We start from the raw sequence: 141091 nt of genomic DNA, 5'->3' as shown, positions 1-141091 counted from the left end.
GAGCTACGCGCAGGCTCCGAGCCTGGAGATGCGCAGCCTGGCGTTCCAGGGCCTCCGGAGGCTGTGCAAGAGACCGGAGATGGTGAGTAGGGCAGCAGCCGGGAGAAGCCGCGCTGGCAGCCTGGGGCTTCCCGGGAGGCGCTGGCTCCCCCAGGGCCTTGGCCTTTGCTGCCAATGAGGAGGGATGGGAGCTGCTCCCCGGTCTCCGCTGCCCTTCGTCGGCCCCGACTCTTTCATGGCAGCCCCTTGGCTGTGCTGCACAAGGACAACGGCTGCGGTGCCCTCGGGAAGGGCTCCTGGCCTGGAGGCAGCAGCCTTCCCCCATGGAGAGGCCCTGGCATGCCCAGGGGCCCTTGGACAGGGCTGCCCTGCCCCGCAGCCCTCATGGGGAATCAGCACCCAGGGCCCTTGTGGGCCTGCCCTGGCTTCACACGAGGCACTTGTGTCTTCCACACAGAGGAGGAAAATGTGGGGCCTCACTAAAGACATCGTGGAGTGCCTGCAGGACCATCGAAGGGATGTGCGTGTGGAGAGCCTGGTGTTGCTGCAAAACTTCTTCAGCCACCTGGATCAGAAGATCTCCTATCCCTTTGTCCCATGGCTGGCAGAGAAGCTTCTCCCACACTTTGAGGATGTAAGACTGGGGGGAGAGCCGGAGACTCTCCCAGCGGGTTTGGGGCTCTGTTCGCGTGGCTATGAGTGCTGTGTGTCCCTCTGCACGTGTGCCCATGGGCAGGTGGATTTGCAGCTCCCACCAAAGGCCCTGCTGCCTGTCAGGAGGCCTTCTGCCCTCTGCTCGTCAGCCCATTCCCTGTGCTGCCCTTGGGGTCCTGGCCTGTGGGACTAGATCCCCAGCCCCGCTTCTGCCTCAGCTGCTCTGTCTCCTGCTTGACTCCCTGCGCTGCTTGTCCTGGCCTGGGCAGAGACGAGCTAGGAGGCAGGAGCAGGCTGGAGAGCAAGGCAGAGGCCGTGCCCCAGGGCTGTCCCTCCCTGTGGGCCTCTTCTGCACGGGGGCCCTGGCGGAGCCCTAGAAATTCCTGGCAGAGGCAGAGGGAGCCGGAGCCCAGGGGACCTTGTCCCGCTGCTGCCGACAACCCTCCCTGTCCAGGCTGCATCCACAGAGGTTGTCCCCAGCTCGCCCCTATGGAGGGCTGGGGAAAGTCGCGCCTGGAGAGAAGGAGGCCTCACAAAGGCAAAGCCTCCTGTCATGACCAGTTCCTGGGATCACTGCTGAGGCCTCCCCTCCTCTCCTCCCTCTCTGCAGGAGGACAGCACAGTTCGAGAGCTCTCCATCTTCCTGTTCAAAGACCTGCTGGCCGCCACGACCGGCATCAGGAAAGAGGGCATGAAAGAGCTCGTGCACAGGAGCCTGGTCCCGCTCTTCCTTCACATGAGCGAGCGGATCCAGAGCGTGGCCCAGGTACGGGGAAGGCCCTTGGGGAAGCAGTGCTGACATCGCTTGGGCGGGCCTGAGCACTAAGGCATGGGCTGCGGACAAGTGCGCCCTGGAAGACATGTCAGCGTGAGGGCCAATGTCCCGTGTCCCCAGGAACGGGCAGGAGCTGCCTCTGCCTTCAGTGAGGGGCAGAGCTGGTCCCAAGCAGCATGTTCCTGTTAGGGCCTGGGAAAGACTCCGGGGCCTGCCCACATGAGGGGGATACAGGGTGTCTTGTCCTGGCCGTGGTGGCATCTCGCGCTCTCTGCGGCTCTGCAGGCCTCTCAGGAAGCCCTCGCCAGTGCTGCTCACCTGCTGCAGTGGGAGAAGCTCAAGGAACTGGCCAGAAGTGGGGAGACCTGGAAGATCGGGGAGCACCTGGTGAGCACAAGGCCCGAGTCCCTGGGCCCAGGCTGGGGAGAAGGGGCAGAGCTGGCTCCCCAGGAGGGCTCCTTGCCAAGCCATGGCCTTGTGCTGTCTCCAGGTGCGCAAGGACAAAAGCAGAGCGGAGCACTACCTTGAGCACAGCCTGCGCTACCTGCAGCACACGGAGGCGTGTGTGCGGGAGGCCGCCGTGAGGTTCCTTGGTGAGCCACGAGGCCTGGGCCATCCCTGGGCACACGGAGGGGCTGCGAGGAGGCTCTCGAGGCCCTCGCTGCCTGCCTGCATCCTCCACGCTGGGGCTGTGCTGGGGCAGCCTTGCCCAAGGGGAGGAGGACGCGTGGCCAGGCTGGCAAGGCCAGCGGGAGCTGCGCTGCCAGGGCCGTGCTGGGGACTACGGGGGTGACGGGCGGTGTTTGCCTAGGGCTCATCGGGCAGCAAGGGAGGCAGAAGGAGGAGAAGGTGCAGGAGATCTGCAAGGGTGAGTGCGAGCAGTGCCGTGCCAGCTGGCCCTGCCAGGGGGGAAGGAGGAGCCTGGAAGGGAGCCCCAGTTCCCTGCCCTGCCACAGGCGACCGAGGCCCTGTCTGCTGTGTGGGGACAGGAGGGGTTTTGGGGGTCACCTGGGGCATTCCTGACCAGCAACCTGCAGCTGATCCCTGCTCCCTCGTGCTCCCTCCTCACTGTGGGAAGAACTGGCTGGGAGCAGCCCTGTTCTGGGGGGATTACAGGGCTCTCTGCAAATACGGGAGTCTCTTATCTGCTCTGTTCCTTTCTACCTCAGCCCTCCAGCCTCTGCAAAACGACGCTGAACCCGCAGTGCGCAGCCTGGCAGCACAGACCATCCTGCTCCTGACCACACCACGGCAAAGGTCCTGCTTCGGAGCGCTCGGTCGCTGGCTCTGCCGAGTGTGGGAGAGGTGTCACCCTCCTGCCAGGAGGTGACTCTGCTGGGCAGAGCTGGCCCCAATGTGCCAACGCCACCGTGCTGCACACCCAAGGCCTGCAAGTGCTCTGCATCCCCGCTGGCATCTCCCGCAGCAAAAGGACAGCTCCACAACTCAAGTGCCTCCTGTCCCCTGATTGTGCCACCACTTTAGCGCTTTGTAGAGCCGTCTCCAGCAGTAAAGGCCTTCCTCTTTCTCCAGGTTGAGTGCTGGGTTTATTTTATTGTTTTCTTTTTCTTTTCTTCTTTTTGGGGGACAGAAAGGTGAGAGGGGAAACTCCTTTACTGCAGGAACCAGCATTTTCCTGTGTGAGGCCGAGTGCCCTCTTCCTTCAGTAACCCCAGACAGTGCAGAGCAGACTGGCACACTCTGCATTTGCTGTAAAGCACCACTTGCTCTGCTAGATCCAAAAACACAAGGGAAAGAGGAAGAAAAGCTGTAGGCTCCCCTGCCCTCTCCAGCCAGCCCAGGACAAGAGCAAGCACCTGCTGTCCTCAGGGTTTGCGTCTTCTCCTGGGGAAGGGCAGGGTGGGCAATGGCAGGCACCTCTCTTTCTATCCCCAGCACCTGCCCTGCGCTGTCCCTGGAGACACACAGATTTTGTGTGGAGCACTTGGCCCTCAGGGGAGAAACACGGGCAGGGCAGAGCAGGAAGGTCCTGCAGGGAGGCTCGAACCTCTCTTAAATGTCCCACTACCCCTGGGGCACAAGGGGACCTTTCACCATCTGACCTCCATCTCAATGCTGGTGAGGAGAAAAGAGGTCTCGTCAGACACTGCTGGGAAAACTAATTCTCTCTTCTGCCACCCGCTGCACAAGGAAGGTCACAGGGCTTGCCTGGAGCCAAGATGCTCTGTTGAGGCTTGTTTGTTTCTTTGCTTCCTTTTTTTTTTTTTTTTTTTTTAGAATTTAATGACCACTCCAGTGTATGTGCTGTTGCTCAGTGTGTTCTGGTGTGTGTGGGCGCTGTTGCTCAAAGCTGAGCACAGTATTCAAGGTGTGGCCTCACCAGCGCCTGGTTACGAATAACACAGAAAAAGCAGAGTTGCTGAATGCCTTCTTTGCTTTGGTGTGTACCAAGGGCAGGTCTTTAGAGTCCCAGGCCCCAGGGACAAGAGAAGAAGCCTGGATAGATGAGGGGAGAGCGTCTATCTCGACTTCACCAAGGCTTTTGACACCGGCCCTCACAACATCCTCCTGGGCAAGCTCCGCAGTGTGGGCTACACGAGTGCACAGTGAGGTGGATTAGGAACTGGCTGGATGGCAGAGCTCAGCTCACCACCACCACGACTTTACTAGCTTGGCATGGTTCTTTTCCGCCAAAATACCGTGGCTGGAGGCCTCGTCCGCTTTCCTTATCTTCGCGCTTTTGGCTCTTTTTCGGCCGTTTTTCGGCCGTTTTTCGCGGCCGCTTCTCGGCTCGCGGCTGCGCCGGGGGCGCCTCATGGCGGAAGGGCACTGCGCGTGCGCGGGGGCGGGGATTGCGGCTCCTGCCCACTGCGCAAGCGCCCTCTCGGTAGCCGCAGCCGGGGCGGGGGACGGAGTGAGTCCTCCCGGGGTGGGGGGGCGTGCGCGCATGCGCAGTGCGCCCCTCCCCTCCATGGCGGGGCGGGGCGGAACCGCGCGGCACCGGGAGGCGGTGGCCCCGCCCCCGCGCTCCCCACGGACACCCCGGGGGCGGTCGCGCCACGGCCTTGATTGTCGCCATGGAAACACGGGCGGGGCGGAGGGGAGAGGGGAGCGGGAGGGATTAGGGGTGGAGAGAAAGAGGAAAATGAGAAAAATAATAAAAAGAGGAAGCATAAAAATTATAAAAATAAATAATAAAAATAAAACTAATGAAGAAGAAGAAGAAGAAGAAATAAAATAATAATCATTATCATAATAATAATCCCCAGCGGCCGTGGAGATGATTTTTGGGCCTGAGCTGGCTGGGAAAGAACGCATGACCCTTAAGCTACGACACAGGAATGGAGATAGAAACCAATAGCATAAATATAAGATGATTGAGAACAATTAAGAATACAAATAAGAACAAGCTCCTTAATGATAACAAGAACATCAACAAGAACATAAGCAACAAAAAACACTACTTGAAAAATCGAGAAAGAAACATTTCCACACCAGGTTCATGACGGCGTCTCTGGGCCCAGCAGCAGCCAGGGTGAAGGGGCCCGTGTCCTGCAAGGGCCAAGGAGCCGTTGGCACTCGCAGCCCCGAGAGCCGGGCTCTCTGCGCAAGGAGTCTCCGCGCGTCTCCGTGCGCGGGAGCGGGGGCCGCAGCGGCAGTGCCGGGCCTGCCCGCGGCAGCCTCCTTCCCCCCGTAGCCCCTTTGGCAGCCTGGTGTTGGGTCCGGTTTTCGAGTTGACGGAGAAAGAGGCAAACACCATCGATATATTGTGCTTTTTAATAATAGGAGAAAGATAATAAGTATTACCAGCTAGCTGGGGTCCGGGCTTTCCCACGCAGGGGTCACACCACGGACCCCGACCGCTTCGGTCGTCCCTCTTTCATACCGTTCTTACACCAAAAATGTTCCCCCTCCCGTTTTCCTGTTCTGCTTTCATGTCAATGTTATCTATATTTTATTACTGACTGGGACCTCTGGATAAGCAACCCCTCCATGGAGATCATCCTGACTTGCCATATATCAGGAGCCCTTGTAGATAGGTAACCCCTCCATGCAGAACGTACTGACCTGCCATATATCAGGAGCCCTTGCAGATAGGCAACCCCTCCATGCAGAACGTCCTGACCTGCCATATATCAGGAGCCCTTGCAGATCGGTAACCCCTCCATGCAGAGCCACCTGTCTTGCCAATTATCAAGAGTCCTTGCACCTCGAGACTAAGTATTGACTAGCTTATTAGTACACTCTACATTAACTATTTCATCCCTACACTGGCAGGCGGGAGCCCAGTGCCAAGCGGAGCAGAGAAAAGGGCCAGGGAAGCGGTGCCAGCGCCAAGGGGCGCGCGGCGGCTTTGGGGCCTCCCTGGGAGGCGTCACGTAGGCTGCCCTGGAGCCCCGCAGCTGAGGAAGAAGAAAAATAATAAAAAGAAGAAGGGAAATAATAATAAAAATAATAACAATAATAAGGAGGATGAGGAGAATAACAACAACGATAGTAACAACAACAATAATAATAGTAACAATAATAATAATAAGCAGTGTGGCTTATTTCAATAGCAAGAGAAAAAGTTGTTTGTTAGTGACCTCTTTTATCATTGCACCTTCAATGTGTTGAGCAATACCTACAACATATGCAGAATCTGCAACAACACTGAGCGGTCCAGGCAAAAAGAACTCAACAGCGTGCAAGGCCGCTGATAGTTCAACAGTTTGTGTGGATCCTTCAACCATTAAAAGAGATGATTGCCAGTCTAATGAACCTGTTTGTCTCCATACAACCACAGCTCTACGTGTTTTGTCTGATCTGTCCAGAAACACTGTGCGTGCACCTCTAATGGCAACAGGAACACATTGGTTCCTTGGCTGCAATGCAATTTGAGAGAGGGAATGTTATAGCTTATGTCATGGGAGGGTATAATGTATCTCATTTAAATAATCAGCCAGAGCAGCTTGCATCGAGAAGAATTCCATATTTAATACCACAAAGCCATCTTTAGTCAGCGGCAAATAAACAGCACCAGGATAACTACAATAACTACATTACAAGCACACGTATTAGAGTCATTAAACACAGTCTGATTATAAATTTCATTAATTAACACATATTTACACACTGTTCTAAAACACACGCACCCTTTCCCTACATAATCTCATGCGGTTTTATTATTGCTCTATGGATTGATGTCAAAATGGCACACACGCTCCCTGATATCAAGGCAAACATTGCTCGCCTTAAGGGCATCATCTTCGCATATCAACTCCAGCCCCGATACTAAAACACAGGCTTCTAAATCTATCAATTGCCATGTTTTACCATTTTTTATCAGACACACTTGCCCACATTGAGTGGTCCGGGGAATGGGGGAGAGAGGGGGACGGGGGTGTTTAGAGCACAGATTCGTTGGTGTTAATTCCCAGGGCTACCATGGGCTAAACCTTCTCAGTGGTGACATCCGCCACGGTCAGTACGTAGGTGATGACTGTGCTGAGGGCCTGGTGATGGGTGAAGGCCACAGGTCTCCACCACGCTTGAAGCTGTTGTTCTTCCTCCGGGCCCTCAGGGCCAAGGTCAAACGGATCATCACTCGGGGGGTCAGCCACCCCCTCATATGGTGGTGCTCACGGTGCTGGTGTTTCTTTCTGGTCAGTCTTATCACTCGGAGGGCCCCGCACCGCCTTCAGTGTAAGCATAATCTGCCACCAGGTGGTCACGTTTTCTTGTGGCTGCATCACCATCTGCCATCGCCTCCTTCAGGCGCTTTCCAAGATCTTCGCACACCTCTCGCTGGAATGGGCCTTCTTTTGGCAAGATAGGTACCTTATCCCGGATCCATTCCAACAGAGTTGTTAGGTGTTTCCTGGAGACTTCCCGGTTCTGCTTGCACATCATGCGCTGCAGCACATCCAGGCTGTGTTTCTGCTCTTGAGACATTCCACCTCCCAGGGTTCCCAGGCCGCTCACCTGTAATTATGCGATGGGTGCACACTGCAGCTCTTTCTGCTCCGTTCGTGGTTCACCTGGGCTGCGCTAATGGGTTCGCACTTCGTAAACTTCCTGACTATTGATGCCCCCACATTGGGCTCCATCCGCAGCGTATGATGTGCACGGACTCCAGTGTAATATACCAAAGACCTTTTATTGAGCACCAGATACAACTTATATACTGTACTGTCCTGGATATAATTCCTTATTTGCAAAAAGCATGCAAAGACGGTTGCTAAATGAGCCAACAATCCATCTAATTACACACAAGATTATCCCATCAGCTATGGATTCGTGGCCTTGCAGATGCCAGTAATCAGCTGGCTCCGTGCCATCTCCAATTACTCCCTGAAGTAAGTTTTGAATGGGAATAGCGAAGGGAGGAGCAGCATACACTGGTCCTTCAAGGTCATGGCAGAGCGCTGTTCCATCTCAAGCTGCACCGTCTGCCACAGCCGATGAGCTGGAAGGCAGCAGTGCCAGGCCCAGCGGGAGTCGCGCGGCACACGGGGAGCAGCTGAGTGCCCAACAGCCTGGCTCATTGCGGCCAATGACCACCTGCAGGGACCAGCCCTCACGCACACGCTCGCCCCAGTCCTGCTTCACTGCTTTAGCCCTCTCCTCAGCTTACCCCAGAGAAGGTGTCCTGGATCTGCTGCATCTCTGCATGGCTCTTGCTTTGGGAGACAGACCAAGAGGGCATCCTCAGATCCTGAAGGAACCACAAGTGTCCTGAGCGGGGCATGATGTCCACTCCTTCCAGCAGCCTGGAACACAGGGATACACTGGGCCTTGGATGCAAAGCACCAGCAGCACCTGACCTGCAACATGACCAAGGCAGGGGAAAGGAGGAGAGCAGCTTTGGCCCAAAACACCCTCTCCCAGGCACCCCAGGCACAAGAGAAGGCACCCATCCATATCCTCATCTTCCACAGCTGCAAGGAGCAGCTCTCTACATAGGACAAGCTGCTGCACATAGCGACCTCGCAACCACCAACAGACTGAACAACCCACAGACCTCACATCTGCTCAGCAGCAAGCTGCTCACACACAGCTCATGCACACTGACCGCACATGATTCAGCACCTCCGCTCAGAGGTGAAAGAGTGTGCTGAGACCTTTGTCAGTAATGCCCGGGAGACCCTGCAGGAGGCCTTGGATCAAAAACGTCATGCCAAGACAAGAGCCTTACAAAACAGCTCAGCAGAAAGCGCTGTGGAGAGGGTGCAGCAGCCAGGAGAGCAGCGTGAGCGGCCTCTGCCTGCAGCAGCTTCAGCAGAGAACTGTGCAAGGCGGGTGGCAGGAGAGCCCAGCCCCGGACATGGGAGCAATGCGAGGCAGGAGCATGGAAGGCCAGAAGGAAGGACAACTCCTCTGGGAGAATCCAGGGGTGTCAGAAAACAACACAGCTCCCGTGTATCATCCTTCTGGGAATGGCCAGGATTTCAGAGGGTGAACTAGAAGTTGAAGAAGCTGCAGAGGAACATTCAGCTCATCTGCTCCCGTTCCTCTGACAAAACTGCACGTAAGATGTGGAGAGCACACGGGAAGGCAGGCAGGAGCCCCTCGTTTCCCCCTTGTCAGACTCATAAGTACCTTGTTCTCCAGAACTGGAAACTTAAAGCAAGACCAGGAAGTACATGAGACCCCATCCCCTCCACGGGTCAGCAGGATTCCAGGCAGCTGCTCTGTCCATTATCTCTGAAATTCCCTTCTCAGAGACAGACCATGAAGAGAACCCTGCATGCAAGGCTGGGGACGGACAAGCCAGAGCAAGACGAGTGCTCAGGGAGGGCAGTACCTCAGGGGCAGCCAGAATAAACACATTACCCAAAAGGGCCCTTGCACCCGAGTTTTGAGGCAGAGGAGCCGCAGCTTCTCTGCAAGCAGCCTGCGAGGGCCAAGGGCTTCCCAGCGCCTTTCCTGCCGCCGGGGGCACTGCGCACGCCTGGGCTCTGCAGGCGTCATGCGCGCAGGCAAGGGGGCTCCCAGCACTTGCCCTCACAGCCACGCTGCTGAGCTCGCTGCCCAGCCCTCTGCTCGCGCCTCCCTGCAGGGAACACTGCTCTGCTTCACACTCGCCCTCCAGCATTCCCAGGGCAGCAGCCAAATGCCTGCCGACAATTCCCCGCGCCACCAGCCCTGCGGCTGCTCGGGAGACACCCAGAGCCCTGCGCGCACCTCTGGCACCAGCCCCTTCCCAGCAGCTGCGCTCTGCCTCGCAGCGGCACTGCGGCATGCCAGCAAGCAAGCTTGGCCAGCAGCAAGGAGCTCCTCTGGGCTCCAGCACTTTGGTGGCAGGCCTTGCGCTGCTTGCTTTTGGAGGGCTTTCCTCTGCGCGAGGGAAACACCCGACGGCATCGGGGAGATCTCCTGCTCCATCTGCCCTTGGCTTTCCTGTCCCTACCCAAGGGCTGGGAATTCACCTCCGTTAGCAAGTGAGCATTGTAGCCCAGTGCTGGGCAGAGCTGCAGCAGCTGCAGGTCCCTGCTGCTGCTCAGGGCACATTTGTGGCTGCTCTGCCCTCTGCAGCCCTAGGAAGCCGTGGCAGGGGCAGCAGTGCAGGAGCCGCACCAAGGCTGCTCTCAGCCACAGCACATGGCGCCTGCAAGGTGCGCGGCAGGACAAGAGAAGGAGCCCAGCAGCCCCAGGGGCTCCCAGGCCACCACCAACTCACAAGGGCTCTGCTGAGGACGTGCACACCTGGCCCCGGGGCACAACTGCCCTTCGCGCTCATTGCGCCACCAAGGAACACGTCTCCACCATGGAAAACAAAACTTTCTGGAGTCCATGGGGCTATAAGGGCAGGAGGGGAGCAGGGAGGAAAGATGAAGGCGGTCAAGGCTGCTTGCAGGGGTCACAGCAGAGCCCCAAGTGCAGCCCGGCCTCTGGGCAGGCAGGCGCCAGCAGCGCCATGGGGCTGCGTGAGGAGCCCTCCTTGGCAGCCAGCAAGCCCAAGGCCACGCACTGCTCCCTGCCGCCAGGCTCAGCAGTGCCAGGGGAGTCCAGCACACGCAGAGCCTTCCTCACGGCGGCCCCCCTGGCCCTGCCGCTGCCCTCCTCCCCCCACGGAGCAGTGGAACATCCCAGAGGGGCAGTTATCGCCACGGGAACACCGATGCTCCCCAGGGCTCCGTGGAGCAGTGGCCCCAGCGCTGGCCACGCAGACGCAAGGCCAGGTGAGCAGCAGGGCCGCGCAGCACCGGGGGCCACCCGTGCTGCCCACAAGATGCAGGGGAGCTGCGGGGCTCCAGGGCAGCCTGCGCGACGCCTCCAGGGGAGGCCCCAAAGCCGCCGCGCGCCCCTTGGCGCTCACACCTCTCACATGGCCCTTCTCTCTCCTCCACTTGCCACTGGGCTCCACAACTGCCAAAGGGGCTGCCGGGGGCAAGGAGGCTGCTGCGGGCAGGCCCAGCACTGCCTGCTCCGGGCCCCACCGCTCCCGTGCACGGAGACGCCAAGAGGCTCCAGGGACAGAGACCCCTGCTCTCGGGGATGCAAATGACAACGAGTCCTTTTCTCTTGCAGAACTAAGGGACTAAAAAAATGGACAAAAGTCAAGTTGAGGACATGGATTGGGAGAGCTCGGGGTGCAGTGGACAGGTACTGTGCCTGCGCGGGGATGGCTGGCGCTTGGCTGTGCGAGAGCAGCCGCAGGGCTGGTGGCAGAGGTGCCAGGGAGCTCTGGCAGGCCTGGGTGCTGGGGCAGAGCTGCGCCAGGGCCAGCAGCGGCCAAGGCCTCGGGGGCTGCTGCCTGAGCCTGGCGCCCTGGCTCTGTGCACCGCCTGCCCCGCGCACGCAGGGGACACGAGGCCCCGCGCACAGAGCCAGCTCTGACACCATCACCGTCCCCACAAGCTCTCCTGCTCTCTTCCAGGCTCCCAGCACCAACACCGTGGCCTGCTGCACAGACGAGGAGCCCATGGATTGGGAGACCTGGAGCTGCAGCATTCAGGTATTGGCCCTGCTGCCGGCTGCACAGGGAGAGCTGGGGCTGGGCCGGGTCCCTTCCCGCTTCCAGCTGCAGAAGGAGAGGTCATGGGGCAAGAGAGCCCTGGTTCGCGGAGCTGCCCTGCAAACGCCTCCTTCTCTCTTGCAGACTCCTTGCTTGAATGGAGGGACTGCCTCAAGCGAGCCACAGCCGATGGAGTGGCAAAGCTACGGCAGCAGCCAGGTACAACCCCCGCAGCCCCTGCACGCGCTTGTCCTTCCTCTTTCCCACGCACTGGCCCCACCAAGGTCTCCTGCTCTTTTCCAGGAGATGGGGAGCAGCGGCCTGGTCGGCTGCAGCCCAGAAGAGCCCATGGAGTGGGAGAGCTCCGGCTGCAGCCCCCAGGTATGGCCCCTGCTGGCGGCTGCACGGGCAGAGCTGGGGCTGTGCCCGGCCCCTTGGCGCTGCTCCGCGCTGCCTTTGGGGAGCAGCCGCGCGGGAGCCTGGCCCAGGAGTGCGGGCGCTCTGGCGGGCCGCGGCGCCGGGGCAGAGCTGCACAGGGCGCAGGAGCGCCCAAGGCCTGGGCACCTGCTGCCTCAGCCCCTCTGCCGGCCTCTGGGCTGCGCTGGCCACGCCAAGCCTCTGCCAGGGCACCAATGACGGCAGCGCTGCTGCCAAAGAGCCCGCGCAGCCGCCAAGGAGCCTCTGCTCCACGGGAGCCCCCGAGCCGCTCCTCGGCCCTGCTCACGCCTCCTTTTCCCTTGCAGGACAAGCTCCCCTTCACTCTGGCTGCTGCCAGCAAGCGCTGGGTCCAGGGGCGACACCGATAACCTAGTTTTGGATTTTATTCTACAGAATTTCATAGTAGCATTTGTTGTAGTTTACATTGTTCCTAATATTATTGTTGTTATTGTTGATGATCTTGTTGTTCTTTTTATTGTTGTTGTTACTGTTGGTTATATTGTTATTTCTGTTGTTGTTGTTTAAATATATATTCCTGTATCATTCTTTAAGTGTTGCGTCTTGTTTCCAAGCGAGCTCAGGCACAAAAATCATCCCCACTGCAGGTGTGTGTCGAGCCCCAGGATTTCACTCACCAGGGGCAGGGCAGGGCCAGCAAAAAGGTCCCTCGAGGACTTCCCTTCACACGTGGCCCTGGGGATGCCCAAAGGGGAAGGAGCCCCAGCCCCAGCGCGGGGCAGCTCTCAGCTCTCCGGGTGCCGCACACAACGTGTCCCCGCAGGGCCCAAGCCACAGCCAAAGGGAAGCTGTCGCGCCCCAGGGACACGGGGCCTGGAGATGCAGGGCCGAGCTCCACGAGCCCCTGGGGACACAGGGCCCCGCAGGGCTGGACACGCTCAGGGACCGCGTCACGGGGGGCAGTGTCCCCGCAGGCAGCCGGGGCAGAAATCGGCGGCTGCCAGGAAGGGCCCCGTGCTGGGGACCACGATGGAGGCTGCTCTGTCCCTCGGTATCCCCGGGAGCAGGGACCAGGTCTCCAAGGAAGGTCCTCCAGCTCCACGGTGACTCTGCCATTTCCTGCACAAGGTCACTTTGCTCAACTCCAACTGTGTGACACTTGTGTCCTTGCGCTGCCTACAGCCTTTCCCAGCGTTTCCCTGTCCTGGTCCACCTGCCATTTCCAGCACAAAGAGCTCCGGGAAGGCCCGTGCTGAGCACTGCATGCGAGCGCTGGGCCGGAGGAGCCGCCCTTGCCAAGGGGCCGACCCTGTGCGCAGGGCTCAGAGCGCAGCAAAGCAAGCTGCAAGCTCCCTGCCGCGCAGAGGAGGCAGGAGCTGCCACGACATGGGCCCCACGCGGCAGGGCCGCACCGGGGCAGAGCGTCTCCCAGCGCTGCTCTGTGCCAGGCACCAGCTTCCAGAGACAGCGCCCGCCTGCCTGGGGGCACCTTGGCACCGCTGTGCAGCTGGGCCCTGCTCGCAGCCGCCAGCCACGTGTCCCCCCACGGCGAGGCCTCATATGCCACCACGCAAACCCCACCTGAAGGGAACACAGGCGCCTTCCTCTGGTGGCCGAGCACTTTGCCAGGCAGCTCTGGTCTCCAGCCACCCCAATCCTCTTCCCGGGAGGAGCCTGCCAAGGAGCCCTCTGTGTAAGGCCTGCAGCAGCCACACGGAGCAGGGCGAGTGGCCACATGGAGCACTAGGGACACGCCTGGTGCTGCCACCGTCCTCCCAGGGCCGTCTCACAGCTGCTGCCTCTGCTCATGGCGACGACTCGGTGCCACAGGAGAAGAGGCCTTACGGCTGCCAAAACCCGCCGCTGCCCTTCCAACATCGCTGCCGCCCTGGGTGCCCGCGGAGCCCTCCCGGCTCACAGAGTCACACCGGGCTTGACCTTGGAAGGAACCTCTCGAGATCATCAGACCAACCTCCCTGCATAAGCAGGGACGCCGAGAGCACCTTGCACAGGATCACACCCGGGAGGGTTTGCAAGATCTCCAAAGAAGGAGCCTGCACTACCTCGCTGGACACCCGCTTCCAGCGCTCTGTCACCCTAACAGACAAAAAGCTCTTCCTCCTATGCACATTGAAACTGTCTTGCAATTTGTACCCATTGAAACTGTGTTGCAATTTGTACACACTGAAACTGTGTTGCAATTTGTTCCCTTTAGCCCTTGGCCTATTGCTGGGCACTACCCAGAAGAGTTTGACCCTCTCCTTTTTACATCCTCCCCTCAGGTGTTTGTACCTGTTGATAAGTTCCCCTCTCACTCTTCTCTTCTCCAGGATAAACAGGTCCAGCTCGCTTAGTCTTTGCTCATAAGATAGATGCTCCAGGTCGTTCATCATCTTTGTGGCTCTACGCTGGTTGCTCTCTGCAAGTTCCACGTCCCTCTTGTCCTGGGCAGCCCACAATATTTCTGCCCACGAGAGTCCAGGTGTGGCCTGAGCAGAGCTGAGGAGAGGGGCACGACACTCCCCTCCACCTGCTGCCAACACTCCTCCCAATGCAGCCAGCATCCCTTTGGCCATCTTCGACACAAGGCCACACTGCTGCCTCCTGCTTGACCTGCTGTCAAGCAGAGCTCCCAAACCCCTCTCCACAGAGCTGCTTTTCAGCAGCTCCACCCCCAGGCTGAACTGGAGCCTCAAGGTTATTCCTCCCCTGGTGCAGGACCCTGCACTTGCCTTTCCTCAGTCTCAGGAGGTCCCTCTCTGCCCAGCTCTCCTGCCTCGGCAGGTCCCTCTCCATGGCAGCGCAGCCCTCCGCAGTGTCGCACACGGCGCCCAGCGTTGTCTCATGTGCAGACAGCCTGAGGGGGCACTCTGTCACCTCCTGCAAGGCACTGAGCAAACAGGTGAACAGCAGCGGAGCCAGCACTGACCCCCTGGGGGACAGCACTGGCCACAGGCCTCAACTGGACTCAGCAGCCATGAGCACAATTCTCTGAGCTCTGCCATCCACACCGTTCTCCAACCACCCACTGCCCATTAGGGGAAGGAGAGGGCAGCAAAGAGGTCCCTTGAGGATTTCCCTTCACATGTGGCTCTGCGGTTGACTTAAGGGGAAGAAGCCTCAGTCCCAACATGGGGCAGCTCTCAAGCTGTCACTGTGCCCTAGACAATGTCTCCCTGAAGTGCCCAAGACATAGCCTATGGCTTCTTACATCCTACACATGGTAAGTATCTGATACCTACAATAGCCTTGGCTATCCTCATCCAAGGAACTCTACAGCTCACCAAGACAAATATTGTTCACTTGCTGTTCTAGGGCATCACAGAGAGCAACCATGCAGGCCCGAGCCCCAGTCCCTTAAGAGAGTCTGCTTGAGAAGTCATTTCTGGCGCAACGATTTCATCTAAGTGCAGGTAGAGATGGTAGCCCTTCGTTCATGCTGCTGCATGCTTCCTTCATGCATTCAGGAAGCTGCATGGTTCATCCACACATCCTTCATCCACAGCCCTTCATTCATGCTGTACATGTGCACCAGGGAGGGGGATCTACATGTAAACGATTGACAGAACAAAATCTTCACTCTCTCTGAGGAGGGCAGTCTCACAACACTTGTTTCCTCCGCTTCATTCCCTCCCAACCATTACACCACACTTCTCACACCTTCCTACTAGTATGGTCACCTTGCTCAATCACTGCTCAAAAACCCCTGGCCTCACTGCTAAAATCACTAGCCACTGCATGCTTAGGAAAGCCCCCAAACATTGCCCCTGCTTCCTTGCATCCCTTCCCAACACAGGCACCACGGCTACTCACACGTTTCCCCTAGCAGCATTACCCTGCTAAAAAGCTGTCCACAAAACCCATGCATTATATGCAAATGGCAACAGCTACCTTTTTCCCCAGGCCCAGGCTAATCCACCTGCCCTATTCAACCTCCTCCCTCCATCAATACATATGGAAGGGGTGAGTGAAGTATTAACATCTGAAAAAGTCACAAACAGGCGCTGATGTGGCAAGGACACCTGTTGAAAATCACATGTATTTTTCAAGGACTGCTCAAATAGGGAACTGGAAAGTCTTGCAGAGGCACCCGCTGACAGTGCACAACTCGACTCGCTCGCAGTGCAAGGAGCGGAGAATCTTACGCAACCTGCATGAAGACTCTGATCATCCTCATGATCACCTCATGAGGATGACCATATCACAGCTATGTCTTCTTTCTTCTAACGATAAAAATGACAGGGCCTAGCACTGAAAAGCTGAAGAGGGGTCAGGAATGACACGTGACCAACTCCTGGGGCTGGACCGTGAGAATCCCTCACCTCCCCTTAACCTGGGACCCTGCGCTAAGATAATGCCTTGCAAGGATGAGAGAGCCCTGCACATTCAGGAAGAAATGTGCTAGCATTTACCAGGTCAAAGCAGTGCTCCTGTTTGAGAGCTTCTCTTGCCTATCATATCTGCACTTTTGTGTAAATGCATCAGTTTCATTCCATTTAGCAGGCCACTTGTACTCATCATTGTGACTTTTATTGCAGAACCTTCTAAGTTTGCCAGGTAATTACATCAATTGCTACTAGGTTTTCTGCTCAATGTGGAGTAAATAGTTATGTTCTGACTGAAAAGATAAGCAAAAGCTACTGTGCTGATTTCATTCGGTCATTCAGCTCTGTTTGGCACTGTTACCAAAATGTTGGAATAAAGAACACCTTAACACCAAGGCAGCATTAAAAAGCAGGCATCATATACTCGCCGTGCTTGGTGCATGGGGGAATCTCTCCTCCTAGCATGTACACTGTAAGTTCCATTAACCGCAACGCGTATTTCTCTATCATCTACATATACACTAAATTTCATGGCATGGTCATACATAATCATCCTCTTCCCTGGAACTAATCATAATATGCCACACTGTCATGTGCATACGGGCTCTGTCTGTTCGGTTCTCCCAGGTGGTCTTTTGGGAGCCCTGGTGGTCATCTTTCTGGGTCCTTTCTATGAATTCTGGTGTAATTGCCCAGTTTCAGATGGTTTCTTGAAGATACAGCACTCCTTATCTTCATCTTCAAACGCTGCTTACTCTTCTGTCTGTACACTCTCATAAAGTACTAGCAGCAGCAGCAGCGGAAATTATGTCCTTAGGTGCATTCTTGTCTGGGGCTTCTCCTGACATTTCCCCCCTTGACGCTTCCACAGGAAGATCTCTTGGGGAGTCTCACCTACACTGGATAATGCCGGTAATACTTTTGCTTCCTACTGCAGCACCATCGAGAACAGCATACCATGATAGACGGGCCACATTGAAGCATTACACAAGCTTTGATTATCAAAATAATTAAAGATAGAATGGTCTCGAGCAAAGACCACAACCATCCACTGAGGGCAATTCATCCCGTTTCCCTTAAAAGTGTGTTTAACCAAGATGTTTTCATATCTTTTTGAAGATCTTGGGCCTGTGATGCCACATTTTGAATCTGCTTTATGTGACATTAGGAATGTAAATACAACAGTGATCCACATTTAATTTCAGATACCCACAGACTCCATGCTCCTGAGCTAGGAAAAGATCTAGGGTGAGGTGATTTTGCAGCATCATCCCCAGCCTGTCTTAACACAAGTCCTGGGTCCCTGCCAATGACCTTCTTCATTCCCAAGGGCTCTCCTAATTCTTCTCCAACATTGGTGCTGAAGAGGGATCCTCTTCGAAGCTGGGTACAGTGTAAGTAACCCCACAGGTTACTGGCATACTTTCATTCGCATATGACAGCTGTGTGGTGGCCATTGCCCATCTCTGGGGACCCACATGCTCTTCCCAGGCACTGAAAAGATCAATTTATCACACCCTGGAGAGGAAGCGCTCCAAGGATTTCCCTGCAGTAGTAGAGAGTGGCTTTCCTTCTATCCGAAAGAGCAATATGCACGGTGAGCATAACGCCAGGGATCTCTTGTGTCAGCCTGAGTCCAACAGAAGTATTTAATTCAGGTAGCTTCAATTCTTGGCTGCTTCACCTTGACAGAGATACAACATTCCTCCAGAGATCCATGCTGGGCTACAAACCGTGGTCCTTTGATTCCTCTAAAGGGTATTCCCAGATGGTAGCAAAACTTATTGTCTGGTCCTTCATCTGAATTAAAGGAAGGATTTGCCCATCCTGCATGGAAACAGTATTCCAGCTTTGATGCCTCCAGCCAACATATCTCAAAAGCATTTCAGACTCCCTTAAAGCCTCTGCTTAATATGATTATACTCATGTGATTTCTGCTGCTCACATCCTTCCATACTGCCCTTGTGCCATTGGATTTAAATTCAACAATCTCTGACCCACTTCTGTCCTTCCTGCTCTCCCCATGATGCTCTCAGAGTACTTAAGCCTAGCAATGGTGCGGTTCCCTCTTTTGGCACCCATCCTTTGTAGGGCTCGAGTTTCTAGTGCTGCTCAATATCATACGCAAGGGCTCCCTACTAGGCTTGCACTAATACCTGGGTGCTGCTTTTGTCCTTGTGTAATGAACCCATGGTTCAATATCCTTTACCTTTACAGCAGCGTGCACTTTAAAAATATTTGAAAAGGTCCTTTCCACTTCTCCTTCAGTGGTTCTGAATTCCAAGCTTTTCCCTAGATGAAATCTCCTGACTGATAAAGATGTCCTGGAGTATTGAGAGCGAATGCACACCAAAGATCTGCCAAAGTTTTTCGGAAAGAAATTAAGGGCGACTCCAAGTCTGCATTTCTCCTAGGAACTCAGGGACCTGATAGAGTTTCCCTACAGGAGACTAATGTGACAAATCTTCTCTTTTAGTGTGCAAGATTCTTGTCATAAAATAAGGCCCTTCATCAGGAGGAATCCTTGGGCTACTCTTCTGGTACTCCAAATCTAGCTATGATTAATTAAAAGGACAACTCTTTTTACCACCTCCCTTGCGTTATTGGCAGGACATGGGAAGGCATCAGGGCATCCTCAAAATGTGTCAGGTTAACTCCATATGTCCAAGACAATCAAAAATCAACATGCCGGTCATCCCCAAGTGCAGAACCTCTCTTCACCTCCCGACAAGGAGGTTTCCTTTGACTATTGGGATTATTCTTTGTGCACATTTCACAACATGGGGTAACACTTCTGGCAATCATAGGGATTCCCCCTGTGCATCTCCTCACTGTTTCAGTTTCAGCTTCAATCCGCATGGGTGTGTTTTAGGAGGGCGTAGCATCAACTCCCCCATTATTGCTGGAGTCATGACACCCTGTCTGACTGGGGTTACTGAGCATCCACCTGCACTCTTGTTGCATTTCAATACTTCAGACAATCTGAGGGGAGCATAACAGCATACAACCTGAGGGAGGGCAGTACCAGCACAGAGAATAAACACATTGCTAGCAAGGGCCCTTGCACCCGAGTTTTGAGGCAGAGGAGCCGCAGCTTCTCTGCAAGCAGCCTGCGAGGGCCAAGGGCTTCCCAGCGCCTTTCCTGCCGCCGGGGGCACTGCGCACGCCTGGGCTCTGCAGGCGTCATGCGCGCAGGCAAGGGGGCTCCCAGCACTTGCCCTCACAGCCACGCTGCTGAGCTCGCTGCCCAGCCCTCTGCTCGCGCCTCCCTGCAGGGAACACTGCTCTGCTTCACACTCGCCCTCCAGCATTCCCGGGGCAGCAGCCAAATGCCTGCCGACAATTCCCCGCGCCACCAGCCCTGCGGCTGCTCGGGAGACACCCAGAGCCCTGCGCGCACCTCTGGCGCCAGCCCCTTCCCAGCAGCTGCGCTCTGCCTCGCAGGGGCACTGCGGCATGCCAGCAAGCAAGCTTGGCCAGCAGCAAGGAGCTCCTCTGGGCTCCAGCACTTTGGTGGCAGGCCTTGCGCTGCTTGCTTTTGGAGGGCTCTCCTCTGCGCAAGGGAAACACCCGACGGCATCGGGGAGATCTCCTGCTCCATCTGCCCTTGGCTTTCCTGTCCCTACCCAAGGGCTGGGAATTCACCTCCGTTAGCAAGTGAGCATTGTAGCCCAGTGCTGGGCAGAGCTGCAGCAGCTGCAGGTCCCTGCTGCTGCTCAGGGCACATTTGTGGCTGCTCTGCCCTCTGCAGCCCTAGGAAGCCATGGCAGGGACAGCAGTGCAGGAGCCGCACCAAGGCTGCTCTCAGCCGCAGCACATGGCGCCTGCAAGGTGCGCGGCAGGACAAGAGAAGGAGCCCAGCAGCACCAGGGGCTCCCAGGCCACCACCAACTCACAAGGGCTCTGCTGAGGACGTGCACACCTGGCCCCGGGGCACAACTGCCCTTCGCGCTCATTGCGCCACCGAGGAACACGTCTCCACCATGGAAAACAAAACTTTCTGGAGTCCATGGGGCTGTAAGGGCAGGAGGGGAGCAGGGAGGAAAGATGAAGGTGGTCAAGGCTGCTTGCAGGGGTCGCAGCAGAGCCCCAAGTGCAGCCCGGCCTCTGGGCAGGCAGGCGCCAGCAGCGCCATGGGGCTGCGTGAGGAGCCCTCCTTGGCAGCCAGCAAGCCCAAGGCCACGCACTGCTCCCTGCCGCCAGGCTCAGCAGTGCCAGGGGAGTCCAGCACACGCAGAGCCTTCCTCACGGTGGCCCCCCTGGCCCTGCCGCTGCCCTCCTCCCCCCACGGAGCAGTGGAACATCCCAGAGGGGCAGTTATCGCCACGGGAACACCGATGCTCCCCAGGGCTCCGTGGAGCAGTGGCCCCAGCGCTGGCCACGCAGACGCAAGGCCAGGTGAGCAGCAGGGCCGCGCAGCACCGGGGGCCACCCGTGCTGCCCACAAGATGCAGGGGAGCTGCGGGGCTCCAGGGCAGCCTGCGCGACGCCTCCAGGGGAGGCCCCAAAGCCGCCGCGCGCCCCTTGGCGCTCACACCTCTCACATGGCCCTTCTCTCTCCTCCACTTGCCACTGGGCTCCACAACTGCCAAAGGGGCTGCCGGGGGCAAGGAGGCTGCTGCGGGCAGGCCCAGCACTGCCTGCTCCGGGCCCCACCGCTCCCGTGCACGGAGACGCCAAGAGGCTCCAGGGACAGAGACCCCTGCTCTCAGGGATGCACATGACAACGAGTCCTTTTCTCTTGCAGAACTAAGGGACAAAAAATGGACAAATGTCAAGTTGAGGACATGGATTGGGAGACCTGGAGCTGCAGCATTCAGGTATTGGCCCTGCTGCCGGCTGCACAGGCAGAGCTGGGGCTGGGCCGGGACCCTTCCCGCTTCCAGCCGCAGAAGGAGAGGTCATGGGGCAAGAGAGCCCTGGTTCGGGGAGCTGCCCTGCAAACGCCTCCTTCTCTCTTGCAGACTCCTTGCATGAATGGAGGGCCTGCCCTGAACGAGCCACAGCCGATGGAGTGGCAAAGCTACGGCAGCAGCCAGGTACAACCCCCGCAGCCCCTGCACGCGCTTGTCCTTCCTCTTTCCGATGCACTGGCCCCACTGAGGTCTCCTGCTCTTTTCCAGGTGATGGGGAGCAGCGGCCTGGTCGGCTGCAGCCCAGAAGAGCCCATGGAGTGGGAGAGCTCCGGCTGCAGCCCCCAGGTATGGCCCCTGCTGGCGGCTGCACGGGCAGAGCTGGGGCTGTGCCCGGCCCCTTGGCGCTGCTCCGCGCTGCCTTTGGGGAGCAGCCGCGCGGGAGCCTGGCCCAGGAGTGCGGGCGCTCTGGCGGGCCGCGGCGCCGGGGCAGAGCTGCACAGGGCGCAGGAGCGCCCAAGGCCTGGGCACCTGCTGCCTCAGCCCCTCTGCCGGCCTCTGGGCTGCGCTGGCCACGCCAAGCCTCTGCCAGGGCACCAATGACGGCAGCGCTGCTGCCAAAGAGCCCGCGCAGCCGCCAAGGAGCCTCTGCTCCACGGGAGCCCCCGAGCCGCTCCTCGGCCCTGCTCACGCCTCCTTTTCCCTTGCAGGACAAGCTCCCCTTCACTCTGGCTGCTGCCAGCAAGAGCTGGGTCCAGGGGCGACACTGATAAATGGCTTTGTGGATTTTCCTTTATAGACTGTTAGAGTGACGTTTGTTGTTGTTTATATTGTTGATATTATTGTAGTTATTGTTGAAGTTCTTGTTGTTCTTTTTATTGTTGTTGTTACTGTAGATTATATTGTTATTTTTGTTGTTGTTGTTTAAATATATATTCCTGTATCATTCCTTCAGTGTTGTGTGGTGTTTCCAAGTGACCTCATACACTAAAATCATCCCCACTGAAGATATAGAATCATAGAATCATAGAATGCTTAGGGTTGGAAGGGACCTCTAGAGATCATCTAGTCCAACCCCACTGCACACACAGGGTCACCTAGAGCACGTGGCACAGGACTGCGTCCAAACGGGTTTTGAAGATCTCCAGAGAAGGAGACTCCACAACCTCTCTGGGCAGCCGGTTCCAGTGCTCTGTCACCCTCACTGTTAAGAAATTTTTCCTTAAGTTCCTATGGAATTTTTGATGTTTCAGTTTCCGGCCATTTCCTCTAGTCCTATCAGTGGCCACCACTGAAAAGAGACCATCCCCGTCCTCTGCACTCCCTCCCTTGAGGTATTTATATACACTGATTAGATCCCCTCTCAGCCTTCTCTTCTCCAGGCTGAACAGGCCCAGCTCCCTCAGCCTCTCCTCATAGGGCAGATGTTCCAGGCCCCTGATCATCCTTGTAGCCCTGCGCTGGACTCTCTCCAGCAGCTCCACATCCCTCTTGTACAGTGGAGCCCAGAACTGGACACAATACTCCAGATGCGGCCTCACCAGGGCTGAGTAGAGGGGCAGGATCACCTCCCTCGACCTGCTAGAGATGCTCTTCTTAATGCAGCCCAGGATTCCACTGGCCTTCTTGGCCACGAGGGCACACTGCTGCCTCATGGTCAGCTTATCATCCACCATGACACCCAGGTCTTTCTCTGCAGAGCTGCTCTCCACAAGGTCGGTCCCCAGCCTGTACTGGTGTCTGGGGTTATTCCTCCCCAGGTGCAGGACCTTGCACTTGGCCTTGTTGAATTGCATGAGGTTTTTCACCGCCCAGTTGTCCAGTCTGTCCAGGTCCCTCTGGATGGCAGCGCAGCCCTCTGGGATATCAGCTACTCCTCCCAGTTTCATATCATCAGCAAACTTGCTGAGGGAGCACTCTGTGCCTTCATCCAGGTCATTGATGAATAAATTGAACAGGACTGGACCAAGGACTGACCCCTGGGGGACCCCACTAGCCACAGGCCTCCAACTAGACTCTGCACCGCTGATCACCACTCTCTGGGCCCTGCCATCCAGCCAGTTCCTAATCCATCTCACTGTGCACTCATCTATCCCACACTTCCGGAGCTTGCCCAGGAGGATGTTGTGAGGGACGGTGTCAAAAGCCTTGGTGAAGTCGAGATAGACGACATCCACCGCTCTCCCCTCGTCTATCCAGCCGGTCATTTCATCATAGAAGGCTATCAGGTTAGTCAGGCAAGATTTCCCCTTGGTGAATCCATGCTGACTACTCTTGAGCACCTTCTTGTCCTCCATGTGCCTGGAGACAACGGCCAGCATGAGCCGTTCCATCACTTTTCCTGGGACGGAGGTGAGGCTGACTGGCCTGTAGTTGCCTGGGTCCTCCTTCCTGCCTTTTTTGAAGACTGGCGTGACATTGGCCTTCTTCCAGTCCTCCGGCACCTCCCCCGTTCTCCAGGATCTTTCAAAGATGATGGAGAGCGGCTTAGCTATGGCATCTGCCAGCTCCCGCAGCACTCTGGGGTGCATCCCATCAGGGCCCATGGATTTGTGGGTATCCAGTTTCCTTAGGTGCTCTCTGACCCAATCTTCCTCTACCCAGGGCAAGTCTTCCTCTCCACCAGCTTCTTCTCTTGTCTCTAGGGCCTGGGGCTCTAAAGGTCTGCCCTTGGTAAACACCGAAGCAAAGAAGGCATTGAGCAACTCTGCTTTTTCTGTGTTATTTGTAACCAAGGAGCCCATCCCATCCTCCAGCGGACCCACGTTTTCCCTGATCTTCCTTTTGCTGTTAATGTATTTGAAGAATTTTTTTTTGTTATTTTTAACGTCCCTTGCCAGCTTGCCTTCCAGACGTGCCTTAGCATTCCTTGTCGCATCTCTGCACTCCCTGACTACGTTCCTGTGTGTATAGCTATATGTGTGTATATGTGGCTATATGTGTGTATAGCCCTATGATTTCAGACCCTAGGGCAAGTGAGGGGCTGCGAAAGATCCCTCAAGGATTTCCCTGCAAACGGGGCCCTTGGGATGCCCCAGTCCATTTTCCTTAAGGTTTGCTTTTTAATTCTTTTTCATGTTTTCTTGTTTTTCTGTTTTTTTTTTCTATTCTTCTTTTGCTTTCTTTTTCTTTCCATTATTTTCTTCTTTGCCTTTTTTTTCTTTTCCTTTTTTCATTCTTCCTTTTCTTTTTCTCTCCGATTCCTTTTTTCTTTTCCTTTTTTCATTCTTCCTTTTCTTTTTCTTTCCGATTCCTTTTTATTTTTTGTATTCCTTTGTTTCCTTCTTTTTTTTTTTTCTTTTGTTTCCTCCAAAGGTGGTTGTCGGGGAGAAATCTGTGGCAGAAATACAGTGTGTGGGACATCCCTGGGCCAAAGAGCATTCCCCACAGGCAGCAGGGACCGCAGCTCTGCTCCACACTCAGGCGCTCCCCTTCTAAATGCCTGCACTCGAGCAGTGCCGAGAGAGGACAAGCTCATCTTCAGGAGAGCAGGCATTGCTCTCTGGAAAGGACGAGAGCCTCCAAGGCCAGGCCCTCAAAGAAACGTTGTTTCTTTTGTAGCAATGCGTATCCATTCCAAAGGCAGGCTATGGCCTTTCTTGCTCCCTTACGCAGTTGGGAGTGAGTGGATGGTCCTGGGCAGAGCGGGACAAGCGAGGAGGAAGACGAGGAAGTTGTTGGCAGATGAGCTGGAAGGCAGCAGTGCCAGGGCCAGCGGGAGTCGCGCGGCACACGGGGAGCAGCTGAGTGCCCAACAGCCTGGCTCATTGCGGCCAATGACCACCTGCAGGGACCAGCCCTCACGCACACGCTCGCCCCAGTCCTGCTTCGCTGCTTTAGCCCTCTCCTCAGCTTACCCCAGAGAAGATGCCCTGGATCTGCTGCATCTCTGCATGGCTCTTGCTTTGGGAGACAGACCAAGAGGGCATCCTCAGTTCCTGAAGGAACCACAAGTGTCCTGAGCGGGGCATGATGTCCACTCCTTCCAGCAGCCTGGAACACAGGGATACACTGGGCCTTGGATGCAAAGCACCAGCAGCACCTGACCTGCAACATGACCAAGGCAGGGGAAAGGAGGAGAGCAGCTTTGGCCCAAAACACCCTCTCCCAGGCACCCCAGGCACAAGAGAAGGCACCCATCCATATCCTCATCTTCCACAGCTGCAAGGAGCCAGGGCCTCCTTTGGCCCCTTTGCCATGCGCAGCAAGCCAGCAGGGCTGCAGCTTCCCAAGGAAGGCCACGGCAGCCCTGCACGGACCACAACGGGCACCGCGCTCGCGCCGGCACCAAGCAGTCCTGGCGCACAGTGCCAGCAGGCTCCTGCCGGCCTCTTGGCGCAGCTTGCTGAGCACAGCTCTGTGCTCACACACCTCCTGCTCAGCAAGCACTTGCACCTGGATCCTCGCACCGTCTGCCCCAAGGGAAGGAGCCCATGCTGAGGGGGTTCAGCTCCCACAAAACACAGGCCTCACACCTGAAATCACTAGCCACTGCATGTCTAGCGAAGCCCCCAAATATTGCCCCTGCTTCCTTTCATCCCTCCCCAGCACAGGCACCACGGCTACATTTCCTCTAGCAGCATTTCCCTACTAAAAAGCTTTCCTCAACACCCACGCATTCCACACAAAATCTCTGTCAACAACATACTTTTCTCCTCATGCCTAGGGTAACCCATGTGCCCTGCTCAACTTCCTCCCTCCAACAATACATATGGAATGGGCAAGTCAAATGCACATATGGACACTGATGCAGCAAGAACATATGCTGGGATTTGCATGTACTTTTCAAGGACTGCTCAAATAGGGAACTGGAATATCTTCCAGAGGCACCCACTGACAGTGCACGACTCAACTCACTCATGGTGCAAGGAGCACTTAATGCTACGCAACTTGCCTGCAGATTCTGGAAGGATCACCTTATGAGGATAACCATATCACAGTCACGGCTTCTTCCTCTTGAGGGTGTAAATAGCAGGGCCTAGCAGTGATAAGCTGAGCAGGGATCAAGAACGACATCTGATCAACTCCTCGGGCTGGACCAGGAGAATCCCACACCTCCCCTTAGCCTGGGACATTGCACTACGGTATCTACTTGGAAGTATGAAAATCTGCTGCACATTCAGGAAGAAATGTGCTAGCATTTACCAGTACAAGCAGTGTGTCCCCTCTGAGGGCTTCTCTCACGTATAATGTCCGCACTTCTGTGTTGGAGACACGGAAAGGCCTCAGGGCATCCTGAAAAGGTGTCAAGTTAACTACTTACAACCATGACAAATAAAAATCGACCTGCCGCTAATCCTCAGGACTGGAATCTCTTCACCTCCCGAGAAGGAACTTTCTTTTGAATATTGGGAGTCTTCTTGGTGCAGATTTCACCAAGTAATCATATGGATCCCCACTGTGCAACTCTTCCCCATTTCAGTCAGAGCCTCAATTCCCATGGGTGTGCTTTTAGGGGGATGTGTCATCAACCCCCTCATTATCGGTGTTGTCATGACACCCTGGCTGACTGGGCATACCCACCAGCCACCAGCAGTCTTTTTGCATTTCAGCAATTCAGACAACCTCGTCTCTTTTCCTGTGTACGTGGGGCTTCAATGTTAAAGGTTATTTCTGGAACCAGGGGGGCTCTGGGTAGTGACAATGGGACTCTTTCCTCTTTGTGCAGCTTCATCCGCTTTCTGATTTCCTCTGGTTACATCGCTTTGTCCAGGTTGCTGTGCCTTGCACTACATCACTGCTATCCCTCTAGGTGTGTTAAGAGCCTCAAGCAGCACCATTAATCTCTCTACTGTATTTATGGGGTTCCCTTGTGAACAGAACAATCTCCTTTCCTTCCAAATTGCCACAAGTGCATGTACTACCCCAAACGTATATTTCAAGACAGAATAGATATTGGCCCACTTTCCTCCAGGCAACTCCACAGGCTGTGTTAAAAAAAGCAATTCCGCTTTCTGGGGTGACGTATTTACGGGCCATGCTCCTTGGTTCTTTGTTCACAACATGGAGCTTGCTGTACATTTTCTGTTCATTTTGGTGCATTTTGTGCCTTGTTGTGGGGCTTTCCCATTCCAAAGCAAGCAGCTTATGACTTTGTTCTTCCCATAGGATACAAAAGAAAGTGTCTTTTAAATCCAAAACTGTAAGGGAGAGACTTAACACAATTTTGCTGTTAAGAGTATATGGCTTAGGTACAACTAGATATATATAAACCACTCTTTGAACGATAGCCCTCCCATCTCGTCCTCTGACTGCCTTTGTCTTAAAGACTTTGCCCCTGGCTTTAATTCCACCCTTCCTGGTGAAATACCACTGGCCACAGGCCTCCAACTAGATTCAGCACCGTTGATAACAACTCTTGAAGCTTGGCCATCCAGCCAGTTCTTGATCCACACGCTCTCCACTTTACCAAACCAAACTGCCTGAGCTTCCCACAATCCCTAGAACGATGTTACAGGACATGATGCGAATGAGAAGCTTATTTCACAGCCCAGCTTTTACAAACAAGCATTCCTGCCTGTTTTTAAGAATTTCAGTCGATCACTGCAGTCAAAAGCAGCTTCTAAAGGGCAGCCGTTTAGAGTCCCAGGCCCCAGGGACAAGGGAAGAAGCCGGGGGAGAGGAAGACTTGCCCTGGGTAGAGGAAGATTGGCTCAGAGAGCACCTAAGGAAACTGGATACCCACAAATCCATGAGCCCTGATGGGATGCAACCCAGAGTTCTGCGGGAGCTGGTGGATGTCAAAGCTAAGTCGCTCTCCATCAACTTTGAAAGATCCTGGAGAACGAGGGAGGTGCCGGAGGACTGGAAGAAGGCCAATGTCACGCCAGTCTTCAAAAAAGGCAAGAAGGAGGACCCAGGCAACTACAGGCCAGTCAGCCTCACCTCCGTCCCAGGAAAAGTGATGGAACGGCTCATGCTGGCCGTTGTCTCCAGGCACATGGAGGACAAGAAGGTGCTCAAGAGTAGTCAGCATGGATTCACCAAGGGGAAATCTTGCTTGACTAACCTCATAGCCTTCTATGATGTAACGCCCAGCTGGATAGATGAGGGGAGAGGGGTGGATGTCGTCTACCTCGACTTCACCAAGGATTTTGACACTGTCCCTCACAACATCCTCCTGGGCAAGCTCCGCAGTGTGGGCTACATGAGTGCACAGTGAGGTGGATTAGGAACTGGCTGGATGGTAGAGCTCAGAGGGTGGTGATCAGCGGTGCAAAGTCTAGTTGGAGACCTGTAGCTAGTGGTGTCCCCCTAGGCTCAGTCCTTGAGGCAGCAGTGTGCCCTCGTGGCCAAGAAGGCCAATGGGAGCCTGGGGTGCATTAAGAAGAGCGTCTCCAGCAGGTCGAGGGAGGTGATCCTGCCCCTCTACTCAGCCCTGGTGAGGCCGCATCTGGAGTATTGTGTCCAGTTCTGGGCTCCACAGGACAAGAGGGATGTGGAGCTGCTGGAAAGAGTCCAGCGCAGGGCCACAAGGATGATCAGGGGCCTGGAACATCTGCCCTATGAGGAGAGGCTGAGGGAGCTGGGCCTGTTCAGCATGGAGAAGAGAAGGCTGAGAGGGGACCTGAGCATTGTCTAGAAGTACCTCAAGGGAGGCAGTGAGGAGGATGGTGCTGGCCTCTTTTCACTGGTGGCCACCGACAGAACTAGAGGAAACGGCCGGAAACTGAAGCACCAAAAGATCCCCAGGAACTTAAGGAAAAATTTCTTACGAGTGAGGGTGCCAGAGCACTGGAACAGGCTGCCCAGAGAGGTTGTGGAGTCTCCTTCTCTGCAGATCTTCCAAACCTGCTTGGACGCAGTCCTGTGCCACGTGCTCTAGGTGTCCCTGCGTGTGCAGGGGGTTGGACTACATGATCTCTAGAGGGCCCTTCGAACCTTAAGCATTCTGTGATTCCATGATCTGTATGGAGACTCTGAGGGGACCTTCATTAGTCTGGTGAAGGTTTAGAGATAGGAGGAATTGACCAGTACTGTGTGACTGCTTGCATGGTGATTTTGGAGATGATGGAGCTGGTTCTGGCAGTGGGAAAGAGCGTGAGAAGGGGAAACATCCACAAACTGTAGGTTGAAGGGTACAGACTGGGCTTTAGGAAAAAGAACTGTCTCTTGAAGAGTCGTGCGTCAGTGTAACAGGCCACCCAGAGGGGATCTGAGATCATCCCATGCTTTCGTGATTCCGAACAGGTAATGGTAATGGCCCTCGGGGGACCCATTAACCCTCCAAGAAATTGGGGGATTTGTTTCTGAATTCCATCTCAGCTTCCTCTCAGCAGGGGAGCTTCATGGGCTTAGCACCAAATGCTCCCAAGGGGTCATTAAAAGGACGGGGTCATTAAAAGGAGGAAGAATAAAAGCCCTCAGGAGTGGTCCCTCTCTCCATATTTTTGTTTTCAATGTTCAATTCTCGTGTGGCTAATTGGAAATGAGTGTATTAAAATGAGGCAGATTTCAGTGAGCACCTGAAAAGGAAAACTTTTGAAGCTTTCTTTATGTTTGTTTTCAGAATCAGCCCTACCCACATCCTCCTCACACAGTGTCTCCTAATGAAGTCTGAACATTTAGGAAAAGAAGCATTTTTGAGGGGAAGAACTGCCACTTCCCTCATCAGCCAGTGGGCACTTGGGTCACTCTGGTGAAAAATCTATCCTTTTTCTACCCAATATTAGCTGAATGTCACAGCTCATGTGTATCCATTCCTACCTGAACTAGTTGCAAATAGACACTAAAGGAGTTGTCTTAACTGTGATAAAACACAAATAAACTTCAGTCTGAGTGCTAAGAAATAGAATGCAGTCCTGATCTTTATGTCAAGTCCAAGTTGCCTCCAATGAGCTCCACCATCTACAAGGAATAAGCTTCCTTGAGATGTTTTTGATAGAAAAGTTTGCATAGAATCTGAGTAGAGTAGTTGGAGAGACTGGAGAGTTGAGAAATATCTGGTAGAGTATAGGAAAAAGGGAAAGCTAGGGGAAAACGGGGTGAAAAATGTATATGTGCAGGTGATCAGATGCAAATATGAGTTTAGAAATGATTAATTTCTTCAGGACATGCAGAGAGATCATTGAGATTCCATCAACAGCCTAATGGACAGAGCTGTGGATACACAAGGTCAAGGGCAGATCAGTAATACTTCGCCCCACGTTCGGACTCTTCCTGAAGATTTCTGCTCTTTCATCACTGGAGAACGTTGCCATTAAAATTAGCCAAACCTTTGAACTGAGCATGTATGAAAATTCAGGATGTTCTCTAATATTGAAACAAGTCCTTTGCGGGGCCTGGCAGCTCTCACAGGGACCTCGGGAGGCCAGAGCTCCCGAGAGCTGCAGAGGGAGGCTGGGCAGAGGGGAGCAGGGCGCCTGCAGTGGCACCAGCCATCCGGGACCCTGTGGCTGCATCCCACCCAGCTCTGAAAATCACTTTTGTTTTTCAAGAAAAAAAAGACCGTGCAGACTCTGTGCAGGCGCTGGGGCAGCCGCAGCTCCGGCTGCTGCTCCAGGACCAGCTCCCAGCTGCAGAGGGGACCTCAGAGGCGCTGGCCAGGGGGGCCATTGTGAGCCCGTCTCGTGACACACACAGTGTCCCAGGTGATGTCCCCTCCACGGCCCCCAGCCCGCAGTGCCCGGGAGGACAGCGACGGGAGAGGCGGGAGCGCGCGGAGCTCGTGGAGGAGCCGCCAAGCGCAGCCGCATCTTTCCCTGGTGTCCAGGAAGCCACGAAGAGTCGAGGCTTTTCCCGAGGCCTTCCCTCCTCGTCGCCTGGGTGAGAGCGACGGCGCTGGGGCTGGGCGGCACTGCGGGGCCGCGGGGACCCTCCGCGGCTCCCAAACCGCCCCCTCACCCCTCTGCCGTTCCCGCAGGATGGAGGAGAGACCCCCCAGCCGCCCCCGGGTGGCCTGGGAGCAGGACGGGGCTCAGCAGGGCAGCAGCTCTGCCCCCGCGCCCTCCGAGGGCTGCGAGCCCCAGGCGACACGGGGCCCGTGCAGCCACGGTGAGTGCCGGCCTGCGGGACAGGGACCTTTCCTGCCCGCCCGCCAGCACCTTCCGCAGCCCGGCCTCGCCGGGCCCGGCACCGCAGCCCCGCGCTGGGCACCGCGCGCCCCGCGGGGCCGGCGGGAGGCTGTGCCCGGGGGAGCAGCCAGGGCTGCGCAGGGCAGAGCGCAGGGCGCTCCTCTGCTGCCCACGCTCCGGCTCTCCACGACTCCCACCTCTCTCCTCTCCCAGGCCCCAGGGCTTTCATCAGCGCCTGGGCAGAGCTGTCCAGGGAGGATGAGGAAGCCCTGCACTTCATCCACGGATTTGTGAGCAGCAGACCAAAGGTTCGTGCAGCCGTGGCCCTCAGGGCCAGCCCCATAGTAGCGACTCCCGTCCCCCATCCATGGGTCCCAGCCCCATAGCTGCAGCTCCCAGGCCCCCATCCGTGGTCTGGCCCCACACGCATGGGTCCAGGCCCCTAGATGTGGGTTTGGCCCCACAGCCGTGGCTGGCCCTTAGAGCAGCTTTGGTGGCCTCCTGGGAGCCTCCAGAGAGGCCTGGTGGCCTCCGCAGGGCCTCTCCCTGTCCCCGGCTGCTCTGCTCCCACCGACCTTCCCTCTCTGCTCTCATGCTCCCTCCGTCTCTCTGCCCCGTGTGTCAGGACCCGGTGCAGAAGCTGAGGTTTCTGGAGGCCATCTGCACCCTCTGCTGCGGCAGCAGCTCCAAGGCCTTGGCGTGGGGCCTGGATGTCTTCTGCTGCAGATACCAGCTGGCAGAGAACATCATGGTGAGGGGAGAGGCAGCAGGGCTGAGGGAGGGCTCAAGGCCACCTGGGCAGAGACCCAGCTCTGAGGCCAGGACTTGTGCATTGCTTGGGCTGGGGCAAGGACGCGTTGCTGGCAAAGAGCTCCTGCCAACAGGAGCCCGGGTGTCCCCGAGGAGCCCTGCGAGCTGAGCCCTTGGCGCGGTGGGGCTCGCTGTGGCCTCCAGGGCAGGGATGGAGGCACCAGGGCTCTGCCCGCCGGCTGGACTCTTGCTGGCTCTGCCGGCGCCGGGTGCTTGCAGTTCCCATGGGATCCTGGCTGTGCTCTCCAGGTGCTGCTGGAAGAGGAGCCCAAGGAGCAGCTGGGCACAGCCGTGCGCCAGCAAGCCATGCTTGCCATCACGGCCATGAGGTACCTATGGCAGCCCCTGCTTTGGCCCACGCCTCTCCACAGCAGGGTCCTCATGGCCCTGTCCCTGCCTGGGAGCTGTCCCCTCTTGTGGGGGGGAGCCTGGTGCTCCTCTCTGCTGGGCCTGCGCTCTCCCCACCGCGGGGTTGTCAGCAGCACAGACGGGAGGGCTGAGGGGTGTCTGCAGCTCCCCGGGGCACCTTGGCTTTTACCATGGGAGCGGGGCACATGGCTCAGAGGGTGCGAGGCCTCCCCGCCAGGCCTGTCCTCTGTCCCTGGCGCAGTGTCATGGAAGGGGGGACACCCCCCTGCAAGGCTCCCCCAACCTTTCTCTGGAGCAGCCTGGAACTCCTGCCTCGGAGCTGCACGTCCCCCTTCCCAGGGCACCCAGGCAGCGCTCCCTGCACCCGTGCCAAGCAGGCACCTCTCTGTCTTTGCAGTGCAGCAGAGCTGCTTCTGGAGGGCCAAAAGAGCAGCCTCCTGCAGCTCTGCTTCCGGACTGTCTTCTTGCTGCCTCCCAGAGAAGACATGGAGGACCTCAGCATGCCCCTCTATTGCAAGGTACGTGTCGGGTACCGAGCTGCAGGGAGGTCCCCAGCCTTGTCCCTGGCTGGCCTGTGCTGAGGTGATTGCAGGGCAGGAGCTCAGATTTGCTTCCCACCCTCCTCCCGGCCTGCAGCGCTTTGCAGACGCCGCCCGCAATGACAGGGCTCTGCTCTGCTTCCCTTCCTCTGCGCTGGGCCCCGGGCCAAGGCTACGGGCTGCTCCGTGCGCAGCAGCTCTCCTACCCTGAGGCCTCTGCCTGGGCACCGCAGGGCAGCGGGGTCCTCCCCTGGCCGCAGGAGTTCAGCTCAGTCTGCTGTGGGCCAGAGGCAGCGCTGAAAGAGGGCCACAACCTCCTGTGCTTCTTGCAGACCCTGGACAGCATGGACAGCATGTTGGACGTGCTGGTGCTCAACGCTGCCACTTCCAGGCTCCTGGAGCTGCAGGCGATCTTGGAGGTTTGGCACCTGCAAAGAGAGGGCTGCGTGGGGCCCTCCGAGGGACGTGACACCCTCAGTGCAGAGTCCCCCCCTCAGAGCCATGGGCAGGCAGCACAATGCAGGGACAGGAGCCACCACTCTTGGGTGACCAGGGGCTCCCCACTGTGTTCTGGCATGAGCCCAGTGTCCCCTGCTTGCAGCCCAAGTCCCTTCCTCTTCCACTGATGCCTCCCAGGCCATGAGAGAGCCACGTCCCCAGCACTCCTGGGCCAACTCTGCCCCTAAAGCTTTCCTTGCCTGCAGCCATAGCAGGACACGGACCCTCTCCTCCAGCTCCTGCACAGATGGAGCTGGTGCTGCCGCCCCTCTCCTCCCTGTCCCTGGGGCTTTCTTCCCCATAGCTGAATGGGGCGCAGACCCTCGGGGACCTGCCCATCCTAGGGACAGGTCCCCATTGCAGACTTTGCTGCAGCTCTGCGGAAGGAGCCGTGCGGGGCTGGCTGAGTGCAGCCAGGGGCTGCGCAGAGCTGCTTCTGCTGCAGCGGCTGCGTGCGCCCCGCGCAGACCTGTCCCCTTTCTCCTGCCAGCTCCTGCTGCCCTTCACCAGCGTGGAGAGGGCTGCTGTCCGGGAGAGGGCCATGGGGAGGATCGCAGGCCTCACCAAGTGGCTGGCCATCTATTCCTTGCCGGAGGTAAGGAGCCCGGCACCTCCCCACCGCCCCTTGGCCCCTGCCCTGCAGGCCAGAGCTCTCTCCAGCTCAGGCTCCCTCTCACAACACTGGGGCACACCGTTGACAACGTTGTTCCCTGGCAAAGCCGGCCGGCGTCACCGCCAGGCACTGGGGACATTCGTGCTTCTCAGCCACCACCGTCACGTTCACGGGGCAACAGGGGGAGTACGGGGGGGAGGAGACCCCCAGGGGACCCCCCTCCCTCGGGCCCTCTATGCTGCCAGCATCAGCACCTGGGGGGGGGGGTTCAGTGCCCCGTGGCTGCCCCATAGACACCCCATAGATGCCGCACAGATGCACCAAGGTTGCGCTCTTGCCCCCACGGATGCCCCTTGGTTGTTCAGTGGCTGCTCCATAGACGCCCTGTGGCAGCCCCATAGATGCACCGCTCTCTTGCCCAGGTCTGGAGCTGCCATGGAGGAGTTGATGAGAGCTCCTCCTCCTCTGGAAAGATCTCTTTCCCAATCCTGGGAAAGCTGGTGGGGAGGCTCATCCTTTGCTCTGCCTATGAGGACGCAGAGACCAAGCGTGGGGCTTTGGACGCTCTTCATGGCCTCTTCAGATTCGTCGTGCGACGAAAACGTAAGAGCAGCTGCGACTCTGGGGACAGGGACATCATGGCAAGGCCAGGGAAGGCAGCACACTGCCCCGGCCCTCTACTCCATGACACAAAGCAGCAGGAATCGTGGCTGATGGAGGAGAAGGGGCACAATCTGTTAGTGCCTGTCCTGGACACCCCTGCTCTGGAAAGCGCCCAGCACGCCCTGCTCACGCTCGGGCTTCTGCGGTGCTGCACACCAGAAAGTCCAATGAAACCAACGAGGCTCTTGGGGCCCTTCAAAGCTGTTGCCCTCTGTCTTGCCCTGGAATAGGCCCTGGCCCTCCCTGGGAGTCCTGCTCCCCGTACAGCACTGGCCGGCCCCTCTTCTCCTCCAGGCTGGTTTCTTCCTGACATCCCCCGTCTCCAAGTCCCCGTTGCTCCTCCTCACCGCTCTGTCTTTCTGTTCCTCTTCAGGCAGGGAGCTCTTGCAGGAGAATCTCGAGCTTGCAGAGTCCCAAACGGAGCGGGAAGCTGACGATGCTCTCTGCCTCTCGTGGACCACCAACATCAGCGAGATCATGCTGGTGAGGATTGCCTCCCTCAGCGGGACTCTTGGCCATCAGGAGACTCGGATGAGCAACGGCAACGCAAATGAGCAGGGGCCACGCACTTCCTGGCCCACAGTGGGATGTTTCTTCCCTCACCTCCTTCCTCCCACAGCTCTTTCTGGAAAACCTCCATCCGGCCGAGAGGACAGATGTCATCGTCACCGCCATCGAGGCCATGCGGGACTGCAGCACCTACAGCACAGCAGTGGCCACCCACATGCTGAACATGTTTGTGCTGGGCGTTGTGTCCACGCTGGAAGATGTAAGCGGCCTGCAGCTGGTGTGCCTGGGGCTCCAGCCTTCTGCCACATTGGCCCCCGTGCCCAAGCCAGGCTTCTTGGGCACCCGACGCCCTTGGAAGGCAGCAGGGAACGTTGGCAGTGCTGGAGCGGGGACGGGATGTGTGTGGGAGCTGGGGTAGTGGTTGCTCTCTGGTAGTGACCTCCCTCTGCCCGCCACCTCTGCCAGGTGCCACGGGTTGTTCGGTGCCTGCACCAGAACACCAGGGACGTCAGGGAGTCGTCGGCGCGGGTCACCCTGAACAGGACCCTTTGCCTGCTGGCCCGCTCCTACCCTGATGAGGTGACCGTGAGCCTGCTGTGCTGCTCCCCGCTCTGCAACAGGTACGGGGCTCGTCAGCCTCCAGAGCTCATGGCACATGGGGAGACGGGCCCAAAGGTGCAGAGCCAGGACCTTGGGGCTGCCAGCATGGAGGGGTGGCTGGGGGCAGCGCCTGCAGGGCCTGTCCAGGCTGCGGCCGTGCCCGAGGAGGCCCCTGACCCAGCCCTCCGGGTCTGCAGCGCTGCCAGCACCATGTGGAAGGTGCTCATGGAGGAGCCCCGCGTTGCGGCAGACGTGCTGGAAAACCTGCTCAGCTGGATGGAGAAGTGGCCCCTGCACGAGCTGTCCAGCTGGGAGGCGGACAACGCCGGCGTCCTTCCCCTGGCTGTGAGTTGTGGGATGAGGCCTCACTCTGTCCCAGGCTGCCAGCTGCCCCCCTGGGCCCCTCTGCCCTGCAGGGACCTCCCCGGGCCCATGGATGCAACATGCCCAGCACCAGCCCTCCACGCGCCAGCACAAAGCGCTGAAAAGAGCTGCTTGGGCCTCTCAGAGCACCAACACCCAGGCTGGCCATGCTCAGGAGATCACCATCCTACCCTGTCCCCCCGTCCCATTTCCTGAGGCCCAGGGCTGTGCTGAGCCTCTCCCGTGGGGCTGCGGCACTGCGACAGGCCCTGCTCAGCGCTGAGGTGTCTCTGCTTGTTTTCCGCAGGCAATGAGAGCCCTGCGTGCCATCGTGCAGGAGCCCGTCTGCCCGCAGGCGGTGGAGGCGGAATTCTGCCCGCTCTTCCTGGCGCTGCTCCTTCAGCTGTTCTCCGCAGCTGAGTTCACCCGCCAGGAAACCCATCCCCTGCAGCGGGAAAGCCAGCGGGATGAGTCCCACGCCAGCAGCCACGTCAGGTGCTCCATCCCGCTCGTCCCGGCTGTGCCTTGGGCCCGGAGGCAGGGCCAGGCTGCCGCTGTGACCTGGGCTTTGCTCGCATGCAGGTGCGCCGTGGAGGCCATGCAAGGTCTCCTCCGCTCTGCTGGCTATCGGGACGTGGCACAGGCTGTCGAGCAGAGCGGCGGCTGGGAGCTCTTGCTGCAGCAAGAGTCATCTCAGAGGGGACTCGTTGTGCTGGCCAGGTACAGCCCTTTACGCCCTGCTCTCCCCCAGCACCTCGGCCTCGGCTTCGGGGTCACAAATGTCCTTCCTTGGGAGGGAGGGGAACTCCAGCTCTCCAAGAAAGGGACTGCAGCCACAGTGCTTGTGGCAGGGAGCAACACAGCTAAACGGCCATGGGAGCTCCCTGTCCCATGGCAGCGGTGAGAGCTGCTGGGGGAGCAGTTGGTGTTGGGAGTGCTGGGAGCGGATGCCTTGAAAGAGGGCTGCCCTCCCAAAGCCCTGGAGTGCCCTCCCCTGGGGCCTGGGCTCCCCTCACAGAGAGCCCTGGGGACACGCTGGCTGCAGTCACGATGTGCCCAGCACTGCCCATGCCTGCCTTGACCTGCACTGGGAAATAGCTGAGGGGGCTGAGCCATTTCAGAGCAGGTTTGCCTGCTCGGCTCAGGACCAACAGCACCTTCTTCCTCCTGCCAGAGTGATGAGGGGCACGTGCAGACCCATGTGCTGCTGGATCTCCAGGCAGCTGCTCAGCCTGCTGAGGAGCCCAGAGGACCAGCTCCATCACCTGCCCGCCATGGCTTTCTATGTCGAGGTGGGCCTCATGGAGAACGGTGCCTGTCCGGAGGGGCCTCTAAAACCTCTCTGCTCACACTGGGCACATGCCGGGGTGTAATGTTGGTCAATGCTCTTTGCATAACGTTGGTCAACTGCTCTTTGGATAATATTGGTCAATGGCTCCCTGGGTTATGTTGGTCTCTGGCTTTTTGGGTAATGTTTGTCAATGGCTCCTTAACGGCTCCTTAACATTGATCAACAGCTCTCTGGGTAATGTTGGTCAACGGCCCTGGCCTTGACTCCTTTCCGCTGACCTTTGTGAGGGCCAGGCGCCCTTGGCCAGAAGGAGAGCTGGGATGCGGGGCTGCCCACTGCAGGTAGTCCTGCCGGCTCTGCCAGGCTCTCACCGTGCGCTGCCTTTCAGCTGCTGGAGTGCTATGAGGTGGCCAAGATGGACGGGGACGTTTTGACGCTCCTGTTGAGCTACGCGCAGGCTCCGAGCCTGGAGATGCGCAGCCTGGCGTTCCAGGGCCTCCGGAGGCTGTGCAAGAGACCGGAGATGGTGAGTAGGGCAGCAGCCGGGAGAAGCCGCGCTGGCAGCCTGGGGCTTCCCGGGAGGCGCTGGCTCCCCCAGGGCCTTGGCCTTTGCTGCCAATGAGGAGGGATGGGAGCTGCTCCCCGGTCTCCGCTGCCCTTCGTCGGCCCCGACTCTTTCATGGCAGCCCCTTGGCTGTGCTGCACAAGGACAACGGCTGCGGTGCCCTCGGGAAGGGCTCCTGGCCTGGAGGCAGCAGCCTTCCCCCATGGAGAGGCCCTGGCATGCCCAGGGGCCCTTGGACAGGGCTGCCCTGCCCCGCAGCCCTCATGGGGAATCAGCACCCAGGGCCCTTGTGGGCCTGCCCTGGCTTCACACGAGGCACTTGTGTCTTCCACACAGAGGAGGAAAATGTGGGGCCTCACTAAAGACATCGTGGAGTGCCTGCAGGACCATCGAAGGGATGTGCGTGTGGAGAGCCTGGTGTTGCTGCAAAACTTCTTCAGCCACCTGGATCAGAAGATCTCCTATCCCTTTGTCCCATGGCTGGCAGAGAAGCTTCTCCCACACTTTGAGGATGTAAGACTGGGGGGAGAGCCGGAGACTCTCCCAGCGGGTTTGGGGCTCTGTTCGCGTGGCTATGAGTGCTGTGTGTCCCTCTGCACGTGTGCCCATGGGCAGGTGGATTTGCAGCTCCCACCAAAGGCCCTGCTGCCTGTCAGGAGGCCTTCTGCCCTCTGCTCGTCAGCCCATTCCCTGTGCTGCCCTTGGGGTCCTGGCCTGTGGGACTAGATCCCCAGCCCCGCTTCTGCCTCAGCTGCTCTGTCTCCTGCTTGACTCCCTGCGCTGCTTGTCCTGGCCTGGGCAGAGACGAGCTAGGAGGCAGGAGCAGGCTGGAGAGCAAGGCAGAGGCCGTGCCCCAGGGCTGTCCCTCCCTGTGGGCCTCTTCTGCATGGGGGCCCTGGCGGAGCCCTAGAAATTCCTGGCAGAGGCAGAGGGAGCCGGAGCCCAGGGGACCTTGTCCCGCTGCTGCCGACAACCCTCCCTGTCCAGGCTGCATCCACAGAGGTTGTCCCCAGCTCGCCCCTATGGAGGGCTGGGGAAAGTCGCGCCTGGAGAGAAGGAGGCCTCACAAAGGCAAAGCCTCCTGTCATGACCAGTTCCTGGGATCACTGCTGAGGCCTCCCCTCCTCTCCTCCCTCTCTGCAGGAGGACAGCACAGTTCGAGAGCTCTCCATCTTCCTGTTCAAAGACCTGCTGGCCGCCACGACCGGCATCAGGAAAGAGGGCATGAAAGAGCTCGTGCACAGGAGCCTGGTCCCGCTCTTCCTTCACATGAGCGAGCGGATCCAGAGCGTGGCCCAGGTACGGGGAAGGCCCTTGGGGAAGCAGTGCTGACATCGCTTGGGCGGGCCTGAGCACTAAGGCATGGGCTGCGGACAAGTGCGCCCTGGAAGACATGTCAGCGTGAGGGCCAATGTCCCGTGTCCCCAGGAACGGGCAGGAGCTGCCTCTGCCTTCAGTGAGGGGCAGAGCTGGTCCCAAGCAGCATGTTCCTGTTAGGGCCTGGGAAAGACTCCGGGGCCTGCCCACATGAGGGGGATACAGGGTGTCTTGTCCTGGCCGTGGTGGCATCTCGCGCTCTCTGCGGCTCTGCAGGCCTCTCAGGAAGCCCTCGCCAGTGCTGCTCACCTGCTGCAGTGGGAGAAGCTCAAGGAACTGGCCAGAAGTGGGGAGATCTGGAAGATCGGGGAGCACCTGGTGAGCACAAGGCCCGAGTCCCTGGGCCCAGGCTGGGGAGAAGGGGCAGAGCTGGCTCCCCAGGAGGGCTCCTTGCCAAGCCATGGCCTTGTGCTGTCTCCAGGTGCGCAAGGACAAAAGCAGAGCGGAGCACTACCTTGAGCACAGCCTGCGCTACCTGCAGCACACGGAGGCGTGCGTGCGGGAGGCCGCCGTGAGGTTCCTTGGTGAGCCACGAGGCCAGGGCCATCCCTGGGCACACGGAGGGGCTGCGAGGAGGCTCTCGAGGCCCTCGCTGCCTGCCTGCATCCTCCACGCTGGGGCCGTGCTGGGGCAGCCTTGCCCAAGGGGAGGAGGACGCGTGGCCAGGCTGGCAAGGCCAGCGGGAGCTGCGCTGCCAGGGCCGTGCTGGGGACTACGGGGGTGACGGGCGGTGTTTGCCTAGGGCTCATCGGGCAGCAAGGGAGGCAGAAGGAGGAGAAGGTGCAGGAGATCTGCAAGGGTGAGTGCGAGCAGTGCCGTGCCAGCTGGCCCTGCCAGGGGGGAAGGAGGAGCCTGGAAGGGAGCCCCAGTTCCCTGCCCTGCCACAGGCGACCGAGGCCCTGTCTGCTGTGTGGGGACAGGAGGGGTTTTGGGGGTCACCTGGGGCATTCCTGACCAGCAACCTGCAGCTGATCCCTGCTCCCTCGTGCTCCCTCCTCACTGTGGGAAGAACTGGCTGGGAGCAGCCCTGTTCTGGGGGGATTACAGGGCTCTCTGCAAATACGGGAGTCTCTTATCTGCTCTGTTCCTTTCTACCTCAGCCCTCCAGCCTCTGCAAAACGACGCTGAACCCGCAGTGCGCAGCCTGGCAGCACAGACCATCCTGCTCCTGACCACACCACGGCAAAGGTCCTGCTTCGGAGCGCTCGGTCGCTGGCTCTGCCGAGTGTGGGAGAGGTGTCACCCTCCTGCCAGGAGGTGACTCTGCTGGGCAGAGCTGGCCCCAATGTGCCAACGCCACCGTGCTGCACACCCAAGGCCTGCAAGTGCTCTGCATCCCCGCTGGCATCTCCCGCAGCAAAAGGACAGCTCCACAACTCAAGTGCCTCCTGTCCCCTGATTGTGCCACCACTTTAGCGCTTTGTAGAGCCGTCTCCAGCAGTAAAGGCCTTCCTCTTTCTCCAGGTTGAGTGCTGGGTTTATTTTATTGTTTTCTTTTTCTTTTCTTCTTTTTGGGGGACAGAAAGGTGAGAGGGGAAACTCCTTTACTGCAGGAACCAGCATTTTCCTGTGTGAGGCCGAGTGCCCTCTTCCTCCAGTAACCCCAGACAGTGCAGAGCAGACTGGCACACTCTGCATTTGCTGTAAAGCACCACTTGCTCTGCTAGATCCAAAAACACAAGGGAAAGAGGAAGAAAAGCTGTAGGCTCCCCTGCCCTCTCCAGCCAGCCCAGGACAAGAGCAAGCACCTGCTGTCCTCAGGGTTTGCGTCTTCTCCTGGGGAAGGGCAGGGTGGGCAATGGCAGGCACCTCTCTTTCTATCCCCAGCACCTGCCCTGCGCTGTCCCTGGAGACACACAGATTTTGTGTGGAGCACTTGGCCCTCAGGGGAGAAACACGGGCAGGGCAGAGCAGGAAGGTCCTGCAGGGAGGCTCGAACCTCTCTTAAATGTCCCACTACCCCTGGGGCACAAGGGGACCTTTCACCATCTGACCTCCATCTCAATGCTGGTGAGGAGAAAAGAGGTCTCGTCAGACACTGCTGAGAAAACTAATTCTCTCTTCTGCCACCCGCTGCACAAGGAAGGTCACAGGGCTTGCCTGGAGCCAAGACGCTCTGTTGAGGCTTGTTTGTTTCTTTGCTTCCTTTTTTTTTTTTTTTTTTTTTTTAGAATTTAATGACCACTCCAGTGTATGTGCTGTTGCTCAGTGTGTTCTGGTGTGTGTGGGCGCTGTTGCTCAAAGCTGAACACAGTATTCAAGGTGTGGCCTCACCAGCACCTGGTTACGAATAACACAGAAAAAGCAGAGTTGCTGAATGCCTTCTTTGCTTTGGTGTGTACCAAGGGCAGGTCTTTAGAGTCCCAGGCCCCAGGGACAAGAGAAGAAGCCTGGATAGATGAGGGGAGAGCGTCTATCTCGACTTCACCAAGGCTTTTGACACCGGCCCTCACAACATCCTCCTGGGCAAGCTCCGCAGTGTGGGTTACATGAGTGCACAGTGAGGTGGATTAGGAACTGGCTGGATGGCAGAGCTCAGCTCACCACCACCACGACTTTACTAGCTTGGCATGGTTCTTTTCCGCCAAAATGCCGTCGCTGGAGGCCTCGTCCGCTTTCCTTATCTTCGCGCTTTTGGCTCTTTTTCGGCCGTTTTTCGGCCGTTTTTCGGCCGCTTCTCGGCTCGCGGCTGCGCCGGGGGCGCCTCATGGCGGAAGGGCACTGCGCGTGCGCGGGGGCGGGGATTGCGGCTCCTGCCCACTGCGCAAGCGCCCTCTCGGTAGCCGCAGCCGGGGCGGGGGACGGAGTGAGTCCTCCCGGGGTGGGGGGGCGTGCGCGCATGCGCAGTGCGCCCCTCCCCTCCATGGCGGGGCGGGGCGGAACCGCGCGGCACCGGGAGGCGGTGGCCCCGCCCCCGCGCTCCCCACGGACACCCCGGGGGCGGTCGCGCCACGGCCTTGATTGTCGCCATGGAAACACGGGCGGGGCGGAGGGGAGAGGGGAGCGGGAGGGATTAGGGGTGGAGAGAAAGAGGAAAATGAGAAAAATAATAAAAAGAGGAAGCATGATAATTATAAAAATAAATAATAAAAATAAAAATAATGAAGAAGAAGAAGAAGAAGAAATAAAATAATAATCATTATCATAATAATAATCCCCAGCGGCCGTGGAGATGATTTTTGGGCCTGAGCTGGCTGGGAAAGAACGCATGACCCTTAAGCTACGACACAGGAATGGAGATTGAAACCAATAGCATAAATATAAGATGATTGAGAACAATTAAGAATACAAATAAGAACAAGCTCCTTAACGATAACAACAACATCAACAAGAACATAAGCAACAAAAATACTACTTGAAAAATCGAGAAAGAAACATTTCCACACCAGGTTCATGACGGCGTCTCTGGGCCCAGCAGCAGCCAGGGTGAACCATTAAAAGAGATGATTGCCAGTCTAATGAACCTGTTTGTCTCCATACAACCACAGCTCTACGTGTTTTGTCTGATCTGTCCAGAAACACTGTGCGTGCACCTCTAATGGCAACAGGAACACATCGGTTCCTTGGCTGCAATGCAATTTGAGAGAGGGAATGTTATAGCTTATGTCATGGGAGGGTATGATGTATCTCATTTAAATAATCAGCCAGAGCAGCTTGCATCGATAAGAATTCCGTATTTAATACCACAAAGCCATCTTTAGTCAGCGGCAAATAAACAGCACCAGGATAACTACAATAACTACATTGCAAGCACACGTATTAGAGTCATTAAAGACAGTCTGATTATAAATTTCATTAATTAACACATATTTACACATTGTTCTAAAACACACGCATCCTTTACCTACATAATCTCATGTGGTTTTATTATTACTCTATGGATTGATGTCAAAATGGCACACACCGTCCCTGGTATCAAGGCAAACATCGCTCGCCTTAAGGGCATCATCTTCGCATATCAACTCCAGCCCCGATACTAAAACACAGGCTTCTAAATCTATCAATTGCCGTGTTTTACCATTTTTTATCAGACACACTTGCCCACATTGAGTGGTCCGGGGAATGGGGGAGAGAGGGGGACGGGGGTGTTTAGAGCACAGATTCGTTGGTGTTAATTCCCAGGGCTACCATGGGCTAAACCTTCTCAGTGGTGACATCCGCCACGGTCAGTACGTAGGTGATGACTGTGCTGAGGGCCTGGTGATGGGTGAAGGTCACAGGTCTCCACCACGCTTGAAGCTGTTGTTCTTCCTCCGGGCCCTCAGGGCCAAGGTCAAACGGATCATCACTCGGGGGGTCAGCCACCCCCTCATATGGTGGTGCTCACGGTGCTGGTGTTTCTTTCTGGTCAGTCTTATCACTCGGAGGGCCCCGCACCGCCTTCAGTGTAAGCATAATCTGCCACCAGGTGGTCACGTTTTCTTGTGGCTGCATCACCATCTGCCATCGCCTCCTTCAGGCGCTTTCCAAGATCTTCGCACACCTCTCGCTGGAATGGGCCTTCTTTTGGCAAGATAGGTACCTTATCCCGGATCCATTCCAACAGAGTTGTTAGGTGTTTCCTGGAGACTTCCCGGTTCTGCTTGCACATCATGCGCTACAGCACATCCAGGCTGTGTTTCTGCTCTTGAGACATTCCACCTCCCAGGGTTCCCAGGCCGCTCACCTGTAATTATGCGATGGGTGCACACTGCAGCTCTTTCTGCTCCGTTCGTGGTTCACCTGGGCTGCGCTAATGGGTTCGCACTTCGTAAACTTCCTGACTATTGATGCCCCCACATTGGGCTCCATCCGCAGCGTATGATGTGCACGGACTCCAGTGTAATGTACCAAAGACCTTTTATTGAGCACCAGATACAACTTATATACTGTACTGTCCTGGATATAATTCCTTATTTGCAAAAAGCATGCAAAGACGGTTGCTAAATGAGCCAACAATCTATCTAATTACACACAAGATTATCCCATCAGCTATGGATTCGTGGCCTTGCAGATGCCAGTAATCAGCTGACTCCATGCCATCTCCAATTGCTCCCTGAAGTAAGTTTGGAATGGGAATAGCGAAGGGAGGAGCAGCATACACTGGTCCTTCAAGGTCATGGCAGAGCGCTGTTCCATCCCAAGCTGCACCGTCTGCCACAGCCGATGAGCTGGAAGGCAGCAGTGCCAGGGCCAGCGGGAGTCGCGCGGCACACGGGGAGCAGCTGAGTGCCCAACAGCCTGGCTCATTGCGGCCAATGACCACCTGCAGGGACCAGCCCTCACGCACACGCTCGCCCCAGTCCTGCTTCACTGCTTTAGCCCTCTCCTCAGCTTCCCCCAGAGAAGGTGTCCTGGATCTGCTGCATCTCTGCATGGCTCTTGCTTTGGGAGACAGACCAAGAGGGCATCCTCAGATCCTGAAGGAACCACAAGTGTCCTGAGCGGGGCATGATGTCCACTCCTTCCAGCAGCCTGGAACACAGGGATACACTGGGCCTTGGATGCAAAGCACCAGCAGCACCTGACCTGCAGCATGACCAAGGCAGGGGAAAGGAGGAGAGCAGCTTTGGCCCAAAACACCCTCTCCCAGGCACCCCAGGCACAAGAGAAGGCACCCATCCATATCCTCATCTTCCACAGCTGCAAGGAGCAGCTCTCTACATAGGACAAGCTGCTGCACATAGTGACCTCGCAACCATCAACAGACTGAACAACCCCACAGAGCTCCCATCTGCTCAGCAGCAAGCTGCTCACACACAGCTCATGCACACTGACCGCACATGATTCAGCACCTCCGCTCAGAGGTGACACCCAGAGCCCTGCGCGCACCTCTGGCACCAGCCCCTTCCCAGCAGCTGCGCTCTGCCTCGCAGGGGCACTGCGGCATGCCAGCAAGCAAGCTTGGCCAGCAGCAAGGAGCTCCTCTGGGCTCCAGCACTTTGGTGGCAGGCCTTGCGCTGCTTGCTTTTGGAGGGCTTTCCTCTGCGCGAGGGAAACACCCGACGGCATCGGGGAGATCTCCTGCTCCATCTGCCCTTGGCTTTCCTGTCCCTACCCAAGGGCTGGGAATTCACCTCCGTTAGCAAGTGAGCATTGTAGCCCAGTGCTGGGCAGAGCTGCAGCAGCTGCACCGCTATTTACTCTTTTGTCTGTACACTCTCATGAAGTATTAGCAACAGCAGCGGAAATTATGTCCTTAGGTGCATTCTTGTCTGGGGCTTCTCCTAACATTCCCCCCCTTGACGCTTCCACAGGAAGATCTCTTGGGGAGTCTCACCTACACTGGATAATGCCGGTAATACTTTTGCTTCCTACTGCAGCACCATCGAGAACAGCATACCATGATAGACGGGCCACATTGAAGCATTACACAAGCTTTGATTATCAAAATAATTAAAGATAGAATGGTCTCGAGCAAAGACCACAACCATCCACTGAAGTCAATTGATCCCATTTCCCTTAAAAGTGTGTTTAACCAAGATGTTTTCATATCTTTTTGAAGATCTTGGGCCTGTGATGCCACATTTTGAATCTGCTTTATGTGACATTAGGAATGTAAATACAACAGTGATCCACATTTAATTTCAGATACCCACAGACTCCATGCTCCTGAGCTAGGAAAAGATCTAGGGCGAGGTGATTTTGCAGCATCATCCCCAGCCTGTCTTAACACAAGTCCTGGGTCCCTGCCAATGACCTTCTTCATTCCCAAGGGCTCTCCTAATTCTTCTCCAACATTGGTGCTGAAGAGGGATCCTCTTCGAAGCTGGGTACAGTGTAAGTAACCCCACAGGTTACTGGCATACTTTCATTCGCATATGACAGCTGTGTGGTGGCCATTGCCCATCTCTGGGGACCCACATGCTCTTCCCAGGCACTGAAAAGATCAATTTATCACACCCTGGAGAGGAAGCGCTCCAAGGATTTCCCTGCAGTAGTAGAGAGTGGCTTTCCTTCTATCCGAAAGAGCAATATGCACGGTGAGCATAACGCCAGGGATCTCTTGTGTCAGCCTGAGTCCAACAGAAGTATTTAATTCAGGTAGCTTCAATTCTTGGCTGCTTCACCTTGACAGAGATACAACATTCCTCCAGAGATCCATGCTGAGCTACAAACCGTGGTCCTTTTATTCCTCTAAAGGGTATTCCCAGATGGTAGCAAAACTTATTGTCTGGTCCTTCATCTGAATTAAAGGAAGGATTTGCCCATCCTGCATGGAAACAGTATTCCAGCTTTGATCCCTCCAGCCAACATATCTCAAAAGCATTTCAGACTCCCTTAAAGCCTCTGCTTAATATGATGATACTCATGTGATTTCTGCTGCTCACATCCTTCCATACTGCCCTTGTGCCATTGGATTTAAATTCAACAATCTCTTTGACCCACTTCTGTCCTTCCTGCTCTCCCCATGATGCTCTCAGAGTACTTAAGCCTAGCAATGGTGCGGTTCCCTCCTTTGGCACCCAGCCTTCCTAGGTCTCGAGTTTCTAGTGCTGCTCAATATCATACGCAAGGGCTCCCTACTAGGCTTGCACTAATACCTGGGTGCCGCTTTTGTCCTTGTGTAATGAACCCATGGTTCAATATCCTTTACCTTTACAGCAGCGTGCACTTTAAAAATATTTGAAAAGGTCCTTTCCACTTCTCCTTCAGTGGCTCTGAATTCCAAGCTTTTCCCTAGATGAAATCTCCTGACTGATAAAGATGTCCTGGAGTATTGAGAGCGAATGCACACCAAAGATCTGCCAAAGTTTTTCGGAAAGAAATTAAGGGCGACTCCAAGTCTGCATTTCTCCTAGGAACTCAGGGACCTGATAGAGTTTCCCTACAGGAGACTAATGTGACAAATCTTCTCTTTTAATTTGCAAGATTCTTGTCATAAAATAAGGCCCTTCATCAGGAGGAATCCTTGGGCTACTCTTCTGGTACTCCAAATCTAGCTATGATTAATTAAAAGGACAACTCTTTTTACCACCTCCCTTGCGTTATTGGCAGGACATGGGAAGGCACCAGGGCATCCTCAGAATGTGTCAGGTTAACTCCATATGTCCAAGACAATCAAAAATCAACATGCCGGTCATCCCCAAGTGCAGAACCTCTCTTCACCTCCCGAGAAGGAGGTTTCCTTTGACTATTGGGATTATTCTTTGTGCACATTTCACAACATGGGGTAACACTTCTGGCAATCATAGGGATTCCCCCTGTGCATCTCCTCACGGTTTCAGTTTCAGCTTCAATCCGCATGGGTGTGTTTTAGGAGGGCGTAGCATCAACTCCCCCATTATTGCTGGAGTCACGACACCCTGTCTGACTGGGGTTACTGAGCATCCACCTGCACTCTTGTTGCATTTCAATAATTCAGAGAGTCTGAGGGGAGCATAACAGCATACAACCTGAGGGAGGGCAGTACCAGCACAGAGAATAAACACATTGCTAGCAAGGGCCCTTGCACCCGAGTTTTGAGGCAGAGGAGCCGCAGCTTCTCTGCAAGCAGCCTGCGAGGGCCAAGGGCTTCCCAGCGCCTTTCCTGCCGCCGGGGGCACTGCGCACGCCTGGGCTCTGCAGGCGTCATGCGCGCAGGCAAGGGGGCTCCCAGCACTTGCCCTCACAGCCACGCTGCTGAGCTCGCTGCCCAGCCCTCTGCTCGCGCCTCCCTGCAGGGAACACTGCTCTGCTTCACACTCGCCCTCCAGCATTCCCAGGGCAGCAGCCAAATGCGCCGACAATTCCCCACGCCACCAGCCCTGCGGCTGCTCGGGAGACACCCAGAGCCCTGCGCGCACCTCTGGCGCCAGCCCCTTCCCAGCAGCTGCGCTCTGCCTCGCAGGGGCACTGCGGCATGCCAGCAAGCAAGCTTGGCCAGCAGCAAGGAGCTCCTCTGGGCTCCAGCACTTTGGTGGCAGGCCTTGCGCTGCTTGCTTTTGGAGGGTTCTCCTCTGCGCGAGGGAAACACCCGACGGCATCGGGGAGATCTCCTGCTCCGTCTGCCCTTGGCTTTCCTGTCCCTACCCAAGGGCTGGGAATTCACCTCCGTTAGCAAGTGAGCATTGTAGCCCAGTGCTGGGCAGAGCTGCAGCAGCTGCAGGTCCCTGCTGCTGCTCAGGGCACATTTGTGGCTGCTCTGCCCTCTGCAGCCCTAGGAAGCCGTGGCAGGGGCAGCAGTGCAGGAGCCGCACCAAGGCTGCTCTCAGCCACAGCACATGGCGCCTGCAAGGTGCGCGGCAGGACAAGAGAAGGAGCCCAGCAGCACCAGGGGCTCCCAGGCCACCACCAACTCACAAGGGCTCTGCTGAGGACGTGCACACCTGGCCCCGGGGCACAACTGCCCTTCGCGCTCATTGCGCCACCGAGGAACACGTCTCCACCATGGAAAACAAAACTTTCTGGAGTCCATGGGGCTGTAAGGGCAGGAGGGGAGCAGGGAGGAAAGATGAAGGCGGTCAAGGCTGCTTGCAGGGGTCGCAGCAGAGCCCCAAGTGCAGCCCGGCCTCTGGGCAGGCAGGCGCCAGCAGCGCCATGGGGCTGCGTGAGGAGCCCTCCTTGGCAGCCAGCAAGCCCAAGGCCACGCACTGCTCCCTGCCGCCAGGCTCAGCAGTGCCAGGGGAGTCCAGCACATGCAGAGCCTTCCTCACGGCGGCCCCCCTGGCCCTGCCGCTGCCCTCCTCCCCCCACGGAGCAGTGGAACATCCCAGAGGGGCAGTTATCGCCACGGGAACACCGATGCTTCCCAGGGCTCCGTGGAGCAGTGGCCCCAGCGCTGGCCACGCACACGCAAGGCCAGGTGAGCAGCAGGGCCGCGCAGCACCGGGGGCCACCCGTGCTGCCCACAAGATGCAGGGGAGCTGCGGGGCTCCAGGGCAGCCTGCGCGACGCCTCCAGGGGAGGCCCCAAAGCCGCCGCGCGCCCCTTGGCGCTCACACCTCTCACATGGCCCTTCTCTCTCCTCCACTTGCCGCTGGGCTCCACAACTGCCAAAGGGGCTGCCGGGGGCAAGGAGGCTGCTGCGGGCAGGCCCAGCACTGCCTGCTCCGGGCCCCACCGCTCCCGTGCACGGAGACGCCAAAAGGGTCCCGGGACAGAGACCCCCGCTCTCGGGGATGCAAATGACAATGAGTCCTTTTCTCTTGCAGTCACTGCAGGCATTTAGAAATGAACCTCTCTGGAGTGGAGGACATGGATTGGGAGAGCTCGGGGTGCAGTGTACAGGTACTGTGGCTGTGCGGGGATGGCTGGCGCTTGGCTCTGCCAGAGCAGCCGCAGGGCTGGTGGCAGAGGTGCCAGGGAGCTCTGGCAGGCCTGGGTGCTGGGGCCGAGCTGCGCCAGGGCCAGCAGCGGCCAAGGCCTCGGGGGCTGCTGCCTGAGCCTGGCGCCCTGGCTCTGTGCACCGCCTGCCCCGCGCACGCAGGGGACACGAGGCCCCGCGCACAGAGCCAGCTCTGACACCATCACCATCCCCACAAGCTCTCCTGCTCTCTTCCAGGCTCCCAGCACCAACAATGTGGCCTGCTGCACAGACGAGGAGCCCATGGACTGGGAGACCTGGAGCTGCAGCATTCAGGTATTGGCCCTGCTGCCGGCTGCACAGGGAGAGCTGGGGCTGGGCCGGGTCCCTTCCCGCTTCCAGCCGCAGAAGGAGAGGTCATGGGGCAAGAGAGCCCTGGTTCGGGGAGCCGCCCTGCAAACGCCTCCTTCTCTCTTGCAGACTCCTTGTGTGAATGGAGGGCCTGCCCTGAACGAGCCACAGCCGATGGAGTGGCAAAGCTACGGCAGCAGCCAGGTACAACCCCCGCAGCCCCTGCACGCGCTTGTCCTTCCTCTTTCCCACGCACTGGCCCCACTGAGGTCTCCTGCTCTTTTCCAGGAGATGGGGAGCAGCGGCCTGGTCGGCTGCAGCCCAGAAGAGCCCATGGAGTGGGAGAGCTCCGGCTGCAGCCCCCAGGTATGGCCCCTGCTGGCGGCTGCACGGGCAGAGCTGGGGCTGTGCCCGGCCCCTTGGCGCTGCTCCGCGCTGCCTTTGGGGAGCAGCCGCGCGGGAGCCTGGCCCAGGAGTGCGGGCGCTCTGGCGGGCCGCGGCGCCGGGGCAGAGCTGCACAGGGCGCAGGAGCGCCCAAGGCCTGGGCACCTGCTGCCTCAGCCCCTCTGCCGGCCTCTGGGCTGCGCTGGCCACGCCAAGCCTCTGCCAGGGCACCAATGACGGCAGCGCTGCTGCCAAAGAGCCCGCGCAGCCGCCAAGGAGCCTCTGCTCCACGGGAGCCCCCGAGCCGCTCCTCGGCCCTGCTCATGCCTCCTTTTCCCTTGCAGGACAAGCTCCCCTTCACTCTGGCTGCTGCCAGCAAGCGCTGGGCCCAGGGGTGCCAGCAATAACCTGCTTTGTTGAATATTCTCTCTAGACTTTTATAGGAGCATGTGTTGTTGTTAATAGTGTTGTTGATATTATTTATATTGTTGGTTATGTTGTTATAATTTCTCTTGTTGTTATTGTTTATTATATTGTTATTTTTATTTTTGTTTAAATATAGATTCCTGTATCATTTCTTAAGTGTTGCGTGTTGGTTCCAGGTGATCTCAGGCACTAAAATCATCCCCACCAAAGATGTATGTTTCTGGCACTAAGATTTCAGATCCTAGGGGCAAGTGAGGGCCAGGAAAAGGTCCCTCTAGGATTTCCCTTCACCCATGTCCCTGAGGGTGCCCAAGCCTATTTTCCATCTTTTTTTCCCCTTTCCCCCTTGTTTCCTTGTTCCCTTTTCTTTCTAATTCCTTTTCTTTTCATTTGTTTTTGATTTTTCCCTTCCTTTTTTTTTTCCTTTTATTTCCTCCAAGGATCGTTCTCTAGGAGAAAATTGTGCAGAAACATAATGTGTGTGACATCACTGAGTCAAAGAGCATTTCCCCCACGCAGCAGGGACTGAGGCTCTGCTCAACACTCAGGCACTCCCCTTCTAAATGCCTGCACTCAAGCAGTACCAAGCGAGGACAAGCTCATCCCCAAGAAAGCAGGCATTGCGCTCTGGAAAGGAAGGGAGCCTCCAAGGCCAGGCCTGTAAAGGAACAATGGTTTTTTTGTAGCAGTGTGAATCCATGCCTATGCCAGGCGGTGGAATTTCTTGCTCCAGTTGGGAGTGAGTAGATGGTAAAATCCAGCCTGGCAAAATGGGACAAGCAAGGAAGAAGACAAGTAGGCTGACTTCAGCAAAGCTTTTGACATAGTCTCCCATAACATTCTCATAAGAAGGCTCAAGAAGTGTGGACTGGATGAGTGAACACTGAAGTGGATTGAGGACTGGCTGGATGGCCGAGCACAGAGGGTGGTGATAAAGGGGGCCAGGGCTGGCTGGAGGCCTGTGGCCAGTGGTGTCCCTCAGGGGTCAGTACTGGGCCCCGTGCTTTTCAACTTGTTCATCAACAACTTGGACAAGGGCATAGAGTACACTCGCAGCAAGTTTGCAGATGACACCAAACTGGAAGGAGCGGCCGACACTCCCAAGGCCTGTGCTGCCATTCAGCAAGTCCTAGACAGGATGGAGAGAGGGGCAGAGAAGAACCTCATGAAGTTCAACAAGGACAAGCGCAGGGTCCTGCACCTGGGGAGGAATAACCCCAGGCACCAGCACAGATTAGGGGTTGACCTGATGGAAAGTAGCTCTGTGGAGAGGGATCTGGGAGTCCTGGTGGACACCAAGTTAACCACGAGGCAGCAATGGGCCCCCATGGCCAAGGAGGCCAATGGGCTCCTGGCTGCAGCAGGAGGAGCATTGCCAACGGGTGAGAGAGGGGATGCTGCCGCTCTACTCAGTTCTGGTAAGGTAGCACCTGGAGCATTGGGTGCAGTTCTGGGCTCAGCCTCACCATGAGGAAACTGCCATGGCACCTTCTGCTATGCAAGGATGACCCATCCTAGAACTACTGACACACCGCTGTACTCAGTCATTCTACCTCATCTCCAATCCTTAGCCATGACTGTAAATGGCCCCGTCAGCACCTGAAAATAGCAAGGAAAAAGCACATCACCAAGAGTTAGCCTGGCAACACCCCACTGCTCAAAAAACTCAACACACACATGCTCAGGCCCCTCTCACCTGCTCAGGCTCCTTCTGCCTATAGCTTCTTCTCTCAGAATCCCCCAGCAAATTCTGCAAAGATGAAGATAAGAGTACACCTTGTTTTTTATGACAAAAACCAAACAAATAAATGAACAAAAAAGAACCTCCCCCTACCCCCCCAACAGCAACAATACTCTGCTACAATGCCTTTATGTCTTCTTCTAGCCCATCCAGATAGCTGGCCTATGTGCCACAACCATTATGCCTGCCACAGGGCCTGTAAAAGGAGAAGACAAGCCAGCAAGAGGGACAGGACCAGGGAAACAACCCCTCTACACTAGGCTCAGCTTCCTCTCCCAGGCCAACGCTCACCTTGCAATGCTCCTCTGGAACCAGAGTGACCCGCTCTCTGCATTACACCTACGTGCACAAAACAAAAGGTCATTAAGAAAACCCACAGAGTGCAACACTACCCTTTCAACAACTCCCTAGCTCATCTTCTTGTTAGGGCAGGACCCTTTCTCACTGCATCTCTTTCAAGGTCCCCCAGGAACACTGCTCTGCATCTGAAAAAAAATTCCACGCCCACCTGCCCCACCAACTAACACCTGCCCCCAGAAAATCAGTCTCACCAATCACCCCTCCAGGCCATCACCACCACACTCTGCATGCTATTACAGCCAACTCCCACAGGCAAGGCAACTCCAGCCCCAAACAGACAGTCACGCACACAAACACCATCACACCAACAGAGCTAAGTCCTACATAAAAAGAGCTAATACTGCACGCAAGACACTGAGGACTACAAAGTCTTATGACATCCAAACTGCACAGCCCTGATGGTCAGCACAAGACCCCAAGAAAGTCAAACACCAGTGCCCCTGTCAGAAAAGGGCCAGTGAAGCTAGATTGAGATGTGCAGAGGAAGTCATTAAGAAAGAAATGATGCCAGGACAATGCAGGGAAGACAACCCTGGAAGGGTGTCAGGAAGGCACAAAACAAGACCGTCTGTCAAACAAGAAAGAGTGACCGATAAGACCTTGATGACTGTTGCAAAGATGACTGGCCACAAAGTCATGAGAGAGCCAGAGGGATGGAACACCCCTTAGCTGCGGTCGCAGCACAAGATGGGATCCAAAGGCACAATGATGGTAACTCAGGCCAGGCAGAAACACAAAGGATGCCTACAGCATTGGTGTTTTAGAACACAAAAAGCAGGATCAACCTTAAGACCTGAGCAAAATAGTACACAGCTACAACACGTGCCATAGAGACACAGGCTGGAGCTGCCTACCCTAGCACACCTGCATTTTCTCCTCTGTAAGACACCAAAAAATATACCTCATACACCACTCATCTACAAGAGGCATCCGCACTAGACAAACTGGCAGCATATGCATGCACACACACATTCTTAAGACATTAACACCTATCCTTCCACTTAGATTTGCAGCGCTCAGGGTCACCTCAGGACTTCAGAAGTCATTCTTAATTGGCAGACACATCCTCTTTGATCTTGTTTTGGACATCCCCATTCACCTTCATCACCTGCCAAACCAGAGGTCAAGTGGTCATTCCTGTGATTAAAAAAAAAAAAAAAAAAAAGAGCACACAAACAACATGAAAACCATCAAGTGGACTGGGCACTGGTCTGCTCCATATCTGCATCCCTGTTTGTGCTACCATTGTAAACACCCACATGGAAGGCAACTCCAGACTCAGATGTGCACCTAGACATAAGATAGAAACACGGAAAAAAGTCCTACACAAAGAGAACTATTTCCACACCCCAAGAACCAGAAAAACCTATGAAGCCACAGCTGTGTGGTGCTGATGCTCCAAATAAGTCCAGGAAACAGTCCAATGCCACTGTCCACAACAAAAGGGCCATCGAAGCCAAGACCATCCATGGGGAAGAGGTGAGCCACAAAAGAGCTCAGGCTGTAAGAAAGCAGGGGAAAACCTCCTGAAAGGATGCCAGAAATGTCAACAAAGCTTCCAGAAGACCACAAAGATGACCAGCCACAATGCAAAGATGGAATTACAGGCCAGCCCATTGTGTCCACTGACACAGTGCGAATGAGTCCAGCCACACAGAAAGCAACCGATGCCTACCATGCTGGAGTTGCACATGGTGGGACATACTTTGGGATTGCAACTAACAAGAGTGACATTGAAACATGACCAAAAGCAGCAGCTCCTATAAAACACAGAGGCTGCAGATAACAGAAAAACCACACACACAAGCTGCAGCTGCCCACCCTAGCACTCCCCTACATGCTGACATACACATACCACTGTTTACAATACACATGCAGCACTCACACATAAGGGCCCACCACACTATGATCCATGTAAACACAACATCACAGAGAAAAGACACCCCAGTGTCCTTGGCCCACTCAATTTTTACAGGGCTCTGGGTCACCACTGAGCATTGAGACAACTTCTCAAAGGCACCGCATCTCCTCTGATTTTCCTTTGGTGACCCCAATCATCTTCATCAGGAAGGAAATCAAAGCAGGAAAAAAACAAACACTGACATCTAACAAAAGGTAAAAAGGGAGACTCAAGACCCCTAAACACACCACACTAAGGAACTAAGCCAAAGGAAAAAAAAATCCTTTTAGCTCACAATCCCATCTTATGCCCTTCAGTAGTTTTATTGTACAAGATCTCCCTTTTCCAAAAGGCAGCAGTAAAACACTCTCAGTCACCGCAATTTGCCAAAAGCATTCCAAACCTCTACTCCCATAGGACAGCAACAGCAGAATGAGCTCCTCCACACCATAGCCTGGATTTATGCACCTGCTTACCCCACCCATTGTCCTAGCCAGCAGCCCTGGTAAGGGCAGAGGTAAATACAAGCATCTGGGAAGACCCAAGGCCTTTCCTTCCTTTAGTAAAGGAGAGAGGATAGAAAAGATGAATGCCTTGATGATAAAAGAAACCATTGAAGTGACTACTGAGACTTCATAAATTCTGTATTCAGAATACAATTGATAGATATTATAAAAATAATTTTAATAACCAACAATAGATTGGGCATTAAAAGACTTTTCCAGAGGGAGAGAAAAAGAATTAAGAGAAAAAGAATTATTAGGAGAAAAATAGAGAAGTATTAATGAGGGAGCAAAAGAATTACTAGAGGAGAAAGAAAAAAAATATTACTCAGGGAGAATGGACGCCCCAAGAGACCACACCAAAGCCCATAGCACGCCCCGGCCCAGTGTGCACAGAGGCCCCAGGAGGCCGCAAGAAAGCCTGTAGGGCCGCCAAGACTTAGTGCGCACGGAGGTCCAGAGAGGCCGTGCAAAAGCCAGTAGGGCCCCCCCGCGCATGGAGGCCCTGGGATGTCACACAAAATCCCATAGGGCCCCCCAGCCCCGTGCACACAGAGGTGCTAGAAGGATACATGAAAGACCACAGGGCCCCTCCGATCCCACGTGCACGCAAGCGTCGGGACACCACATGAGAACAAACAGGGGCCCCCTGGCCCAGCGTGCATGGAGGCCCTGCGAGGCTGCACAAAAGTCCGTAGGGCCCTCCCAGCCCCATGCGCAGAAGCCCCAGGAAGTTGCATGAAAGCCCGTAGAGACCTCCATCTAAATGTGCACGAAAGCCACAGGAGGCCGCAAGAAAACCCGGCAGGGTCCCCCGGCACTGTGTGCACGGAGGCCCCAGGAGGCTGCATGAAAACCCATAGGGCCCCGCCAGCCTGCTGCACACAAGAGACTGCACAAAAGTCTGTGGGCCCCCCCCATCACTGTGCACATGGGGGTCCCAGGAGGCCGTATGAAAACCTGTAGGGCCCCCCGGCCCAGTATACACAGAGGCCCCAGAAATGCATGAGAAACTTCTTACGGCGCCAGCGGCCTTGTGCGCACAAAAGGCCCCGAAGGCCTCAAGAAAGCCTGTAAGTTTCCCCCAGCCCCATACACACAGAGACTTGGGAGGATGCACGAAAGACCGTGGGACCCCATGGCCCTGTGTGCGCAATGTTCCCGGAGGTTAGCACAAAAGCCTGTAGGGCCCCCCAGCCCAGTGTGCATGGAGGCCCTGCGAGGCTGCACAAAAGTCCGTAGGGCCCTCCCAGCCCCACGCACCCCGTGCACCCTGTGCAGCCCAGGCCGCACAAAAGGCCGTAGGGGCCACACAGTCTAGTGCGTACAGAGACCCCAGGAGGTCACACAATACCCCGTATGGCTCCCCCAGGGCCAGTGCATATGGAGGTGCCAGTCAGCTGCACAACAGCCCGTAGGACCCAGCCAGACCTTTGCGCACAGAAGCTCCAGGAGGTCACGCGAAAGCCCGTAGGGCCCCTAGGCCCAGGGCACATGGAGGCTCCAGGAGGCCACACGAAACCCTGCAGGGTCGCCCCCAGCCCAGTACACGTGGAGGTCCTGGGTGGCTGCACAAAATCCTGTAGGGGCCCCCCGGCCTTGTGCACACAGAGAGCCCAGGCCCGTAGGGCCTTCCTGGGCTCATGTGTGCAGACGCCCTCACAGGCCTCACAAAAGCCCATAGAGCCCTGCAGTCGAGTGCACACAAAGGCTGCACAAATGCCCGTAGGGACCCCTCGGCCCTGAGCACATAGAGGCTCCAAGAGCCTAAATGAAATCCCATAGTGCTCCTGCAGCCCAGTGCGCATGGAGGCCCCAAGACACTGTACAAAAGCCTGTAGGGCACCCCTGGTCCAGTGCGCATGGAGGTCCCTTGAGGCCGTATGAAAGCTTGTAGGGACTCCTCCACCCTGAGCACATGGACTTCCCGGGTGGCCACACCAAAGCCTACAAGGCTCCCCGCCAGGCCTGTGCTCATGGAGGTGCCGGGAGGCTGCATGAAATCTCATAAGCACCCCCCCAGCCCAGTGCATGCAGACGCCCCCGGAGGCCACACATAAGCCCCTAGGTCCCTCCCCTCCTCCAGCTCAGTGTACAGGGAGGCCCCGGGGAGTCCACCCACCCTTATACTTGCTTATTCTGCCTCATCCAAGATCCTCAGTTGTGACTTTTCAGGGTCCACTCAGCCCTTGTACAAGCAGACAAAAGTCAAATCACCAAGAGCACCACCCCAAACACACCAAAAGCACACACTCTAAGGGACTCCCATCTCCCCTGCTCAAACTCCTTGCACCCACTCTGCTTCTCCTCTCGTCAGTCCTGAGCAACATCTACAAACACCAATAGAAAATCATGTCTTGATGAGATGACAAAACACACACTCCAGCCACAACAATAGCCCAACTGCAACACCTTTACCTCTTCTGCTAGCCCATACCAATTGCCAGCCTATGCATTGCACCTGCTATACCTTCCAAAGGATCTGTAAAAGCAGAAGGCAATTGGACAAGTGAGACAGGACGGGCGGGGAATATCCCCGCACCCTTAGCTCTGCTTTCTCTCACCTTGCCATGCTCCTCTGGAACTTGAGCAACCTACTCTCTGTGTCGTTCAACACCTGCATGCACAAAGCGAAGTCATCAAGAAATGCCACTCGAAACAACAATCTTCTTCCAACAGCTGCCTAGCTCATCTTCTTATTAGGGCAGGACCTTTTCTCACTCCCTCTATTTTGGGCCCCCCGGGAATACTGCTCTTCCTTTGAAAAGCACTCCAAAGCCCATCTGGCCCAACACTCCACCCCTGCCTCCAAAATTTATTAAATCAAGTGGATTACACACACACACACTGAACAATCACCACTCCAGGCCATCACTGCCACACTCCATGTGCCACTACAGCCAACTCTCACAGGCAAGGCAGCTCCAGCCCTAAACAAGCAAGCTCGCACACGAAAGACATTGGACCAATAGAGGAAAATCCTACACAAGAAGGACTAATACTGCATAGAAGATGTGAGGATTACAAAGTCCTATGACATCCAAACTCCATGTCCCTGATTGGCACAAGACCAGAAGTCAAACACTGCCACCCATGTCGGAAAGGGGCCAGCAAGGCCAAGACAAGACATGCGGAGGAAGTCATTTAGAAAGATACAATGCTATGATGCAATTCAGGGAAGACAAGCCTGGAAGGGGCACAGAAAGGTGCAAAACAGGACTGGCCTCCAAAGAAGAAAGAACGATCAATAAAGCCTTGATAACTGTTCGTGAAGATGACTGGCCACAAAAAGTCACCAAACAGAGTTGGAGGGACTGAACGCCCCTTAGGCTGCATTCACAGCACAAAATGGGATCTGCTGGCAGGATGATGATAGCCAAGAAAAAAGACAAAGGATGCCTACAGCGCTAGTGGTCAGGAACACTAAAAGCAAGATCAACCTCAAGACTTTAACAACAGCACACAGCTACAACATGCACCATAGAGACATAGGCTGGAGCTGCCTGTCCTAGTGCTCCCACACTTTCGCCTGTGCAACACCCAAAACACCTGACTCGCACACCACTCATCCACAGGAGGCATCCACACTAGACACTCTGGCAGCAAACACACACACACACAGGACACCCCAACACCTTCTACCCCTCCACTTAGCTTTTGCACCACAGGGCTTCAGGGTTCAGCCTCAGTTGGCAAACACATTCTCTTTCATCTTGTTTCTGATGCCCCATTCCCTTTCATCCGCTGTCAAACCAGAGGGCGATTGGACATCCCCATGAGAGATAGGTCCTTCCTTGGCTATAAAAAACAACCCTCTCCAAAGTATGACTGTAGCTCTGCTCACCAGGACCTTGCTGGATCCGCTCTCCTGTATCATGGCTGTGGTGACATCCATGACACCTAGAACAAACAAAATTACCAAGTGACTCTTCTGCTAGGCAGTACTGACACATTGTTATACTCAGTCATTTTACCTCACCTCAAATCCTCAGCTGTGACTGGAAAAGGCCCACTCAGCACTTGAAAAAAGCAGAGGAAAAGCCAATCAGTGAGAAGCAGCCCAGCAGCACCCCACTGCCCAAGATGAACCAAACACACACATGCAAGCACCCCCTCGCACCTGCTCAAGCTCCTTGTGCCCACAGAGCTTCTCCTCTGTGACCCCCAGCAAAATCTGTGAACACAGAGAAGAGCACACCTTGAAAGGATGACAAAACCACACCCCATTGGCAACAATACCCCGCTACAACATGTTTACCTGCTCTGCTCGCTTATGTCAAAGGCCAGGCTAAGCATTGCTATACCTCCCATGGCACATGTAAAAGCAGAATATTAGTTGGTAACTGGGACAGCACTGGTGCGACAGCACTAGGCTCCACTTCCTCTCTTTGATTTACACTTACTTTGCTGTGCTCCTCCGGGATGCAAGCAACCAGCACTGGTCCACTCCATCCCTCTTTACACTATCATTGCTAACACCCACACGGAAGGCCAGCTCCAGACCCAGAGGTGTGCCCAGACATCAGATAGAAACATAGAGGAAAGCCCTACACAAAGAGAACTATTCTCACACATAAGACCCTGAGGGCCAGAAAGGTCAACGAAGCCACAGCTGTGAAGCTCTGATGCTCCCGATAAGTCAAGCAAGCAGTCCAATGCCACTGTCTGTGACAGAAAGTGGCCGTCAAAGCCTGGATAATTGTTGTGGGAGGTTGGCCAGAAAAGAGCTCGAGCTGTAAAAAACAACAGACTGCAGACTATACAGAAACACAGATGCAGGCTGGAATTGCTCACCCTCACACTCCCCTGCTTTCTGACAGGCTTGACCCACTGTATCTGACTCATGTGCAGTGTTCATCTGGAAGAGCCCTCCACACTACACTCCACCTAAGTGCACAGTCACAGAGTTGAGACAGAGTTGAGACAGTTGAGCATCGAGACAAATCCACAAAAGCATCCCCATTCCCTCTGTTCTTCCTTTTGTGACTCCATTTGCCTCCATCTCCTGCCAAGTCAGAAGATGAGAAAACAAAAAACTGAGGGTTGAGGGTTAACAAAAGATAAAACTGGAGACTTGGGACCCCTGAACTCCAATCACTAGGATAATAACCCAAGGAAGGGAGGAGGAAAAAAAAAAAACACACACAACACATCTCCTAGAAGTTCACATCACCCTTTCCAGCCATTCTATTACTATTACAGTAGAGAATGGCCTTTCTTTTCCAAAGTCAACAATACTGGAGACCCAGAGGAAAAGCACAGAGCACTGAAAGGGGGTGAGGCAAAGGGAGAGGTGGAGCAGGGGAGGAAGAAGCCTGAAGGGAGGAAAGGGGGCAAGGCAAAGAGAGAGGTGAGGGAGGGAGGAGGAAGTACAGAGCAGTGAAAGGGGTCCAAGCAAAGGGAGTTGGTGAGCAAGGGAGGAAGAAGCACAGAGGTTGGAGAAGGGGAGAGAGAAAGGAAGAGGGTGATTGTAGGAGGAAAAAGAAGGGAGGGAATAAAGCTGTCAAGGAAAAGAGAGAGATGGAGCGGGTGAGGAAGAAGCATGGAGGGCAGGAAGGGGGAAAAGGGAGAAGTCAAATGGGAGAGGAAGAAGAATGGAGGGGAAAAGGTGGCTAGGCAAAGGAAAAGGTGGAGTGGGTGAGGAAGAAGCATGGAGCGGAGAATGGGGGAGAGGGAAAGGGAGGGGAATGGTGGGGAGGAAGAGTCACAGGGGAAAGGGAGAGGGAAAGGAGGAGGGACAGTGGGGGAAACTTGGAGAGGAAAGGGGGAAGGGCAGAGGGGGAGGGAGAAACAGAGTGGGGAAAAGTGGAGAGGGAAACGGAGGGGTACAGAGGGTGAGGGAAAAGCATGGAGGGAGGAAAAGGTGGAGTGGGAAAAGTGAAAGGTGGAGCAGTTGAGGAAGAAGCATTGAGTGGGAAAACGTGGCAAGGCAAAGGCAGAGCGGCAGCGGAGGAGGAAGAAGCACTAAGTGCGGACAAGCGGCAAGGCAAAGGCTAGGAAAAGGGAGAGGAGGTGCAGGCAGTGAAGAAGTTGTGAGAGGGGGAAGGTGGGGAGGGAAAGGGATAGTTGGAGCGGGTGAGGAAGAAGGATGGAGTGGGGAAAAGGAAGCAAGGCAAAGGCATAGGGAGAGTCAGTGAGAAAGAAGCACAGATGATGGAAAGGTGGCAAGCCACAGTGGGAGGAGCACTGAGGAGGAAGAAGCATGAAAAGCATGAAGCATGAGGGAAAAGGGAGAGAGGGAAAGGGAGAGAGGGGAAGGAAGAAGCACGAAGTGCAGAGAAGTGGCAAGGCAGAGGGAGAGGGTGAGCAGGGGAGAAAGAAGCACAGAGGAAGGAAAGAGGGAAAGGGTGAGCAGAGGAGGAACCATAGAATCATAGAAAGCTTAAGGTTGGAAGGGACCTCTAGAGGTCATCTAGCCCAACCCCTTCTGTACACGCAGGGTCACCTAGAGCACGTGGCACAGGACTGTGTCCAAGTGTGTTTTGAAGATCTCCAGGGAAGGAAACTCCACAACCTCTCTGGGGAGCCTGTTCCAGTGCTCTGTCACCCTCACTGTGAAGAAATTTTTCCTTAAGTTCCCGTGGAACTTTTGATGCTTTTGTTTCTGGCTGTTTCCTCTAGTGGCCACCACTGGCCACCTCTGGCCTACAGTGGCCGCCACTGAAAAGAGGTCAGCACCATCCTCCTCACTCCTTCCCTTGAGGTACCTATATGCACTGATCAGGTCTCCTCAGCCTTCTCTTCTCCATGCTGAACAGGCCCAGCTCTCTCAGTCTCTCCTCATCGGTCAAATGTTCCAGGCCCCTGATCATCCTTGTAGCCCTGCGCTGGACTCTCTCCAGCAGCTCCACATCCCTCTTGTACTGTGAGGCCCAGAACTGGACACAATACTCCAGATGCGGCCTCACCAGGGCTGAGTAGAGGGGCAGGATCACCTCCCTCGACCTGCTGGAGACGCTCTTCTTAATGCACCCCAGGATCCCATTGGCCTTCTTGGCCACAAGGGCACACTGCTATCTCATGGTCAACTTGTCGTCCACCATGACACCCAGGTCTTTCTCTGCAGAGCTGCTCTCCAGAGTAGGTGGAGGAAGAAGCACAGAGCAGGAAAAGGAGGAGAACTAAAGGAAGAGGGGCAGCAGGGGAGGAAGAAAGGTGGAGGGATAAAGGGCTGTGCACCGCCTGTCCCACGCAGGGTGAGTGCCTGGCTCAGAGCTGGTGCTGTGACCGTCCCCACTGATGCGTTCTGCTTTCTTCCAAGCCTCACCAGCCTCGCTGGCTGTGGCCATGAAGAGAAGCCCACGGAATGGGAGACCTATGGCAGCAGCATGCAGGTAACATTTCCCACGGCTGCTGGATGCACAGACTTATAGTGTGCAGGAAAGGGGGATGGCTGGTCCCAGGGCTCCTGGCAGAGGTGCCAGGGAGCTCTCGTAGGCCTGGGTTCTGGAGCAGAGCTGCATAAGGGGCAGGAGCGGCCAAAGCCTCAGGGGCTGCTGCCAGAGCCTGGTGCCCTGGCTCTGTGCACCGCCTGCCCCACGCACGCAGGGGACATGAGGACATGGGGCCAGAGCCAGCGCTGCCGCTGTGCCTATCCCTTCCAATATCTACTGCTCTCTTCCAGGCTCTGGGCACCACCAGCTTGGTCAGCTGCAGTGAACCCATATCAATGGATTGGGAGAGCTCCAGCTGCAGCCTCCAGGTATTGCCCCTGCTGCCGGCTGCATGGGCAGAGCTGGGGCTGGGCCCTGCCCCTTCTCGCGGCTTCACGCTGGATTTGGGGAGCAGCCACCCAGAAGCATTGTCAAGGTGTCTGGGGGCTCTTCGAGCCAGGACATGGGGGCAAAGCTGCACAGGGTGCAGGAGCAGCCAAGGATTTGGGAGGTGCTGCCTGACCCCCTTCTGCTTGCCTCTGGGCTGCACCGGGCACAGGAACTCTCTGGCAGGACAGCAATGACAGCAGCACTTGTGGGAAAGAGTCCATGCAGCTGGGAAAGAGGATCTCCATGGGAGCCCCTGACCTGCTTCTTGTCCCTGCTAACGCCTCCTTTTCCCTTGCAGGCCAAGGTCCCCTTCACACTGGCTGCTGTGAGGAAAGGCCAGTCCTGAGGCCTCCACCCTTAGCTGCTGTCTCTGTTACATAGTTGTTATTGCAGAGAATGCTGTCATTGTTTTTATTGTTATTGTTGATATTCTTCTAGTTTTAGATCTTGTTGTTGTAATTGCAGATGCTATTATTGATATTCTTGTTTTTAATGTTATTTTTGATGTTGCTGGTCTTATTGTTGATATAGGTGTTACTATTGTTTTATATATATATTATTTATATATGTATATATCCATTAATCCTGCATTATTTATATAATATATAATTAATTTTATATAGATATTTATATCTATATTTATATATATTATTATATATTTTAAAAATAAATGCATATTTTTAAAATACATATTCCTTTGTCATTTTTAAGTGTTGCATGTTATTTCCAAGTCCACTGCAGGGACAAAAAGCTTCCCCACTGCAGGTATGTTTGTGGAGCCCCATGATTTCACATACCAGATGCAGGTGAAGGCAAGCAAAAATGTTCCCTCTAAGGACTTCCTTTGGAACATGGCTCTGGAGATGTCCCCCCCCTACAATGGGGGTAGCTCTGAAGCTTTCTCAGCTGATGGCTGAAACAACATGTCCCTGCAGTGCCCAGGCCACAGGCAAAGAGGACTCCTTTGAGGCTCCCAACCTTTTTTTCCAGGGCAACCTGTTCTTGCTGACCCTGGTTGAGCGGGGGTGGGGGGGGGGGGGTGCACCAGATGATTGCCAAACATCCCTGTGCACATCCACCATTCTGTAAAGCTACAAAAATGCTGCCTGTGTAACAAACTTCAGCGTTATAAGTCAATCAATGTTCCTTACTACTCCAGAGCACCAGGAGACAGCTTCAGCTGGCACAACATGTCCAGTGATCAAACAAGAAGCAGGTCAGGTAGCAGCTACAAATACCAACACAATCTGCACCTCAACACTACACTTCCTAACACATGCTGAGCAAGCAGACAGAAGGCAACAGCCTTCCAGGAACCAAGGGCTTGCAGCCAAGCTGCTCCATGCCTGCACTTCAGCGGTATCCAGGGACTGCTCCCATTACAAGCAACAAGTTACATGCAGCCATTAAACAACACATGGCTTCTAGTGCCCCCAAAATGGCAAGGATTTGACACCTACAGTAGCTTTGGCTAACCTCATCCAGAGATCTCGACAACTAACCAGCAGAAAGGGTGTTCACTTAGTTCTCTAGGTCTTCACAGAGAGCATCTATGCAGGCCACAACTCCAATTCCTTAAGAGTGACTTCCTGAGAATCATAAAATCACAGAATGCTTAAGGTTGGAAGGGACCTCTAGAGGTCATCTAGTCCAACCCCTTGCACACGCAGGGTCACCTAAAGCACGTGGCACAGGACTGCGTCCAAGCGGGTTTGGAAGATCTCCAGGGAAGGAGACTCCACAACCTCTCTGGGCAGCCTGTTCCAGTGCTCTGTCACCCTCACTGTTCAGAAATTTTTCCTTAAGTTCCTGTGGAACTTTTGGTGCTTCAGTTTCCATCCATTTCCTCTAGTTCTGTTGGTGGCCACCACTGAAAAGAGGTCAGAATCATCTTCCTCACTGCCTCCCTTGAGGTACTTCTAGACACTGATCAGGTCCCCTCTCAGCCTTCTCTTCTCCAGGCTGAACAGGCCCAGCTCTCTCAGTCTCTCCTCATAGGGCAGATGTTCCAGGCCCCTGATCATCCTTGTAGCCCTGCGCTGGACTCTCTCCAGCAGCTCCACATCCTTCTTGTACTGTGGAGCCCAGAACTGGACACAATACTCCAGATGTGGCCTCACCAGGGCTGAGTAGAGGGGCAGGATCCCCTCCCTCAACCTGCTGGAGACGCTCTTCTTAATGCACCTCAGGATCCCAGTAAAGTCATTTCTGGAGCCACGATTTCACCTAAGAGCAGGCAGAGATGGTAAGAAATACAGCCCTTGATTCATGCTTCACCTGTGTACCAGAAAGGGGAGTCTACATACAAAGAACTGCCTTTCATATACACAAGGGTAAACTGGAACATCTTTCTCCTATGCTGGAACCAACAGCAACCCAGCTATGACACCTTTATATCTCTCTGAGGTCTGTGGGAGCCTGGATATTTTTCTCAAGAGTAAAGCAGCAATATAGCGGTGGAAATTGGAAGACCCAACAGACACTAGTGCTCCATCAAAGTATTGAATTTTGTGTTTATCACACTCAAACACATGGTCATGGACATGTGAAAAGTTCAGCAGATTTACTGCTGTGCCATAGTAGTTGCTGTTGACTGTTGTGATGAACTGTGTATCACAAGAGCAGCAAAAACGTACTAGGATGTTAAGGCAGCACTTGAAAGTAAACTCACAATGTAAAAACAACACTTGCAATTAAACTCTTTATTCTCTATGGGGCAGCCATTTCCTATAGTTTTCTTGCTGACTCTTAATTTTCAACACTAGTGTCAGAAGAACTGGAACCTGGAGCCACACACCTCCTCAGGACACCGTCCACCAGCCGCCCAGCTAACACCATCTCTGCTGACTCCCTTGGCTCCAGTTCACCCGGCATGAGCATTACCCACCTGCGGCTCCGCTGGGCTCCTCTCTGGGTAGGGGGCTTTGGTGGAGGAGCAGGCTGTATGGAAAACTTCTGGTCAATGGATGGGGAGGCATCTTGCATGCTGCCTGGCCTCAGTTTAGGTTGCTTTTTGAGCACTGGAATATAAAGTCTTGGTGTGTGTGCTGAAAGGTAGTGCAGGGGCTTCTGAATACTCTCCAGTGGGCTCTGAGCATCTTGTTTAGAGTTTCGGGGGACTGACAGGAAGAAATTACTTAACAATTCCTCTTCAAATGGGGCTTCTGCCTCTGAGGGAATGACCATTCCAGGGAGGTTGAAGTGTGGGAGCTTTGTTATTAGTGGACTTTTCTCTAATTTTCTAGCAGGAATTTTCTTTCCTCCTAGCCTTTGAAAGTCCTGTTCCAGGTAGCTACCATCACCATCTCTTGCACGGCGTTGTTTTGCAACCTGCTTCCCACAGTTCAATCCTAAAGCAGGAGCACGCAGAGGTTGACTGCACTGAGCTAATACTGACTGCACTAGCTTATTCTCCACAGTGCTTTCTTCTGAACTGTCACGGGGATGCATTTCTTTGTCTAACTTATGCTGTTTCTTCAGGGTTTCCAGAACATTATGGACAGCAATTTTAGCATACTCTTTTAATTCCGAATGGAGATGTTTAACTCTGGAAATTGCATTTTGGATTCTACCCCTCACAAGCATGCTACTCTCTTGTGATTCAGCAGCAGCATTGTAGAATGCTCGTAACGCTTGTAAAGGTGACTTTCTTTTCTTTATGGCCTCTATTTTCCGAAGTTCAGATGCTCTAAATGATCCTTCCATTTTCTTTGTGACCTGGGTTGAGAAAGTTGTCCAAGATGGCTGACGTTGTCTCTTAGAAATAGTCTCAATAGGCAGCTCCAGGATTTCAGAAAATTTACACTGGAAGTGATGTTCAAACTGAGAAGCTACAAATGACAGCAAGGTGGATCCAACCTTCTCAACAACATCTTTGCCAATTTTGTCAAGAGAAGCCAGAGAAGTTGCTCCATCATAGTCTGGTAATTCAGCTTGCCTAGCTCTGCTTTCTCCTGATCTGCTAGCTTGCCTGGCTCCTCTGGTTATGAGATGCTCTCTGCACCTGGTTGACAGCCTGGGCTCAGAGGCGTCTGTTGTGTTACATACCAAATGCTTCCCAAGAGAATTCATAATGTTTGCTACAATTTCTGAGGCTGCCACTTCAATTTCTTGCTGGAGATCTGGAGCTGATGTCTCAGAAGACTCTGCCTTTCTAGTGCTACCACAGAATCTTCTTCCAATTACCAGAGGAGCCCTCCTTAATATGCAGACTGATGGACCAAGCTCTTTCACCCTCTCCAGCACTTCTTCAACCACGCTCTCTGCCACCTCTTCTAGTTCCTGGACTTCTGTCTGTGTAGCCCAAAGCAGCATAGCCTGGACTATATTATGCAGTTCTTTATTTAAAGACTTCTGTAACAGAAACCAGGAGGAATTGATGAGTAAATATGCTCCTTGACTTTGGCTGGTTTCCTTTTCCTCCTAATAAGCAGATCACTAGATGGGTTACAAGCAATCAGGTTTGGAAAAGTGTGGTCTCAAACCAGAAACAGCTTGAATCCACGCATAAAAAGACCATTCTTTAGAGACCTCTCTCTAAGAGATTTGATGAGGGAAAAACTGTTGTTCAGGGGACGCCACAGAAATATAGGTCTTGGAGGTCTCATGCAGCTAGAAGCTAAACATTTCTAACTTTCCAAAAAATCACTAAAGTGAGATCAAGCACATGGTACTGCAGTCACCCTGACTCTCAGTTCGTGAAAAGATGGATCAGGCTCTGCAATGGGAGTTAGTGACACCCTGGGGACTGTTATCTGGGGCTAGAGCATTATAACTGTTATCTTCAAAGATGTAAGGGATGGATGGCATACCTGCAAAAACCTTTTGCTGTCTTTCAGGTCAGACTCATTATCTTCCTTGGAGACTCCTGAAGAAAATGATGTTCTTACCTCAGGACAGAGAAATGTCTGTCCAGAAGAATTCTCCATACTGCTTTCTGCAAGAAGAAACAATCATTCATCACCGAGTAACTTCTAAGCCTGTAGTTCTACCTTGGTAAGAGGGTATGGAAAGTGAAGAGACACCACCCTTAGCTAGGCAGTTTTTCTGTTGTATGACTGATGCTCATCACTTGCTTAGAGACATTATCCTTTGGAAACCTCCACTGTCTGCTGTTTAGCCTTGTCCTCAAGGACAAGCACACAGTCCCCAGTCCTCCCAATGGTTTCCCTTCAGGTGCTGTGAGGCAGGGGGAGCAAAACAACTGGGGTTCTGTTGGGCTACACCTCGTTTCTTGGAGCCTCCTATAAAAGATTTCTGAACTAGAGGAAAGGCAAGGTTTGAGAAGGAAGGAGAGCAAAGCCTAGAGTCCTGTGAGGGAAAAAAGAGGCTTAGACCACTGCAGTTCAAACCTTTATGTACCTTGTTTTTTAGTGTCTTGGTGCTCATGCAATGGCTCACTCAGGTTGTCTTCTACACTCTGAAGTTCCTGACGAGGAGGCTCTTGGCAGCTTAGCAGCTTGCTGCTGGATAGAGTTTCTTCCTTGTAAAAGAGTTAAGAAATGCAATTAAAAAATAAGATTCATGGAACAACAAAAATGGGCAGGAATTGTGATTCAGTCCCCAGTGTTGGGGCCTTAGTAAGAATAATAAGAAACTGAAGTTTTTGGGGAACTGGACCGACGCCTAACAACCAAGCACCTGGAGGAGCACTAACCAGCTGGGAATCTGTAGCTGGCCAATGAGAACGCCGCTCCTTAGCGCATGCCCACCTGCAGCGGTATAAAGCTCTGCTGCAGACAACAGCAGAGTAGAGTTGACTTCACTTTGTGTGGAGGTGTTGTTTGTGCTGGCTTGTGGGGAGGGCCCTGGCACTTGGCGCGAGAGTGACCCTCGACACCCCAGATTTCTTCATCTTCAGGATTAGGACACAGTGCACACTGGAACAGTTGGCTCCAAGACAATCTGAAGATTTTCCTGGGAACAGGTCTCAGCAGAAGGTGGGAATAGATGCCCCCCAGGTCAAGAAGGCCCGACCCCTCCTTACAGAGGCTCCCAGGCTGGGAAGGTCCCTCCCTAGTTCATCGGGGATGTTCTCAGGAGATACTCCGACAATCCATCATGCATCAAAAGCCGAGAGAGGCTGTGTGTTACAATATCCTCCCAGAAGTCCTGAGTACCAAAACACTGCTGCAAAGAAGAGATAGTCACCACATACACCCAGTTCCTACTCACAGATCTCTGTTTGATAGCTCTCTGAGAGGTATCTTTTTTCTGAGATGAGGTGCTTTGGCATGTGGCACTAGCCATGACCTCCAAGCCCTCCTGGCAGACCTCTGAAGCACGCAGAAATCTTCTGTTCTTCTTCCCATCAACTGAAGGCTGACTGCTTGGTTCACATTCTGTATGGAATATAGGTAAAACTCCCATTTGTGTATGTTCTTCATGGAAAAGTATGTTGGTCACAGGGCTAATTCAGAGTATCCAGCTTTGAGAGCACAAATGAAAGAGCCTGTGAACAACAGTCAGAAGAGTATCTGCCTGAATGCATACCTCACAAAAGACAGAGCAGAGCTGCTGTAAGTTATGCAGATTTTTGCCACCAGTAAGCACAAGGAGCATGTTTCCCACCTGACAGCAAACACATTGAGTGCTGTTGATGTGCCCAGGTAAATCCTTGAGTACTGTGTAACTTGTGTTACTATCATGCATTCCTTTCTAATGCAGTGTCTTAGCTTACTTGAGCTGCTCTGGGTGCCTATCTGTCTCTTCTTTCGCACATGCTGCTGTTCTCGCTCAGCCTGCTGGACGCGTTTCTCTTTTTCAAGAGCCTCAAGCTTCTCCATCCTCTGTACGATTGCAGCAAGAAACCTTTAAAGACAAATAGAGATGGCTGAAACACAGCAGCTGGAGTCCTCTTGCCCAGGTCAGTCTCTGCTCAGCCACTGCCCTCATCCTGCTCTGGGGTTCCTGGCTCAAGTGCCCCAAACAGCTTCCAGCTCCTTTGCCAGGCTCCACACACAGATTGCAACACTCTAGGCACAATAAGCATCCTGTCCTGTCTCTTACCTTTCCCTCATCTCCCTCTCTCTGTCCCTCAAATTCTCTCTTTGCTCCCTCAGCAGCCACTCTCGGAGGCGAGAAATGTCCATCCCTTCTGGCAGTTCAGGGGTATCCTTTAATTTTGCCAACTGTCGACGAAGAATTTTCTGAAAGTTGACACCAGATTTTAGATTGTATTTGTCTCAGAATGCTCTCACAACACTACATGCAGACGATTCATGCTGGTCCTGAGCGGTAACACTCTGCTTCAGCCACAAACTGGGAAGGGAAGTGGAAAGAAAAGCTTCCCTCAGCACTTCAGGTGTTTGCGGATGACTCTCCTGCCTGTCCGCACCCCTGTGCCATCTCAACCCAGAACCAGGTACTTGTTTCTAAGCCAGAATGTCTGACATGCCAGCACAGCCCTTGCTGATTCTTCACTTAATGTCTTTCTGACAAAATAAATAAAACCCTAGCCCCCAGAACCACAAAGGGTACTTGCAAACCCTGAGTTTTACCTACCTGTTCTTGCTGGTACATTTTGTCAGCTTCTATCCTGAGCATGGTCAAATATTGCCTGTACTCATTGAACTCCCGCAGAGTGCAAACAACCTATGGAGAAACATCACCAAGGCTTGTCCACTTACCTATACCAGCTGCCTTCCCCACACAACATTGACCAGTGGGAGCTTCTCCACTGTGACTCCAGCCCTGCACAGTGCCTAGGGCCTTGGTTCTCACCACCCACTGGGGAGCTCTGCTCCTCACTGTCCTGCCTAGTCACGTGCTGCTTCTACAGCAGCAAGGCACAGCCTGGCAAGAGCCTGTGGGAATGCCTGGAGTGAGATTTGGGCTCCTTTTGCCCCCAGGAAATCAGCACAGCAGCCCTGTACCCTCCACCTGCAAGGGAAGACTGCAGCAAATGCTCTGGCAGCCTCTCCCTCCCCTGGAAACTCTCCTTCTCAATCTAATGGACAACCTACTTTGCCATCACTAGTGATGTAGCCTCCTCTCCGCAGTCTGTGCAGGTTGTCTTTGCGGTTGTAGTAGGCCTGCAAATGTGGGTCATGCAGACTGTTGTACTCAGTGCTCAGTAAGCGGCAGTGTGGATCTCCCAAAGCAAAATAACCAGATGGTTGATGAAGCTGTAAAATGTATTGTCCACTGCATGAGCAGGATAGAAAAGACAAGGAGAGAGACAAAGACACTTCAGAGCTTCCTCAACCCATAGGGTAGTGCTTTCAGACCTCTGAGCTTTCAGGTAATTCCTGGCTCTGCACCTAACACAGTTCTGAAATCCAAACAGAAAAATGAGGTTGTTATCAGGAGAACCACAAAATAGCACTTGTGAAAATAGAAACTGAGTTTGAATAGCTGATACCAAAATCTGTCCCATCACTCTGAGGTCACAAAAAAACACCACAGACTGCAGGGCCAGAGCAGTGTAGGCAGAAAATGGGAACATTTCCCCTACCCCCAAGCAAAGGAGGCATCCAAGCCAAGCAGGAAGGAAGGCAGGAAATTTCCACACCATTTTTTTTTTTCTGTCCTGATGCTTCGAAGTTAGCAAATCTCTAAACCACTGTGAGCAGTCTCCTCAGAGCTAGGCGGTCCTAAGGAGCATGTTGGCAAACTTTGGCTCTAGGTTGTATCTGTGTTGGGAACATGTATCCAAGTCTGGAAGTAAAAAGATACTTAATACATTTGCCTAGAAGAGAGACCCTGGCATTGATAATACAGAGGAATAAAGCAGTTTTGAATCTCCCTGATGATAATGATTGTGACCCCTCTCATTTCTTCTCTAAGCTGCTCAATCTACCTGGGCAAGCTGATGATGAAAAAGAAGGAACTTTCCTGACTCTTTTCTGCTGCTTTTACCTTTTCTCCCAGCTTGGTCCGGTAGAAGACAGGGTTGGAGCCAGGCAGCAAAGGGATTTTGGCCCCAAGGGGGATGTCCAGCAGCTTAGTACATCCTACTACCATGTGTTGTCTTCTGCGCCCAGGCTGGAAAGATAGAGACATTTGTAGGCATTCAGGCCATGGTCTCAAGAACCTTCTTGCACAGTACTTACCAGAAATGCTCTTTGAAGACTCCAAATAGGCAGAGTGCAAAGAGTGGCCTATTCAAAAGCCTGTCACTGCTTCATCACCTCCTTCCCTAAAATCCAGTCCTTGTAAACCAAACTCAACCTCTCTGTACAGCACCCTCCCGCCTGCTGAGCTGGGATGCAGGAGGGCAGACAGACAGGGCTTTGGAGGACCTGCGCCGATCTCACCCCATCTCTGTCATTCCCACTCTCCTCTGCACTCCTGCATGCTGCAGAGCAGGCCTGCATGGCTGCCAGCTCCCAAGCTACACCCTCTCCCCCTGTCCAGCACACACCTCACCCCTTTTCTCCTTTGCGCTCAGAAGTCCACCTATATTTCGTAGTCCAGCAGTGAGATAGTGCTCCATGATCCCTTTCAGGAGCCGTTCTGGAGCTGTGGCCCTTCACTGGCACCACTTGCTCGAGCAGCAGCCAGCTCCAGCCACCTCAGGCGATATCCCAGCAATCAGCAGTCCTGTAACCATTCCGCATTGTTGCATTGCGCTGCTGTTCCGCTGCTGCCAGGACACCTCAGGCCAGCCCACAGCCCTGGCTTGTACTTGGCTTGCCAGAGAGGTCAACGCCAAGAACAACTAAGTCCTTGATGAGCCCAGAGCTGCGCTCTTGGCCTTTTCTAAGCACCAAGCACAGCACCCAAGCCTGTAAATCAGTAGTCACAGCCATGTCCAGGGAGCACTGCTGACCAGGCTGTCCTGCTCACTCTGTAGTGAGCATCTCCCTGCCCATAGAGCCCTTTTCCTGGGAAGGATCGACATGGTTGAGGCAGGACCCCAGGGTTCACCAAAATGGCCTTTGAGGCCCTAGGATGGTCTGAAGGGCACGTGGGACATCTAGGTGCCCCTGAAGACACACAGGGGGCTCTGGGTGATACTGAAAGGTGAGGTCTTGTTGTGGAAAAGACACAGTGACAAATGGAGGTCTTGGAGGCTTATGAAAAGGCAAAGAGGCGGCTTTGCAGGCCATCAAAAGGCACGCACAGGGCTTTGGGAGTCTGGAGGCAAAAGGAGGTCCCATCTGGCACCCAGCACACCAGGCTGGAAAAGCTGCTGATCTAGTGGCCCAGACACCAGTACATATTAGGGGTTGACCTGCTGGAAAGCAGCTCTGTGGAGAGGGATTTGGGAGTACTTGTTGACAACAAGATAACCATGAGGCAGCAATGTACCCTCATGGCCAAGAAGGCAATGGCCACATGCCTGCATTAGGAAGAGTGTTGCCAGCAGCGTAAGGGAGGGGATCGTGCCCCTCTCCTCAGCTCTGGGGAGGCAAATGGAGCACTGGGGGCAGTTCTAGGCTCCCCAGCACAAGAGGGACGTGGAGCTTTTGGAGGGGGGCCAGTGCAGAGTGAGAAAGATGATTAAGGGACTGGAGCAACTATCGTATGAGGAAAGACTAAGCAAGCGGGCCCTGTTTAGCCTGGAGAAGACTGGGAGGGGATTTTATCAATATGTATAAATATACTTGAGGGGAGAATGTATATGGGGAAGATGGGGCCAAACTCTTCTTAGTGGTGGTGAAAGGACAAGGGGTAATGGGTACAAATTAAAACACAGGAAGTTCCATCACCATTCGAGGAAGAACTTCTTTACTGTGAAGGTGCCAGAGCCCTAGAAACAGGCTGCCCTGAGAGGCTGTGGAGTCTCCTTCTCTGGAGATCTTCAAAACCTGCCTGGATGCCACCCTGTGCTCTGGGCGTCCCTGCTGGAGCAGGCGGTTGGACTAGATGATCCCTAGAGGTCCCTTCCGACCTCAACCATTCTGGGATTTTGTAAAGTCTCTCCATGCACCAGGCTGGCCATGAGCACTGTACAGAGAGCCTCTCTTGCTAAAGGAGAACACGGGCTGTGCACGGTGCCACTAATGAGGGCCAGAGCTAGGGGCTTTTGCAGGTGCTACAGCACTCTCAGGTTTTCGGCGCAGGCTAGAGCTAACTGCGGCTACAAGGAAGGGGCTCATCTGGCCTCCTGCGCCGGGGGCTCCCGAGGAGGGAGGCCGCAAGGAGAGCGGCCACGCGGCGCCGCACACACGCGCAGGCCACCAGAGCCGCTCCAGACTCCACCGTTCTCACCAGCCCGCGGCAGAAGAAGGCGGTTCCGCCGCCGCCGCCGCTGCCCGTCCGCCCCTTCCGGCGTGTCTGCGCCGCGCAGCCGCCGGGCCGCAGCCCCGCGCGCTGCCATGGCGCCCAGGCGGCCCCGGAGTCGGGGCCTGCCCGCAGCGCGGGCGCTGCTGCCGCTGATCTGCGCGGTGCTCCGCGCCGCCGCTCACAGCGACGCCAGCACCGGCCGGGTGGGTCCGGCCGCCGCGCCCTGGCGCGGGGTGGGGAGGCCGGGGCGGCGGACGGTGGCGGGCCGGGGGGCTGCGCGGGGCCGGGGGGCTGCGCGGGGCCGGGCGGCCGGGCCGGGCCGGGCCGGGCCGGGCCGAGCCGAGCCGAGCCGAGCGGTACGGCATTCTCCCCGCTGCCGCCAGCTCGGGCGGCGGCGGCTGCTCGGCCCGTCCGTGCCGCTGTGCTGGGCCCATCTCCATGCAGGACCTGAGTAGCTCTGGTGCCTTCAGACTGAGTAAAAAGTCCTGAACGGGCGAGCCTCGTGTTTTGTCCTGTCTGTGGAGCACAGGACGGAGCTTCGTGGTGGCAGTGGGGTCTGGTGGCCCTGCTGCTGTGGGGACAGACAAGGCTCGGGGTGACAGGATACAGAGGAGGTCTCGGACAAGTGAGGGGTTCCATTTGCACCCAAGACAGGACTTGTCAGTTGCTTTGTATATTTGCTCTGTACAAAGGCATGTGTCTGCTGCAGTTATTTGGTGGGCATTGCAGCCCTTTGTAATTGGTGCCTGTCCAGATAGGTGTTGTGAACTTGGGTCCCTATCCCGTCCCTGCTACCACATGCTATTGGTAAATGAACAAGCCAAGAGTTTAGCTGCCTAGTGCCCTCTTATTTTGCTTGGGAAGAAGTGTTCTTGTCTGTGGACTTTACAACTGACTGTGCAGCTTCTTGTGCTCTGCTTTGTTTTTCAGGGTTGGTTGAAAACTTACGGCTATTTGCTTCCATCTGACAGCCAAATGCCTGCCTTGCAGTCGAGCAAAGCCATGCAGTCTGCAGTGGCCACTATGCAGCAGTTTTACGGGATCCCAGTAACAGGAGTTTTGGATCCAACGACTGTTGAGTAAGATTAATATAGGATGTTTTTGTATTTTCCCATGTAGATACCTTCTAAAATGACCTGAGTTCTTATTGCTGGTGGCAGAAACACTCAGGAATGTTTAGTGTCACTAACTCAGCCAGTCGCAAAAGTCTTAAAGAGTGTGAAAGGGTGTCCCTAAACAGAACACATTGGAAAAATCCAGGTTCATCTTTTTGTCAGGAGTACTGTTTGTAGATGTTAGGAGAAGCTCTTGTTAAAGGCAGTTCTTTGTATGTAGACTCCCCTTTCCAGTACACATGTGAAGCATGAATCAAGGGCTGTGTTTCTTACCATCTCTGCCTGCTCTTGGATGAAATCCTGGCTCCAGAAATGACTTCTCAGGAAGTCTCTCTTAAGGAATTGGGGTTGTGGCCTGCATACATGCTCTTTGCGAAGACCTAGAGTAGTAAGTGAACACCCTTTCTGCTGGTTAGTTGTAGAGATCCCTGGATGAGGTTAGCCAAAGCTACTATGGGTGTCAAATCCTTGCCATTTTTGGGGCCCTAGAAGCCATGTGTTGTTTAATGGCTGCATGTAACTTGTTGCTTGTAATGGGAGCAGCCCTGGATACCGCCCTTGGTTCCTGGGAGACTGCTGCCTTCTGTCTGCTTGTTCAGCATGTGCTGGGCAGTGCAGTGTTGAGGTGGTGTTCGTTGCTGTTACCTGATCTGCTTCTTGTTTCATTGTTGGACATGTTGTGCCAGCTGAAGCTGTCTCCTGATGCTCTGGAGCAGCGAGGAAAAACCCAAGCCAGAAGTGTATTTTGGGGGATTATCCTGGACTGGGGACACCTCTCCAATGAATGTAATATCCTCTCACTCGGCTCCCATAAGAAGCTGCTTGCCCTCCATTGAGGGATACGGAGGATGATACCTTTGCTTTTCAAAGGTGTGTGAAATGCTTCTAAAAGCTGGCATTGTCCAACTGAGACCTGTTCTGCCTTGATACCACAGCTTTGGAGCACTCTTTTGCTTAAGCACAGAGGCAGTGACAATAAGCCCCTGGCCTGTGTGAGAGGCCATGCTGCTTTGGGGACCTGCTTCAGTCGTGACCCCCAATACTGAAGCTCCTATCTGTTAAACAGGCAGTGCTGTCATAGCTTTGCATATCGTAGAATGGTGGATGTGCGCAGGGACCTTTGGAGATCATCTGGGCCAGCGCTTTTCTGGTTTTTTTTAAGCCCACAGGGCTAGGAAGTAAGTTTTGGGAAGGTTATCCCGATAAAAAGTGTTTAGGTAAAACAGTCTCAGCTTGACATTAGCACCAGGGATTGACAAACTGGATGTTTCCTTGCTGTATGCAGCTAATAAAGTTGGTTTTAGACAATGTGTGGTTGCATTGTGGAGCTCGCACTGACAGAATGTTTGGGTTCAAATGGGCAGAAGTGTAATGGGAGTTGAAGCAGGAATTGGGCAGAGATGTGTAGAGCATATTCCTTAGCAGCTATGAAAATCCTGAACCCCGGGGAACCTTAGGCTCAGTGTCAGTACTACAGCTTGCTTCTAGAATGGCCCTGTGCCCAGCCAGGCATACTTACATGGCCATGGAGCTTTGGCAGGAGCAGGGAATGTAATAACCCCTTAGGGAATTCGCAGTTGTTCCGTGTCCGTGCAGTTGAAATCTGTTTAGATATCTTGGAGCTAATCACTGGATGGGAATTGATTTTGTGCAAACAAGGCCCCTGTGAGGCAATATAGTACAACTGTTGGAAAAGTGCATGTAGTGTTTGTCCATATTTCAAATGTTGATATTGGCTTGGCAAATTGTTACTAGTGTTGATAGCACTGTCTTTTAAAATTCTGGCAATTTGTGTATGCATCCATGTTTGTATTGAACCATTTTCTTCTTACCTTTTTCCCACGTATAGAATAATATTAAAGATATTTACAGTTGGACTCAATGATCTTGAAGGTCTTTTCCAACCATAATGATTCTATGATGTGATAAAATATCTTTCACTAACATGGTGTGATTAGGAGGACAGAATTGTCTCATGCTTCCGTTGTCTACCTCAGAGTAGCTCCATCTAATCAATGTAATCAAATGTACCTGTTCTTCTGCAGGTGATGTCCCCAGAAATAGCAAAAAAAGTTTTACAGAATGCACTACTTTACATGTCTGCCAGTTTATTTCCCCTTCCTGAGTCTTAGTTCTATCTATTTTGAGCTATTTTCTCAGAAGAGTCTGATTTCTTCCACAGTTCCTTGAAGATCTACTTGCCAGAATTAAGTTGAAGTGTAGTGTTGTGGTTGGTTCAGTGGTTCCAAAGAGAAGGTAGAAAAGTGTCTGGAGTCTGAAGCTGAAAAGGTAGTGGAAAGCGATTCAAACTTCCACTGGTGGCTGGTTTCTGGTATCATTTTTCAGAGGTCGATACCTGAATTAGTGCTATTCAGTGTCCTCATTAACAGCATTGATGAGAGGATGGATTTAACCTTCAGCAAGTTCATAGATGATGCCAGATTGTTGGAGAAGTACTTTGTAAGTGCGTGGCAGGATGGCTATACAGAGAGTTCTTGTACAGGCTGGAAAAATGGGCTAATGGGGACCTCGTGAAGTTCGGTAAGGACAAATGCAAAGCCCTGAGAGAGAATAATCCCCATGCAGGAGGATTGGTGAGGGAGATCTAAAATAAGTATTGCAGAAGTTTTGGGCATCCTGATGGACAAGAAGATTAGTGTAAGTCAGCAGTATGCCCTTATGGAAAAGACAACCACATTTTTTCTGTAATTTGGGCAACTGAAGTGTAAAAGTAGTGTTTTAGAGAATACAAGACCATAATTGAAAAAGTAAATTAATATGATTGTAGAATCTTGTGGGGAGGTTTCTGCACTAAAATCTTTTCTTACAGAAAACTCCGGTGATCCATTTCAAATTGAGACATCCATTGGAAAGGTAGCGGAACAAGGAGGCAAAATCAAGAGCGGGGAAAAGGTAGCTGTGTGGAAAATATTGTCCACTGGTATTTTTATTGAACGGAATTGCTGAAGACATAATTCAAATTGCAGTTAGTGTAAGCTGGTCATGAAAACTCAGTACCATATGACCGGAATTTTTAAATTCAGGAAACACTCAGAAACTCAGGAAATATCCCGGAGACTATAGACTACATTAAAGTTAACATTTCTGTTAAGCAAAATTCTAAAAACAATGCTAAAGAACACAATTTGAATGAATACTACGTATCAGGGTTGAGTCAGTTTTGTAAAAGCTAGTCAGATACGTCGGTTTTCTTGGAAGGTGCCAGCCGGTGGATAGGCAAGAAAGATCTGGTAGCTATAAGCTGTTTAGATTGTCAAAACAGCAATGGCAGAATCCAAGTGCAGACATTAGGCAGATAAAATATTGGTTTGGGTAATAAGAAACAGAAGGTAGAATTGAAAGGGTCAGTGAAAGAGGTCATTAGTGCAATCCCCAAGGGTGTTTTTGATTGCATTTGTGCTGCTCAGTGTAAATAATCTGGAAAGGGGAAGAATAAGGACATGGCAGAGTTTTCTGAGGATTCCAAGTTCCTGAGGTCAGCAATAAATACTTCCAGGAAATCCTTGTACTCGGTACTTCACGTACAGATCTAGGGACTCTTGTCAGGTAAAATATGATCTGTATATGAACTCTCATTATTTCTGATCTTTAAGTAATGAAATCCTGGGAATGACTGACCACAAGATGCTTTAGAGAGACTAGCTGATCCGTCTGCATCTTAGATAACTGTATGCAATTTCTGAAAGACCCAGGCGTACACGGTCTCTTTTACATGCACTTTTGCTTCACTTCCTTGCAGAGATCGGGGGAGAAGGCATAGGAGAGAAACCTCTGATGCTACAGATGTAGAACTTTCTCCATAGTCCAGTTTGTTTCACCTCGCTGAAGCAAGTGTGGCTTGTTCTTGTTCTATTGCCTGCATTGTGCAATACCATTTCAGCCTCCTCTGGGCCAGGCTTGTATTAAAGCATGTAAAACATGTTCCTGTCTCCTGGTAAGGTATGCCTGGCTTGAGCACTCATGTGAGCTGCCGCTGAGGCTGTGGCCGGTAGGTCCTGGGAGCACACTATGAGACCATCAACAGCGGTTAGCTAGTCAGGGCCCTCCAGGCTCTCAGGAAAGTTTTAAGATGGTCCTGGAGAGTGCATCAAATACTTCATATGCTCCCTCGTGCTCTTTTAAGACCTCAGACTGTGTGATGTGCATACGCTGTTTTCAGGCTGTGGTTTTTTTCAGGGTATGGATAGCTTTTCTGGCTGTTTTTTCAGGCTTTGGATGGGGCCTGCATGAACATGCACAGACTTCCTGGCAATGGCAATGTCTTTGTCTTTTCTGCTGGCTCAGCTTTTTTAGACATGTGCATTGTATTCCTGAAGTCTGTGCAGGGAATGTCATCTCTCCCTAGTTTCAGTGCCTGAGACGAGGGAGAAGTCTGAACAACTTTGCCTCAGTCTGAACAACATTGGCCCTCAATAAGTATCTAGCCCTCACGGTGAACTGAGGGAGTAGAGAGAGGCCAAGATACCCTTCTTGTCCTGACTCAACTGTTATTCTTTTCCCTGCTCATCCCTCACCCTGCCCAAATTAAAAGCTCTATCTATAACCTTTCTCTCTTCCTTTTTTTTTTTTTTTTTTTTTTTTTTAATCTTTATATCTAGTTTATCATCTGGCTTCAGACTCCCACCAGGAAACACTAGAACCAAATCCTTAAAAGATTCTACATGATAAAATATTTCTTTGATATTCTCAGATTGCTGTGCTGTTGTTGCCAGGAACTGGGGGCACCTTACTGCTTTCCCCAAGAGAAATGATGTTGTTTTGAGAATATCCTGTGTTTTCAGCTACCTGACCTTCATGCTTAGCCACTGTTTGAGGTGTAAAGAGTGAGAAGCTTTTGCGGAAGGCAGAGGCCTTTTGTGAGAAAGAGATAGGCCCAGTGACTAGGTGGAACCACTCAAAAGTGATGGCCCCTGCAAAAGGAAGCAGAAATATTAACAGGGCATGAACATATAGAGCTCACCAAATGTGCAAAGCTATCACAGAGAGCTTCTGTAGCTAAAGATCAGGGAAGATCAGATGCAAGGAGGAAGGACTGGGTAAACACAACACGGTGCCCAGAAACCCATTGTACCCAAAAGCACCGTACCCAAAAACTTTTATTAAAAGTGGAAATATTTACAAAGATATGCCAGGGAAGGAGCACTGAAATAAAAGTAAGGACAATGTCTGCTTGTCTTGTTGGGTGTTGGGGAAGTGTCTTGGAAAGTAGACAATTCAGCAGAAATGGGGAACATGGCATAGCAAAGTGGTGGAGGAGATCAGTGGGATCCAGTCCCATGGCAACTTGGAGGTCTTTCTTCCTAGAGGTGAGAGATAGCACTCATCACTGCACCTTTTTTTCTATAAGGCTTTTGTGTATGAGGATATTCAAAGACATTTCTTTTGAATCTGGGAATATGATCCTGTTTTCTTGGAGCCAAGCAAAAGTATTATTTTCTAGGACCATGCTTGCAAATAGCTGCCACATGGGCAGAATAAGGGCTACTTTTTCTAGTATCTGTGTGTTGGGGAAAAAAAAAAAGAGAGAGATTTTTTGTGTGCTGAAATGTCTGGAATGCCAGCAGAAGGCGTATTTCCAGTCCTGTGCAAAGAGAATAAACCTCATCAAGGAAGGACTAAGTCCTTCTTGATTTCTGTATTGGTTGTCTCCAGGACATTTTGCAGTCATGCCCTTAGTTGTTTTGAATTTCTTTTCCAAAGTCTTAGTGAGCATTCTTTTTAATTTTCCAGGTGGATGAAGAAGCCTCGATGCGGAGTCCCAGATCATCCCCACTTAGGCCGTAACCGGAGGAATAAACGATATGCACTAACTGGACAAAAATGGAGGCAGAAGCATATAACCTACAGGTATATTCCCCTCCTTACACCCCTATTTTTATTTAGAAAAAGATATTCACTATTTTTTTTTTGTAATGAAATGTGAAAAATTAAATTTTTTCTTGAATGTTTTCAAGAACTGAAATATAGTACAGTGGGAAATTTTTCAGAGCACTGAAATATCTGAGAAGCATATTCTCAGTTAGAAAGCAACTCTACGCTGGAAAAGAGGTTGCGAGGGATGTGAATTCTGTATCATCTAATCACTCTCAGAAATCAGTCCAGATATTTTAATAACCGATAGATCTCTTTTGATCCAGATTTTGGTGTGATTTAATACTTGCATCTTCTAGGCCTATTCATTTGTAGTCTAGAATCCTACCTGATAGCTTTATAATCTTTTTTTCTTTTTCTTCTGCAGCCATCAAGTTTAATCATTGATATTTTCCCCGCCACTGTGTGCACACATTGTTTTTAGACAACAGCTAGGTTCCCTCTCAGACTTCTCTTTTGTTAAGTGAAACAGGCCTGGCACTTTCAGCTTCTTATTTAACGGATTCTTGATTCTCCTGTTTACCTTAACAGTACTTCTATGCATCTGCTCCAATATGAAGGAATCCTTGAACAGAGTAACCAAAATTATGCATGGCAGTACAGATGGGGTCGTCATGGTCTTTGTGCATAGCTATTAGTACTTCCCTGTCCCTGCAGGAAAAGACTTGGCCGTGTGGATGCAGCATGATATCAGTGCTGTGCACAAGTCCTGAGGTAGCTGAGGCAACTTTCTTAGCAGCTTGGCTTTATGGAAATCTTCCTGCTTCTTTGAAGCATTCGTGTTGCATATACCAGAGTGTGTTTCGTAACTGAATTGCAGTTGTACCTCCTTAGTTGCTTTGCAAGTTCGCCTTTCACTACCAGGAAGCCAGGTTGCCCTTGCTGACTTCCTGTAATGGTCTGACAGCAGTTGTTTCTGCAGAGACAGGTCCAGTTACCCAGTGGAGCCTATGCTGCACTATTGTCCTAGACAGCCATGGTACTCACCAGAGAAGAGGTATTATGCTTACTTCTGGGGACTAATTCAAAGCTTCTGCCAGTAATTGTTCTTTTAACTCTAACTATAAAGGGCCATCTAAGATGTGACATACAAGGAGTCAAACCTTACTTCAGGCCTTTTCTAGATTTTAGGAAAACACAGTGTATAATTAAAAAATAACTTACTGTGCATGCAGAACCTCAGTAAGCTGGTAAAATGGCTTTACTTCTGCCGTTTCCAAACTAAGAGTTGCTTAACTTCCTATTTTCAATGTTTGCAGTGCTGCAAGTGGTAGTATCTCAGTTTTGCCTTAAATGTATTACATGGTCTTTTATTTGTCACTTATTGTATTAAGTTCAGGCAACTACTATAAAGACTGAAAGTAGTTTCCATGACATAAATATTTTGTATTACCTAAGTTTAGTAGGTTTTGAGCATATTACATGCACACAGAATCCTCATGAACACTTTAGCTTAAAAAAGTAAAGGGGAATTTCAGTTAAACTTCAGTTAAACTATTTTGTTAATGAACTCATCTACTGCCACACAGTGGCACAAAACTGCCAGGTCCGTCACTCATCATGAGCCCTTAGGATGAATTTGCTCACATAAGTAAGGTTATACAATTTACTGATATGTTTGTTTCTCATAAAGAATTTCAGTTTGGGTTTTTTTTTTTCATACTCTCTGATTTTCATTTTAGCATGATATTTTCAGACAAAATATGAAATTAGCATTTTCAAATTATTTTACTCTCTGCACCATAATTTGGAAGGTAATCAGACTTTTACAAAATGATGCAAGATCAGCCAGAATATTGGTAAGATTTTTGTTACTTTTAGTGGATCAGGGCTATTGTTTTGTGAGTACCATAGTTTGCAAAAACAAAAATTTGCATGCCCAAAGGATTTTTTTTTTTTTTAAGAAGATCCTCTAGAAATGGAAACTCTGTACAAACAGTTATGTGTTGGAATTGTAATAAGTCTTGAGTGGAATTATGTACCTTTAAACAATACTTCTTTCTTATTTTTGCAGTGTACACAACTATACCCCCAAGGTTGGAGAGACGGATACAAGGAGAGCTATTCGTCAGGCATTTGATGTTTGGCAGAGAGTAACACCACTCACCTTTGAAGAGGTCCCTTACCATGAAATTAAAAATGACAGGAAGGAGGCAGATATTATGATATTTTTTGCTTCTGGTTTCCATGGAGACAGTTCTCCGTTTGATGGAGAGGGTGGATTCCTAGCTCACGCTTACTTTCCTGGACCAGGAATAGGAGGAGATACTCACTTTGATTCAGATGAGCCATGGACCCTGGGAAATTCTAATCACGATGGTAAGAGTGCAGGTTTTTCAAAAGAAGAGTAAGTTGAATGTAGACACGCTGATAGGCTTTAAAATGGGAAGAGTTTGGTTAGTGGAGCCCTCTCCTCCTACCAGTGGTTCAAATGTTTTATGAAATACATATTCTATCTTATAATGCACAAATCATATTATTAGTAAGTTTGTGACCCTGCATGCCTCTCTAAACATTTGTGAATATTCAGGAGCAAACAGAAATGTGTGTTTACTGGTTGTTTCAATCTTCAGAGGTTTGGTCCACTGTTGCTGCAGAAAATGTGGTTCTAGAGGGAAAAAGATAAAGAAAGAAGAGTGTGTTGAAAAGTCATCTTCAGGTCTCATGAAATTCCTCAGGGGCACTGGAGTTAGGTGTAACTAGCAGTAGGAAGTTGAAAAGCTAAATATTTCTGAGTATTAGTAGTGGTTTCTCAGAAGACAGTAGAGTTTCCAGGTAATTTTAATCCATATTTATTTTTCCAGAACCTAAGCTTGGTCATAGTTCTTCACATCAAGAAACAAGGAGGAGCTGGGGGACTTGTTATGGAAGATTGGGGATTCAGAGAACTGTTTTTCTAATATTAAACCTGAAACAGGCTGTGTCTTGATGGATTTATCTTGCTATCTAATGGAAATTAGATGTTTTCCTGCTTTATTTTCCATTTCTTTTCTTGAGGATAATGATGACTTGTAGTTGGTAATAATTGAAGTTGGTAATAAGAAAAATTTTCAAGGGACTGATGAAAATATAATGTCAGCTTTTGATAGCAGAAGAGTATTGGGAAGAACATGGGTTCAAAAATATTTTCAAATATTGTATATGGACTAGAAATTTATTTTGAATATGAATATGATTTGATTTTAAATATGCTATATTTTGATAAAAACCTAGTAATATTGGTGTGGCCATGACATCTAATGACACAGTACACATGTAGCATCTTTTATTAGATCAACTACTGTGATTTGAAAAAGAGAAGAGCTTTCAAACACACAAGCCACCTTCACACTTGAAATAAAAGTGGCTGTTTCAAATCAGACACAAATTGAGATAGATATGTGCTTGAAAGACTGAGGGGCTATCAGCTAGATCATCTTGGAAAGAAAATGCAGCTGGTAAGTGTGAAGTAGAGAGAACCTTAATTTGGAGGAAAGCAGAAATAAGATACTTGCCAGAGAGACAGAGATTGTTTTCTGGCAGGTTTAAATTGTTAGCATAGACGTCAGCAGGGAAGGAGGTTACAGTCTGTGGGATGTGGATGGGGGATAGTGTGGAAACTGTGGGAGATGATGCTGGGCAAAATAGCACTACCTCCGTGTTGTCTACTGTCTTAAAAGGCTATGAATTTTTATTCCTATGTATGTGGTCAGGGTGGCGGTTTTTGGGTTTCCCTTGATGATCAGGGTTGAGAATGAGAGACTGAGTGATTGCCTTGTGAGAACTGTTCTCCTGGCCCTTGGATGTTTGTGTGCTTCATTTGTGCAAGTTCGTTCTGGTCTTAGTGGTTGTTTGGTTTCACCCAAAATGAGGGTGGCTGGTGTGCTGGATACGACACCCCAGGAAAGCATTGCAGGGGACCAGGGAATGCTGATGCCTGGGATAGAAGTTCCTTATGGGAAGGAGGATGGGAAGGTTTAGACAAATTTTGTGTGATATTTCACTCAAAAAATTACTTCTATTGTTTATCAAGAATCAGAATGTGATTATCATTCTAACGATTTATCAAGGTTGGGGGGTAGTTTGAAGAACATGAGGGATGGCTCTGGATGTTTTTTCTCTACCCAGTTAGGTCATTCTTATACAGGGTGTCAATTATTTGAGACGGGTTTTTTTTTTAGATTTTGGGCTAGGGTAGTGTTTGCCAGAAGTGTATAAGATGAGTGGAGGGTCTTTTCTTGTATGAAAGCCTTTCCTTACACAGGATCCTTGTGGCTCTTTCAAAAATGTCAGCTCTGGTTGGCTGGATGAGGATCATGAGTGGTGTCCTCAGATTACAAGCAATTGGTATTTGTAGGGCTGCAATTAACGGGTATTAATGGCACAGAAAATTTGAACAAACTGCCTCAAAGTTCATTTTGCCTTGCTGCAAGGGAATTGCAAAGGTGATTGCTGCTCAACAGAGCAGGGTGCTGACACACTGTAGACCCTCAAAACATTTGGCTGATGAATGCAGGGATCTGTTCAGTGCATGTAGTTTTGTTACAAATCATTATGATTTTAAGATTTGCTTTTTTAGTTTACTGTTGTTTTATTGTGTTGTAGCACCTGAAGGATTCAGCAAAATCATGTTGGGTGCAACTGTTGCCCCACAGAAGAGCGATACTGGACTCTTTGGTATTGGTGCATTATGTTTTAATCAAGGAAAAGGGAACTGTTTCTGATGGATTGAGAGTTCATGTGAAAAAAATGAAGAATGAATTGAGCAAGTCTTTCCATGCAAGCACCTCTCCCTGAATTGTACACAAAGAATTTAGTATACCCTGTTTGTGAAAGCTGCTATCTGAGAAGAGCACCTTGTGCAATCCGCTGAGGTTAATTAGCAGTTTCAGAACAGCAGCTGGTGAAGTAGTTCACTGGCATTTATATACTCATTAGCATTCTGTATGATCATGGTTATAATGATTTTTGCCTATTTTTGACAGCTAGACCAAATGAGTATGACCATTACCGTGTCCCTTAAAATTTACAGTAAATCGCCGTGGATATGATGCTGTTCTTGTCTGTCCCTGTGCATGGCAGGGATGCATGCACTGATCTGTCTGTTATCTTTTGTTGCAAGAATGATCCAGCATAGGCTTTCAAAGTAACAGTGTATTTTCTCCACACGGGATGTTATTGCCTTGTCCCCTTATGCACACAGTTCCATTAGTCGAGTAATAGTGTATTTCGATTAATGACTGTCCATCTATCATCTTAATTCTATCAGAGCTTAACTAGTGCCTTCCCTGACATTCCCATAAGCAAGCCAGGGAAGATTATTTTGGGATATGCAAAACTATTTAGGAAATTGGACTCGTGGAACAGTCCATACTTCATAATTAAACTGACAGGCTCTGTAATGCAGAATTTTTAGGGGTCTTGCACAGGTGGCCAATGGCATCCTGGCTTGTATCAGGAACAGTGTAGTCAGCAGGACCAGGAAAGTGATTGTCCCCCTGTACTTGGTGCTGGTGAGGCCACACCTTGAACATTGTGTTAAGTTTTGGGCCCCTCACTACAAGAAAGACATTGAAGTGCTGCAGCATTTCCAGAGAAGGGCTACAAAGCTAGTGAAGGGGCACAGACCTTATGAGGAGCGGCTGAGGGAGCTGGGTTGTTCAGTCTGGAAAAGAGAAGACTCAGGGGAGACTTTCTCACTCTCTACAAGTACCCAAAAGGAGGCTGTAGTGAGGTGGGGGGTCGATCTCTCCTCCAAAATAACTACCCATAGGACAAGAGGAAATGACCTCAAGTTGTGCCAGGGGAAGTTCAGGTTAGACATTAGGAAGAATTTCTACACAGACAAAGTGGTGAAGCATTGGAATAGGCTGCCCCGGGAAGTGGTGGAGTCACCATCCCTGACAGTGTTCAAGAAACATGTAGATGAGGCACTTAGGGACAGGGAAAGTTCTGGTTAGACACTAGGAAGAATACATGGAAAGAGTAGTCAAGCATTGGAACAGGCTGTCCTGGCTAGTGTTGGAGTCACCATCCTTAGCAGTGTTCAAGAAATCTATAGATGAGATGCGTAGGAACGTGGTTTAGTAGTCATGGTGTTGAACCGTTTACGGTTGGACTCGATGATCTTGAAGGTCTTTTCCAGCTATAATGATTCTATGATTCTATGGTTTAGCAGGATGGTGTTGAAGGACTTACGGTTGGACTCAATGATCCTAATGGTCTTTTGCAACCATAATGATTCTATGGTGCTATGATTCTTAACGTAGTGCTGTCCAGTATTTTCTTTTTTATTACCTGGGATCATGGAATATAGAATTCCATGAATTGTGAGAGAGGAAGTAGAATGCATGGAGCTCAACCTGGAGGTGGAGGATGAGTGAGTTGAGAGCTTGTGGGTAAGGGTTAAACGGCAGGTTAATGTGGGAGACACTGTGGTGGGTGTCTGCTACAGGCCACCTGACCAGGATGAGGAAGTTGATGAGGCCTTCTGTAGTCAGCTGGATGTTCCCTCACGGTCACAGAGCCTGGTTCTCATGGGGAACTTCAACTACCCTGACATCAACTGGAAGGACAACACAGCCAGGCACAAACAGTCCTGGAGGTTCCTGCAGTGGGTTGATGATAACTTTGACACAGGTTGTGGAGAAGCCAACGAGGAGAGGTAGGCTACTGGACCTCGTGCTAACAAATAAAGAGGGACTTGTAGGAGATGTGAAGGTGGGGGATAGCCTCGGCTGCAGTGACCATGAGTTGGTGCAGTTCAGGATCCAACAAGGAGGAGGCAGGGCTGTAAGTAGCCTTGCAATGATGGACTTCAGGAGGGCCAACTTTAGCCTCTTCAGAGACCTCCTTGGAAGAATGCCATGGGCTAGAGCTCTAGAAGGAAGGGGGCCCAAGAGAGCTGGTTAGTTTCCAAGCGGCGCTTCCTGAACGCCCAGCAACAGTGCATCCCTGTGTGTAAGAAGTCAGGCAGAGGGGGCAGGAGACCTGCGTGGATGAGCAAGGAGCTTGTGGCAATGCTCAAGCAGAAGGCCGTATACAAAATGTGCAAAAAAGGACAGGCCCCCTGGGAGAAATACAGGAACGTTGTCAGAGATGCGACAAGGAAAGCTAAGGCGCGTTTGGAGCGCAGTCTGGCAAGGGATGTTAAAAATAACAAGAAAAACTTCTTCAAATATATTAACAGCAAAAGGAGGATCAGGGAAAACATGGGCCCGCTGGTGAACGGGGTGGGTACCCTGGTTACGAATAACACAGAAAAAGCAGAGTTGCTCAATGCCTTCTTTGCTTCGATGTTTACCAAGGCCCTAGGGACAAGAGAAGAAGCCGGGGGAGAGGAAGACTTGCCCTGGGTAGAGGAAGATTGGGTCAGAGAGCACCTAAGGAAACTCGATACCCACAAATCCATGGGCCCTGATGGGGTGCACCCCAGAGTGCTGCGGGAGCTGACAGATGTCACAGCTAAGCTGCTCTCCATCATCTTTGAAAGATCCTGGAGAATGGGGGAGGTACCGGAGTACTGGAAGAAAGCCAGTGTCACGCCAGTCTTCAAAAAAGGCAAGAACGAGGACCCAGGCAACTACAGGCCAGTCAGCCTCACCTTCGTCCCCGGAAAAATGATGGAACGGCTCATGCTGGCCGTTGTCTCCAGGCACATGGAGGACAAGAAGGTGCTCAAGAGTAGCCAGCATGGATTCACCAAGGGGAAATCTTGCTTGACTAACCTCATAGCCTTCTATGATGAAATGACCGTCTGGATAGATGAGGGGAGAGCGGTGGATGTCGTCTATCTCGACTTCACCAAGGCTTTTGGCAGCGTCCCTCACAACATCCTCCTGGGCAAGCTCCGGAAGTGTGGGATAGATGAGTGGACAGTGAGGTGGATTAGGAACTGGCTGGATGGCAGAGCTCAGAGGGTGGTGATCAGCGGTGCAGTGTCCCCCAGGGCTCAGTCCTTGGTCCAGTCCTGTTCAATTTATTCATCAATGACCTGGATGAAGGCACGGAGTGCTCCCTCAGCAAGTTTGCTGATGATACCAAACTGGGAGGAGTAGCTGATACCCCAGAGGGCTGCACTGCCATCCAGAGGGACCTGGACAGACTGGACAAGTGGGCAGTGAAAAACCTCATGCAATTCAACAAGGTCAAGTGCAAGGTCCTGCACTTAGGGACCTTCTGGGCTCCACAGTACAGGAGGGATGTGGAGCTGCTGGAAAGAGGCCAGCGCGGGGCTACAAGGATGATCAGGGGCCTGGAGAATCTGCCCTATGAGGAGAGGCTGAGGGAGCTGGGCCTGTTCAGCCTGCAGAAGAGAAGGCTGAGAGGGGATCTGATCAGTGTCTATAAGTACCTCAAGGGAAGGAGTGCAGAGGATGGTGCTGGCCTCTCTTCAGTGGTGGCCACTGATAGAACTAGAGGAAACGGCCAGAAACTAAAGCATCAAAAATTCCCCAGGAACTTAAGGAAAAATTTCTTCACATTGAGGGTGACAGAGCACTGGAACAGGCTGCTGGGAGAGGTTGTGGAGTCTCTTTCTGTGGAGATCTTCCAAACCCACTTGGACGCAGTCCTGTGCCACGTGCTCTAGGTGACCCTGCGTGTGCAGGGGGTTGGACTAGATGACCTCTAGAGGTCCCTTCCAACCTTGAGCATTCTATGATTTTATGATTCTCAGGAATTCATTTATTAAGTTTTCCGAGAAGAAAGTCAGTGGATAAGCTACAACAGAGAGAACATTCAGAAATTCAGAAAGATCCAAGCAAATGAAAGAACTGATGTGGCAAACAGGATGCAATTGAAAGAGCAGAAGTATGCTTTTACAACTAGGGATAAATCAGCTACCCAAGCACACAGTGAGGATCAACTGGTTAGGTCACAGTTGAGGGGACTTCTATTTTTGATAGAAAGTGACAATCAGTAAAAGTGGGAGCTGCCACTACTAATGATGGAAACAGCTGTTGCTATGATGGTCTTAAGTGTCATTTCTGCTGCCAGGCCTGGCACCTGCCGCTGCTGCCAGCAGCAGTAACGCCTCAGCACTGCAGGATGTTCTTGTCACCATCACTGCAGACAGTGGTGCCTCTATCTTGCTGTGCTGGTGCCAATGGCACCCACCTGTACCATCACTACCTGGGGTGTAGCAAGCACCTCTACTGCTGCTATGTTGATAGCCAGAATTGACACTGCTGGGGCTCTCCCACCTGCTGCTCTGTGTTTTTATCTGCAATCTAGATTTTCATTTGAAGCTGATGCCTACAAATTACTATCCTGGTCAGGAAATAATCTGAAATAGGGGTAGAGGGCTTAAAGTGGAGCAGGATCAATTCAGGGGAGGCATTTATAGAGCCTTTTTAGTGGTAAAGCTAGGTAAGTACTGAGGTGTACATATTCTGCCAGGGGTCACTAGAAGTGTTTCCTTTTGGCATGCCCAGAGTTGTGCTCTCCCCTTCAGCTGCTTGGTGTGGGGAATGTAAGTGGGAAACAACTCTGTCAACCTGGCAAGTTTTTCCTGTTAGATACCATGCAGTAACTCAGTTTCACTGCAAAGGCGCAGTACGTAAGGATGCAGCCTTCAGTATTCTTTCTGACAGCTACTCTCCCACCCTGTACAGCATCACACATATAGCACTATGTCTTTGTAACTGTGTGATTGCTTTTGTCCTAGGTTCAGCAATACTGGATGTGAGACCTCTCTAAGTTTTGTCAGGAAATGGCTGTGCTTTGGTAACAGTGAACAAATTTGTTTTTGTTGCACCAAGCATGTTAGGGTAGATCCCTGTGTCTTCCTCCAGAGGCTTCTTTGGAAAGCTTCCCATCCAGGTCTTCCAAAATAGAGCCATCGAAGAAGAACACCTGTGCTTACAAGACCTTGTCAGAGCTAATAGAGGAGATGAGACTTCCTGGGTCACTTTCTAGGTTGATTTGGCATGGAAGCTTCTGCAAAAATTCTGGAGAAGGGTCTGATACAATGTTCAGGAACACTTCTGTTAGCCACGCAGGAGAGGAACTGGACAGATTTTTTTCCTGTGATTACACCACTTGGCCTAATACTGTTTCAGTGGATGGTTATCTAAACAACAGAGCCGTGCTGAAGCACAAGCGGGCACTCCTGAAGCTACCATCTGGACATTACATATGTTCAGCAATCTGTCGAGGATGAGGTTTCACAGGACAGCCAAAACCTCTCTGAGCTGGTGAATATGAACATTCAGCATGCACTTCAAGGAGAAAATGTTAGAAATTAAAATTAGAGTAGCTGATTTTGGAGGAAAGTATTACTGATAGCCAGTGAGTATCATGAGTTATGAAAAAAAATGTACCTAAGGCATAGCTTTGAGCTGGCTTTTAGTGTGCTAGCCAGAATGTTCCAATTCGTGTCTGCACTGGAGATTACAGTTTTTGAATTACAGTTTTTGGTCCTCACGTTATTAATATCCTAAACCCTCCTGATTCCCGTGGAATTTTATCCTCTTGCTGAAAGATGGGATCTTCTCGCCCATGTCCACTTTTATGGAATTCAGTTGCATAAGCATAGACATTTAGTTACTACCTAGGCATATTTGCATACTGGGAAAAGAAGCTGAAAATCAGCGCTATAAAATCACGCATATGAATTCTAGTGTTAAAGAAAATGATCAGAAACACTAGCATGCCTGTCTTTTGTTAAAGACTGATTTTCACAAGGAAAAATGTTCAAATCAGGTCATGGATACTCTGAGATTTTGTTTCACTATGCCCCTAATTGTGTGTTTGTGAGGGCTTTAGGTTGTATATTCAATATCTCTGTCTTTTTGCCCTGAAGCTCCACTCGTTACAGTGGGTGTAGGTCAGTCAGGCTTCTGCAGTAGTCAGATTTCTGTTTTCCTGTCTGCTGCCTCTGTTACCGCCACTGTCCTGTCACTGGTTGAACTGATCCTGTTCAGAAAGCAAATGTGCCAAATTAATTTGGGTTTGAACCTAAATATCCTGGTACCCGTTTTATTCCTTCTGAATTCAAGACTCTCAAAATATCTCAGGATGCCTGCAAATTCTCCGTCTCAGCACTTGTCCTCTGATTATGGTCCAGTCAGTTTAAATCACTGACCCTTCCTTGCCTTTCTCCATCTGGACCATCTTGGGTGTCTTCCGTAGACTGTTCTATGCTCCTGATATCTGTCACGTGCCAGTGTTGAAATCCATTTATTTATCTTGGATATTCTGAAAACCATTAGAAATAAAACATGGAAAGTGTCTTTTATAGAAATGGAGATATTGGGCAATTTCTTTATATGTTACGAGCTGTGTCTGGCTAAAACATGTTCTCCTGCTGCCAGCTGTCTCAGTGACCAGCTATATTGTTTTCCTTGTTCATATTCAGTCCCTGAATTTTGCAGAGGTGAGTGTCCTTCAAAATCTTAAATAATTTGTTCAGTCCGTGATGAGAAAGATGGGGGGAATCTGATTGCAGCCTTCTGCCACCTGAGGACCATCTGAGACCTCTTCATGGAGGTACACAGAGAAAGGACAAGAGATGACAGGCAAAAGTTGCAACAAGGAAAACCTTATCTAGCCATAAGGGTAAAAATTTTCATTTTATCCAGAATGATGCAACCCTGGGACCTTGCTCGGGGAGGTTATGGCAGTTCCATCCCCATACATTTCCAGAACTTAACTGAGTGAGATCTTGAGCAACCTGATGTAGCTTTGAAATTAGCCCTGGTCAAAGCCCTGGTAAAGTTAGCCTTGGTAATTTCCAGGCATGCCTTTCAATATATTTTTTCCTTCATTTTGGAAACATTGTCCACAATGCATTCCTGATAGTATTTGATTTGTCTGATTAAGATACTTTTGGTGGAGAGAGGGTCCAAGAGGAATGACGAGTGTCGAGTCCATGCCTTCTTTCTAATTTGTTCTGTATCCACTTTTCTGGGATTATTCTATCCTCTGTTTGTAGCCTGCTTACCTGAATTGTACGAGCACAGAGCATGCTTGTTGAAAAAGTAACTACTACTCCTTTTAGCACTCTCTTTTTACCCAGCATATTGTTAGAAGTTGGTACAATCTTTTATCATCAGTTCATTCCGAAGTTCCTGTTTCCTCTACCTTTTGCTTTGCTTTTCTGCCTCATTTCCCTGTCACTTTATTGCTTGTTTCAAATTCATTTTCTGTGGAAATGCTGAGATAAGCAAGGACAAATTTTGGATGCAGTGAGAAACCTGGCAAAGCGCATGTGCACTCACAAGAAGCTACACCTATGGTTTTTGTCACTTTACGGCAGTTAAAAACTTTTTTTATTTTCTTTTTTTTCTGGTTTCTCAGGTACAGAACATCTCAGCATCTAAAGAGTTTCGTTGTAATAAATGGCATTTTTAGCCCATCGGTACTTTTGAGGCTTCTGATGCACCGTTTTTGAAAATAAGCCTCAGTATTTTTTCAGAGGGAAAATCAGAGATGCTTTAAAGTTACTTCTGTATCCTTAAATACAGAATGCCCATTATCTGACCGATGTTGGAAGTTGTATAAGTCATAAGATCGTGTTAAAATTTCAGCTTACTCAAAGTTTTGTAATGTTTTGGCACCTGAAATCATGCTGTTGGCGGGCACTTTTGTTCATTGAAGATCAGTTCATCATTCAGTATCTAAAACATTCCTACTTAAGGTTTGAATTATCCTATAATTGCTTAGAGAGACTGGTTCCCATGAGCCAGAGGTCTCTAAAATCATATTTTAGTGTTTAATCAAATTTGAGAGCAAGCATATGGACATGTGGTCTCAACGTAAACAGCCATGATCAAACCAGTCCACTTAATCATGCAGCAGTTTGAGATTACAGTGCTGGCCCGTCAAGCTAACTAAAACATAAAAAGACATAAATAAAGGACTTGCGAGTTATTTATAGCAAATTATAATCTTTAAAAGCTTTTCCCACCAGAGAACCTTTCAGTCATCATAGGCAATCAAATGAAACAAATGTTCCGTTTACTGTGTGAATTATGGAAGAAAAATGAAGAGAAAAAGGCCACCAGTGCAAGTGGAAGACTTCTGTCTTCAGTTTCTTCTTCTTCACTAACGGACAGCATCTCTGTAAGTAACACTGTATTTTGTTTTATACACTGTCAGTATAGAAAGTAGAAGTGGCACAACAGTAGTTCTGCTTTTGCAGTCTGGATTTTAAAACTTTGCAATATTTACAGGGCTAAGTTATTGATAATAGTTGAAATTCATGAATACAATTCACCTTCAGTTTCCACTTTCAAAATGATGTATTTGTAAATACACCTGATAATCACAGTGTTCCAAAGAGAATATTGTTATCCTTCACTTTTATCAATAACTTGTTTTATACACATAATATAAATATATTTGTATAGACTTCTGGAATCCTATTGATCTGCATGTAATCAAAGTATTATGTTTCTTTCCACAGAGAATGAGATACTCTGAGCTTCGTACAGAGAGGTGCCAATAAGGATCAGAATAATGTCCTTCCATACAAAGGAAAAAATGCCTGCTGTGTAAAAAAGGTAGAACATTAGAATCAAGGTGAGCCATAAACTTTCTTTTTGCCTACATCCTTTATGAAGAAAAAACAGATGATATGTGAAGCAGAGGAGAGTGAGCCGATGCACTGCAAGGTCTATAATAAACTGGCTGTATTCCATCCACTGAAGGGTCAAGGCCTGTTTGGAGCAGACTGTCCTGACTTCCTTGCTGCTTCAAAGCTTTTTCCTCATAGTAACCTTCCAGTACCACACCCAGATGGAGAACAACTAAATTCTAGCTGTAGATCCTGTTGTATGCAGTAAGGCAGGCTTAGCATCACTTGGACTTCTGCTTTCTGTCTTCACTGGCTGTGTAACTAATCAAACCTGACTTTTTTTTTTTTTTGGTATTATCCTTTTAATTCTTTTTAAGCTCAGAAAAGTAGAAAAAATGAGAAAAGGGGAACCTCTCTAAATTATCCATTTCCTTCTCTCCTTGACCAGCTGTTGTACCAAATTAGAGAATTATGTGCTAATAAGATTTGTATACAGTGGGTGGAGCTCAAATGCAAATGATCAAATGCAATCTTGTAAAACACAGTAAAACCTGAAAGTTTTTCTGTGCCATTTAAGATTTCTCAGTGAAAGCAATGAAATGCCAACAACTGATTAATTTCTAGAGAAGAACAGAGGCCACTTGCAATCTAAGAAGAGGGGAAAGACATTCCCATAGATTATAAAGATGAGAAAAAATATTTTATTGCACAGATCTTTATAATATAAGGCAAGTACGAGTGTTCATTTTGGAGCTGATGATTCCTTGGTATTTTCATATTGAATGGCAGGGGAATGTTTTTCAGCAAAGTTTTCTAATTTCAGTGCATGTCAGTAGTTGCAGAGCCAGCTTAAACAGTCCCTCCCTCCTCTCTTTCTGGCTGCCGAGTTTCACCTCCAGATCACACAGTGAGAAGTCCAGCCCATGCAGAATATTAAAAATGCACTCTTGTGACTGTGCTGTCCATTTATCTCAAACTGTGCTCTACTTCCCTCAGCCAGGAATTCAAAAGGCTAGTGTAGTAGTATTTGTACACAAAATGTGTGTTGACTTATGTATGAAATGTGTCACTTCAAGCCTTTCAGCTGGGGTTCATGATCCCCAAGTAGTAGTGGCTTTAAGGGTTATCATGTGTTTGCCTTGACCAGGAATGTCTTCCTACATCTAGTTGCTGGGAATGGGTCAGTTCCTTCAGGGTGAGGGTGAGATCAAGCTCATGTTCATGCCTGTAGTCAGGAGTTGCAGCTAGTCTTTGCTCATCTCCCCTGAAGAAGCTGAGCTGCTGCGACATCTGATATCCTTTAAGAAACAGAAGGGGTAACATTCAGGTGAGTCAAGTGAGGACTTGCACTGAAAAAAAGTGTTTGAGAAACTCTTATAAAGAGAGCACCTCATTCCTTATACCCAGGTAAATCCTTCAAATGCTTGATGAGTGGCCACATGGCAGACAGGAAAGTTTAGAGTCAATTTGGCCTTATTACCGCTAGTGAAATTCCCCATAATCTAATTTTGCTAGCATTTTGTTACCTGGCTGTGGTATAGCTTCACTCTCGAGAGTGAAGCTATAACATTTCACTCTTCTTTGTCCAGTGAAACTCTTTAAAGGCACTCTAAAAGCTTGTGTGAAGTTCAGAAGATGTGTCATATTCACTGCTAAATTCACAATCATATCAGTTTATGAACAAAATGAAACTTCTATTTATTTGTAATACATTTTTGCTTCCTTTCTAGGTTAAAAAGATCTTTGTACATCTCTCTTTTTTGTTACAAACAAATGGAAAAACAGTATCACCATTTCTTCAAGGTCTTCATATGCAAGAAGATTGAGAGCCTTTAGCAGAGGCAACCGTTACTGAACAGGGCATGTTGTGGAGGCTGACATAGGATTACAGAAAAATTACACATTCTTCTGTTGACAATTTTGATACACTAGGGCTGAAGATGCAAATGTCAAGGCATAGCTTAGAGTCGCCCTAAAGCTTCTTTAAGTTGTGTTTGGGAAACAGTTGTCTCCACGTGGTTCTTGGATTCAAGGAGATCGTTTTAGTATATTTTGAAAGCATGTTTAGTTCACATCATCTCTTCTGTAATTATTCTAGGCATGCCACTGTCATGACCAGTGATCTGGCTTCTTCATTTTCATTTTTCCTTTAATAAAATTTCAAAACTTAAACTTCTTATCTGTCTCTCTGATTATGTCTGTATAAACTGCAGTAAGTAGAAAAGTCTAATATAGATTTGTGTTAGCATGATGATATAGTCCACAACATATAAAACTAATGCAATATAAATATCAGAGATTCACAGTTCCTCTCATATTGCTAATTAGATGTGCTGTTTTATTAATTTGTACTCATGTTCTTATATTGTCATTGAAGCAGTATCCTGGATTTATAGTGTACTGTGCTAGGTGCTGTGCAGAATCAACCTACACTGTCATGCTCAGTGGCATGTATGTAGGCGGCATGTCAGTATAAGTCACAACTGGCCGGAGTTCTAGCCATATTAATGCTACTGTCTCTGTATTGCCATAACTTTATCCTTGTGACATGTTACTTTACACTTATATAGATTTAAATGAGTGCTTTTGCTGATCTACATAAATTGGACCCCACCAATATGCAGTGCTTTATAGTGAAATAAAGAAATGGTTTTGGTATGAACTTTGATAGTTAAAATGGATAAGTTGCAGAAGAAGATGCATGCTAGCAGTTTTACAGGGAAAGCTTTTCCCAAGTTGTCTGTTACCTGATTTTTACCTTCCAGCTGAAGGTAACAATTCAAAGAAGCCAGAGTGATGGAAGCTAGGTCTAGAAGGAAGATAATACATATAAATCTGTTTGCCTGTGTTTTCTATATGTTGTTTCACTAAAATTGTGGGTTTCTTATCTCTGCAAAGGGATATGGTATTTTAGAAATGGCTGCTTTTATCCAAGGATATGCGTATAAAATTATTGCAATTTATCCCAAGTAATCCAGTTCAACTGGGAATACAGTAACTAATAGGATGTCTCTTCTGAGCAGGAACTTAGCTTATTTTTAATTAAGAAAAATCAATACATGCTTAAAGTTATCTATTTTAGAGTGGATTCTGTGTCTGGCATGCACATAGGCTTTAATAGTACTATTGAACTGATCGTAAGAGGTTGGCCATCATGATAGTGCTTGTATGGGCAATGTTTGTATGTTTTTACAGGTATTCCTCATTATAACTTTCTCTAGTGGTAATGTTGCTTTGGTAAGGTAAACGTCAGATACTTTAAAGTTAGATTATCTGTGTTTCTCTAGGTTTTGTTATATCCTAGCTGAGTCAAACTATTTCAGTCAGTAAGACCAACTTATAAAACTACCCCCAGTCTGAGGAGTCCTTGGAAATCTAGTTTTAAATGCTTTCTCTGATACTTATTATTGTACTTCTGGATACCTCCTGAGAACTGGGAAGAAAGAGGGTAGCACAGGTCTCTCTGACCAGGTCAGTTTATTTTGTACAGATGGTGCAAATGAGAAGAAATTGTTGTATTTCCCTTGAGAACTCCCTCTGCAAATATAAAACCAGGTTATTTAGTTCCTTTTTTCCCTATATATTCACTGACAAAGGTGGCTGGAGTACATTGAGCACAAGTTCAGCTTGCTGTTTGTTCTTGGCCTTGGAGGCTGGGTCTGAACAGGAAATTCAGGAGCTTTATCATACTGTCCAACCTCATTTCCATACCATTAGTGAAGTGTCAAGCTAGACTATCTGTCCTCCCATCTGAATCTTGCTCCAAAAAGATGAACATTAATAAAGAAGGTTGTTCATACAAGTGTGCAAAAGACGAAGGTAAGGGATCTTATTGCATGTTCAAGAACTGACAGACAGTTTGAGAGAGACTCCTTTCAGGACTCCGGCAGATCAGCTGCATAGACGCTTTCCAAATGGCATCCAAACAGCAGTGCATAACAGCAAAGAGCCTTACTAGCTCCAGGTTAAGGATTATGTGAGAAGACAATAAGCACAATCTCAGGCAACAATTTTATACCTTTATGTTTTCTTTTCAAGGTGGATCATAGCCCACCTTTCGAAAAGGAAAATAAACAATGTGTTCTTTCACCCTGTAAAGCTCCTTGCCATCTACAAAAATAAACGGAATTTCAAAACCTTTTGCTACTAGTGTGATTGTAACTGATGCCACAAGAAAAATAGATGAAAAATCCGGAGCTGGGCTTTTGAGCACTGTATGCTTGCAGAATGGTCTTAGACTTTTTTCTCCTGTCTCTTCCTAACCCCAAATACTTGCTGCCCACTTGTCATCTGGAAAGCTGGAAGAATGAAGCAGTGGTGAAAAATCTTCGGCTGGGGAGGGAACAGAAGATGATGGATATTGTATATGCAGGGTGCCCTTCCACTGCCCTTCAGTAAAGGGATGGGATGGGAACCACCGCATTGAGAATTAGCATATTTGTTGAGAGTCAACAGGAGCTTCTTGTCCCACTTTGCATGGAGATCATTCCCGGAGACTCTTTGGCACTGCCTCATCGGCTCCAGCCGCCTGCTTCCCACATGTCACTACTGCAGTCTGAGTGTGCTCTCTGCAGTGGAGCCTTCAAGGTAGCTTTCTTACTCCAGTGCTGAACTGTGTTCTGTTGCTATGCTAAAAAGAAGGTACAGGGCATATCATCTTCTAAAACAAAGTTCTTTGAGGGTTTATCTTCTAGTGTGTCTTTGAAAACCCGTGAAAAGTGACCACTCCAATCTTCATCTTGAAACTGGTTAACAAATTTTATACCAAGCATTTTATCCTACACTTGTTCTGGACACATGAGTTTCTCCATCAATGAATAAAGAAGAAACTGCTCTTAAGAAAGTCCACATTTGTATTTTTAGAATACAGAAACTCTGGAATTTTAAATGTATATGTGGCTAATCATAGCCTGGGGTATTTATATTTGAACAAATGTATTTGGAAATTTATTTGAAATATAGTTGTATATTTTAATTTCCATTGCATATTCAGTTGGTTATTCCCTCAAACTTGTCAACATGTAGATGATTTAACCATTTTGATGCAGTATGGATGACCAGGTGAGTACTGAATGTTACTGCCTTATAGTAAGATACCTTGGAAGAGCAGCATTCTGTGAGGCTTGCAACCCCCCTGACCCACTGTTATCACGTTTTTATGGGTGACAGTGAAGTGATAATTCTTTGATAAGAGGAAACAGTTCTACATGAAGCACTACTGTGATTTGTTACTGTGAACTTTGCTGCCTCTAAGATAAAGGCAGGTGGGTGACGTAGGGAGAAGGCTGCTGCAAGCACTGTTCCCTCACGCATGAGGATGCTAGAGCAGGGCTGCAAAGCAGCCAGGGAGCAACCAGTGTTGCCTCTGTTTCCCATTGAATTGCAAGGGCTCCAGGTTTGTGCCTTGCTCAAAATAGCAGAGAAAAGGCTGTGTGGCCAGGGATTCAGGCATTTTACTGGCATGAGGAGTCTCTTCTGTCTTTGATGGTTACATCTTCATCCTTCACACAGGCATTGCTTTATCTCCTCCCATGTCAGGGTGCTCTCACAGTGTAGGACATCCAGAGAACACACTAAGAGCAAGGAGATGGGGGATCCAGATTCATGAGGCAGAAGTGGAGTGTATTCCTGTAACATAGGGTTGAAGGTGCCCCAAATTCTCCCTTCTTCTGACAGCTTCTCCACAAGATGGGGCCCTTCAGGACATTCTCTTCCTCTTGGGAACATGTCCCTTGCTTCCTCCCTCCTGTCACTGGGACTCAAAACAGTGTCACCAGCCTTTGCCTGTGTCCTTTCTGCCTTTCCAGGCTTGGCTGCTGTCTTATAGATCTCCCCTGGGATTTTGTGGTCCAACACAACATTGGCAGACCTAGGAGAGAGACCACACTCCCTTCCCACCACAGGCCCTTGTTGATTAGCAGACTGGCCCTGTCCTCACCTAACCTGGCAGCATTGTGTTGAAGCTTAGAATAAAAAGTCAATAATATTTGATTGGTTCTTGATTTGAACAGTGTGTTTATTTGTCTGCTTTCTATAGACTTTTATAGGCAGTTGCATGTTTTTTGTGGGGGAAATGCCTCATGTGACCATGGGTGAGGAGGCTCTTGCCTGTTCTGTCACACTAGCTGTAGAATCCACACAGACTACAAGGGCTAAATGCATCTGTCCAGTAGCTGACACTAACACTGCGCCCTGCTATGCTATAGGATAGCCAAGCACTAGCTTCTTGCTTTATAAACCAATATAGCCTCTTGCTGTATAAACCAGCTTAGGACAATGGTTGACCGTGTGGCTATGACACTAACCTGCATGTGCATTCTTTCTGCAGGTAACGATCTCTTTCTGGTTGCAGTCCATGAGCTGGGACACGCGTTGGGTCTGGAACACTCCAATGATCCCAGTGCTATCATGGCTCCTTTCTACCAGTACATGGAAACACACAACTTCAAACTGCCCCAAGATGACCTCCAAGGAATTCAGAAAATCTATGGTGAGCAACACTGTCCACTCATCTATTTATAGTGAGCCCAAGTGTAGTAAGTGTTTTACCACCACAAACAGGTAGCTCCCCAGATGCTTGCAGCCAGTGGACTGAATTTTGTGCTGTAGCTGAATTTGGGACCATTTAAAACCCTTCATCTGCAACCAAATATGTCTGTCCCTGTAGCAGTGTCAACCTGCAAATCAGAATAAATGAACTTCTGTGATCTTGGTACTCCTCCATGCTTCACTGTACACCCCTCCAAAAAAAGATTTAATGGTGAGATTTAATAGAAAGCTTAGTTTATTTTTACTTTAGCAGAAAGTAGAAATATAAAGGTTTAGTAGAAAATGCTGTTCCCGAAGGTTATCTTTCAGGATTGCCTTCCTCTGGCAGACCCTGCACCTTCTATCATCTTTCTGCAAATTCAAGTAGAGAGGAGGCATATGAAGAATATGAAGTAAAACCGATTTATGCATTTTTTTTCCTGCATCTATAGAAGAAAGGGAAAAGATGTTCAGATCCGCTTAGGAAATATTTCTTTTAATGTCCAGTTGAAAAAAAAATAAGAATATTATTGCGTAACATAAAATTATGGGTTCAAGGAAAAAAGGAGGCAAAAGGATTTGGAAGGATAGCTAGAGTGTTGGAGATGATGTGGCACCATGTGAAAAAATAAGGGATGCAAACACAATGGCTTTCAGAAAATGATGTGCAGGTGGCTGAAGAGGAGGAGAGCAGAAGGAAAGGCAGATTTTAAGAGCCACAAGGGAAATCTGAGATAGAAGAATCTAACAACTGTGAGGTGCTGGATCTTCTGCTTCTCACTGCCTTCAGATGAGGTCTGCACAGTTTGTTGAGTAAAGGTGATTGTTCTTCAGGAACTTTTGCCAACAAATTTCCCTTGTATTCCTCTGCATTTCCTGAGCTGTTATTAGGAATAGGTCCTGCTCTATGAACAGCCACTACAAGGAGTCACTGTTTGCAAAGTGAGCTAGGCAGACCAGTCATTTAAGAACTGCAGCATGCATATCCTCTGTGAAGTTAATAAAGAAAATGACTCTTCTGTAGATGATAAACACAAGAGTGCAATGTTCCCTGATCTTGTCTGTACGTGGCTATCTCAATTGCTTGTGTTTTCCAACAGCGTAAGGTCTGTTTCTTTTTTTAAGATTGTTTTCTCTCTGTGAATGCAACAAAGTGAAAAGAGCAAGCAAAATGACACAGGTAGCTGGAGAACAATTTAGTCTGGGATCACTCCTCCAACAAATGAAGGAAGAGCTGATACCAGGTTCAGTTGCCAAAAAGGGTAACGTGGGAAAGTAATGAAAGGTGGCTGAAATAGCTTGTGGAAAATAGCCTTCGTAAAAGAAGACAGAGTTCATTCTTTGAGGAACTCGCAAATTTCACAGATTACTTAATAGTAGCCTTGAGCCTTATTTAGCTATTCAGTGTCCACAGCTGCATATTATCTGAATTAAAATGTTAATACTCAGAATCAGTAGAGCAGATATTATATGAACTAGAGCTGTGCCCACAGCTGCATGTTATCTGAATTAAAATGTTAATATTCAGGATCAGTAGAGCAGATACGATATGAACTAGAGCTGAAAAAATGTAGGTAGTCACTGTCAATGGGAAATCATCATAGAAAGCTGGTGTTTCTGATGGGTTGCTTCTGGGATTAATGGTAGACCCTGTCCCGATCAGAATTTATATCTGCTGTCTGTCAGTGAAATTAAACCTATTGCTAGCAGAACTTGTGCCAAGGCAGATAAAAAACCTAAGCAGTGTAGAAAGACTTTAGATGTCTAAACTATGTATGTCAATTATTTTACTCTGAATTTTTCCTTTCGTGATATGGAATAAAACTGATTCGTCTCAACATAAATGCATAAAGAAGAGACATCTCTGTCTGGGCAGGTTTTCTTGACATCTGTATAGGCAATAGACAGGCATTTGTAGAGTGCAATTCATCACGCTGCAAAGTAGATATATAAATAAGGTTCAATATTTAAAATAAGATGGTTTATAATGTACACAGGAGACATTGGCTCTTTTCCAGCAGTGTAACAGGTTTTCTCTTCAGTGTTCGTTAACAGGATGAAGTTACATGGCAGTTGTCCTGTAGCATCTTGCATTCTTTTACACAGTAAAATAGAATCATAGAATCATAGAATGCTTAAGGTTGGAAGGGACCTCTAGAGGTCATCTAGTCCAACCCCACTGCACACACAGGGTCACCTAGAGCACATGGCACAGGACTGCATCCAAGCGGGTTTTGAAGATCTCCAGAGAAGGAGACTCCATAACCTCTCTGGGCAGCCTGTTCCAGTGCTCTGTCACCCTCACTGTTCAGAAATTTTTCCTTAAGTTCATGCGGAACTTCTGATGCTTCAGTTTGTGGCCATTACCTCTAGTTCTGTTGGTGGTCACCACTGAAAAGAGACCAGCACCATCCTCCTCGCTGCCTCCCTTGAGGTACTTATATACACTGATCAGATCCCCTCTCAGCCTTCTCTTCTCCAGGCTGAACAGGCCCAGCTCCCTCAGTCTCTCCTCATAGACCAGATGTTTCAGGCCCCTGATCATCCTTGTAGCCCTGCACTGGCCTCTCTCCAGCAGCTCCACATCCCTCTTGTACTGTGGAGCCCAGAACTGGACACAATACTCCAGATGTGGCCTCACCAAGGCTGAGTAGCGGGGCAGGATCACCTCCCTCAACCTGCTGGAGACGCTCTTCTTAATGCACCCCAGGATCCCATTGGCCTTCTTGGCCACGAGGGCACACTGCTGCCTCATGGTCAACTTGTCGTCCACCATGACACCCAGGTCTTTCTCTGCAGAGCTGCTCTCCAGAAGGTCAGTCCCCAGCCTGTACTGGTGTCTAGGGTGATTCCTCCCCAGGTGCAGAACCTTGCACTTGGCCTTGTTGAATTGCATGAGGTTTTTCACCGCCCAGTTGCCCAGTCTGTCCAGGTCCCTCTGGATGGCAGCGCAGCCCTCTGGAGTATCAGCACTCCTCCCTGTTTGGTATCATCAGTAAACTTGCTGAGGGAGCACTCTGTGCCTTCATCCAGGTCATTGATGAATAAATTGAACAGGACTGGACCAAGGACGGAGCCCTGGGGGACACCACTAGCTACAGGCCTCCAGCTAGACTCTGCACCGCTGATCACCACCCTCTGAGATCTGCCATCCAGCCAGTTCCTAATCCACCTCAATACTTTGGATGAGAGCAGTTCTTCTGGATGGCTTTTAAATTAAGTGCTGGGATAATAAGCAATAAACCTTCATTAAATAAAGTGCCCAAGTTTTCATTTTTGAAAGATGCTAAAAATTGAGGGCAATACTAAGGCCAGCAGGGCAGGGGCCTTGCAGGCCCAGTGGCAGTGGAGTCAACCAAGAGTCCAGGTAATCAAAGAAGTTTGTGGTGATGAGGCAGATCCAAGTCTAGTCCAGGACATCAATCCATAAGTTGAGGTGAAGATCAGGTCTGATGATGGCAGCCAGGTTCAGTCACAGTCCAGTGATTGTTGGGCTCATCCATGGTGATGGGGCAGATCTGAGACCAGGACAGGTGGTCTCCACAGCTGCAGGTTGGGACCAGGCCCATGGCTGGGAAGGGCAGGTCTGTGGCAGAGCTAGAGACCAGCACTACTACGGTGTGCTCGGCTGAGCCGAAATGGGGTCCTGGGCCATGGTCAGAGGCATATGAGTGGCGAGGGGAGGCTCGCCAGGGTCCCGAGAGCATATTCCTGAAAGAACATCACAGCAGCTTGCTCGCTGAGAAGCAGCACCACAAGAATTCCACTTCTTTTTTACTTACCTTGTAGCATTCAACTTCAGCTGTATGCCAAGTTAAGACTCATCTTGTACAATAAAACACACTTGAAATTTAAACTCATCTTGAAAAAAAAGCAAAATGAACTTACTACTATTTGATGTGGTCTGAGTTTGTTGACTATCCTTAAGTCAGTCAAGGCTTATCTCGGAGACCTTCAAAATGGAGTGGCTGGGGATGGTGGTGATTATAGAGATATCTGGTCCTGCTCAAGAAGCAACAACAGCTTCTGCATTTAGCTCGTTGTTTCTCTGTGTAGAAATTTCAGCCTTGAGCACAGAGTTCTGACCCAGAAAATGAAGCTTAGTTTTAAAATAGGTCTAATCCTTAAGGGTTACAAAAATGGAAAATATAGGTTATGTTTCTTCCTGAAGCAGAAGATAGTAGATAAAAGGACAGATTTTTTTTTGTCTGAATTCCTTTCAGCTGAAAATTAAGCACTGAAATGTTTTTCTTGTAGCCTTAGCAGGAACATTCAACTAAATGCATTTTTCCTTCCACAATACCAATCCACGCTTTTGTGGATCATCATGCTTTGGGAATGCTAAAAGCCCCTCTAACCTCCAAATTTTCATTCCACTGGAGTTTCTAGAACAAAGAACAAAGGCTATACTAAAATTTAAGTCCATTTTATCTCTTTGGGCATTATATGTTTTGAGTATATGTTTATGTTGTATCAGTATTTAGCCATCGGAAAAAGAATATGTCTGACTGTCATGTAACTGATTTGTTGAATGGATTTTTCTTCTTGAATGGATTTTTTCTGAATATATTTCAAAGTCACCTAAAGAGACAGTAGGTGATGTGAAATCTTTTTTTTTTTTTGTGCTTGATCTGCTTAGTATTGGGTCAGTGTGTAAAATGTTATTTCTACTTGGTAACTAATGATGAGAGGGGCCAGCAGCTGAATGTGTGGGTCAGAGTAGGCTGGAAGTCAAGTCATCAGTATTTCCAGCTTCAGAGAAGTGCTCATTGTAACATGTTCCATGAAAAAATAGGGGAAATATTGTGATTGCTTATTTCATACCTTTTTCAGAAGAATCTCTCCTACTTTATTTATCTGCCCATGTTATAAGTGACATGCCTAGGAAGGAATTAAATTGGAAATAATACTCATGTGTAGGTCATTTGGTTAAGTGGCTTCTTTACTTGTCAGTGTGTGGTGGTCAGAGTAGCGGGCAACTGCAGTGCAGGAGAGAAGAGACATAGTCAGTCATGGCCTTTCCACATAGCCTGAACTGATTATCTTTCAGCAATGGTTCATCTGTTCTCCATGTCCTTCTCCAAGAATCCTTTTGCAGTGGACTATGAAGCAGCCTCTTATGTGAGGAATGTCTCTCCTGGTACCATGCTGGGAAGACAGAGAGGTTCCCGTGATGTGCAGAACAAAATGATTCCCACATAGATACTTGGAGAAAACAAAACAAGATGAAATATTTGCTGCTGGCAAAATATCTAAGTGGCAATGGAAGTATATAGGCTGCCACATGGCCCTAGGCAGGCAGAACAGAATAGAGAAGCAATGCAGATACAAATTTTTAATTGGTCTCCAGAATCAGTATGGCTTTGTTGATGACATGTATGTTGATGACATGTACAAAGAGTATGACAGAAAGCTGACTATTCACTCCCTAAGGGTGCAAGAACTTTTCCTGCACTGAGGCATATCTCAGTCTCTAGAAGGTAGAACTGGGAAGCCGGGCTGTCTTCCCCAAGGGTCTTTCAAAGCCTAAAGTCACAAAGGAAAGGTCTACTATCTACTCCAAAACAGGCCAAATCATTAAGCCCAGAGACAAGCTTGAGGATTTGGGTTCTTCCAAATCTTGCTAAGAACGTGTCAGCTTCTCACATATCTTTTCTACAACCCAGGAGAAGAGCTCCTAGTCATTTTATATGCTCATCCCACGAGGGCTCTGGTCCAGACTTGTAATGGTGACTACACAGGTCCTGGCCACAGAACAAGTTTGTCAGCACTGGATAACAGCACCTCATCCAAGAACAGTGGATCATCAGGGCATAGTATTTGAGGCACCTCCTTTCAGAATTATGCTCCTGTGCAACAAGGTCCTATTTCACAACCTCCCTCACCTAATGGATTTGCATGCCTGCAGTATACCTTCCCATACCAAAGAAGGAGTAGGCCAAGCACACTGGCATTGTGATGGATGTCCATCTTGCTGAAGGACTAATATCAGCCTCCAGAGGAAAAGAAAATGAGAGAGTATTTTTCATTTTCAAAAATGGTGCATCTACTCCAGGAAATCCTAGCTCTTGACAGCAGTGTAATTCTTCCTGTGACTGCTCATCCCATTTAGAACTGTTTCTCTGCAGGGGTAAAAAAGGTGAGATTTCTATCCATTAATGTTTGGATGGATGAGCAGTGGAAAGGACAAACGTGGCAAGGACTTGCAGGTCCTGCTGGTATTTTTACACAAGAAAACAAGGCCTCCTGTCTGCAGTGCTAACCTTTGTTGCAGCAGCTCACAGAACAACTGTGTAACCAAAGCAGTGTGGATTCAGAGAGATCACAGATAGCAAAGGACCAGGCAAGCTGGAAGCAGGATGCATGATGGTGGTACAGATGAGCCCAATGTCATGCTTTTTGAACAGTTCCCCAAAGCCAAATGCATTACAAGGCCTATAGTGCTAGCACTGTGGGCTCAGTTCCATGTGTTCAAACAGGTATCAAACAGGATCACGGATGCCATCACCAAGATTGCCACTGTGAGACATGCAGCTTGTCCTGAGGTGGTAGCACTCGAGACAATAGAACAGGCACTTCCAAGTGTTTGTCTCGGTCTTCATTTGAGAAAATTGCTACCATCTTTCCTCCTTACAGGAAAACTGACAGCTCTATTTTCTTTTGAAACAAAGGAACTTACCTATTTTGTTCACCGTGTCACAATTAAACCAATACATTCAGCCAAGGAGCTGACAGTATTAACTCTACCTGCATTACTTCCTACTGGAAGACTCTCTGGAAATGTTAGGTAAAATGGTGCTTCTTATGTTGTGTTTTGAGGCTTGGATGTTTGGATTTTTTGTTTGTTTATTATTTTTTATTAAACCTCTCTCCTCTTGTTTGTAGAGTTCAGAGCTTTGAGACAAACTATATGCTTGTTCCAAATGACACTCCTAGGTACTTAAACAGTCAAAGCATCCACAGAACCAGTTAAAGAAGCATCTTTTTGAGGATTGACGGGCATTCTGCATTATTCACTCACCCTTCTGCAGCCCCTGGCACTTCCTGCCAGCATCTTTGAAAGAGCATAGAGTGCAAGAGGAAGCTGCTAGGTCTGGGGCTTTTAGACCCACAGTCATCTGTGGAGGAAATGGAATAAAGAAGGGTGGCAATGAGAGAACTATGGAGATCTGCCCTGATGCCCCAACTCCAGCATGTTGAAGGACAGCAGAGATCTCAGACTCCCTCTTTATGTTGCATCCCTTCATTTGTATCTCTGCTTCTTTCCAGTGATTCTGTTGGACCCAGAAGGAAAAAACAGACTCCTTCTCTGGTGCATCAGCTGAGTCTCATCTACCATATGCCACGTCTCCATTCCCATTCCTTCAAAGAGCAGGCAGGTAGTAGCAGCCGTTCTCTGGTTTCCTGTGCTGTCCCTGGGGTCACTGGAAAGTCCTTGTCAGAGCTGAGGGACTCACCCATACCTGCATCAGTCCTGGAGCCTACTTACTTGGGTGTGCGAGGAGGGAGCTGGACCGTACTGCTCCCTGATGAAGGGGGAACTAAAGAGGAGCTTAGGCCCCTTTTAGGGGCTTTTTTCCAGCTAATGGAGAAGCACTGCTTTATATTATGACTGGGAATTAAATATTTCTTTTATCCTAGAGATTATCCTGAGTTCAAAAACTGTTCTGTTCTGCAGTGAAGCAAGTGTGAGATGTATTCCAGAGTGGGGACTGCAGTACAGGCATCACAAGTTGAGTGTCTTGCAGAGACCCAGACTCTCATCCTTCTTCTGCTTGAGTCAGGCTAGGAATTTGGAAACAGTTTTCATACTGAATTGCAAAGTGAATCACCACATTAGAGAGCATGTCAGAGCCTTTCCTTCTGAGTAGAGCAAGGATTCAGACCAAGGGCTCCTGTGGTCCAGGAACGTGCTCTGGGCAGCAGTTGTTCATACAGAAGAGAAAACTTCTATGAGAAGGGCTTGAGAAACCCTTTCTGTCATCTGGTTGATTATCCTGAGGGCTTCCACTGCTGTTGGATATGCGGTGAGTGTTATGACAAAGATACCCAAACTGACTGTGAATTAGCTAATTCACTTTATTGCTGAGGACACAGAAGAGCAGAGTACTCTATGGATAAATTTGCCTAGTGAGCAAAGTAAAATAATGTGTCCTTCCTGAGCTGTTGCAGATGGATTGTTTTTTGTCCTTGAGGTAGCTCAGCAATTAGCTCATTTAGTGAGATGAACACAGACCTCTCTCCAAGTCACTGGAATCTGCCAAGCAGTCAGATGGGTTTCTGTCACTCTCCCTGCCTCATTTTGATCATGCATTTTGTTTTGGAACTGAAGAGTCTTTCCTGCATATCTGGAAAGCTGGCACAGTCATGCAGAAACCTGTAGACAAATCAGCATTTTATGACCGAAAAACCTCCTATATTTCAAAACTTAACTTCCTTTAAAAACTTTCTTTAAAAGGAACTTACTTCCTTTAAAAACCTAGTTTTCTTACTCTAGTTTTATTCTTGGAGTGAACATTAAGAAGATAAAGAAACACCTTTGCTTTTAGGTGGATCATTATCTCCCCTGATTTAAATCCAAGAACCTCCTTTGCTCCTGGCAGGTTCGGAGATCCGCTTGCTCGTCCAGCCAGAGGCTAGAAAGTAATGAACAGAGAACCAATCAGGATGCCCTGAGGCGAGTGTTGTACAGTTCAGGGAACACTCTGTCAATAGCCGGGAGGACAGTACAATTATATTTTGTCCTCAACTATCGACACAGTGGCTCCTAAATGCCTCCTCTCTGTGTTATCTTCACAGGTCACCTTGGTATTCAGATGGTCTGCGACAGAGGAAGCATGAAGGGAGGAGGCTAAGTGCCATTGGTGGAAGTCACACTCTGAAGGTGATCTGTTGTGACCCAAAAGCTTTCTGACAATTTTTACCTCGACTGTGCTAGAGAGGAAGAAAATCTTCTTCTCCACACAGTGTCTGCAAAGTCTTACCAAGTTGTCTCCAAAACATACAGAGTTTCCACCTCCAAGAGATTTCCTACCTGCTTCCTTTGTGGAAGTAAGTAGATTCAGCCCCTGAGGGTGGGTTTCATCCTAGGGCTGGGATCACAGAATGACAGGTTCAGACCTGATGAATGGGTTGAGGGCATATAGCAACTTTATGCCAACAGTTCCATGGAATATCTTCTCTCACTTAATTTTCTCTCAGTTAGGTTTGCTCGCTGATTTTCTGAAGTTCACAAAACCATCTTTACTGCTGATAATTCTGTCATATCCTGCCTTTAGCCTTCTGTCTTAGATGCAGGTTACTGCAATGACATTCTGGAAATAAGAAAGTTGGGAAAATTGTGTGGAGTCTGTTGACTCTGCTTCCATGATAGATTATGCTGCAAAATGGCTCAGGTGTTACCAGATAAGCATCCTTCCTCAGCAAAGGCAGATTGAGATGCTGCTTCCCTTTCCACTGACTGGAGACCATATTCTGACTGCTTAGTGCTTGCACCCAGGATGTGTGTTGAACGTGCACTCCTCTGATATGTGCACATGCATAACTGTAGGATTAACTTACGACAAGGAAGAAGTTGCCTTTAGCTGAAAGTCCATCCTCACTCTGTAGAAAAGTGAAGGAAACAAAAATGAAATCTAGATAACAACAACAGGAGACAGCATTAATAAGGAAGACTCAAAATAGTATTTTATGGAGTCCTTATTGGAGGCACCAAATGAGAATGTCCAAAACCACAGCATAAGGCTGGAGAGAGTGTGAGACTCAAATCAGACAAGTTGAAACTGAGATGAGCAAAGATATCTAGACATCTTTTGACTAATGAAGAACTCCAGGCAGACCAGCAAAACTGGAACTCATCAAGGAGTATTTTCTTAAGGCAGTACTCAGAACAATTCCCACAAGGGAAGACTGCTGATGTTTGGGAAAGGTTAGTATCACTTACCAGATGCCTAAGAGCTTCTGTAAGTTAGAAGGCACAGAGGGCATAAAAGCAAGAATAGAAGCGAAAGATAGGAAGGAAGAGTACATGTCTGTCAAAGAACAACCATAAAAGCAATGTTTTATTTAAGTGAATGACAGTTATTCAGGATGATCAAGATAGTAGTGCTCAATAAAAATTTCTGGCCACTGTTTAGAATTGAGCAGGAGGATACATCAACATCTCCCGCAGATAATGAAGCATGTTCATGCCCTATAGTAAAAGAGGAATTTTCTCTATAGTGCTCACTAAGGATAGTAGGTGAAAATAGATCAGGATGATTTTATCATTTCAAACAGCTGATGAAGGAGCTCTCTGCCTTGCCTATTTCAGTATTTTGTCATTACTGAAAAATCATAAAATTAAAAGAGTGCTTATGGACTCTCAGTTAAACAAGAAACCATGAGAATGCTGCTGGGAAGAGTGCAGAGTTCAGTCTTAGGCATACACTAAGAAAAATGGTATAGAATTCAGTCAGTAAATGGTAGAAGTATAATCTAGAATTTATAAAAAATTAATCTTGCCCAATCAACTTTTTTTTCATTCTTTGACAAATGTGGCTAATGAAGATAACAGACCCAGTTATTAGACTTCTGGTGTAACCCACTTTATACTATTAAAACATGACTTGGGCAAAACTTAGCAGGCAAAGCCATGCAAAAAGCAGGCAAACACAGCAGTCATCTAATCACAAAGGCCAAAAGTAATTCTGCAGTTGTACTTTGTATCACACATTCCCATGCAGCTGTGCTTTTCAGAAGCGCTTTAGTCCCTGTGAGCTCTGCTGTAATCCAGAGACAGTACAGGCAGGTAGAGAGATGCTGTGAGCAGCTATAGGACATATCAACAGTAGCAAGCAGCCAGATGGCTGTCAACACTTCTTTTTTTTCCTCAAAATCACATTCATGGGAAGAGCTAGTACCAATCTTGTCACTAGTAGCCTGGTAGTGAGGAGGCTTGCTCTGGGTCTAGGAAACAATTACATTTTCAGTTTGGCTTCAGGTGGTTCAACGTGGTGTGCAAGTGTTTGGGAGATAACACAGTGCTGGGCCTGGGTATTGCTGAAGCATCTTTTCTTCTTTGCTGGGCCATTTGATGGACAAGAGTTTTTCTAGTCCTTCCAGCTTTGGCCACATCTAAGTTTGTTGTTTGGCTGCCACAGCTCTACATAATCCAATTTCATCTTCAATCTATATTCAATATTGTTTAGCTCTGTGTAGCTTGGACTGGTGCCTTTTATCTCTGTTTCCCATATCTATGCAATGATGAGTTTGGACTTACTAACTATATATTCAGACCTCAGATATCTTGGCTGTGTACTAAATGACAAGGGTATTAAACCACACGGAGTGCTCAGCAAAAAAAGAAACTCTTCACTCTTATCACTTCCCCAGTGCTGTGTCTCTCTGCTGACTCTCACAGGAAGCATAATACTAGGGCTGGGCTGTTATTTAGTCCATGGACAAGTGCATTGTGTGACCCCTTTCCTTCCATTCTGCTTTGCCATGTTTATTTCTTAGCTCCTTTCTACTGCCAACTCTGCTGAATTTGCAGCCTTGTGCACCTTGTGCCCACAAGCTCACCCAAATGCTGCAACCAGGTGCCACAAGGTTGAACATGGCACATCACACGTGGCATTTTGCAGCGTTTGTCTTCAAGTTCTCAATCACAATCCCTCCAATTCCCTCCCAGGAACTGTAATAGTTAATTACTGTATCTGCTCAAACATCTTTTCCCCAGGTTTTCATTCTGGTCACCACTTGCAGATTTTTGTTGACAAGATCTCTTTTTCCTGCAGTTCCTCCTCAATAATGTCCAACATGACTGAGGAGGCTTTCTTTGGTTCTCTCCCTTTGAGTACTTCTGACCTAATACCAGCCCACTTGTTATGATGCTATAGGAAGTGCCAGGGCATGCCCTTAGGGCAGATGATTGGCTTTATTCTTTCAAATATCTCTGGGTATCTTCAACGCGAATTTGTATGTTAGCTGCCCCAAGAGTTTCCCAGGCATCAGGCAGGTGGTGCTAACCTTTCCTAAATATCAGCAGTCTTCCCTTGTGGGCTTTGTTCTGAGTAATTCCTTAAGAATCCCAGTTTTCAGGATATAGCTGGAATTCTTCCTTAGTTAATAGACATCTAAGTAAACATCTTTGCTCATCTCAGTTCCAACTTGTCTGATTTCAGCCTTGCACTCTCTCCAGCCTTATGCTGTGATCTTGGATGTCCTCTTCTTTGGTGTCTTTATTGAGGTTTCCATAAAGTACAGTTTTGAGAGTCCTCTTAGTGCCCAGCTGGTCTTGAACGAGAGTAGAGGAGACCAGTGCTGTCTAGTGCCTATCGCTGCAGAAGCAGCTCCATGCTTTGCTCCTGCTGACAGCCTTCTAGCTGTGACATAGCCCTGCCTGAAGAAGCAGGTTTTGGCTTTACTCCGGTGCCTTTTCTCGGACTGACTGTGCCATCTCCAAAGAACAGATCTGAGGGAAGACTTGGGGTTGGAGTCTGGATGGAAGAGAGAGTGTAGGGAGTTGAGATGACATCTTTGTGTGCTTGTTCATGGGACTGAGGATGTGCCGCAGGAGAGCAGACAAGGCCTGAGGATATCATACATGTAGCAGGAGAACACAGAAGAGAGCAGTTGGTGAGAGAGAGAGAGTTGGTGTTCTGGCCTGCAGATCTGGGTGCCCCAGACTGGAAAATTGGATAGCACAGGCAGGCAGCCCTGGGAGTTTTGGTTTGTCTTGGTGCTCCCAGAGGTCTGCGTGCACACAAATTGTTGTATCACTTCTGAAGTGTATGGGAAGCCTGGATACCTCCTTCAGAGCAATGTGCCAGAACTATTTGCGCTCTTGCACACCGTGAATACGTTCTGTGGCCCAGCTTTCCATGTTAGTAGTGACTTGTGTCCTCACTGCTCTAGCATGGGCTTCAGTTCATGCAGATCTCTGGTTTCCCTGAATCTTTTTTGATCTACACTGTCCTGGTCTCAGAGCATGTGATTTTGATCTTCTCTCACAAGTTCATCGCACTCGTTTTCTTTTAAAAGAGGTAAAAAGATAAAAGGTTTTTATTTTATGTTTTCTTCTAACCACCTGTGATCTCTGTAAAATTATATTCTTCCTTTCCTCTGATCTCCAAGTGTGAAGTTTTGGCTCACTGCTTCTGATAAGTCAGAATCGCTATTGTTGTGAACATCTCTGTCCATTTACTGTGTCTGAGAAGCAGAACAGCCCAGACAGGGCAGCTGCTCCCTTTCCAACTACGTGTCTTTCCACCCAGCAGTTCAAATATGTAATGCACGGTGACTTCTTGGTTCTCTACCAGAGAGCCTGTGCTCCTCTTTGCATTGCAGATTGCTGCACAAGTCACAAGTCTAAAGAGAAAAGTGCTTCTTGAAGCTTCCTTATGATTATTTTGTAAATTAGCTTCTAGTTACCTTCTGCAGCACATGGCTGGGGCTGGTGATGGTCTTGTGCAGATTACTGAATAGCTGTCATCTGAAAATGATCAACAACATCAATTAAACCAACCACCAAAGAGACTTTCCTGATCTTAAAGACATCCTTGATTTGGGTATGGGGCAGGGTGGAATAACTTCTGCAGCATTATTCAGTAATCTCATTTGGAAAGGTGAACTTTGGGTTAGCCTGCTAGCAAGGAATCCTGTCACGCAGGACGTATGTTAGAGACACTTCAATCCCAGCATGCACAACCTTATTTACAAATGGCAGCACAAGAGTGTAAATGATCACATTACTGTTTAAAGCTATGGCTGCTGTGCATCGAAAGTCACTGATTACTGCTGTCTTGCCTAGGTGCCAGCAAAGACCTAGCTTTCCTCAACACAAACATTTCCTGTCTTCATCAAGTGTTTAAAAGTTTTTCAAGCTTAACTTGTTCAGGTATTTTGGCAGTCATTGCAGGCTTCCAATTTCCTGCCATTTTAACTTGCCAAAGCAGGATCTGAATATTGTGCTCCCACTCACACCATTTTCCATTTGTACAAACCATATTTTCTATATGTAGAAAGAGATCCCTCTTGAACATTTTTCCCAATCCCATTCCTTCTTCTAAAGCATCCCCTGCTCTCCGTTTCAGCTTAATCCTGCCTCAACCAGCTTTCCAGCCTGAGCCAAAGTACCTGTCTTTCTGCTGGCAACTGGTGTGCAGCTTTTTGGAGCAAAGGGCAGTGCACAGCCTGTATGCTTTACCCAGCAATACACTGCCTGTGTCTGTATTGGCAAAACAATATCCATGGCTATTACCAGGAATAAGAGAAGCACACCTGTAGCCACAGTAGCATTTAGGGATGATGTTAAGAAGAGTGCCGAGGACTTGACACCCACACTGCATGCTTTCTAGGGGCAGGGGTTGCTTTGGACTACTGTCATGTTCATCCTATGATGCCTGTTTGCAGCTAGAGCAGATCAGATGTGCTCTGGAAGTGCATCTTCTAGTCTAACTTCATCCAAAACCAGGGTAAACAACTGAGAGATTCTCTTCAAAGGGACATTCCTGATATGAAGTAAAACACTAATGTAGATGCACCCTCAATCATCTAACAGGGGGCCCAAGCTCTCTTGCTCTTATGGGAGGCAGTGTCTAGAGAGGTGTGTCACATAATGGTTTTGGAAAGACAGAGATAGCTGTATCACCATTTGGGAATTTTATTTTAAAGAACTTTATGGCCTACTAAGATACCGGGCATTGCGTGGCTGAGATAAAAGGGGATGAAAAATACATAAAGTCAATGTACTATTTTTTGCATTTAATGCAGATGAATTAGCTGGCAGCTTTCCAATGGTAGCAATCAACAGGGAATCCTCATATGAAGGATATATGTGAACAATATTCAAGGTATTTTATCAGAATTCTGGAATAATAGTAAATAAAAGTAGTTGCTAATAAAAATCGCAGAAGACTCAAAATATGAGCGCAAGTCACTTTATAGAAATATAATGATCCACTTAGAAGGCTTTAGAAAAGAGCAAGTCTTAGGATCTCAAATCCAAAACAAAAAACAAACAAAAAAACCCCAACCTTGCAGCAACAGCCATAAAGAACTGAAGTGTTTCACTCATAAAGGGGAGGTTAAAGAACGAATAAATCAAGACCTGTAAGTGCTTAGATGTTGGAACACTTAGCAGACTTTGAAAGGGAAAAAAAAAAGAATCTAAAGCTGCTAAATTCAGTAGCAATTGAATTACAAATTCAATAGCAATTCAATAACAATGGGTAAAACACAGAGCTAGCAATGGCATGGCCTAATTATTGGCACAATTTACTGAGCGTTACAGAGGATTTTTCAATTGCTTGAAATTTTTAAGCCTAAACTGGATGTCTCTTCCTAGAAAATGCGCTGCATCTGTACCATAAAGACTAGGCTCCCCACAGGATTTGCTGTTGGAGATTTCTTGGCTGATTATGCAGGAAGCTGGACTAAATTCTGTTATCTGAATGGTACCTTCCGTGTAGAACATCCATGAAGTCTACAGACAATATTTTTAATGTTACAATCAAATACTATTTGTTTACATCAATATAAAACTTTCAAAAATCTTTGCCCTCTAGAAGCCTTCAGTTTATCGTCATGTTAACTTGTGGGAAACAACAAGAAAGCTTACTGTGCTTCTCGTTACTTGGCTTGTTCCAGATTTTATCACTTATTGTTAAAAAAATAATAAATGGCAAAAATGTGGCAGATTCTGTTTAAAAGTAGATTTCTGCTCCAGCTATCAGTCCCATACATTTTTATAGCTCTTTAGATTCCTGCAGCCTTGGCACACCTCAGGGCTGAGCTGAGTTAAGATCAAATTGGAGTTGCTTTGCAATTTCAGGGAATGGCAGTACTGTCATTTGCAAATACCAGTTTCCTAGGTGGTTCTTCAGGCTGCTGTGCTGGGGGGATGCCGTCATTTGAATGAGAGCAAACAATGTCCCTTACCACTTTAGAGTTCCCTTAGTATTCTAAGAATAAAGTTTAATGATAAAATTGTAATAAAGTAATTCCTTTCCTGTTCCTAAATTCTCCATGCAGTTGCCATTATAATGCAGTGTTGGGAATGTGTCTACCTCCCCTTTATCTCCAGTCTCCTTGGGAAGATCTACAAAAATTTACTGACTTCTTTTCAGTTTTTGTCACTCATCTATTCTGGAACATCTTTCATATGTGGACACATCTCATCCTGCTTCCCATTTCTAGGGAATGGATTCTTGAGTGTATACAGTAAATAAGGAATATATAAAATTTTCTCAAGGCTATTCATCCAGCCTGCAGACTTATAAAAACCTAAGAGGGAAGAAAGAAAATCCAAAGCTGTTCATCTGGCTAAACACTTTTCTTTTCACTTCTAGGTCCACCTGTTGAGCCATTGGAACCAACTAGGCCTTTACCAACTCTTCCTGTTCGCAGAATTCATTCTACTTCAGAAAGAAAACATGACAGACAACCGAGACCTCCTAGTCCTCCTCTGGGTGATAGGCCATCTCCTCCAGGCACAAAACCGAATATCTGTGATGGCAACTTCAACACTGTGGCTCTCTTTAGAGGAGAAATGTTTGTTTTCAAGGTACTGAATTCTGACTTAACCACAAGGCTTTCCACTGGGGAAGAAAAATAACAGTATAAGAAGGCAACTACAGTAACATTCAAAATGTCTCTAAAAATAACCCTGTTCTTCCGAAGCTAGTGAATGAGAAATGTTAGCAGGAAGTGTAAGCACATTGGATCTGTAATATATATAAACACCTGCCTGATGAGATTTGCAAGCTAAACAAAATGTCCAGGCAGCCTGTGCGCCAAAAAGTGAACCAGCTGAATTAGCAGAGTTCAGATGCCATCAAGATGAGAAAGGAGTCGCTTGCTGCATAGTCAGAAGGCAATGCCAGTGACAGAAGAGAGATTAAGCCTCATTCGTTCCAGAGATGGCATCAGCTGAAGCCTCTGCTTCAGAGAGCGTGCTTTTCTGTTGGGAATTCATAGCACTCAACCTATCTGAAACTCTCAGGGAGTTTGAGTCAACCTTGCTCAAAAATTATCACCAAGGAGGAAAGAGAGGCTGGTTGCTCCATAACCTGCATGTTAGAGCACCTTGAATCTAGAAGACCAGGGTCCCACACTCAAAATACCTGTACCTTACACTCTGCCCAATAAGTATGAAAAAGTGGACAGGGAAATATTGAAGGTCACTAAGTGGGCAAACCCTGTCACTTGCAGAAAATGCCTGAACTGTAAATACTGGAAGTCTGGGACAGTATTTGAGAAATCTATCGCATGTTCTTGCCCTGCTCTTACTCTTCCCTAAGCATCCACTGTGACTTTTAAGTAACAGTCTTGATAGTATCTAAGGGAATTGCTAGTTGATCCTCAGTCGCACTGGGTCAAGCGTGACACTGCAGTAGGAGATGTGCAAGAAGGTCACGCAGAGATGCGTTCATAGAGCTTCCTTCTGCTCCTCTTTCCTCCCATTTCCTACTTTTCTTCCTGCCCTTTTTGCTCATTGTCAGCAATGAACTTCTCACCCTTTGGGGGAAAGCACAGTGCTGCAAAATGAAGCATTTTTTTTTTCTTACTAGAGATACTGTTGGGCTAGGTTAGAGCGGTCATCTGAACCAGGACTTTTTGCTTATTCAGCTTTGGCAGGGATTAGTAGTGCCTGATGATGGACACCTCCTCCCCCAATCTCATGTGACTGCAAAATAAAAATACTCAAACAGTCTAAAAGACCATTCTGTTCTTCTCAGGATCGCTGGTTCTGGCGTCTGCGCAACAACCGAGTGCAGGAGGGCTATCCCATGCAAATTGAGCAATTCTGGAAAGGCCTCCCTGCAAAGATTGATGCAGCCTATGAGAGGTCTGATGGAAAATTTGTCTTCTTCAAAGGTACTGTATATTTGGGTACAAACCTACTGTCCTTGCCTCAAATCACACTTTTCTTTCATAGCAAAGATTACAAAAGCACATAAATATATAGTCAAACATTACATATATTATTATATTATTATATATATATCAAGTTTCAATGGTAATGGCATGCCCATATCCTTTTTCTGAGGGGAAATTTGCTGTTTGATACTCTTTCTAAAGGCACTACGTATCCATTCTTATGCTGAGGCCATTATTAGATCCCTAACATTTCTGGATGCAATCCTGTCATTCGGGAGTAAGGTATAAGCAAGGCAGAAAGCACCACCAAGCCTCTGTATAAAAGCACAGTGCTTGCTCTTCTGAAATAATGCATGCAGTCTCAGTTCCACACCTCAATAAAATATTAAAACTGGAGAAGCTTCAGAGAAAGGCAGCAGGATTGGTCAAACAAATGGACTAACCTCCTACAAGGAACAATTAAATAGCCTAGAACTCCTTAACCTCAATAAGAGATGACCAAGAGAGGCTATGAGCTAAGATCACATAAGCCTAGAGAAGTTGAATGGGAACAATTGTTCACATCCTTGCCAAAACAAGATCCAAGAAACATCAAATGAAAACAATGAGGATTAAAATAAACAGGAAGCAGCAGCTTTTTCATATAACCCATAGCTAAGCTGTGGAAGTCCTCATCATATCGTGTTTCATTGTGGTTATTTTATATTTTTATCAATTCATCTATTAAATAGGCAAATCCATATGTTTGTGTCTCCTCTTCATCTCTAGGAGATAAATATTGGGTTTTTAAAGAAGTGACAGCAGAACCAGGATACCCACACAGGCTTGTGGAGCTGGATAGCTGTCTTCCCCGGGAAGGCATTGACACAGCTTTGCGTTGGGAGCCTGTAGGTAAAACTTACTTCTTCAAAGGAGACAAGTACTGGAGATACAATGAAGACAAGCGAGCAACAGACCCAGGATACCCAAAGCCCATCACTGTGTGGAGAGGAATCCCTCAGGCTCCACAAGGAGCTTTTATCAGCAAAGAAGGCTGTATGTATCTGCCATCACTACAACTATTAGATTGGTTTGCCTAGTTTGGCAGTTTGTTTGTTGAAAGTGAGTTGTTTGTTAACGAAGATTTGCACTGAGATAGAAATTGAGTCTCAGAAAAGCCACCCTGACACCTCTGAGCACAGGGAATCTGTGATTCTTCCTGATCGTCACCCCCAACCCATGAACCTTCTCAACTGCTTAACAACATTGCTGGAATTCCAGCTCTTTGGGGCAGTGATGTGAGACAAGGGCTGGAAGGCTGCAGTGAGAACCAGCTAAGCAGGAAGTCAGAAGCAAGTGACCCAAGGCTCCCTCCCTTTTTAAATCACTTGAGACTGATTGGAAAAGGAGTTTTGGAGTCCTTTGGGGAGGCAAGGGGTACTCAGGCAATATGCATCATAAAGCTTTTAATAACAGTATGACTAGACTGTTTTAATGAAAGTCAAACCTTCCAGATGCTGTAACCAAAAGGACTGATCTTATTCAGCATCTCCTCGCTCAAGTTGGGTGGAAGGCACCATACACATCTAAGTATTCCCCGAAGCTCTGTCATGCACAAGCAGCTACTCATTCTGTCACTATGTGACTCTCTAATGAGGAGCACATATTTGCAGATGCTTTAATAGAAAACAAATTATTGCATCACACTTGCTTTGAAACTGGGGGAAGAGGGGACTAGTGAGACTAGTGTTTTATTATTCTCAGCTTAAATCATGATCATCCACTTGGCTTGGCCAAGCGGAAAAATACAAATCAACGTGGGCACTGATGGCAACACAGCTCCCACAGGTTGGAGTTTCTCCTTTAAATCCTAGCTCCAAAAATGACTTAGCATGGCTAGATTTGTGGAACACCCTTGATGAACACCTTATTTGCCTAAATAGCCACCACCCTCCTAGCTTTTCAGGTGCTCTAAACATCACATAAACAAAAACTCACAGATTATCAAGTGGGAAATGGTGTGGTGAGTAATATTCTGTTCTCTTTTTCTTTTCTAGTTTATACTTACTTTTACAAAGGGAAGGACTATTGGAAGTTTGATAACCAGCGGCTGAGTGTGGAGCCAGGCTACCCCAGGTCAATCCTCAAAGACTGGATGGGCTGTAACCAGAAGGATGTTGAACGGAGCACAGACAGACACCTCCCCCACGATGATGTGGATATTATGGTGACAATAAATGATGTGCCTAGCACTGTAAATGCAATTGCAGTTGTCATCCCTTGCATTTTGTCTCTGTGTATCCTTGTCCTGGTGTACACAATCTTCCAGTTTAAGAACAAAGAGGTGCAGCAAAACGTTGTATATTACAAAAGACCTGTCCAGGAATGGGTATGACACAGCCAGCTGCACATTTCCATTCATTGCTCGAATGAGGACTACAGGAAAGAAGAATAATAATAATTTTTAAAAATTGCATCTGAAAGCCTATCAAACAGAACTATTTCAGTGACGTGCGACGTGCAAATTTTGGACCTCCCGGGACAGAAAGAAGCAGAAAAACTGGAAAAAAAAAATACAGACAGCCTTGCAGTATGGAGTCTTTTACCTTCTTGCTGCCTCGGCCATGTTTCACTCTAGGTGTGCTGTTCCCACAAGCTCGCTCTGCAATGGCAGAGACTTCGAGACAGGCTTTCTTCAGACTTTTTCAACTGACCCAAGAAACTTCCCTCAGTGCCCTGCACCAATGCTCCCTGTTAAACCCAGCATTCTCCAGTGTAGCTAAACCACTTCTCAAGACTCATTTTTTTAATAGCTGTCTCATAAATGAATTAAGAACATTAAATCTATGAACAGGAACACTTCAGTATCGTACGTATAAGGCATTCTGATGCTGAACCATTCTAAAAGTTGCTAGTTTATTACAAAATCCAGGGAATTACCTGAATACAATTTTCAAATACCTGCTGGTCAGAGGTTTTGTACATTCATAATTAATCGATGTTGCCGTTCAACACAGTGCAAAGAAACCATTAAGTGCTCCAAGAGGTAACTGAGTGTAGCGCAGAAGCTCAGGAAGCACCAAACCAGTCAACATAACATTACCTAGTAACAACAAGCCCTAGACTGGGACAATCTGAAGACAAATAATTGGGTCTAAAGAAACCAGTCATGGGAATGCATGTTTTTGTTTTGGGAGCCATTCATGAAAGGGATATTTAAATACCATATGATGCTGTTTTAAGCTCCCACCAGCCAGAAACAATGAACTATTGATTACAAATATAATGAAAAAATATGTATAAAAGTACATTGCACTCTGCCCCTGTTAAGATGCTGGGAAAAGATGAATTGTTGTTATGTGGCATGTGTAACTAGATTGTGGAAATTGTTTGTTGGGTTTAAGCAGAATGGAAATGTTTGTTTGGAGTGAGATCGTCATTTTATTTTGCTGAAATGGTCAAGATACAGTAATAATTAGGCCTCTCTGTAGAACTAAATCCAATCTCTGTAGATGTTACAAATGTTGGATGACTTAGACATTTTTTTTGTTGTTTTTGCTCACCTCTTCACTTGCAAGTATTTGGCAAAGATTAAGGGACGCATGCCATGCAGTAGAAGAGTTCATCACTAGCCCCATTTGCCAGAAGCACAAGAATCAGAGAAATGCTAAAGAACTATCTGAATGTTCAGTTAGTAACTTACCGCAAGTCTCTTCCTACAACAGAAGCTTTTGTTCATCTCAGTGCTGAATTGTTTATGCTGTGGTGCCTACCCGCAAACTTAGTCCATTTTACTGTTGATGCTGATTTTCCTACCATAAATCAGAGTGGAAGAGGACTCTCTTGCAATGCAATGTAATGATGAATTCCGGCCCTGTAGGAAGGTGCCATTCACATAGCACATATAGTGCTTTGAACGGTGACTGTAAGGGATAGGTGATTAGTGTAGGCCCTCTACCAATAAGTGAATTTTAATGAGTGCATTGGAAGCACAAGGCACTGACCTCTCACTATAAAAAAATAAAATAAAACCAGCTTCATGAAAAGTCAGCTATGAGAAAAATCAAAGGAATTTTCATTTTCTTGACGATGCTATAAGTATTTGTTATTACAATGATGAGGAAGCAGGATTAAGAAAGATTTTTAGCATTCTAAAGTTCTAACTAGCACTCAAATATTACTCTGAGGAAAATTAAATAGACAAATAGATACCTTTAGTGAGGCCTACATACTGAGTGGTCTCAAATTGCAGTTTGTCCTTTATATTTAATTTTCATAGCCAAGTGGTTTATTGTGTTTAAACATAATTGCAACCTAAGCAAATGCGAAATTTTGAATTTTGGTGAAAAATGTGATAGTGTCTCATGATGGATGAAGGAGTGCAAAGGACCAAATAAAATCAGAGCTATGAATTAGACCACACCCTACCCACGCTGCTGAGTACGTTCCTATGTGTCCAATATATGCGGTAGAGCGCGCACAACAAATGCCACAGCCACACGCTGCCTTGAACTCATCTGTATGGTGCCATCTCTTTTTGGAAGCTGTGGCAGCCCAAAGCTGTGAGCATCTTGCAACAGCCATAATTAAAAAAGAAAAAAAAAAGGGGGAGAGAGAGAGAAAAAGAAAGAAAAAAACAAAATTTACAATCTGGAGAATTGTCTGTTTTTATTTTTTCCCTCCCATGCCCAGAGGCAGACTGTTTGAACCTGAGCAGCAAGTGCAGGTTTTCAACACCATTTCCCATAACTTGCTTTGGGCAAGCACAGGAGGCGTGGGCTAATGATCAGCCAGTGAAGGGGTTGAGAAGTGGTTGCCAAGGTTGGGCTTGGGCACATTCTGGTTAGAGGCCTGGAGCTAGTGGTGGCCCCCAGGGGTCAGTACTGGGTCCAGTGTAGTTCACCTTCTTCATCAAGGACCCGGATGAAGGGACAGAGTGCCTCTTCAGCACATTTGCTGCTGGTACCAAGCTGGGAGAAGTGACTGACACCACAGAGGGCTGTGCTGCCATTCAGAGGGACCTGGACAGGCTGGAGAGGTGAAAGGAGAGGAACTTCATGAAATTCAACAAGGGAAAGTGCAGGGTCCTGCACCTAGAGACCCCAGGCACCAGGACAGGCTGGAGACTGACCTGCTGCATCTCTGCAGAGAAGGACCTAGGGGACAACAGGTTGACCACAAACCAGCGATGTGCCCTTGTGGCCAAGAAGGCCAATGGTAGCCTGGGCTGCAGTTGAAAGAGTGTTGCCAGCAGGTCAAGGGAGGTGATCCTGCCCCTCTACTTAGCTCTGATGAAGCCACACATAAAGTGCTGTGTCCAGTTCTGTGCTCCCAAGTACAAAAGACATGGTGCTACTAGAGCAAGTTCAGCAAAGGGCTTTTAAGATAATGGAACTGGAACATCAATCCTATGAGGAAAGGTTAGGAGAGCTGGGACTGCTAAGCCCAGAGAAGAAAAGGCTGAAGTGGAAATCTTATCAATTCATAAGTGCGTGAAGGGAGGGTAGAGAGGCTGGGGCCAGACTCTTCTCAGTGGTACTCAGTGACAGACAAGCAGCAATGGGCACAAATGAAAACAGAAAGTTGTCTCCTGTGAGGGTGACTGAGTCCTGGCAAAGCTTGTCCAGAGAAGTTGTGGTGTCTTCTTGGAGATGATTAAAAGACATCTGGACATGGCCCTGGGCATGGTGCTGCAGGCTTTTTTCCTGCTTTACAAAACTACAGAAACAGTTTGGTGCCTTTTCAGGTTAACAGCTACCTCTTGGCTGGTTCCTGGTGCACAATAAACTGCTCATGCTGATGCACCCTTCAGGTGCAGGTAAATGGTGCATATTTAGATTTCCAGGCCTGCGAGGTACTTTGCAATAACTTCAGATGAGTTGCTATCCTTTGGGAAGTCCAGGAGCTGCCCATAGCAAAAGTTCAAGTCAACTCTGCAGCATCTGCCCCCAAGAGCACACTTGCCGTTTGTGGCCCATACACCACCAAAGCATTAAGAATCACTGCACACACACAACACAAGAGTAAGACAATCTCCCTACACCAGACACTGTAGTTATTCCTATATTTGCATGTTTTTATTTCCGTTGGGACCACAAAAGGATACCTGCTGTAAGTTCAGGCCATTGGAGATAATGGCAGATCCAATTTTTTTATTTCTTTTACCAAAAAAGCAGCTGAAATACTAAAGTCAGCTCTGATGTTATCCAGAACATGGTTTAACTGAGCTTTCTTAAAAGTAACCAGCTGTCCTCCCAAAATCCTGCTCTTATATACCTTGCTACTGTTCAAAAAAAAAAAAAAAAAAAAAAAGTATGCTGAATGTGATTTTCATACAGTTCTCTCTGTGCAGGAAATCCTGCCCCAAAGTACAGGGTTTTAGGAGTTCCTGTGTGGCGCAGGGACAGCACCATGTACGGAGGCAGCAGGACAAAGTATTTTCAGTTCCTGGAAACGGAAGTGACAGGTCCATATCATAAAGGAGATGCTTGGTTCCGAGGCAAAAAATAGACAAAGATAAAACTGAGTCACTCAAGCCTGAAACCTGCATCACCATGAGAATGTGTGGTAACGGGATGCAAGTCTCTGTCCTCACTGTACCAGAGGCAACAGTCACTGCAAGCAGCTGGTTGCTTAGCTCAGATCCTGACCTTAAGACTGAGAGAGCCCAGGAGGGACAAGGGGATTGGCATCTCTGGAAAGAAGCAGTGTAACGAGGCAGGTAAATGAGCAGCTCATCCACAACCCCCGAGTGCAACCCAGCCCTGGGTATTCCCATTTCTAAGCTCACTGCTCAAATCCTGACTTATGCCACATATACACAGTACCTGACCAGCAGAGAGATGCTGACCCTGGCTGCCTCTCATCAGTGCAGTGAAGGCATCTTCACACACAGGTTGTCACATTCCCTGTCTCGATATCCTGCCCAGAAACACACTACAACATATTGCCACCCCCGGAAAGTGAGGAACACCAGTGCCCATCCAGCAATAGCTGCACAAGCAAGACACTCTTCTACAGCATTACAGAGGTGTCTTGGCACAACATGGTGCCCTGCACGCCTGGTGTTTCTACAGCAAGAGCCTCATGTTTCTCTCGAGCGCAGCAGTTGCAGCCCTGCTGCCTCCTGCAGTGAGCAGCCCTGCAATACACCCTGATTTGCACTCAACCATCTGCCTGTTGTCAGTTTTTGACTATTGTGCATAATCTCAGTGAAGTAGGTCAAGATTTCCACGTAAATTGCAAATATTTTAGAACATAGTTATCACCACAGGTGGTTCTCCACTGTAACAAGGATCTTATCAACATGTACACATACCTGAGGGGAGAATATAAAGAGGATGGGGCCAAAATCTCCTCAGTGGTGGCCAGTGACAGGACATGGGGTAATGGGTACAAACTGAAACATAGGAGGTTCCATCTCCATATTATGAAGAACTGTCCTGTGAGGGTGCCAGAGCCCTGGCACAGGCTGCCCAGAGAGGCTGTGGAGTCTCCTTCTCTGGAGATCTTCAAACCCACCTGGTTCCACCCTGTGCCTCATGCTCTGCATGTCCCTGCTGGAGCAGGGGGTTGGACTGGATGATCTCCAGGGGTCCCTTCCAACCTCAATCATTCTGTAGTTCTGTGATTTGCTTTTACCTTGTAAATTAGTCATTAATCCTCAGTGGGACCTCCCATCTCACTCCATGGGGACTCTCACTTTTTAAGTCTCTGCTGAAGGATACTGACAAAGGATTTAGGAAATTAATGCTTTAATTTCATTAATTAAAGCTACATTAAAGCGGCCAAACCTACATGCCCTACACAACTTCACAGAACCTTGAGTTACAAGACTTTCCTTCCTTCCTCAAAACCCTGAGACTGCTCTTCTCCATCCTACTGCATGGAGGCCTAATTCTAACTTTTCCTCACAGCTTCTAAGTTATCTGTCCAGCACAGCAGGAATAAATCAGCTGTGGCTTCCCAGTTGTAGTTTTCTTGCAACAATTCTCAATGCTTGAAGTCACACATTGCCTTGTGCTGCTTCCTACCAAAGGTGGGTTAACTGTGGTATGTAACCATTGACTCCTGCTTTTCCCCATCTGTAATCACATAAAAGGTCTGCTCTCTAATCCCATAGGATCACCCAGGATCATTAAAACCTTTGCTAGAAAAATTTTCCAAATGTCTTTTAGAAATTCAGGTACGTTGCAACAGACCTCCCTCTTCACATGCCCGTGGACTCCTTTAAGGAACTCTGTAGGTCAGGAATTCCCATTAAAACTTTGGCTTGTATCCTCCCATAATATCACATATCCATGTTTCCACTAATTCCAATCTTACAATTTCTATTAATTTTCCTTGTATACAGGCGTACCTTACTAGTTCAGAAAAGCCATACACCCTTTGTTTAAAACTAATATTACATTTGCCACCTTCCCATCCTTAAGTATCACTGCAGTCTTTTCAAGACACCATAGTGAGCAATAGCCTCTTTGGCATCTCACCATCTCCAACGTCGTACTAGTATCTTTTCTGTTTAACCACCAAATTGGATTTCTCAGAGACCCATTTTTTGTTGATGCTGTTTACCACTAAGCACACAACACATACCAAGATGAGCACTTCAAACTAGGGTTCCTACCTATCAGCTGGAATGAAAAAAGTGCAGTTACGCAAGCACAGAGGAAAGCCTCAGCTTTATTCTTTTCACAGCTGTGGTGAACAAATGCCAACACTCAGTGGGATACAACCCACCATTTTACATGTAGCCCTGTGAGCAAAGAAAAGCAGCTTCTGCCTCTCAATACTAAGATGTTCTAAAAGGAGGAGGCATGGCGTCAGCAACAGCAAGGTTGTCCTGTCTACCAAAGGGGCCATAAAACAAACAAACAAACAAACAAACAGTTTAGCCACACAGCAGGAAGGGCTATGGGCTGCTTACAGGTTTCCCCCGTGGCAGATGGAAGGTGAGTTGTCTGAAATTGGCAGCCCCGGCTCCATTACCCTTCCAGACAAACCAGGATTGCAGGACTGCTATGACTCAGGGAAGATCAGTCCATCCCCCAACATCTGAAAAGCAAAACCAATAATGCACGTGAAATTTTAATATTCTATAAAGCCTGAAGCACCAGGGCCAACAAAGAGCTATGCCCACACGGTATTCAGGACAAGACTCCATGTCCTCCAGGAAACCCAAGGGATTAATGAAGCTGTGAGAATTCAAATGCTTCTACCTCCCCTTACTATGGGAAGCAGAGGCATTCGTCTGCCTTCAACACACATTTAACAGGGAAAGCATAAGAGAGAGATTAAGGAACAATAGTTGTGATTTAAAGGAAACAACTACCGTATATCTGAAAACAGTCTCTAAAGCTCCTTTTCATCATCATCTCTCCCCAACAAGGGCAGATGCCCTGAACTAGCCAGCTCCCAAGTCTGAAATGTATGACTGAAGGGAGGAACGAGTGGGAACTGGATTACCTAACTTTTCTACATAACTCGGGAGGAGAGCATTTCAACCTTGTTTGATTTGCTCACTTCTAAGAATTTCCCAGTATAGGTGATCAAGTCTTGGAGAGCAGGCTTAAGCCTACTGAGAGCAGCATGTTTTTCTACGTGCTCTCTTGTAGATGCCTCAGAAACAGCACACAGGTCACCAGGTACATGCAGACAACAGACCAAATCCCACTGTTTTGGAGGTAGTCCACACTTCGTTGCTGTTTCAAGCCACCCCTGGAATAACCTCTTTAAGAAAGTGCATTGTACTTGATCACTTCTCACTTTAGAAATCACCTTTCCCTGCCCTATGGGAAGAGCCACAAGTCAGGACAAGAGAGCAGCTAATATGTTCCAAATGCTTTTGTAGCACGTAAACTCCGGAGACTTTTGGCTCTTAAGTCTACCTAAAGCAGAAATAGTATTCTTTAGCAGAAGCGTGGAAACAGGTATGTGTGCTGAAACAGAGTGCTGTGCAACAGAACAGTGATCCATGATTCAAGGCAAAATAATACCCAATATCCCAAAGATAAAAGTAAATATTATCGGGTATTTTGAGGGTTTGGTTCAGTACCAGAGAGAAAGAGCTCTGTTGATACTAAAGAACTAGAGAATGTCAGCAAAGGGATACAGAGTGTTCTTTTTTTTATAACTTGTACATGTTATTAATCAGTTTTGCAACTGCACTTGGTTTATAAAACACTACAAAAAGGTGAATTTGTAGCCTCTTCCTTGTGCTAAGCCTGTAGCAGAAAATCTAGAAATCTGTATTCCACAGCGCAGCCTCCCACTTCACTCCTTAGGAGCTCCCTGGAAGGTGGGAACCAACACTTCTCATGTCAAGCTAAAAGAAAAAACAAACAAAAAACAGAAATAAGACTTAGTAGATGGAATGCTCTAGAGCGCAGAAGGCATTTCAAAATAGTCAGTTCTCAATCTCTACTTACAAAGGAGCAGTGGTTATTTCCCTTCCTAGAATATAAGAGTTTGAAAAAAGAGTTCACCAAAGTGCGTGGTGCTAACACCCAGATGTAAGAACACACTTTCAAGTTGACAAGGGTGAAATGTATGTTCAGCACTGCCTGGGAAGTTAGTAAAAACTCAGAGTAAGTTTAATAATGACTCTATGTCAAAAGACATCAAACCTTTATACGGGTCCTGTGAAAGGACAGCAAAGAATTCCTTCAAAGGGATTTTTTCAAAGAATTCCTTGTTCTCTCCCTGTGCAATAATCCATTCTCATATGAGAATGAACAACTTGGTCACTAAGTTGTAGAGGCTCAAGAATACATCTCCAGCACAAAGGCAATGACCCTAAGAGTTCTAACTAGTTAAAAGATCAAATGAAGTTTGAATGGCATATTCACCTCCAAAGATATCTTATACATTTTTTCACATACATCACAGAACAGGCAATATCCCATATTGCTACTACCCCACACAGAAAACAAGGAAACCTGACTGCCATTAAAAAGGAAGTTAGACAAAGCCTTGGACAAAAAGGCTTACGAAAAAAAAAAAAAACACGGTAATTAACCAAGCAAAAATATTCAAAGGCAGCAGAAAAGCTCCAAAGTCCTTCTGGCATCAGATATGCTTAGAAGCAAGCATTTGAAACAAAATCATTATGGCTTAGAACAGTCAAAGTCCAAGATCCTAAGCAAAGTTATGAATGTTTTAACTTTTAGAACAAGCTTCTCTTTCAAAGACATCATACATGTCATAGCTAAGCACTGGAGAACAGTACTTGAAAACTGAAGTGGATACTGTTTCACACAAAAAGAAAGCATTATGTAATTGTAATAAGATCTTTTTTACTTTTCCATGTAACATGCTATAAGACAAATGAAAAGAGCTAGGGAAAAAAAACAAATCTTTTTGTTACAAGCTAATTCTTGTCAATAACTCAATAAAATGAAAGAGTGGGTGGGGCAGGGGAAGGGAAGGAAAATCATTTTTGAAAACAGCCGGTTTTAGAGCTTCACTGTAGTAAAATCCTGGCCGTTTAGATTGTTCTCACACACAGAGTTGAGCCCTCCTTACCTGTCAATCAGAGAGTCCCTCATGTTTGTAGCAATGGAACTTGGCTGAGCTTCGTTCAGTCTGAAGACACTCTCAATAACGGAGAGTTCAGTACTGGTTGTATCCAGCCCGCAAAAGGCACACCAGTCATTTACCACCATTCCAGCTGCAATGACCTCACTGCCACGATTCACTGTTCCCGCCTGGCAAAAACAAACCACCAAGAGTTACAGGGTACACTGACAGCAACACGCTTTGCGATGCTTTCTCATTCCAAGTCTTCAGTGAAGGGCCTCAAATCACACTCCTGAAAATAGATTAAAACTTCTACCATCAATAAATGTATAAATACTTTAGATAAAAGTTGGTGACTAATGGAAAGCCTTTAATGATTGGAAAGCAAGTTGTGTGAAATTCAGACCAGGAAGCACACAGGTATAGCTATCCTGAAATGCACAAATCCAGCTCATAATAAACAAAAGTTATTGCTGTTCAGTTCAGCAGGGAAAGGATTTTATGACTGCAATTTAAAAGTTGCCTTTGGCCAGACCATAGACCTTGTAATCTGCAAGGATGAATCAGCACTAGTTGTGCAATCTCAACAGAACAAGGCTTCAACAAACTAAAAGTGCTGTGTAGCTTATTCACACTCAAAGCAGATAGGGAAAATGTCTTAGAGAAAAAAAATCACAAAGACATAGAAGCATTAAAATTGAGAAATGGGATGGGAGTGGAAAAAAAAATCACAAAAACAACAACAACAAAAACACTCTTACCACGAGTGGGACCTGAAGCAATGAAGAGAGTTCATCCTGATCATCAATTGAAGTTTTGGGATGCACAATTCCTCCTTGGTTACTAAAAACACAGTAACTTCCTACCAGCACCTGATCTGCTACCGTTTGTCTGAAAACCTCCACTTTTAGTACATCTGCCAAGATCTCTTCTGTCTCCTGTAAACAGGATGCAAGAATAAAGTCCTCAGCAGAATGGTACTGCAGAATTAGAAGTCAAGCTACTCCTGCAAACAGACATCAGTTTTGAAAACCTGCTCACGCTTTCACAACCCACTTGAAATTGATTGTTATAAAAGTGTTTTGTAATCTTCATTGATCTTGACGCTCCAGGAATGTTTCCAGTTATCTGGCATAGTAAGCTAGAGCTGTGGGGCAATAAACACAAGTCTGTCTTTCCAAGAAATGCTCTTTCCCCTACTCCTCCCCATAAGAGTTGTGGCAAAACATGAACCATTTCAATACCTGATCCCTGCCTAGTGAATCAGCCTTCTCTAATGTCAGGTCTAGGACACATGTGAATAGTATCTTTCTGGGCAAGTCTCTTTCTTCCCTAGAAAAAGCTCTGAGGTTTCACTGTAATTTATTTTGACTTTTCCTTCCTGGACATCTTACCTACTTTTTTAACACTACTTAAGGTATAGCTGCAAAGATCATTGTCTTTTTTTTCTGTGGTCACTACATCAACTCTCATTTCTCTGTCACCTCTACTACAAATTGAAAGCAATTCTAAGAACCTTCAGTTCCTGGAGCCACACAGCACATCTCCCCTATGCTACTGAGATATGTGCTCTGACATACGAAATGGCAGCAATGTACTCTCCAGCATCCATGTTTTACATCTTTATAGAAGAACCTTCCAGTTTTCAGTTTTACATACCCAAACCTAATTGCATTTGACAATACACTCCCATATCCCATCCCTTCCCTTCTACTACTGAAAGCTGAAAAAGATGGTAGAAACTGCACTTGGGAAGGGTCCACCTCTACGAATAAAAACTAATTGTAAAAAGAGCACACAGATCAACTGAATTCCAAGTTTGCAATTTGGAAAAATGAAAAGAAGTACGAGGCAGCACAGCCTCCTATGTGATGAGCACTCTGCTGTTAGTGTAATCCCCGAGATACCTAACTACAAATTCAAACTGCAGCTTCCGAATCACTGCAAATACATTTGCTATGAATTTAAAAGTGCAAGAGCCATATACCCTGTCAAGATCTGGATGAACAAGAGCTACATAGTCATTGCAAGTCGTGACATTGCCCAGAGCTGAGAGACGCTCTTCTACTCGCTGAATTCGTACAGAATCTGGAAGGCTGTTGCGGATGTGCTGAAGCTCCTGGTCAGTTGTACTGCTTGGGACTAGCAGCCCATGCCTGTTCCCTGAAAGAACAACAGCAACAAAAAGAATAAAACAGGTCCTGAACTAGATAAAGCACTTTAAAAAACACGTTTCCTCTGGGCTTACTGCTTCCCTAAGGCTCAAGTAATGCTGTGGGATTGTCCTTGCTCCATCCACTCCCCCCAGGAGGAGAATTCAGCCCAAAACAAATAACATTCCCATTTAAAAACAAAACAGCACCACAGGAAATAGAAAACTGGGGTGAAATCCAGTCTTACCTCTGTGTAGAAACCAGTAAGCAGCAAGCAGCACTACCTGCAATCACTTCTCTCATTCAAGAGATAGAGGCGGCACCAGGTTCTCCCTAAATGTCTTTGAGGTAGGTCTTCCCTTACGGATGCTGCTCTCCCGACACGGGGGACTCTTCCTGTTCGCGCTGCTCAGCCCAGCACAGAAAGAGGCCGAAAACCCCCTATTCCGGGCACCGAAACCCGCCCGGGGCCACCCGGTCCCGCAGCGATCTGGGGCCGCCGCCCGCGCCGCGCACCTACCCACACACATGCGGCCGATGATGCGGCAGCCGGCGATGGAGGCGTGAACCACCGGGATGCTCCCGAACAGCTCCCCCTCGAACACGCTGCGGAGAAAGGCGCCGTTGGGGGCCGCCGCTGGGGACCGCCGCCGCGGGCAGGGCCGCGCGGCACCGCCACTCACCTATAGAAGTTCTCGGAGCCGCCGATGGCCACGAGACAGTAGGCGTTGGTGAGCTTGGCGAAGCAGCCCAGCTCGTTGTTGTTCTCGAAGCTGGCACGAACCGCCATGGCGCCACCACCCACCCCGCCACGAGCGCCGACGCTCCCTTCCGCCGCCGCCGCCGGAACCGCGGGGTGGAACGGCCGCCGCCACCGCCCCGTGAGGGCGCAGCGCCGCCGCCGGCCGGGAGGAGCGGCTGCGGCCCGGCCCCATGGGCCGCCGCCGCCGCCGCCGCCGCTTGCCGCGCACTGCCCGGCGCGGGGGTCACCCGTGTGTCCCGATGTCACCTGCGTGTCCAGACGCCACCTGCGTGCGCCCGCCACGGGTGCCCAGATGCCACTGAGCAGAATGCTCAAGTTTGTGTAGTCACAAATAAGGGGATTCCCCCACAGTCTGGCTGACGAGCGGGACAAAGGGAGTGGGGAGACTGAGCGGAGCCATGAGCAAGTGGGACAAGAGCATCTGCCAAGAGTTGGAGGCCTTTACAAAGGAGGGAAATAAGGGAATTCCCCCACATTCTTCAGCAAGGGGGACAAAGGAGTCAGGTGGCCTCAGGTGAGAACACGTGGACGGAGGCAGGAGTTTGGTGTAGGCAGGCCGGGAAGGCTGTAACTGCTGAGTCCCTTGGCCAATGGGGAAAAGGAGAGGGCAAGTTGGGAATTAGGGTAAAAGAGGGGCTGTGTCCTCCAGCAATTGGAGAGACCCCACAGGGCTATGCCCAATGGACACTCTCTTAATTCGAATAAAGTTTTAGGACTCCTCTGTCTCCTTTTTGGACATTCAGTTCTTGACAGCAAGATTTTCCGCACACCACCACGGGTGTCCAGCTGCCACCTGTGTGCTCAAACACCACCCGTGTGCCCAGACGCCACCTGCATGCACCCACGATGGGTGCCCAGATGCCACCCGTCTGCCTACACAACACCATGTCATGCTGGCACGGCACAGCTCAGCTCACCCATCTCCCATGGACAGACTCAACACAGCTCTCTCAGCCAGAATAGCTCCTTTATTGTCACCCAAGTTGCTATTTCATTTGCAGCAAATGGCAGTCTGAAGAGGAATTGCTGTGTGCAAGGAAAATCTGGATTCATCCTGAAAACATTGCTGGACAAACGGAGTCAGGACAAAGAGCTTTTGGGAGAATGGTCCTTTTCAAAATGGGTAAAAGGAAGTGGACATGTGGATTTTTTTTTCTTTCTCTTACCACCATCTCGTAGTGGCAAATGTAAATCACAATTGTTAATCCCACCTCAATCAGTGACCTGCACATATTGGAGACAGCAGCATAGCACAAATACTTTTTGATAGAAATAAGATTAATTTGCCACCCACGTTTTGACTTCAAGCACCAGGTATGATGATTGGTAGGGAAAAACAACCATGAGTAAGCAAGATGAAAGGACATCTCAAGGCCCATGAGAACCACATCAGAGTTCGAAGCGACTGTGTATGTGCTTAGATTTTAACTTGTTGTATTTGGTGATCAAATCTAGCTTACTATGCCCAAGAGTCATTCTCTTCTCAGCCCCATACACACTGTTCTTTTCCATCAGCATTTCCTCGCTGAGCTTGTCATAGCAAGGAATCACACCTTTCTTCTCTCGTTTTAGCTGGTTGTATGGAGATAGCAGGTCCAATTTCCCTTGTGCAGGACTCTGTCTTTTCTCCATCCCGAAAACATTGTTGTCACTGCCTGCCGTCAGGTCCCTGGAGGTAACAGTGAGCCCTTTCTGGTTCTCACTTGTGCCATTGCTATTGGCACTCTCTGAAGGGGACTGCAAATTCTGCTCCTGTCTTGGCAGGGAGTAGAGAGTTGATTTGTGCTGCCCAGCTGGGGTTGATTTATTTGGAAGACTGTGAGGGGAGTCTGGTGGTTCCCCTTGTTGCTTAGAGCAAGGAGGCTTTGGAGATGTGTCTTCCTTGCCCTTTGTACTAGCATGATCAGGGCTCAAATCTTGTCTTTCATGCTGTATGTTGCAGGTGGAGTTTTTCAGAAAGGGAGACATTTTTATGCTTCTGATGCTTGTATTTGAGAGGCTGCTTGAGGGGCTGGAGGTTTCAGTGTCGTTTGCCTGGGCAGCTTTCAGAAGGAATTCACCATCCATCGAGGTATTCTGAGAAGAGGGCTGTCCTCCAGGATCTGGCACACAGAAGTTAGTCATGGCTTTGGATTCGGCATACAAGTACCGGAATTCCTTGTCAAAGTCTGCAACAATTTGACCACGGAAGTGGGTTGCCAGGCTGGTGTGGACTTGGCTGCAAAGCCAGGTGAAACTGCAAGAAAAGAAAAGGAAAAAACATACATGTAACACTTGTCAACAGATGATTGATGAGATTGCCATTGATTTTAAGGTTTGAATGATTTCTTGCCTTCCAATTATGTCATTAAATTAGCACTTTTTCTGAAGCATGTGTCTGAGATAACTCATTACACAATTTTAAAAAACAACACCTAAGTGATCATTTAATTGTAGATCAAAGACTGGCATTTTTTTAGTTCACTGATTTAATGAATTGTATCAAAGTGTGAACAAGAAATATGCTGTATTTTGACTGCAAGAGTGCAGAAAGCATTAGTACCTTAACAGCAGGTTTTCACTAGCCTTATGAAGAGTGCAAAACAGCAAGCAGACCCCAGCCAGAACAGCAGCACTCCTTCCTTTTCTGCTATCAAGAATATCAAGGCATGGTTAACTTAAATAGCTCTCCCCTGCTGCATATCTACAGAGTAACCACATTTCTCCTCCCCATCTTCATTTTCCTAGGTGAAACAGGAAAACTCCTCTCATATAGTAGGCTCCCCAGGCTCCTGATCAACCCAATCACTGGCTTTTTCTTTTATTCTTGTTACAATCCAACCAGGCTGACAGAACAATTGTGGATGGAGGCATCTCATTAGGACTACATTATCCGCTGCTAAAGCAAGATAGTGACAAAGGCAAAAATCTGATGAAACCAGAGAAGCTGCAGGAGAGAAGTCATAATGGGAGACTCCAAATATTCTCAAGTAAATAGGGTAAATGTCATTTCAGGACATGATGCTGACACTGTGCTTTGGGACCCATTGATGTGTACTTCACAAAACAGCTATTTGGGAACTTACTGTAGGAAAAGTAGCTCTTGGCTTGCCGCTGGCAGTATGCAGTTATTATGGTTCATGAGGTTATTTTGAAGAAAATAGTATACTGACACACTGTGCTCACCCTGCCCCCAAGAGCAAGTTAAAAAAATCAATACTGTTCTGCTAATGTCAAGATAGAAAAAATATCTAAGAATGAAGAAGTGAAAGTCTGAAAACCCTTTGTGGGTGGCATAAAGACTATTCAAAAAAAAAACATATTGCAGGTTCAAAGCAAATGCATATAGCTTAAAAGAAGGCTATGAGAAAATAATATATATTTTGAATGGCTAAATGATAGAAAAAGAGAAGCTATTAAAATCAGAAAGTGTGTCCTTGCAAAAAGCATGAGAACCAGTAATCAGCTCCCTAGGGCTAGCACATACTGCATATGCAACAAGAGTGCTCAGAGACTTCCTCTGCACCAGTGTTTACCTTACAGAAGCTTGGGAACCTGCTCTGAGCCCACCCTCATACAGAACATGAGAAAGGATCTGCCTCAAATTGAAATCTCTGGAGAGAGAATTAGAGAACAGATAAGAGATTAGAAACAAATCAACAAAATATTAAGAACGTGGCAGGACCAGGAAGTACCAAATAATTCGAGAAAGAAACATGTCAACTACTAACTGTGTGGTATAATTTCACACTTGGAAGTGCCTTGGTTAGCAGAAGACTGGAAGCTTGCTAATGTGATATAATTTTTTTTTGATGTTTCAGATCGTTAAGCCTCATAAATAAACTGCATAAATTAGTAGAAAATCTACTAAAGAATACAATTAGTGGGCATATAGGTAAATATGATATAATAGGAAAGGTAGCTTTTTCAGAGTGATGTTATCTCTTGCAAAGCTATGCAAGTTATTTTAAGGAAATACAAGCACCCAGAGAAGGGAGATTTCATGTAGCCAGTACCTACATTGCCAAAGGAATCTATCCCAGAGAAACGGCCTGGGTCCCATGACAGCATTGCTGCTGGTCCTGATACTTCTTCAGCCAACACATTTTCTGCCAAGTAGCCTGTGATGCCCTCTCCAGTCTCTAGCAAGGAAAGCTCTCCAGAGGGATTCTTTCTAGGCAAGCCACCATTCATGAGAGGCATCATGTTAAGGCAGGTGGACGGTAGCTCCAAGAGCTTTGGATAAATCATCAATCCAGTGCTGGAAACAGCTCAGGTCAATCACAACAGGTGGGGCAGCTGCCTCAGCTGCTTCTGTCATCACTCTTCCAAATGTGGAGAGAAGATCTGGAAAACCAGTACCAACTGGTGGCCTCAGGTAGTCCTTCCCATCAGGTATAAGTGACAGCGCATGGAGAGTTATGACACATATGTAGAACCTTTGCTGCTCTCTGAAGGAAGCTAGGACTAACCATACAGCATCAGCACACTTTTCTGAGCGTCCCTCTCAATGGGAACCTGATGGGGACCTGGGCAGCCACGTGGAGGATCATGCCTGGCAGTCCTCAATACCCAGCCTGGCACCACTATAGCACTCTAGTTATGCAAGAGGCCACATCTGCCCTTCTGGTTCAGGCTGGCTCTCATGCGGTCTGGCAAGAACATCACAACAGCTGCCCATCAAGGCCTCTGGCCTCACTTTCAGTAGCAGGCAAGCAAGAAGTCTTGCCTCCCTAGATCAAGTCACTTCCAGCTTCTATTTCTGCTTCCTCCCAGCGTTCTGTGGCCTGGCTACTGCCTCTCCACAGCAAAGCATGAAATACATGCAACTTCTCTCTCTCATCCACATGAACTGTCCTTTCCTATGCCAAGGAGAGCATCCTCAGAGCCAGCAATACAGAGCCCTTAATAACTGTCCCCACCACCAAAGACTTACAGCTCTTCCCCTAGTCCAAGTGTTATTTTAACTGAGTCCAATGGGGGGACTTGCCCACTCCAGGTCAAAACAGGCCCTGGAAGGAAGCATCCAAGCTCTCCAAGGTATATGGTCTGACAGGTCTGAACTTGTGCCAAGGCACAGCTCTCCTCCTGGCCATAACACAGGTTTACATGACAGGCAGATGTGGCCTTGCCAGCCACTGCTATACCCATTACTGCAGCTGCGTCCTAGCCCTGTGCCATCAAATGCTTGTTCTTGTGGGGCATGGGGACACCAAAAACTGAGCTCTTATGCCTCAGTACGAGAACAGGAACATCAGGGACATCATAGGCCTTTGCAATACCTGGCAAGACACAGTACACAGCCCTGTTGCACAAACCTGTTCTGGAGACAACTGCTTAGCCAGCAAGAGCAGGTGAGGAGGTCTTGGCCAGATGCCTTTGCAGGCTGTCCTCTGTGCTTGGACAGGAAGAGCAACGACAGAGGGAGGAAAAGTCATCATACAAAGCAATAAAAGTATTCTTCTCCTTGATTTGCACGGGGAAAAAAACAAGGACTGCTCATTCTCGGTATCATCCGGTATAATGATGAGGCATTAACCGAAATTAATTGGTGACAGATTCAGCACAGACAAGAAGAGGTACCTCCCTGCACAACACACAGGCAAGCTGTGAAACTCCCCACCACAGGGCACTGTGGAGGATAGGAGTACAACATGTTCAAAAATCAGTAGGATTTTCATGCTATTAATTTTTTCCATAATGGACTATTGTTTATACAGAAATCCCTGGATCACCCTGAGGCACAAATTGCTGGAATCTGGGAAAGTATCTCTGTAGGACAGAGACCATCTCCTTTCCTAACTTGCTCTCAGACACTCCTGAGATGTTATCTTCCAGGAACACTTGCAGCTCAGCTTTTAGCCAGGAGATGGAGTTGAAACATCATCTCCGAGGAGGTTGGAAACATGGTTTGAGAAACACCACGGTGTGGCTGCTCTGCCAAAATATTCCCATGGCCTGATGCTTCAGCTTGGGTTGAACACAAGTGACAAGAACACCGTGCAGTATTTCAGTGGAAATGTCAATCCCAGGAGCACTTTTGACAGTAATCCTTGCCTGTGTCTCCATGGAAAACTGCAATAGAGTCTCACGCTACAGTTCCTCCCACAGCTGTATTGAGCAGGTGACCTGCTGTTAGTCACACTAAACTTCTGTCCTGTTGTTTCCAGCTGATGAGATCCGAGTTTACAACAGATGTTGTTTTACGTTTTTTTTTTTCTGTAATTTATATAATAGTGTCTGCTATGTTAGTGAATACTTCATCTCATCATTCTTATATTAACCTTGAAGAAACATATCACTTATTCTGGTACCCAGAATGATACTAAATAACCAGAAACTATTATGTTTAATATTTTAGATTATTCCTTTGCCTGGATTTCCCAGTTAACCACAAATTTTTTTTCTCCTTTTCTTGGTTCAAAGGAAACATAATATTAAAGAAGGAAAATAAAGGGAAATATTTAGTCAGCAAAGACAGAAAAGTTTAAGAGTCTAAACTAACCAACCTGCAACTGCTTAAGACAAATCACTGAGCTTCATTCACAGATTTAGAAAATTCTCCAAAAATATGCCTGATTCATATGAATGGGCAATAACACATTCAAATGATTTCACCTTACCAAGAGTATTTTGGAAAATAGAAAGTGCTTTTGCAAATATGTCAAGGAGAATGTCTACAGAGAGAATAACAGGATCAGTATGTGGGGCTCAATATGGAAATGTCAATAGGTACACACTTCTCTTTAGGTGTGATTTGACCATGTGTTTGAAGACAAAAAAGTCTTTTCTTATAGCTGAAGAATTAAGGCACTTGCTGAATACCTGAGTAGTGAAGAATTAAGTAGGAAAATCACCTCCTGCAAGTGAGGCTGTAGAAAGACCAGATAACTGGCTTCACTGTCAGTACAGAAGGATGTATTGAACCTCTACCAGAGTACAGTATGTCTTAAGGAAAACAGTCTGCCACACAGACTTTGTCTGCAGTGCCACAGGGCTGGGGGTAAAAGCAGTCATCCCAGGAATGCATGAGCTGCACTATGATCTAGGAGATGTGAGTAATCTTTTCACTCAGCTGTAGCTCAGAAGAGTGAGCTGCTTGCTGTGATGAACGACAGCAGAGATTTGAATCGAATCGGATGAGCACTACAGAGAAGATGCTGGTCAATATCTATAGGTCCCATACAGGTTAAGGAATTTGTGTCAGGGAAAAGATGTTAGATTCTCAAGGAACTGGAAAACTATGGGGATATAATATATAGAAAACAAAACAAAACAACCCATCAAACTTACACAGGATTCCGTCTTAACCTAAATGAAATCTGGCTGCTGCACATTATAATTCAAAAGACATAGGGAGGTTGAAATTAGGGGACGGGGGCTAGGTTGCTGGATCAGTGGCACAACACATTAAGGAAAAATAAGGTAAATAACATAAATGATATGCCATCAAATGAAATATGTTCTTTGTGGACAGAAACTCCACTCCCAAACAGGGAAAACATAGTATTAGGGCTATACTGTGAACTTTCTGAACAGAATACAGATTCGAAATACAGCATGCTAAGGAAGAGCTGAGAGGCTGTGAACGCAGAAAGCAGGGGAATACAGGCAGATTTGGTTATATCCATGTAGAATAGGAGCACTGACTAGGAGACCTGCAGCAACTACGTTCAAGACATTCAAGACATTACAAATAGCAGATTTTTTTTGAGAAACTAAGCAGAAAACCAACAAAACAAAAAAATACAATTACCAGTTCAGATTCTTTGTCCATGCGGGAAAAATCACCACGTTTTACTCATATAAAATATCATTTAAAAAGCAAAATAATCTACAACAGTAATATTTAACCTAAAAGAGAAAGTGAGGAATGCTATTAAAAG

At 49.3% G+C, this 141091-nt stretch overlaps 5 protein-coding genes and 1 long non-coding RNA gene across 7 annotated transcripts in view; 4 read left to right on the top strand and 2 right to left on the bottom strand.

The window, feature by feature from the left end:
* Positions 1 to 2759, top strand: part of LOC148593859 (maestro heat-like repeat-containing protein family member 7) — a 9227-nt gene extending 6468 nt beyond the window's left edge. The window contains exons 15-20 of the mRNA XM_088529183.1: positions 1 to 82; positions 458 to 634; positions 1265 to 1420; positions 1715 to 1816; positions 1920 to 2022; positions 2599 to 2759. The exon at positions 1 to 82 is cut by the window's left edge and continues 56 nt beyond it. Coding sequence (XP_088385309.1) covers positions 1 to 82; positions 458 to 634; positions 1265 to 1420; positions 1715 to 1816; positions 1920 to 2022; positions 2599 to 2759 — 781 coding nt within the window. The remainder of the gene's footprint in view (positions 83 to 457; positions 635 to 1264; positions 1421 to 1714; positions 1817 to 1919; positions 2023 to 2598) is intronic.
* Positions 2760 to 31150: 28391 nt separating this feature from the next.
* Positions 31151 to 40376, top strand: LOC148593858 (maestro heat-like repeat-containing protein family member 7). Of its 2 annotated transcripts, none has more exons than XM_088529182.1 (21): positions 31151 to 31225; positions 31543 to 31668; positions 31977 to 32056; positions 32494 to 32614; positions 32968 to 33054; positions 33624 to 33728; positions 34169 to 34349; positions 34783 to 34892; positions 35029 to 35178; positions 35385 to 35539; positions 35717 to 35864; positions 36190 to 36377; positions 36465 to 36602; positions 37057 to 37174; positions 37562 to 37699; positions 38075 to 38251; positions 38882 to 39028; positions 39332 to 39433; positions 39537 to 39639; positions 39858 to 39914; positions 40216 to 40376. In XM_088529182.1, the coding sequence occupies exons 2-21, from the start codon at positions 31666 to 31668 to the stop codon at positions 40374 to 40376; spliced, it is 2469 nt and encodes an 822-aa protein (XP_088385308.1). In that variant the 5' UTR covers positions 31151 to 31225; positions 31543 to 31665. The 2 variants fall into 2 exon arrangements, with proteins under 2 accessions (XP_088385308.1, XP_088385307.1); XM_088529181.1 differs by having other exon boundaries at positions 38882 to 39037.
* Positions 40377 to 73995: 33619 nt separating this feature from the next.
* On the top strand, positions 73996 to 121264 carry MMP24 (matrix metallopeptidase 24). Its single transcript, XM_088529170.1, has 9 exons — positions 73996 to 74122; positions 74850 to 74998; positions 80786 to 80902; positions 82941 to 83245; positions 100753 to 100914; positions 117284 to 117498; positions 118673 to 118811; positions 119583 to 119849; positions 120851 to 121264. The coding sequence occupies exons 1-9, from the start codon at positions 74012 to 74014 to the stop codon at positions 121186 to 121188; spliced, it is 1803 nt and encodes a 600-aa protein (XP_088385296.1). The 5' UTR covers positions 73996 to 74011; the 3' UTR covers positions 121189 to 121264.
* Positions 93856 to 95655, top strand: LOC148593857 (uncharacterized). The gene is made up of 3 exons (XR_015913620.1): positions 93856 to 93970; positions 94314 to 94429; positions 95592 to 95655. It is a non-coding gene; the product is annotated as an uncharacterized LOC148593857 (long non-coding RNA).
* Positions 121265 to 128966: 7702 nt separating the features above from the next.
* EIF6 (eukaryotic translation initiation factor 6) lies at positions 128967 to 133278 on the bottom strand. The gene is made up of 6 exons (XM_088529169.1): positions 133147 to 133278; positions 132984 to 133069; positions 132298 to 132473; positions 131072 to 131248; positions 130317 to 130498; positions 128967 to 129117 (listed from the first exon to the last, which is right to left on the bottom strand). The coding sequence occupies exons 1-6, from the start codon at positions 133251 to 133253 to the stop codon at positions 129108 to 129110; spliced, it is 738 nt and encodes a 245-aa protein (XP_088385295.1). The 5' UTR covers positions 133254 to 133278; the 3' UTR covers positions 128967 to 129107.
* Positions 133279 to 134612: 1334 nt separating this feature from the next.
* On the bottom strand, positions 134613 to 135499 carry LOC104567173 (uncharacterized; the record flags this gene model as incomplete). Its single annotated transcript, XM_010213976.2, has 1 exon — positions 134613 to 135499. A coding segment is annotated over one exon (884 nt), but the record flags the coding sequence as incomplete, so codon positions are not given.
* Positions 135500 to 141091: the final 5592 nt, after the last annotated feature.

Source organism: Tinamus guttatus, unplaced genomic scaffold (assembly GCF_059628265.1).
Source record: "Tinamus guttatus ecotype Peru unplaced genomic scaffold, ASM5962826v1 Tinamus_guttatus_pri_ptg000326l, whole genome shotgun sequence".
In the NCBI taxonomy this organism is placed as follows: domain Eukaryota; kingdom Metazoa; phylum Chordata; class Aves; order Tinamiformes; family Tinamidae; genus Tinamus; species Tinamus guttatus.
The sequence above is the reverse complement of the archived record's forward strand: the minus strand, read 5'-3'. Positions and strand labels throughout refer to the sequence as shown.

Bases quoted from the DNA above. Each gene is read 5' to 3' on its own strand.
- MMP24 (XM_088529170.1), top strand. From the start codon at position 74,012: ATGGCGCCCAGGCGGCCCCGGAGTCGGGGCCTGCCCGCAGCGCGGGCG. The intron at 74,123-74,849 runs GTGGGTCCGGCC...TTTGTTTTTCAG, and splicing joins GCGACGCCAGCACCGGCCGG to GGTTGGTTGAAAACTTACGG. The intron at 74,999-80,785 runs GTAAGATTAATA...TTAATTTTCCAG, and splicing joins TTGGATCCAACGACTGTTGA to GTGGATGAAGAAGCCTCGAT.
- LOC148593858 (XM_088529181.1), top strand. The intron at 33,729-34,168 runs GTAAGGAGCCCG...TCTCTTGCCCAG, and splicing joins CCATCTATTCCTTGCCGGAG to GTCTGGAGCTGCCATGGAGG. The intron at 39,640-39,857 runs GTGAGCCACGAG...GTGTTTGCCTAG, and splicing joins GGCCGCCGTGAGGTTCCTTG to GGCTCATCGGGCAGCAAGGG.
- EIF6 (XM_088529169.1), bottom strand. From the start codon at position 133,253: ATGGCGGTTCGTGCCAGCTTCGAGAACAACAACGAGCTGGGCTGCTTC. The intron at 133,070-133,146 runs GTGAGTGGCGGT...CTTTCTCCGCAG, and splicing joins GGCTCCGAGAACTTCTATAG to CGTGTTCGAGGGGGAGCTGT. The intron at 130,499-131,071 runs GTAAGAGTGTTT...TGTTTTTGCCAG, and splicing joins TGCTTCAGGTCCCACTCGTG to GCGGGAACAGTGAATCGTGG.